We start from the raw sequence: 140,725 nt of genomic DNA on the forward strand, positions 1-140,725 counted from the left end.
GCCCTCATCATGCAGCACGCCCGTATTGGTAAACTGAATCGCCCTGGGATTTTGGAGATAATTACAAACTGGCCTGAAGGTGAAAATTTTGGTCTCACAGATGAAGAACAAGAAGAAGTGACAAGGGCTGAAGAAGCTCCACCATATAACCAACTGCCAGCAGAAGAAACACGCTATGCTCTGTTCACTGATGGTTCCTGTCGCGTCGTAGGGATGAACCGGAAGTAGAAAGCAGCCGTATGGAGCCCCACACGACAGGTCGCAGAGGCCACTGAAGGAGAAGGTAGATCAAGCCAACTTGCTGAACTCAAAGCTGTTCAGCTGGCCCTGGACATTGCTGAAAGAGAGAGGTGGCCAAAGCTCTACCTCTACACGGATTCATAGATAGTGGCCAATGCTCTGTGGGGATGGTTGGGAGGTGGAAAGAGGCTAATTGGCAGCGTAGAGGAAAACCAATTTAGGCTGCTAAAGAGTGGAAAGATATTGCTACCAGGGTAGGGAGACTACCAGTGAAAGTCTGCCACGTAAATGCCCATGTCCCCAAGAGTAGAGCTAATGAGGAACACCAAAATAATAAGCAGGTAGATCAAGCTGCAAAGATACAAGTGTCAAAAATAGATTTGGATTGGGAACATAAGGGAGAGTTGTTCCTAGCCCGATGGGCTCATGATGCCTCAAGTCATCTGGGTAGAGATGCCACCTATAAGTGAGCACGAGACCGAGGGGTGGATTTAACCATGGACAGCATTTCCCAGGTTATCCATGACTGTGAGACATGTGCTGTGATCAAACAGGCCAAGCGGTTGAAGCCCCTCTGGTACGGTGGGCGGTGGTCCAGATACAAGTATGGGGAAACCTGCCAGATTGACTACATCACACTGCCCCAAACCCGCCAAGGCAAGCGCTATGTGCTCACAATGGTAGAAGCCACCACTGGATGGTTGGAAACCTACCCTGTGCCTCATGCCACTGCCCGGAACACCATCCTGGGACTTGAAAAGCAGGTCCTTTGGAGGCATGGCACCCCTGAGAGGATTGAGTCAGACAATGGGACTCATTTCAAGAACAGTCTTATAAACGGCTGGGCTAGGGAACATGGCATTGAGTGGGTGTACCATATCCCCTACCATGCACCAGCAGCCGGGAAAGTGGAGAGGTACAATGGACTGTTAAAAACTACCTTAAAGGCACTGGGTGGAGGATCTTTTAAAAACTGGGAGCAACATCTAGCAAAGGCCACCTGGTTAGTCAACACCAGAGGTTCTACCAACCGAGCAGGTCCTGCCCAGTCTGAGTCTTTACATGTAGTAGATGGAGACAAAGTCCCAGTGGTACATGTCAGAGGTCTGCTAGGGAAGACAGTTTGGGTCAATTCTACCTCGAGCACAGACAAACCCATTCGTGGGGTTGTCTTTGCTCAAGGACCAGGTTGTACATGGTGGATAATGCAGAAAGATGGAACAACACAATGTGTACCTCAGGGAGACCTGATCATTGGGTAAAAGGTTACTGCCATTGTCTGTACATTAAACCACGCAGACATGAAATAAAAGGAAATGTGTAAGTGTTGAAGGTATGAGCAAGTGAAAGATGGTGTTTTGAGTGAGTAAAATGAGAGAGTGAGGAATCCTGCAGCTCTCCAGCGGGGGGGTCTGGATTCAGTAGCTTAGTGTGGGGCATGACAGGGGCATGATGAATATATTGCTTGTATTTTTTGGGTGGAACGGAGGGGAAGTTTCTATGTATGTAAATGTGTGCAGAGTTGGAATGTTAGTTTTGGCAGTAAGTCGACGATATGGGAATAAGGGGTGGAATGTCCTGGGTTGATTATGATGTTAAATTGTATCCCCATTTGTCCACCTAACACAGACACAAGTTTTGTATTCTTAAAATTCCATCTCAGAGTAAAAGTGAGTGGAAAAGAAGCACCGAGTCTGTTATCAGAGACTGTACTTGCTCCCCCCGCATCGGGAGTTTTGACTACAGCACAGACAGACAACAAGAGACAGATTGCCTTGGCTTTCCAACTAGCCGGAGCAGAGAGGTCTTCCTGGACTGTTTTCTTTCCCTTTTTTGAAACGAATCGAACCTACTCTGGTCTGGGGACTCGGGGGAGCACCGGGAGCTTGCACCTGTGGACTACCGGGAGCCCAGCCTGGGCAGCGGCATTTTCTAGCGCCAGAGGGACTGATAACAGAGCGAACACCCACAGGAAAGAGACCCTCTGAAGTTTGTAATCTCTTCTGAAGGGTGAGAGGTTTTGTAATGTGATATCATTCATTTTTGTGCTGGGTAGTGCTGTGCCTGTGAAATAAACAGGTTTTTTCCACTTCTCTCAGAGAAATCTCTTCCCGAACCGGTTGGGGGGTGAGAAAAAAAGGGCCACGTGGGTTTGCTTCCCGGGGGGAGCCCCACTGGAGGTTTTCTCCCAAATTTTGCCCTAAACCAGGACACCTGTCCCAAGTCCCAGCCCTCCTGCTCCCCTTGTTGGGGGGCCAAGACCTTAGCATCCTTTGGCACAGGTGCTGAAGTTTACTAGTGTGGTGATGCCAGTTCTGTACTGGTGTTGGTGCTGCTTCCTGAGCCAGCAGTGACTGCAGGATGTTGCTGGTGATAGAGGGACAAGGATGAGGAGAGGGCTTTCCTCCCTTATATCCCTTGCAGTACTGGGGAGATGGCTGTGCCTGGGTGGGAGCTGTGGGGCCATGCTGGAGTCAGCTGCTGCCCACCCACGAGCCCTCAGCTATGGCTCTCCCCAGCCACAGCTGAAGATGCTGGGCTGGGCCTCCACACCCCGGCTCTGCTCGAACAAAGGTCCCTTGTGCCCACGGGAATGACATTTGTGCAGGCGTGGGCCCCTGTGAAGCATAGCCAAGGGGGAGATGCCAGAGCCCAGCTGCTGGGGCAGCTGCTGGGGCCAGGTGGGGATGGGCTGCAGTCCTGCTCCCCTTCCTGTGCCTGGGGGATGGACATGAGCAGGTGGTGGGAGAGGGGGAACCCCCAGGAAGAGCAGGCAGCTCTGAGCTGCAGGAGGCAGGGCCATATGAGGTGCAGGAAATTCTGGGATGTTGTGGAGCAGGAGCAGTGGTGCTGTGCATCCATGGGCACTGCTGACTGACCCAACACAGACCTTTGGGATAGGTGTGGGAAGTGGGCTGGGCCGGATTTTGCTGGCTAGTGCCTGTCCCAAGACAAACCCAAAGCTAAGAGCAGCTTTGGTCACATCTGGCCCCCTTGCTACTCACCTCACCTCAGCATTTAAGGCTTCTGCTAGGCATCTTTCTTGTCCCCTTTGCAATGAAGGGGATAAGCCAGGCTACTTTTAGTGGCATTATCTGGCAGCTGGGGAAGCTGACCTGCTGACCCCCTGCTGCTACTGGCCTGCCAGCTGCCAGGGCTGGCAAGGGAAGGGATGTGCCAGCTGGCACCCGAAGGGAGGGAGGGGGCTTCTGGTAAGGCTATGGCAGGGCCACCTGTCATCCTAAAGCCAGGGTGTCACCATGGCCCATAATTGGGCCTCTGTGTGTGTGTGATGAGGCCCTGCAGCTGGGACAGCTCTGCCTGCCTGCACCCCTGTTCTGTCCCACCTGAGCCTTATTTTGTAGGGGATTTGGGATTGCATGCAGAAGCAATCCCAAGTACCCTAGGGCTGGTAAGCCGTAAGGTACTCCCACCCCACAGGCAGTCAAGAGACAAGCACAGGTAGTCCACCTCCATCCAGCCCTGGGGAGCCTCTGTAGGAGAGGGCAGCCTTGTGAGGCAGCTGGGGAGCTGCTTCCTCCTGGCAGCACACCTCATGTCCTGTCTGTGCTCTGAGCTGGGCTGGCTTGCCCCAGAACTGGGTGCTGACCCACTGTGGGGACGCTGGCCCCAGAGAGCTAGGCTGGTCCAAAGGGCACCCGTATAAGGGATATTGAGATTCTGGGATGCATAAAGTATGCAAGGTCACTCTTACAAATGCTGAGCGCCTCTGGGCCATCCAGACTGCAATGTCCTTCTGGAGTGTAAGCAGGGAGCAGGATGCAAGTCTCATAGCCATGCTATGAAAAGCCCCACCATCCAGCAGTCCACTGTAATTTTCGTGGAAGGATTCTGCTCTTAGCTGTAACTGGCATGACCTCAAAGGAAGCAGGGGAAAACATTCACTTTCCACAGGCTGTACCCAGGGAAGAAATAAACCTCTTTTAGTCCCCTTCCAGGGTCCAGAGTTCCAGGCTGCTTTCCACTTCCACCAGCTCTATAGTTAACTCCATCCTATCCTCTTTCCCCTCCCCAGCCTCCACAAGACACCTTTCTTTAAGAGCAGTGCTCCCTTCCCTCTCTTACATGGTGCCGCCCCATGTGTCAGCATTGAGACACCCATGCAAAGGAAGAGGCGTGTTTTTTCAAGTCTGAGGGAATGTGGGTATCTCCAGCCCCACAACAAGACCTGCCTTGATGGTGTTGCTCTGCCTGTGTCCCAGGCTGGGCAAGCAGCATAACCTGGGCTTGGCTCTGCACCAGACCATGGTGAGCAGAGGGAAGACACAGACCCCACAACACTTCCCAGACCACACATCTAACAGATCTGTTTATTCCTGGAGAGCACAGTGAGCAGGGTAAGGAAGCAGAGCTGTGGGGCAGGCAGCAGTGGTTATTGCTGCAGGTGCATCCTCCAGTGACAACAGGGGTCTGGGGGAAGCAAACTGCCTGCCTGCCTCTGCAGGGCAGGGGACGGGCCCTTGCCCACTTCCAGGCTGGAGCCACCCCGTTACCCCAGAAGAAGGTGAGGGGAATGGAGTAGCACAGAGAAGTGCAAATATATTGGCACTGGAGTCCATCTGCACTGGGCAAAGGAGCCCAAGATAAGAGGACAGTGTTACAGTATGGGACGATGAGGGACTGGTAGAAAAACCCCAACTTTGTGCCAAAGACCCCCCCTAAACCACCACCCCCTGCTCTCTGTAGGAAGGCACTGCCTCTTGGGTACTGTACCCCCTAGACCTGCTGTGGGTCATGGCCAAGGGCAGCAGATGTCACAGAAGCTCCCAGGGATGGGAGGCCAGGCTGCTGTGACAGTGATGGCATAGCTGTGCCTATGTGGACAAGAGGAGCATTAGCTGCTGCACTACAGGGTTGTATGCGTTCACATAATGGAGGAGCCCTGAAACATTCACTGCTTGAGTTGTAGGGCTTGACCCAGTGGTGGGCAAAGGCAGGGGCATGGAGGTGGAAGGGATGTGTTGAAGGCCACACAGAAAAGAGCCAGCAGGCTCCATGCTTTGGTTGCGCTTAGTGGTGGTAAGTACAGTGCAAGGGCTTCATGATATCGAGTATGACCATTCCTCCTCCCAGAAGGCCACTCTGGCTCCCTCAGGAACCTGTTGCCTGAGCAAGGCAATACATGCTGATGCTTCCAGGTGCAGAGATAGGCAATGTGTGCTGGAGAGGATAGGTCAGCACTAGAGCGAGTGATATGAATGTCCTCCCCTTCATGCCCCAGCAGCTGCCCCTCCCTGCTTTGCAGCTGTCCCCCAGCCTGCCACCATGCAGGGATTCAAATGTACCCCATGCTGCTTGCCCTCCTCTGGTTCTGGGGTGAAAGAGAGCAAGGGGGAGTGGAAAGAAGCCCAGCCCAGAAGAAGAGAATCCCCTGCCTGCCTTGACCCCTGGTCCACTGGAGAAGATGGTGTGAGGCTTGCTGGGAGGCAGGGCTGGTGGCTCAGCGTGATATGGAGCAAGGGGGGGAAGAGTATCCTGTATCCATGGATCCAAGGGGAGGCACTTGGAGTGGGCCTGGCCCATTGGGATGTCCCAGCTGCAGCAGATCTGGTGCAACTCCTAGCCACACATTGTCAGCAGCAGCCACTGGGAAGGAGAGGGAGAAGGGATGAGCAGGGTGCATTTCTGGCATGCCTTCCAAGAAACATAGAGCCTGCAGCAGTCCTGTTTACTCATCTTGATCTTTTATAGGTTCTTTTCGTACCCAGGGGGCTGGAGGGCTTTCTACCACCCACCCCAGGTGCCCCATTCACCCTAATGCTGTGTTCCCTTGTTTCCCACCCCAACTTTCACTGGGCTGAACTCTCACCTCAGAAAGGTTCATGACAGCAGTGCCAGTGCCTTCAGGGTCCATGCTACGGAAGAACCCTGCAGGGACACAAGCAAAGTGAGCAACATATCTCTCTGTTCCTGCCCTCCCTGCCCCAGGGCCATCACTCACTGAACATGGTCTCCAGCTTCAGAAGGCAACAGACAAAGTTGTCAAAGTCCACGCCCATGTCATTGTCTGCATAGCGGGCCACCACCACCTGATGCAGCTTGTTGTTCAGCTTGAAACCTGCAAGGCAGAAGTCAAGACAGTCAGCCCCCAAGGGAGGCAGGAGAGCAGGGTGTAGTTGTGAAAGTCCATGCACCCACACAAAAGGTCCACCAATCCACGCAAGGTTGGTGGCAGGAAGGGCACTGTGTCCAGCCTCAACAGGAAGAGGGGATGCTCTCCCTGCAGCCATATATGACTAGTTAGCTCACTGATCCAGCCCAGGCCTCTGCTTTGCCAGGATGGGATTCTGCAGGTCAGAGGAGGACAAGAGGCTGGGACCATCTTGCATTTCTAACTCTGAGGCTCCAACATTTGGCACAGCTGTGATGGAGAAAGCCTGGTGCATACATGGGCCACATCTCACTGCAACAGGTTGACTTCAAACATGCAATATAGGCCACTCTTCTGCTATTTGGGGCAGGACTCTGACAGCAGGAGCCCCCTCCCCAGCCTCCAGCCCAGTCCCATCCTTCTCCAGACCTACCGGCTGACTCTAAAGCCATGCGCATCTCATAGGAGCTCATGGTGCCTGACTTATCCAAGTCATACTGGCGAAAGATCGTCTGCAAAAACATCACAAAGGACATGAAGGGAAGGCTCCCCTGTGGCCTCCAGGCTGGCTGTTCCCCCTCCTTGCTGCCCCAGGAGGGGTGCTACCCTTGTGCAGTGCACCATGCCCCCTCTCCTCCTCACCAGCCAGCTCCGGATCTTGTTCCACAGGATCTGGAACTCCACCAGCCCAAGGCGGGCACTGCCATCTTTCTGAGGAGCAGAGAGTCAAGGAGGTCAAAGCAGCGAGGAAAGGGCAGTGGGGGTACAAAGGCAAAGCTACCAGATTCCAGCCACAGGAGGTGAAAAAAGCCTGGATACACTTGGCCTGCCCAATTTTTCCCCCAACCTTCCCCTCTATCCTGCAACATCAGCAAAGTAAGAGCCTGCAACCCAGCAAGGAAAGGATAACACCTGAACTAAGAGCCATGATGCTCCCTGGGAGCAGCTGTGCTGCTGCTGCAGGAAGCACATTGCTCTGCTGTCCTTGGACCAAAGCTGGGCTGGCCTGCAGCAAAAAAGAATGCTGTAGGGCCAGGCTGGAGAAGGGCTCAGAGGTGCTCCTTGCATGACCCCCCAGCTGTTTGTCATTGTACAAGCAGGACACTGGCCATGGCTCCTGTTACTTGACTCATCCACAACAGCTGGACAGGATCGTTTGGAAGAAAGAAGCCCAATAGTCCATGTTCCCTTTGAATAAACTCTCGAAGGCTGGGCGGCACAACAGCACATCAGGCTAGGGAGCCTGTGGGAAGTGAAACACAAGAACTTCCTCCTGGAGGTGCAAAGTAGAAGGCATGGGGTGGGACCATGCTGGGCTTTTGGTGGCAGAGCCAGGGCCCAAGCAAGCAGGGGAAGTGATGGCCCTTGCAAAAAAACTGCTGCTAAAGTCAAAGAGTGTAGGGCAGGTGGCCCTGAAGCCATAAGGACCCCTTCCTTTCTTCCCCCAGTTAAACAGCTTCAGCACCGCTGGAGAGTCAAGCCCCAGCTCCAAGAGACAAATCTTGTTTCTTGAAGGCTGAGCACTACGAAAACTGGCCCCAGCCCACTGCACCAAGAGGATACATCCATCAGGTTGACCATGTTGCGGCAGGAGTCCAGGCTGAAGCCATCTGTTTTCAGATCTTTGTCTGAGGAGAAAGAAGGAGGTTGAGCACATGCATCAAAACCCAACCTGCTGAGCAAGCCTGGGCTGCAGGGAGCAAGGGGTAGGAAGAGTAGGGCTTACGTCTAGAGATGACTCTGTTCAGAATAGTCCGAAGCTCAAAGACGCTGATTTCCATGTCCTGCAGCAGAAGCAGAGTTAGCATCACCCCTTGCCTCCTCTCCATCCCACTTGTGGCCATTGTCCCCCTCCTGTCTAAACATCTCTGCCTTAGTCACAAAACATGAGGATGCCATTACATTTCTTATACACCCAGAAGAGTTCTGGTCGCAGCTGGATGCTCTTCCCCAAATCTGCCCATGTCACACCATGCCCTGAGCTGAGCCACAGCAAAGATGGACTTGTCTGAAGGATGGAACTGAGCGAGCATGAGGCGGGATGGAACTCCCACAGCCAGGGATTCAGTCCTGTCCCCTCCCTGCCCCAGAGGGCCTTCCAGAGCTTGGCACAGCCGTACCCACCTCCCCTGCCAGCTGCTGGAACATGCTCTTGAAGCTGTCCTCTATGTCATCCTCGGTTATTTCTTCCTGGGGTGATGCAAACCAGAAAGAAGAGGTTAGGACAAAGCAAGGCTCTGTCCTTCCTTCCAGGCTCAGTAAACACCAACTGGAAAGGAAGCTCTTCTTTGTTCTTCTCATCTTTGTTAATGCCCACATCCCCATCACCTCAACCTTGCCAGCCCCTCTCCAGCCACAGCAACATCCTAGACTCAGAGAGCCACCCTCTGCCTGTAGCTCCCCCTCCCAGGTGTCAGAACCTCAGCCAATCCGAAGTGGCAGCTCCTACCTCATCTGCCAGATCTGCTGAGATCTCCTCATCCAGCTCCCTTTGGGCAGAAAGGGGAAAACAAAGTGATGAGCAGGGTCCCCAGCCAGCAGGCTGCCTGCAGTGGAGAACATTCCATTGCTCACAGACACGGGGTGTCCCTCCCAGGCCAGGACTCACTCTGTGTCTGACTGCTTCTCAGTGAAGACCCGCAGGACGAAGTCAGCCTCCTTGTGTGGTTCAAAGGTGGAGGGCACAATGATGTACTCGCCAGGGGGCAGCCGGATCTGGTTGCTCACCTCCCGCAGGTTGATGAAGGTCTCAGACCGTGCCCGGGACTGGTTTCGCAGGAAGAAGTCCTTCTTCAAGTGCACATTCTGCATGCCCTGGGCCTGGGGGAAGGAATGTGCATGTGGACCACAATGGGAAGCACCCACAAGGAGTGGCGGGACCAGCACCAGCCCCATCAGGTAGGACAGCCCTGCACTGCCCATCCAGTAGGAGCCATCCCTCCCTCCCACATGGAGATGCCCAGCACCCACTAGCACGCTAGCCATGGCCAGGGCTGTGGGAGCTCCCATGCCACTGGATGCATCAACCCATTTTTGCCCAGTCTTGTGCTTCCCTCCAAGGTAGGGTAGGCTCTGACAGCTCAGGACGTACCTCCTCAGGAACCTGCAGATAGGAGGGAAAAGGTGGAAAAAAATCAGAATCCCAGTACCTGCCCCATCCCTTACAGTTGCAGGGAGCACAGGATAGGGGACATTAGCCCACAGCTGGCCAAAGCTGGTGGAAAAGATTTTCCTGCGGACTGGGGTTGGAGTGGGACTGGTAGAGCTGAGCCTGTCCCAAGGATGAAGCTTTAGGGTGGGCAGGGGTTACCTCATAGACAGCAAAGCCGATGGTGTGCATGTCACCTCCCACCCGCCGCTCCCGCCGCCGGTGCTTCTGCATCAGAGCCACCAGGAAGCTGCAGGCCACCTCATCATCCCCAGGGTCATCATCTTCTTCCAGCAACTTGATCTTAAACTGGGGGTTGATCCAGAATGTGGCTGGGAAGAAGAGGATATGTGGATGAGACACCTGGTTTCATCAAGCTACCAAGAGCATAGATGTGGAGGCCAGAGGTACCTGGGTGATTCCTGCAGCCCCCAGCAGTGCTCCCCCGGCGCCACGTGCCCTCAAACACCTGTGTGTGCCATCTGCTGAGCTCATCCTTGGTGAGGGCATCAGGGGTCAGGTTGCAGATCTCGAGCCTGGAGAACTCTCTCATGAAGTCCCGGAAAGACATCCTGTGAGAGGCAAGTAGGGGCTGAAGCCAGGGCACTGGTTGTTGTGGAGAGGGAGGAGAGTGCAAGAAGCTCTGGACCCAGATAACATTTTAGGAGAATTAAGTGACAGTAAAATCTTTTATCCTAAAGAGTTATTGCTTATTTAAAGCCTTGTGCTGGGTTTGGGTAAGAAGGGATGTTTACTCTTCCTAGATGTTTATTTTGCATTTAGTTGGCCTGAATTTCCTTCAAGGGAGGAAAATTATTAACTAGATCAGATGAGAAAATGCTGGCAAGCTCTCCAGTTCTGGAAAGCCAGCTCATAAAGGTAGGTCATCTGCTTCAGGTGAACCATGACTGAAGGATCCCTCCCCAGCTCCTCTGCTCCTTCCTGGAATGGCTGCTGAAACAGAGCAGCACTTTGCTCCAGCACTCACCAGAACTCTCCATCCTCCATCTTCAGCTGCAGCTCTTCCCTCTCATCAGGGTCAACGTTGTTCCACTCAGAGGAACTGGAATAGCAGGAGCAAGACAATTAGATAGGGACTCTTGAGAGCAATTCAGAGCTGGCTCTCAACTCCTGTCTTTCTGATGCGAAGAGCTCTGCACACTGTGAGCTTCCCCTCAGCACTGCCCCATGCTTGACTGCTGTGTAGTGCAGCACTTGCTGGCCTGACAGAGCGAGACTGCTATCCCTTCTGTCCTGCTTACCCATCACTCCAGGCTCCAGTCCATTCCACCTGACCCCAGGGGTTCCTGATGCGAATGAGTTGTTCCTGCTGACCCCGGTAGTTCACCTACCAGAAACCAGACAGGAGATGGAGCCCATGCCACTGGCCAGGCTGCTATTGCTATTAAAGTGTAATCTAGGTGACTCACATCTCTGAAGGCTGTGACAGAATAGGCATGGCCCTTCACCAGCTTCTTGAAGGTCACTGCTTCCATATCAAAGGCGCTTGTGATCTGAGAACATGTAATGGTCAAGTCAATAGGACTGAATTCATGTAGTCTTATCCCTACCCTCTCCCTCTACTGTGTGGAAAATTCTCCTTGCTTTGCACTGCTCCAAGCCAAGAGAAATAGCAGGTGGCAGCTCCCTGTGCTCAAAGGCTGCTGGTTGTGCACAATTCAAAGACAGTTTCCTTAGCAGAAGACCTTGAAGATCCATCAAGGAACCACTCACACTTCAGAATTTAAAAACCCTGCTCCAGGTAATTTCCTGATGCAAAACATGGCCAGAGTTATAGGCAGTCCCTTGTCCTGCATTTGAGATGAACAATCCCACTCCATCCAAAGGAGCCCATTCACAGCAACTGGGCTGCAGCACCACATGTTGTGCCACAGGGCTGCCACACTGGCTCTGGAAAGGGTGCTGTGGTATGAGAGTGAAGAAGTAACCTCCCACCTGATGCCCCAGTGAGGGGACTGCTGATACAGCCTTGGTCTGTGAGGCCCCACTTTGGCCAGTGCTGTGGCAGAGCCCTGGCTCATCCCGGCACATCACTTACATCGATGGAGCAGCCCAGCAGGGACCCCCTCTCCAGCGCCTTGCGGATGATGTGGCCCATGTTACGTGGTGGCCGCTTCAGGTCGTACATCTCTGCCACGCCACCCGTGAAGTCCTCAAAGCCCTCGGTGGTGCTGCCCCCCGACAGCGACTCGTAGCAGCCATTCAGCCTGAGGGCCACGTGAGGAGACAAGGAGGTAACACGCTGCAACTGCCCAGCTGCCCAGCACAAGCAGGGCCAGCAACAGAAGATACTCCCTTCCCTCCAACCCGCACAGTGAGGTGCCCTACCCCATACATGCCCGCCCGCCTGCCCACATGCCCACCACAGGGATACCCACTTGGCATAGGCCTTCTCTAGCAGAGCACTCCAGAACTCTGTGCACTCTGCTGAGTGGACAAACAGAAGTTCCCCATCCTTGGTGGGCAGCTGGTCATCCACCACCACATCCACCCACTCACCGAACTGCCAGATCTGGGGGGTGAGGAGAGAGTGGAGTGAGCTCAGATCATCACATGGCTTGCTCATCCCTACCCTAGAAGGATGGCCTCAACCCACCACCCTCGCTTCCACCACAGCCCACCAGCTGTGGAGGGCCAAAAGCTCTCAGCCCACCTGGAAGTGAAAGATGCCAGCATAGTCCTCCTGGAAGCTCTGTCCATGGGGCACCACGCGGTGCAGGAGCTCCTCGTTGAGAGTAAGGGAGCCAATGGCAGCCAGCAGCCAGCAGTCGCCTGGGGAAGGAGAGGAAGCTGGTATGAGTACCCATAACCTCCCTAGCTGGGAGGGTACCTGATGAATGTTTAGAAGCCCATGGTGTGCTCTCCTTGCAGATGTTTGGGGCTACTCAGCTCAAAAAGTCCATGGGACAAACAGAGAAGGTCCAGCAAGCAGAACTCAGGGATTCAGGCCTGATCAGCCTGCCCACAGAGAGAAGTATTAGCTCAAGGTAACAGGGAATGTTGCTCCCTACCTGAAGCCTGTTTCCAGACCACCACACACAGCACCAAAAGCCCCCTCCTGCAGCTATTTATCTGGACCCTCCTGGAACTCATTCATATGACTGCTGTCCATATTTCAGACAGCAAGTTCTGCAGCAGAATTACACTTTGCATGTAAAAAGCCATTTTAGCAAGCAAGTGGTTTCATATTGTTGTCCCAGCTTCTCAAATTGCAAGCAATGCCACCACACTTTTCCTTCCAAGTGATCTTAACCACAAATGCTACCCTAGGCCAGAACTGTGCTTTAAATTCTTTGCCTTGATTGTCTTTTCTCTTTTGCCTTTTAAAGCCTTTCACACCTTAGTCTTGAGCCTGGATAACCTGTAACTGGGCTGTGGCTTGACAAAATGCCGTTTCTGAGTTTTTAATGACCAAGTGAACACTACCACAGTGCTTTGGGCTGTTATGCACTCCAGTTGCCATCTCAAGTTTGTCCTAATTACTGGACATATTAGCACTGAAAACAGCATGCTAAATGTGCTAAGGCATACAGTACTCCCAACCAAGTGCCCTATTTGCTCCCAATCAGGACAACACTGTCTGTGGTACCAAGATCTGCTTCTGATGACCACAAAATCCCAGTTGTGGTTCAACTCTGCTAGCCTACCCATTAACACTTCTCTCCTTGCCTCAGTGCCTTCACCTTGGGAGACACCCCTGGCAAAAAGATAAATCATCACTTGTACACCTCTCCATTCCCTTCTGCCTCACCACATTGCTTCACAAGCATTTTGTCACCACCACCACCTCAGTTTGTTACTGTCATGCAGCTGCCATCCCTCACCATTTACCAAAGCAGGGAGCTCTTTGGAGCAGCTCCTGGCATTGTTGTCAGCATGTGTCAGGCATGGATGCACCCAGAATCTCCACTGATCTCAGCATGGTCAAGCTGTGCATGCATCAACTTGTTTCTGTGGAGCTTTAACCTAGAGCTAGGATGCCCCCGACTTGCAGTTTCCACCTCACCAAATGGAAAGGAGCACCCAATCCACCTCAGTCACTACTGTCTGGACCAAGGTCCAGGGACAAAGCTTTAACACTCACCTAGAGCCCCCTGGCAGATGTCCGTCCGGGTTGCACCACCAATGATGAACTGAGGGTCATCCACTAATTCCTGCAGAAGGACAGAATCAGATGCTGGTGCTGGAACTTGTCAGGGCCTGGGCTTTAGCAGGGCTGGCACCCACTGCATCTCTGACTCGAGAGAAATGGTATATGGTCCCTGTGAGAGGTACCCCACCTGCCCTCTGCTAGGGAAGGCTGCTTGACTGCAACCCCAAGGCCATCATGGTAAGGCAAGGCAAGATTTGCTGTGTCCATAGGAGGACAAGGCTGGAGGACATTCCCCTTGCCCTCATGGCTCCAGGGGATATGCACTCTCAAAAGCCCCAGCTACTGAGGGTAACACATCCATGCCATAACACCTAGAGACAACAATACAACCCATCTGTTTTGGAGCCCACAGTCTGCTGCCCAGAGGAAGCAGTGCTTGCTAGACACAATGCTTTTCTGAGCAGACATTCATGAGGAAAGGCCCTGGGACCTTGGAAAAGTGGCTCTGCAGCACTCCAGGGACTTTGAACACTGCAAGGTGCCAGCAAGGGCCAGTCTGCAGCTCAGCACACCACATCAGTGCAGACGTGCAGGGTAAGGATGCCAGCCCAGCCTGAGAAAAAGCAAGCCCAGCACTTACCGACGGACGCTTCCACTCCACTCCCCGTGTCTTGCTGGAGTGTGGTCCCAGCTCCTTGAATCCAAGGGCAGATGGGCCAGCTGGGAATTGGGGATCCCTGAAGAGGGTGCCACTCTCAATGCACTGCTGCTTGAGGGTCTCATAATCCTGGTTGAGGTACTTGATGGCATTGTTGTGCTGGCCAAGCCCCTCGGCTCTCAGGCGGTCTCTCTGCACACGAGCAGCCATCCCGCCGAAGGGCATCATAGCTTGGCACCAGCACCGCTACCTTCCGCTCCACTGCCTGCAACAGAACGGGCAGGGCCACGCTCAGGCAGGGCCCACCGCACAGAGCCAGGCTTGGAGGCTGAATCCCCAACTCCCCACTACTCCCACAGCAGGGACCTTCTCCAGCAGCACTGGCCTGGTGCAGTGAGCCCAGTGACACGCAGAGCACCCCAGGATGGGCACACACACCAGGAGAACCTCCCAGACCCCATCCCCTGCAGCAGCCCCGTTCTGATCCCTGTCCTCCAACGTGGCCATTGCAGCCCTGCTGTCTTTAGGGGACACCAGGGGGGCAAAGCAGCATGGAGGACTGGCTGGGAGGAGGCAGCCCCCCAGCAGCTACGTCATGGGTCCAGTCCTGTCCCTTCTACACCAAAAGGCTGAATCCGGAGGAATTTCAAACGCTTTCCAACCTCGTCAGCCTCTCCTCCCGGCGCTCCGGGTTCTTCCTTCGTCCCGGCTCCTCCTCGGCCGGGAGGGCGTCAGCCGTCGCCCGCAGCTTCTCCCACCCCCAGGGGCCTCTCTCTCTCCTTTTCCCTCTTCTCCGAAAGCCGGCCCGGCTGCCTGAGCACTGAGTCAATAGGGCCGGGTAGGGAGGAGCCCAGCGAGGCGCAGATAGCTCTAGCTACGGGGCCAGAGAAGGACAGGGAAGGAAGAGGCGGGACGGCACACACACACAGGCACGCACACACACAGACGCACACACACAAACACACACACGGATACAGACACAGTAACACACAGATACACACACACACGGATACAGACACAGACACACAGAGATACAGACACACACAAACACACACACAGAGGGAGGATGACTCATGGCTCGTCGACCGCCAGTGGAACAGCCTGCTGGGAGATACCGGGAAGGGATTACGGAGTTCAGCGGGGCACTCCGGCTCCAGGAGAGCGGGTCAGGACAGACCGCAGAGCCCCCACCCCGTACCTATCCCTGCCTTGGACATCCTCCCGCGGCTTTGACCAGCTGTTCACGGCCAGGAGCTTCGAACCAGCTTGACACAGCTGCCAGGCATATCTGGCCCCGCAGCCCTGCTCCCCCGCGCCCGCTGCAGTGGGCAAGTCCCAGCTCCCCTCCCGGCGTCCAGCTGCCCTCAGCCCTCTCCAGGCACCATGGCAGCATGGTGCCGAATACTTCAGAGGTTTCTCCATGTGAGAAAGTGGCGTAGTCCTTCGGTAAATAAGCCAAGAACCAGCAACCCACTCAGAACACCAAACTCGAATGCCAGTGCTGGCCCGCTCCTTCCCCAGCACCCTATCCCAGGGGAGCAGGGTGCAGCCTGGCTCCAAAGAGGCAGCTTTCCTTGTCCTAAAGTGCTGTGATAGCTAAAGGGAAGGCAGGCAACAGCGAATAGGGTGCAAGCTCCTGGCACATGCATAGGGCATAAACTTGGCTGCTAACCCATGTGGCTGTCCAAGCCAGAAGCTCTTCAGAAGAAAAATTCTACTCTTCCCCATCACTCTGCCTGCTCTGGGATGCTCTAAACCCACTACCCTTCTCCAGGGCAGCCCACACCCTTCTCTCCTCTATGATGGTCCCAAATCTATGGAGCTCCTCCTATTACTCCTGCCTCGCACCCAGCACCCTGGCAGTCTCTCCCAGTGGCAAGGCATTTGGTGCCTGCAGAGCTGGCAGGATGGTTTCTCCAGTCCCAGACACTGCCCAGAACACAGGGAGCCTGAGGAAGGAGGGATCCCAAGTACAGCTGCCCACACTGTCTCCAGATCCCACCTCACTATCTCCCCAGCACTCACACCACAACCTGCCACTGGCCAGGAAACTCCCCCTACCCACAGCCCCTGACACAGGTTGCCTACACCCTTTCCCACCCTACCTACCAGCACAGGACATGGCTGCGGACATGGGGAGCTCTGTGCAGACACGGGCACTGTATGAGTTATTCTTAGCTCTGTGGCTCAAAATACTCAGGAAGGCTGTGCTCAGTGGCAGATGGAGGTCACGCAAGCGCAGAGCAAAGAAAAGGATTTCAGACCCCAGAATGGGAGAGGAACCACATGGGTCTTGAAAGCAATGGGGTCAGTTGCTGACAACTCTCTAGGCTTATGCTGACTGACACTGCAGGTCCTCTACGAGGAGGAAGGGGTGTGATGAGACAAGCCAAGCCCGCAGGGCAGTTTTCCACCACAGGTGACATCTAACTACAATATGATGCTTTCCAGAACTCAAGGCACCTCTGATCTGTCCCAGGTGGGAGCAAAAAGACACACCGGTTCCTGCAGGGTCCCTGACACCTTGTGCACTTTAGCGCATACTGCAAAACCCTTGGGCAGCATCATTGTTGAAGTCCAGCCAAAAATCTTCGCAGATCTCTGGTTTGCCAGCTGCTCTTGCAAATCAGCGGAAGTGGGGAGTTGCCTTCCTCAAAACCAGCCCTGAAACACGGTATCCTGCCGCATACTCAGCTCGGGGCAAGGCGCCCATGGCATCCTACAGTGCTCAAGCAGCTCTCAGGCCCTTTCCAGCCCTCCGGATGACAAAGATCCTCGTTTCCCATAGGCTCCGCTTTATGTTACCGCGTCGTTTTGACGGGATGCGGGCTTGGCTTCGGGGTCGGCAGCGCATCGTAGGAGGCTGCCGGTATTCAGTTTAGTCGCCGCCCCGACTGGGAAGCCTCTGGGTCTCTGCGGATGCGTTACCTAGTGCAAAAATCCCCGCAGACAGAAAGGGGATGGAAGGGGTAGGCATACCTAGATAAGCTTAGAAAACAGAGGAGGCAGCCGGGGAGGGGGAGACGGACGGCCCCGCAGCCTTGCTCGCCCGGCGGCGGGCTGCCCTCGGTGCTTAACCCCATTTTGGTGATCGGATAAGGGTGAGGATGGGGGAGATGGACTTACGGAAGCTGCTGCCGCCACCGCCCTGCCCGCTTCAGCTCGGCCCGGCTCGGCCAGCCCAGCCCGGCTCCGTACAGCCCCGCAGAAGGTGGAGTTTCGGCGGGCAGGATGTACGAGCAAAGCCGGGAGGGCAGTGGGAGGGGGAATTAAAGGAGCAGTGACAGTTTACAGACACTGGGAGGGGATTATGGATCGAGACTGATGGTTAGGTTCTGTCTGCTATCACCGTCTCCCAGCTCCCAGGGATGGAGGGGTACCAGCGAGATGGGCGTGCTCCTTCCACCATTGTTCTGAGGAAAGGGTTGGGTGCACACGGAAACCGGACCTGGAAGGAAAAGAGGAAGCAACTTTGCCCTAGGAATAAATTTGTGGGTTACTGCTCCACACTGTCGGCACCCCAGCATAGCTGGGTGAAACTCTGTACTGCACCTTGTCCCCAGGACTTATTGACCTTCTGGTGCCGCGGCTGAGTACGGTGGTTCCACTGGATATCGCAGACTGTTGTGTCCCTTCTTCCTTCCCTCATGTCTGCAGGGACTGTGCCCGCACCTTCTCAATCGCTAAGCCCAGGTGGTCACAGTCAACAACGCCAGCACCAGCTGCCACGGCCTCCCTAAGTGTCCCGGCTGGCAACACCACCCCTCCGCACCAGCTGCTCCTCGCTGCTGGGTGCCAGCAGGGCCCTCTCTGGGCAGGTCCCACTGCCCTGGGGTTTTCCGCAGACACATCGGGGCTGCCCCTGCGTGCCCTCCATGACTCACGGCATAGCTATGCTGGGTGGTGCTGTTACCAGCGGGCATGGCCACACAGGGCTTGGCACTGTACCGTGGAGCCCTGTGTGGCTCAACATGGCTTTGCCTGGCATAGCATGGATTGGCACAGCTTGGCCTGGTGTGGTTTAGCTCAGTATATCTCACATGGCCTGGCATGGGCAGCTCAGCCCAGCCCCACCCCAGGAAAGAAACCCTGTATTGCCATTCTTTTGGTGCCAGGGCCAAACAGGGTGATCCTAACGGGTGTCACCAACCCTGGAGCTACCTCTCCTTCTCTGGTGCCTGTTTGCAGCTGGGGAGGCTGTGCCCATACACTCACTGCAGCAGCTGGCATCGAGCCTGCAAGAGCCCAGGCCTCACAGGGCACCTGCTTTCTACCGCACCCCAACTTCCCCCAGGGGGTAAATCCTTCCTAAGCAGGGAGCAGGTTGCATATGGGGCCAGGAGCTATGTCCCTTACCTGAGGGAAGGGCAACCAAAATATTTTAAACCAGCTGTAGCGTGGTCCTGCTGCTGCACACACAAGGGAGCAGTCTGGTCCTGGCTGGAACCCACTAGAGCTGCCCTATCCCTACACAGGGGACTCCGTTACATTCAGCTTGTTCTGCCCATCCTGGTACAGAGGAGGCCTTGGGACCCTGCTCTGGGTTGTTGCAAGGGCTGCTCCATCTTTTTCCTAGCCAGGCTTGCCACAGGTTGGAAGCCTAAGGGGGTCCCAGCTGGAGATATTATTTAGCTCTGCATGGCGTTGCAGGCAGCACTGTCATTTCAAAGAGCAAGAGGCCTGTAGTATCAGGGCTTGTTCCTCTTTTGGGTTTGTGCCCATCCTTGCGACCCTGTTGTCCTGTTCTGCTCCTGCCTTATTACCCTTCAGTGGCCCCCAAAGCTGCTTTCACAGATCCCTCTCCTGGAGACAGCACCTCAAAAGTCCTGTCACAAAGGCACGTGACATGTCCTTCCTATGCTTGGAAATAAACTAAGAACTCTAAAACACCTGCAAAATCCCTGTGCAATTTCCTTGTTTCCTTCCCTCAAGCTTTCCTTCGCAGTGATGGCTGCTGGGACTTGACAGCAGGCATGGTTCCTTCTGTCTTCAGTTCTTTGTTCTCTGGCATTGTCTTTTCCCTTGTCCTTTGGGCTGTGGGCAGCAGGGTCTTTTGGCCCCTGCTGGTGCCACACTGCTGGCGTAGGAAGCCATGAGGCCTGATCACAATGAGGCAGGGATGGAGTTGGGATCACTTGTTCGTCTCTCAGCAACACAGACCAGGCCTTGCCTTTCCATTGCTCCCTCCTACAAGCAACGAGCAACAGTCACTGTGCACAATATAAGGAGCATAGCTCCTTACAGCCTCCATAGCAGCAGGCTCCTGGGAAGCATGCCAGATCCAGCCTGCACAGAGAGCAGCAGGGAGCATCCTGGGCCTGGCTGCTTGCTGTCTGCCCCAGCACTCAGGGGGATGGCTGACATACGTGCAGCATGTTTCAAGAAAGTGCTCCTCTGTGCTACAGGAGTTGAGCACCTCTCACACTTTCCCAAAGGCTTTAGCTATCCACCCAAACCAGGTGTCCAGAGTTTGAATGGATATGGCAGGAGTGGCTATGTAACTTGCTATTACAACAGCAGAGGTGTGCTGACGTGTAGCATGAGGCTACCACTGAAACTCCCCTACCACATCATTCTCAAACCTCAGTGCACACAGCAGCCTATCTACTTACTTTTAGCAGCAAAGTCTCTAATGCCTCTGTAAGTCAGAGGGAACATTCATACTGTGAGAGAGAGCCTGTGAGCCATGGCTGAGTTCCTGGCAGCAGGGCAGGGCTTGTGTTCACACTACTCCCCACTCCTCCTTTTGTACCATGGATGCTCCTGCAGCCCTGCAGCAGCTGGGGTACTCTCCTCCCAGGTCCCAGCCCCCAACCCACTCCACAAAAAAAAGACTGCACAAACAATAGCTCCTTTTTTCCTTTTTTCTTTTGTACACAAATATATACAGGGTATTATACACATCTCTACACAGACAGTGCCACTCAGAACACACAGCTCTCTGTGGGCAGGGCCCTGACAGCTGCAGCGGCAGCCCCAGAGCATGGCCATACCTACAGAGACCACAGCATCCCAGCCCACCTGCTGGACCAGAAGCAAGGGCAGTAGGTAGGTGCAAGAATAGGGAAACAGGATCACCATCGCTCCTGTCCCAGCCTGCAAGTGGACTGGGAACTCTCAGCCCACATGCTCATTTCATTCCTAGCCACTACCTGGAGGGGATGGGCGACTCTCCCCATGCCCCTTCAGACCCATTTCTCCAGCCCCAGCCAACCCCTAGAAGCTGGTGTGGCCTGCCCTCCCCATGCACTGAAGACCCACATCTCTTCTGTTCCATCCACCTTTTCTACAGGCCTGGGATTCCTACAGAGGTCTTGTACAGGAAAGGCAGCTATGTCCTCTCTGAAGCAGCCCCCCATCTGCTCTCTGTGGGTCTGACTCCGTTCCTCTAGTGGGAGGCACAGGGGAGAAAAGACATGTAACCACCATTCCTGGCAGCTGAGGTGGGCAGGGCTGACACTTCACTTCCGGTTGATTAAAGTGCTTGGAGCTCCAGGGCCAGCACGGGTGATTCCCCTTTCACCTGGCCTCTCAGGCCCTGGAGGGCACAGCCCCAGGGAGCTGGTGCAGTGCCCACAGATGACAGGCAAAGGGAGGGTGATCGTGCCCGCAATGAGCACCAAACAGGATGGTGGCAGGGTTTGAGGGAAATAAATATAGCTAAATAGCAGAGGGATTTATTATTTTCCTTTATATTTTACAAAAGGGGAGGGGGGAAGCAATTGAGGGCAACTGATACTGACCAGAAACCTCCTCAAAAAGTGTCTTTAAACAGGGTCAGTCCTTCTTCCATGTGCCAGGGGCTCCAGTCCACCTCTCCCACCCATCCTGTTCCCTGCCTGCCACTGGGACACAGCTATCAACAGGGAGGGGGGCAAGAGGTAGGGGAGGAACAACCCCCCTCTCAGGCTGGGTGGTGGCAGGGGAGCCTACATCAGTCAGGGCAGGTGAAGAAAAGCAGCATAGCCCCATGAGGTGTTTGTGCTCCTGAAGATGGTGGTCTTGGTTGGAGACAGCTCCTAGGGGCTGCTCTCCCAAGGGCTTCCTCTCTCTCTGACCACCTCAGCTGGGGAAGACCCTGCAACAGCTCGGGGAAGGAAGTCCATGGGGCCTCATTGCAACCAGGCAGTGCTGATCTTGCAGGGTGTTGAGGACCTGTAGCCTAAGACCCTTTCTTCCATCTCCCTGGCACCCAGGAGACCCCCATACAGCCCTCCCCCCCCCCCCCCCAAGCCTGACCCTGCTGTGAAGACACAGGGCAGCAGAAGGGGGCCTGCAGTACCACATGAGGGTCAGGTTGATTTGTTTGAAAGTGGAGTAAAATGTGCAAAGTAAAATGCCACTTTAAATGACCCCTGCCTGTGCCCCTGGCGGAGAGGCTGCCTGCGCCTCCTCCTGCTCATGAGAAATGCCCTCAGCACCCCTCACCCTGCGAGGGCCTGTCTAGCTCATGCCAACCCAGTGCCCCTTCCCCAGCATGATGCCACCCTTGATCGCGAAGCCAGGCTGTCACTGTCACTATCCCTGTGGTGAGGGGGAAGCCTATCACCACCCCTGCGCCTGGACTGGCTCCTGGGATGCCACACCAACTGGATGCTGGAAGCAGTTGAGAAAGGGCACACACAGGAACAGAAGGTGCAACAAAAGCCAACCCCTCCCTGGGTGGGGTTTCCAATGGACTGACTGAAGTTTTTAATTTATCACCTTCTTGTAAATCTAATAAATTATTAGTGTTTCCCACCAGCAAGACAGGGGATACAGTTGCCTGCTCAGAAGACCCCAAATGTTCCCCTTCTGCCCCTTCCCAAAAAGCACTCAGCTTTCCTCCTCCCTGCAGGTCCAGGGAAGCACCGCAGGGGCTTATGGTCCCCCTCCTCCCCAGCCTCTGGGAGTCTGGGGTCCAGGGATGTGTTGAAGAAGGTAGCTAGTAAAGAGCATGCCTGACGAGCAGCCAGGCTGGCGCAGGAATGGAGGGGCAGGGAGATGGAGAGCTTGCAGCAGGGCCCCTGCCCTCACTGAAGGCAGCGGCCCTGGGGGCGGGAGGGTGAGGGCAGTAGCCAGCACCCTCAGGTACCTCTTCCCAGGTCTCTGTGCACACAGCCTGCCCTGCTCCTGGGCCTCCTTCCCCTCCCACCCTTTGAGGTCCCTACTGGTGGATCTCATTCTCTATCAGGCTGTCCTCACACGACTGGAAATCTGTGTCATTCATGCCATCTGCATTGATGAGCTCCTCATCCTGTGATCCCTGCTCCTCTGACTCTGTTGCTTCGCCCTCTGGTGAGGAGTCCTGCAGCACTTGGGCGATGTACTTCTGTCAGGGCCAGGCATGGGAGAGAGTAGAAACACACGTGAGTCTAGGAAACTTCTCCAGGAAGCAGAGCACAACACACTAAGCACCATGCATGAGGCTGAGCGTGGGGATATGCTGGGAGGGAAAGGAAGCAACCAGACTCCATGGAATATACCAGGAAAGGTGTAAGAGTGGGGCTTGGCCCTGAAACACTAGATGTGTTTCAAACCCCAGCATTCTAGGACAGGGCACCTGGGGTGGGAAAGAATGTGGCTTCTCAGGCTCTCTGGAGCCCCTGTGAACTGGAAGACTGCATTCCCTTTTTTGCTAGTAGATGTGTCCTTGAAGCACTGCCTGCCTCTTATAGGGATTCTCCTTTTGGCAAAGTGTTGCTGCACTTAGGTGTCTGGAGACTACGAAGGAGCCTGGATTACATGTGCACACCCCAGCCCTGCTCTCTTGTGGAAACAGGAGGCTCTGCTTTACCCCATCCCTGCAGCCCTGCATAGATTCCCAATACAAAAACCTTGTGGAAGGAAGCAGTTGGAGTGAGCCAGTTGAGCCAAGGTAAAGTTCCGAGAACTGACTCTGGGGGTCTCAGAATGTTGGACAGGGGAGAGAAGAGTCCCCAAAGCACTTCCACGGCCTTCAAGGCAACGTCCACGGGGACACCTTTGTGTTGGCACTAGGACAAGCCTGGTGGGTGACAGCCTCTGCTGACGTGCAAGCGTGCAAAGATGTAGAATGAGAAGGGAGACTGACCCGGCTGGATTCACTGTCCCAGCCGAAAGAGAGATGGAAAGTAAATGCACAGCATCTGAGGAGCAGTGGGAAAGAGGTGTGTGTGTGGGGGTTACACTTCATCACCCAGAGCAGGTGAGGGACGCAGTGCCCAACATTTGCCTCCCACCCTCACTGGGAGGATCCATGTGCTGACTCAGAAAAATGAGAAGTGAGGAGTGAGGTACTCAGGGAGTTACCTCCCCCTTTCCAGACTCAGGTAAGGAGTGTGCCAGGGCACAGAGGTGGGGATAGTGACTCACAGCTGATTTGGGAGCAGGCAGATTGGTAGCAGGTCTCCCGTTCTGCCTGTTGTCCATGGCATCCACTTCTGTGTGGTCAATCTGGAGAGAAAAGGAGAAATTGAGAGTGCCAGGGCAATGTACTTGTTGTCCCACCTCAGAAGCAGTAGAGACAGCCTCAGGACTATCCCCTCCATGAAGTCAGGGCTGACAGGCTATGCTGAAGAGCAGGCTGGGACCCCCCCTAGAGCCCCTGCTGTTTTGTGGTTGAGCTGTGCTACCAAGGAGAAGGGTCCCGCACCCAACCCATTCTGCCTCACCTTGTAGTTGTGAGCACTGAGGTATTTGAAATGCCCAAAGCAGACGTGACACAGGCAGATCACAATGGTGATCACAAGGACCACAAAGGTGAACATGGAAGTGGGTGCCAGGAACCCTGGGGCGAAGGAAAACCAAAGTGGCAGTGTCAAAAGGACTGTGACTGTGCTCTGTGGCCAGAGGCTGCCAGGATCAGAGCCTGAGCAGGGAAGTGGCTCAGCAGGAGGTTAAGGGTCCGAGTGCAGTGCTCACCTGTGCGCACTGTGGAGAAGAAGAGAAGCCAGAAGAGGCAGAGGATGGGGGCTGCCACTACCTGATTCACAGCCCCTGAATGGATCTTCTTGTCCAGCTTGGCAGGCAAATAAGCATAATACAGGTTGTATCGGTCCACCAGGTGCTTAAGCAGCATGTACATGAGCCCTGGGAGAAGGGGAAGAAAGCCAGATGAGTGGGGCATCAGCCTCTTTGCTAGACTGATAGGGAGTACCTCCCCCACATCAGCCTTCTTGCCTCCCCTCCACCTCTGGCACAGGGAGGCAGAGGGGTATTGCTTACCAAAAGGGACAATGATGGGGCAGGTGATGCTGTATGTCATGACTACAGTGAAGACACACATCATCCAAGCGTAAGCAGCCCCAAACTGGAACTCATAGGCCTGGTGCTGCAGGAGGGAATGGAGACCCATCAGCAGAAAGACCCTGAGAGCTGAGTGGGTATGTGCAACATACCCAGCTCTATACACAGCACTGGGCAAGCCCCATCGGGGTCCCATCACACCACTCCCCTCCCTCAGCCCCGCTACATACTCGTTTGACGTTCCTCCGCTCGGCCGCTGAGCGGGCCAGGCAGAGGCGTATCATGTACATGAGCAAACCAGGGATGCGCAGCAGGTCCATGGCATTCCCGATGAAGGCAGAGGCGATAACATAGTTGACAAAGAAAGCCCCATTGTCTGGCAGGAACACACACCTGGGGAGATGCAGCAAGAGCAGGCTGCACAAGGTGCTCCCTCCTTGCAGGGCAGTAGCTGGGAGCCCCCACAACCTTTGGATGCTGACAAGAACCACCTCCCATCGTAAAACAATGCCTTTTTGCTCAACTCCACTTACTCAAATCGCACAGCAGCTTCAGCAAGGAACTTTTTGTCAAACAACCAGCGGAAAAATACATCCAAGCTGTGGGGGAAGAAGGCAAGAAGAAAAGATGAACCATCAGAAGCAGCAGCAGACAGAAATGCACATATGTTGTAGCTGCTCTAGAAGGATCCAAAGCTCTGACCATAGATCGTTTTGTTCCCTGCTGGAGTGTGTCACTAGCAAGTATGTAAACTGGATATAGGAAAAAAACAGAACAAAACAATGCAATACTCAAAAAGGGACGTAAAGCTTCCCTTTCATGTGTGTTCTTATCCCTTTACCCTGATCCTATCAATATTTTTCCTCTCTCCTCTGTTTGGACACAACATCCATGTAAGGAACAGATGACTGATTCTGCAGAAGAAACTGGTTAGGTACAAGGTACCGTCCAACAAGAGATATAAAAAATCCCTTAGAAGAAACAAATCCCATTTTCCTCAATTTTGATTTTTTTATATAAAACCATCCAATCCTCTGGCACTGGTGGAATACAGAGTTCAACAGGCAACAGCAGGGGGATCAGCTCCTCAGAAGGAAGTGCGGTCTGTTTTGTGGTCAAAACACAAATCTTCTGAGAACATTTACCTGCCCAAGATGAAATTTTACACACAACAAGGCTTTTTAAATCTGTGTTGCGAGCATGTAGTCACCCAGTGGGATGAAGGACTATTCTTCTGCCACTATCAGAGGGTTTATCTATTCTCAGGAGCTGCCTGACATCACCACTGAGGGGCTGGATTGTATCTCAAATACAGAATTTAGGTGGGGTGTAGACAATAATATCACAGAATGGTTTGGGTTGGAAGAGATCTTAAAGATCCCTGACCCCACAATGTGTAAAGAATGAACTAGCACAATTAGAGTTCCTTATCCCCCACCCACTCCTCAGTTTTTTCCTCATCACACTGTTCCCCTACTTGGCCCCTGTTCAGTGCTAGAGCCCACACCAATGGCTGGCAGGTGATGGATGCATCAATGTTTCCCACAGGGGAATTCTATAAACTCTGCAGGAAGATTTGAGGCATACACCCAAACAGATGAGCATTTCTGTACCCACACTATCCCACCCAGCCAAGCAGCGCAACCTATTCAAGTTCTGGCTTAAAGCAGGAATACACTGGTTTTGTGCAAAATTTGGACTGCACACTGAGCACAGAGCTGGAGAATGCCTCCTTCATATCAAGCAGACTTTTCACATATACTCATCTACCATCTAGCCAACCTTTGCTGCATTATTTCTAATACCATGGCACATGTCAATGTGTTTGCAGATTGAATCAATAAAGTCCTAGAGATCCAGTCATGTATGGTCTGGCCTGTTCCCCCTCAACTAAAATTAAACACCGGTCTCCCAGGGGGATGGTGGCCCGGGCAACAATGCAGTGAGGAAAGAATGCTGTAAAAAAAACAATAACGGGTGCAATTCAACCCTCCCTGTGCTCCACATCTCTATTTGCCTTTCCTTTCCACAACCCCTACCTGCTCAGGCCCAGTGATGGCAGCAGCAAGACCATGAAGATTAGGAAGGTGTAACACTTGTGCATGGTTGTCCTATTCTCTCCAGACCTGAGGACAGAGAGGCTGTTAACCTTTCACCCCACCAGCCATGCAAGCTGTGCTCCCAATGGCTTTCCATCACTACGAACTTCGCAATGTCTAATCTAAATCCCACCCTGTCTGTTCCTAGTACATGAATACATCCTCTTTCCCTCCAGCGTATTTGAAATCCATTATCGAGTCTCCGTTCTTTTCCTCTTGTCTCACAGGCTCTGCAATCATCTTCCCTGACCTGCAATCCTGAGAGCTGATGACACCCTCCCCCACCAGTCTCTGCAACACAGACCAGAAAACAAAGTTTACATTTTCTGTCCTGTGGGGAATGTGCCTCACAAGCAGCATGCTTCTAGTGCTCTGCACTTGAAGTGCTTTCCTTGTGGCCAGGAGCCAGAGCAGCTAAAACAATTTTCCCTTGGAACTGCTCTATCTTACATATGGTACAGGCACACCATACCCCTGCCTGCTCACCTGAGCCAAGACTTCCCTCACTACTAGCATTTCTCATGGTGACCAGTCCCAACTCCTCCCAGCTTTCTTCTTATTGTAGACCTGTCAAGTTCTACTCAGACAACCATGCTGCACAACAGCAGCTAAAGACTCGCAGAACAACTGTCCACAGCAGTCTTCAGGTGCCCAAGATGTGCAACATAACATAATGCTTGGAGCGGAAGACAGAAGTTCAAGATCCAGCCTGTAGCTTTATGTCAGTGAGAAGTGTCTGGTGGCCAATCAGCTCACTGAGAAGGTAAGAACAGGTGCTGGCTGTCCTTACCTGGTCCAGTGTGCTTCAAAAAAGGCAGAGTAGTATACAATGGTGGGCAGAAGAGCAGAGAAGCACCACAGCAGCAGGGTGGGGAAGAACTGAGTGATGATTGGGTTCTGAAACAAGGCAGAGAAGAAATCACATTACATGGTGCACCAGCTCTTGTGCCAGCCACAGGTACAGTTGCCTTTGCTGATGCCAAGGCCCCAGCACTGCGACTGCCACTGCATCCTGTCCAGGCTTAGCACCTCCCTCATGGTCAGGCCTCATGACAGGACCTGAAGAACAATCTCTCTCCCTATCCCTAGCCTTGCAGGGGATGTTGTGCCTTGGGGTGGTTCCTGTGTTACCCACCCTGCATCCATCTCCAAAATCCTTACATTGAGGTACTCCACAGGCTTGGTGACATTGAACTTGTCCATAGTGGTGATGATGATAGCAGGAGTGGTGAGAAAGAAGAGAAGGATGAAGAGGACCACATTAATCACAAAGCAGCGGATCCACCATACAAAGCCCCGGATGGAGAGGTGTTCCCTGGGAGGGAGAAAGAGGGCATCAGGATGGCTGCACAGGGTGGAATACCAGGTGTGGGCTTTGCATGCATACTACAGCCCAGCCTGGTGAGCAGCACTTGGGGTGTCAGCCCAAGGCTTTCCCCCTCCCAGTCAGATCAGACCTCTAGCTCAGCCAGGCTGGACTTCAGCAAGAACAACTCAGTTACTGGAGGAGCAGATGGAGACAGAGAAAGGGAGGGTGCACTCCCTTCCCACTGGCAGGGCCACTGAACCCTACAGAGCTGCTCACCAGTAGATGTTCTGTGGGTCAGGAGCATAACTGACAGTCCAGTTGGAGACATGGAGGGACTCACTGCAGGAGGACGCTCTGGGCTCCCCATGGCATGCACAGCCCTGGCACTTACAAGCGTTGAAATCTTTGAGAATTCTGGACAAGAGAAAGAGGGACATGCTGACACAAAAGGCTAGCAGGCACAAGCCAAGGGGATGCCTTAGTGCTGCTGTTCTTCTGATTTAAGGCAAAGGCTGGGACAAGTCATCTTTTTTGGGATGTCAGGACCATCTGCACTCACATGGCTGTGATGGTCTCATTGTGGAAGGTGACAAAGGCCATCCCCAGAGGCTTTTCATTAACCTTCTCCTTCTCCCGCTTGTAGTCATCTTTGAGCTTCTCCTCCAGCTTGGTATAATACTCAATAGCCTCCACCTGAGCAGAAGGACAGAAGTCAGAGGAGAGATGATCTGGGGACCCAAGCCATGAGACACCCAACTGCTGCCCAACACCTCCAGCTCTCCCTTACCTCCTCACAGCCCCTGATGACACAGCAGCACAGGTGGCCACAGGGCTTGGGGTTGATCATGGATGGGGTGTTGTCCTTGCTCTGCAGGTTGGTAAAGTAGATTCGCCCACGCTCAGCTTTCTTCCTGAAACATGAGAGTGGAAAAGAAGGAAGAAAGGAAAGAAAGAGGGTGACTCATAAAAGCTCTTTGGCACCAGACTTGAGGGGGTATCAGCAACATCAGCCCACTCTGTCTTTTCTCCCAAAATAGAGGTTACCTCTCTGCATCGAGGAACATCAGTCGGGCAACATCATAGCAGGGACGGGCCTCCAGAACAGTGCAATTGGCATAGGCCTCCCTGTGGATGAGAAGCATCAGTTCACCACAACTGGCACCAAAGGTACCCCTCAAGCAAACTACAAGTGTTCAGGACTTCTCCCTGGCCCTGAGAAGAGTCTCCTGGGCTGAGTACAGTGATGCATACCAAGAATTTGCAGGGGAACCTACAGGCTCTGTCCCTTGCAGCAGACACAAAATACAGGGAAAATGCTACATCCTTTAGGTGTTGGCACAAGAACTTTTGCCCTATAGCAGCCAGGAGCCTCTCTAACCCCACACTCCCCTCTCTGCCTTCACAGACTTGTGGTCAGAAAGAGGCACAAAGGGTACCTCTTTGTACCAAAGGGTACAAAACCATTTCTTTTCACCCATGGTGCTTCTAGACATGGTTCTCCTGACAGTGAGGTTCTGAGAGAAGAGGAATTTCATTTTCTCGTTAAAGAGATATACTTTCTACAAGAACTGTGATCAGGGCAGCAGCACAACATCCCACAGTCACTGCTTGATCACCTCCTGCCTGTATCTCATCTGTGATCTTAACTACAGTTCAAGACATGCCTTGTCCATGGGCACATAAGCAGGGGCACTGCTTACCACACTGACCTCCTATGGCTCTGCAAGAGATAGCTGGGCATATCCAAAGGCACAAAACAAAGGATACTTCAAATTTAGATAAAAAGCAGAAAAATAAGAGTGAGAGGCACAAAATAAAAGTATTCACCAATTTTGCCTAGCTCTCTGTTCTCAATGTATTATTGCCATTCCAGGTAACACTAGTACTACCCTAATAAAAACGCCCCTGTTACAGGGAAGTCTTCAGGGACACAGTGAGACTTACTCAAAATGCTTCTTGATCTTCTCTGGCTCGGCATATTTCGAGATCCCATTGATGAATAGAGTTCGCTTAACCTGGGAAGAAGAGAGAAAGGAGAGGACAGGTAGGTGTGGATGGTGTAAAAGACCAGATTGCAGCAAGCCCCCTACCAAGACCTGTGCCAGTGATGAAAAAAGGTGACCCCATCAATTCTAGCTACCAGGGCTCCCCCTCTCCTGTGCTTCTGCTAATTGTTGTCATCCTGCACTGGGGTGCGCTGCAGATTGACAGGCTAGGGACTTACACTGCAGGTGCCTGAACAGAAACAGGGCTACCCTTCAGAAATGAAGAAGGCAAAGGTAGCTGGAACAACCCCTAAGGAAGAATGGGGTCCTTCCATGTGTTTATCCAGTGCAGGCCTCTCCTGCTTCCCCATGGGCAGTCACAGCTGCTGCTCTGGAGATGATCTGCCTTTGGCCAGGCTGAATAAAAACAGCCAAGACATGGCAGCTCTAAACTGCTGTGGAAACTGAGGGGCTCAGCATTGTCTCCAATGCTACCTGACTTGACCACAGGGCATAGGAAAATGTGCCTGGGACAGTGGCCAGACCCTGCTCACCAAGTCATCCTCTTTGTAGCGCATCTTTGAAGTATGCCGGCGCATGCTGTACACTGTCAGCAGCAGGTACAGGAAAGCAAACGTGGTGTGCAGCCACAGCAGGTTATTCCTGTCACAAGGGAGACCACAAAGGTCAATGCAAAGGTCACTACAAGTCTGTGTAAGGCTGGTCAGGTCCTGAAGGCACTGGGGCCATGAGTGCATTCAGCATAGCACACAGATGCCCTACAACCAAATTCCAGGAGCTCAGCCTGGAAATTAGATCAGGGACAGCAGCCTCAAAGAAAGGGCAGATATACAGCCTTCAAGAAGATGAGGCTCTGCATCAAGTGAACATTTACAAAATACGCCTTGGGGGCTTCAATTATCCATCCCACCCCTCCCCACACATACCCAGACTTCAGGTTAGCGATAGTTGTCCTCCCAAAGCTGTAGGCATTGTTTTCTAGGGAGAAAGAGGCAGACAAAAGCATGTTCAGTCATACTGAATGGGACAGAGCACCACTAGAGTGAGCTGCAGCAAGAATTATCACCCGCAAAACACCTAAAACCCCAAGTTACACAGGATGACCCTGTGAATGCACTACACTCAAAGTGAGACAAGAGTTAGGGTTTGTCTGTGTTAGTCCTGTTCTGCCCTCTACTGCTAACCAGTGGTCTGGAACATGGTGTTGAAATGCAGATGCCCCAGCCCAGCCAAAGGCTCCTTGTTCTCACCTAGCAGGTCCCCTGAGAAGTTGACAGGTAACACGATGCCCACAGACAGCACACCCACGACCACGAGCAGCCCAATGATATGCCTCTGGAAGGACAGGTAGTGCACTGCATCAACCCCGCATTTATCCCGGATCTCATCATCCCTGCCAGGAAGAAAAAGGCTGTCAGGCAATTTTCTACATTTCCTGAAGTGTTGGGGAAAAGTGCAGGGTTGCAGCTGCCCTCCTGATCTGAGAAGACACAGCACCCCTTGTTCTGCCCTACAGAGCTGTAGCCAGACTCTGGGCTTGGGAGCCCAGCACTCAGCCTTGAAGTAGCCTGGGCAAAAACCTGCCTGTGCAATGATTACCCAGACCTGCTTCCCATGGCCCTGCTCTCTGTCCCCCAGAGAAGGCAACTGGACACACCTTATACCCTTCAGGTGGGCCTTGCCTTCCCTGCTAAGATACAGATGCTGGTATTATCCCCTGCAGCACTCTGAGTAGAAGTGCTTGGGAGACTACTCCTGTGGATCATCAGGCTGAGGGTGTCTCCCTGCATCCTTCTCATAGCCATTCCTGAGGCAGCAGTGCCCCTAGCAAGAGTGCCAGGGAGGTACCTTTGCAGAGCAATGGACAGTGTTTCTGAGATGGGAATGATGGAGGGGCAGCCATGGGCCTGGGTTCTCTCCTCTGTCACAGACTCACTGTGTGACGTTATTTTGTCTTTAGGGCTCCTCATGTAGTACTGTCTTTTCTTGTCCTCTCTAGAGGACAAACTTATGCTTTTCAGAGAGGGGGTTGCAGCAAGGACAGTGACTTCATGAAGCTGTACTGCAGTGGGTGTCCCAACAACCCTGTACTGCCCCTCCTTCCCCATGTGGGTCCCCCATACAGGTTCTGTAGCACTCACTTTATCCTGAAGATGGCTGTCAGCCAGGAGCAGAAACCCTGTGCAAAAAGAAAACAGGACAGTTTCACAACACTCTGTGTTCCTTTATCCCAGCTCCCTCCTTCAAAGGTTCCAGGGACCAGGCTGGTGTCCTTGCACATACTTGGCTTGGGCGGGCGGAAAGACAACAAGCACCCAGATGTGCAGAGCCACAGATGGGCCAAGGTGAAGGAGGTGACAGTGGAGCACAACACAGGTTGGACTTTGCTGTGGGCTGTCCCCTATCAACTGGCAGCTCAACCTTCCAGGCAACCCAGGCTCCTGGCTAATATGGAAGCTCTCCAAAGCCTAGGCAGACCCAGAAAATACAGCATACAGGTACTTTAGCCATCATGATGGACAAGAGAAGCTCTGCAGGGACTGAGAAGGTAGGCTGGGCCAAGGCAGCGCTCCTCAAAGGACACCTGGGGGAGCTTCACCCCCCCATCCATCACACCCATTATCCTCCCCTTCACCAAGGGGAAAAAACAGTAGAGGTAGACCACTGTGTGAGGAAGAGCTGGCAAGTAAGTATTGTTTGTAGTGCTGAGATTATAGGCTGGACAGGCATCTGTTAAGCCATAGTGAAGCCTATTTATTTAAGCACATGTTTGAGAGCTGCAGTTCCTTAAGCTCTACACAGCACTCACACACTGCAAGATGTGGGACTTAAAGCCCAGGAACGGGCAAAAGTGTTTCTTCTGAAGAGCCCTTGGTTCAGCCAAGCTGTGGGTTCCTGGCCCCTCAAAGGCAAAGCATTTGACTCTTGTGGCTACTCACGTTGTCCCTCTGGTCGAAGTCCACAGAGCTGGATACAGAGGTGAGGCGCTCATAGCGGTCATGGTTGTCAGAATGCAGGGCGGAGGCTATGCTAAAATGACAAGTGGAATGTGAGGGAGAAAGTTAGAAGATGTGAAGAGGCAGCCTGGCCAGGAGCCAAGTGCACCCAGGAGACTAGAGGTTAATTCAGGTCAGTTTGCACCCGGTGAGATGGAGAAAGGTAAGATCAGAGGTAGCAGTAAAGAGAGAACCCTCCTCAGATGGCATGCTGAGCCTGGCAAAGCCCATGAGCTTAGCCCATGGATGCTACTTATTAGGCACCTTCTGGAAGGCACCCATACTATGTGGCAGTCACTGCAAGGAGAGGTTGGCAGAAGCTGCCACAGAGGAGAGGTGAGGTCTGTTTAGCACAGGGTTTAGACAGCAGAAAGGAAGAGAGAACTGGAGGCTTCCACAGCTGCTCTGGAATAGCTGGAGAGGCACTGGCAACAGCTTCCTGTCCTGCAGGACTTTGCTCATCTCCAGGAAGAGGAAGGAAGGAGTCTGGTGGGCTGCATCCTGTACACCAGTCCTTCCCACCCTTAGTTCTTCAGTGCTGGAGGAAGAATGCAGCTGACTGGAGCCAGGGTCAGTGTAACCTGCATCTCAGACTCAGCTGAGCCTCCACCCTGGAAATCCCTTGAGCAGGAACAGGGCAGAGAGCTGGAAGTAAATGTCTCCATGGTAAAGGACAGGAAAGCAAATGGGGTGAATATCATGAAACCACTTTACTCCAGCCAGAGGCAGGGACCTAGATGAAGAACCTACAGCAGAAGCATCCAAGGCTGACAATAGCCCCCACTACAAACAGAGGCAGAGGGCAGCTGGAAAAGGAGGTAAGAAAATGGTCCAGAGACCTAAATTAAATAGCACTTGCAAGATGACAACAGCAGGCTGGGATTTCAGAGGTGAAAGAAGAGATATGACTGATATGAAGGCTAGAAACAAAGGAAAAGAAGAAATGGAAATATGGTCTCCCTGTAGTCAGTACAGGCTCAAGGAGGGTAAGATGGGAAAGAACACAGAAACAGCTGCTGAGAGACAAGTGCTAAAGAGGAGGTGGATGACATTATGGGAAGGAAGATAAGCAGAGATCCTCATGGACATTCTGAAGTAAAGTGGATGAGACACATGGCCTCTCTCAGAGCAGAGTAGCACTTGCTGAATCCCCAGTTCCTAGCTGGAAGTAACAGACAGGGGAAAGGAGATTAGCTGAAGGTCAGGGGACTACGGCAGTGCAGATTAGACAGTGGCATGCAGCCTTGCCACTGGGCAGCCCAACACTCTGCTCTGCTGAAGGGACAGAGACAACTTCGACCCAACTCTCAGATCTTCAGCTCTTAATAATTACAGAGACCTTGCAGCTGGGCACAGGGAGTGAGGGTGAATTTCTGCTGAAGAGAAATTTCTGCCCTGAGGAAAGCCCAGCAAAGTGACACCATGAGCTTTTGGATAACCAAGAAAACTCATGTTTCTGTGGGGGGATGCAGTGACAATAATCAGGATGACCTTAAGTGTTTAGAAGACAGAGGGTGCAAAACCTTGCCAAAGATGGACAGCTGATTAGGGAGCTCCAACAGCACCTGCACCTGGATGGAGATTTTTTAAAGCAAAGCACTGACAAGTTCAAGTGGGTGAAAGCAAGGTTGCCCTAAATCACAAGATTAAGGTGGGACCCTGCAGGATGCAGGTCTGGTGCAGGCCCTGCCAGGGAAGGAGAAGGACAGGGTCAGAGGCACAGCTAGCCTTAGGCCAAAGGAATCACAGGCAAGACGGCAGGCCAGACATGCTGCGGCAAGGGCTTGCTGTAGTGTGAAGCTGTAGGTGGTTGCATAGGTGGCAAGCCCCACAGGACTTTGTGATCACTTCCCTCACATGCAGAAGTGCAAGTGGGCTGCTATGACCTCCCAGTGCAGACTGAGTTGCCAGTTGCAACTGTTGATGGCTACTGCAAGCTCTGACAAGTCACAGGACAAGGGCCTTTGCTTCTCAGGGAAAGGGAACACATCAGAGGAGAATGCCCTAACCGGCAAAGAACAATGTTGATACATTCAGAGGCTGGGAGCACCAGGTGACATACATGTTCCTAACCCACCACCTGTCACTGCACTCCCCAGCAAAGAACAGCTGGGATGTGAATGTACCATTAGCCTTGAAGGAGCAGAGACAGAATAAGACTCCCTCACTGAGTTCTGCGGGTTATGGAGGCTTCTGGCTGCTAACACTGTTCCAGCTCATGCAGTAGGTTTAGGGGTGGTATGTGTGGTGTGTATGGAGCAGATGGCTCCAACAAACTCAAAAACAGGAGCAGGAAGAAGATGGAGCAGATGGCTCCAACAAACTCAAAAACAGGAGCAGGAAGAAGTGGCCCCATGGAGAGAGACAAGCACTTGTGAAGATAAATGATGTGGCCCCCTAAAAAACCCACAGAGCATGATGGCTCTACTACCTCTGCCTTACTCCTCCCACAAGATGTTAGCGGTGAAAAGTTGCCAGACACACCTGAAGCAGGGCCAACCACTAGTGAAGCAGTCAAGCATGAGTGAGAGGTCCCCTCTGTGCCATGTACCACAGCAACCACCAGTTCTGTTTTAACAACTTCAACTGCTCTGCTCCTGAGGGCAAGGATCAGCTGCAAAAACAGGCACATTCTTGTACCCCCTTTAAGGCAATATCAGGCCCCTGCTTTGCAAGTGGGAAAAGGAGGCTGCAGTTTGCTGCCCCGGCCTCAGACACAAATCAGTGTAGCTGGAGTGACCACGGCAGGCTGTGCACTGCCAGCTGATTATCCCCTCTGCAGCACATACCACCCAACCAGTCAGCAAGGCACAGGTGATGGTCTTTCCTCAGGCATAAAAGCAGCAAGAAAGAGGTAAAAACAGGGAGGACAGTCCATAGCAGGACTTGATGGGCATCACCAGGCCAAGGTGACAAAGGATGCTTTCAGCCGCACTGAGGCAAAAGGCTTCTTCCACAGGGGAATAGAGAAAATCAAGGGCGCTGCCTTTCTGGGTGTGGGTTTAGGTGGTAAGGGACAAGGACCAAAGGTTACCCTGGTCCCAGCAGCCTCATGGGGTAAAAAGGAAAGACAGTACTCTTGTCAGATCCTCTTTGTCCATCTGCCTACCCTTGCAGATGGTGAGGGAACAGCTCTTGTGGCAACCTGGCACAAGAAGGACCAGGCAAAGTCACCTCCCCTGCACCTGGGTGACCTGAGTGTACTGTGGGCTCAGGCAAGCAGGTTTGTTTACTTCCATCCTAAGACAGGATAGCTGGACACAAGCAGATAGAGCGGGGCATGTGATACAGCACCCTCTGCTTTGGTCAGGACTGAGAGCTCCCTGGCACTGCTGATCTCAAGGAGCATTTAAGGGCTACTGGGGAAAACCAGGGTGCATTCAGCTGTGGTAGTGGATGACACAAAGGGGAGGGAAAGAAGAGCACAAATCCACGGAGAGGCACAAATTCATGCCCAAGCTCCCATTTAGATTAGTTCAGAAGCAAGACAGCTGCAAGAAAAAAGTAGAGAGAGGTTGTGAGCAAGAAAGAGAGAAGACATGACACCCTGAAAAAACAACATACTATTCCCGCTCCTCTCTTTCCGTCTCCCAGCGTCGGCGCCTGGGGGCACAGAAACAGAAAGGGAAAGGTTACAACCACGGGAGTAGGTGCTGAATTCTCTTTTGCAGGGAACTATGCATACAACATGGCTCCCCATCATCCTGAAGAAGAGAAACCTGCCAATGGTCAGGCTGGAGAAGACCTTCCTTCCAGAGCTCAGCAATGCCTCAATTCACAGCAATCTGGAATACCCACTGGTCCAGGAGCAGAATGCTTTGCTGCCAGCTGAAGGGAAGCTGGCTTCACTGGGAAGGTGACTTGGCTTCATACCATGGACATTGCAGGGAGCTCCTGAGTGACGGGGTCAAGTAGGAGAGACTGTAGGAACTGCCTGGCTGCCATCTGAGCTCCCCTCCCATACATCTCTTCCCCACCCAGGCAACAAACACACATGCACCTCCCTCCTGAAAATCTCATCCTACCCCATGGATAAGCCAAGCAGCATGGACTCCTCCCTGTGTCCTCAGTCCTGTTGATCCACAGCTTGATCCACAGTTACCATGTCCCTCTCCCTATGTTTACCAGCTCTCCCTCTCCAAACAGCTGGTACCCCTCTGCCTTTCTGCCTACAGCCACTGCTTGCACTCCCTCGCACCCAAGGTGCTCAAGCATTGCCTCAGAGAAAATCCAGCCCTCTCTCCCCACTGGAGGCCAGAGCTGTGCAGCCCCAGTGGCTTCCTGCAAGCACCTGAACCCTGACTGCTTAACTCTGCTGCCTTCTCCCCATTGGCATCTCCTGTGATTATCCCTTTCTCCTTGTTTCCCTTCCACTACCTCTGTACAGCTGATTTCCCCAGCCACACCAGGGAAGGATGGGCAGAGGAGCCACAGTGACTGCTTATCTAACCTTATCCAGGACCATTTATTTAAACCAGGAGAATTCCTGGTTTGATGCTGGATAAAACCAACTATTCCCACTGTTGTGCAGGGAATGCTCCCTCTGCTGTGGAGCTGCCATCCCCAATGGGCCTTGGCTTTTGCTGACAGACACTGCATTGGGCAGGAAGGATCTACACCCAGACCAATTTATCAGCACTTGAGATGTGAACTAAGCAGTACCACACCTGCAAAAGCAGCATACTACTGCCAAGTGCTCTTAACAAGAACTGCATCCAGCAGTCACAAAGACACCTTCAGATGCTTAACAAAGCCTTTACTGTGGCAGCTCTCACCCTTCCTGTGACCTCTTAGTCCTCTCCTCCCTCCATCTGCTGGTCCTCTGTAAGGGCCCCTGCAATCTCTGTCACTGAAGGGACCATAAGCGATATGGAGCCTGTGGGGACCACTCAGTGTGTTGAGAAAGGATGCTGTAACAAAAAAGCCAGTAAGCAGGGATTTCTTCCTATTCCTGGAGCTCAGGGGATGCAACCAGCACATCTGCCTCTCCTCTCCAGCTGCTCAGGCACACAAAATGGGATTTATCCCTTCTGCCTCACAGTAAAAAAAGGCACTAATCATATCTTATTCCCTTGCCACTCTCCCGTGCTTACCTGTCAGCATCAGTCACCAGGGCCAGGCGTCCATAGTCCCAAGCAACTTTACGTAAAATTGAAAAGACAAACAACAGTGCCTGAAAGAGACCAAAAGAGATGCTGTGAGAAAGGGCATTGTCCAACTTCGTCCTTGTCCACTACTGTCACTAGAGGACACGAAATGATTCACACGAACACCTCTCAGTGTCAGAACAGAAAAAACAGTGCCTTTTTTCTCTGACTCCAGTATTTACAGATTGTTGACAATGACCAGGGACTGGAAAATTAAGTTACCATCTTCCCAAGCACACTGGTCATGAGAAACATCCATCAGAAGATGTTTCTTAGAAGGAATGTGATAAACAACTTATGTTTGTAGAACTTTCATGGGAAAGTAACTAGAACTACAAAAACATTATCAGAAGGCTTCAGTTTCCAGGGTGACACTCTACATGCAGGGCCACAGGAACAAGGAGGGTAGGAGGGGTCAGAGTCCTCAATTAAGAGCACACTGAGACCACAGGAGAGCACAAGTTCCCCAGGACTGTTAAATCAGACTATCTGGATAGCTGTGGGAGGCAGAGGTCCAGGATGCAACACACAAAGCTAAGGTAGCCCCACAGGATCAAAAGGCCTTGAGGTTCCTAGAAGTCAGAATTATGGCTGTATCATTTGTGGTCCCACAGCTTCTAAAGAGGTAGACAAAGCTGCAGGGACCTGGCAATATAAAGTGGAGTTTTGGGATGCAGGACTGACCCAACATCACCTCCATCCTTATGGCTGCAACACCCTTCCACGGGGCTCATTGTGGTGGTATTGGAGCTAAGTCAGTAGTGGCTAAGATCACAGTGTCTAGGAGACATGATCAGGGCCAGAATGCCAGCCAGCAGCAAAGTCAGGGATGGCATTTGAGGCCCTCAACCCTAATCATCTGATCACTGTCCTTGTTTCATGGTTAATTACAGGAGAAGGTGTCAAAGCAACAGTAGGTAGACTTACGAGAAAGCACATAAAGTCAAGGGCTAGGACAGTGGGCACCCCACCAAAGGGCAGCCCCTGCAGCACAGTGCTGCGGATGCGTGCACTGTAGCAGTAGTCCTTGGTAGTGCTGTTGTTGTTGTTGCATGTGGGAGTTTTGCAAGGGGCCCCTACTGAGCCCAGGGTGGCAATGACGTAAGGCAGCATCTCTACAGCTTCATCGTCTTCCCTGGATAAAGGAGAGAAAGAGCTGGTTAGACACATGCCAGTTTGATGACAATGTAGCCCTGTTGGAGTTGGGGGCCAACCTTGCCTGCCAGATCAAGCTTTTCTGTGCTACAGTATTTTCCTGGGACTAGTGTCCAGGGTCAAGTTCATCTGAGAAGCCTGCTGAGTTTGGTAGTGCCAGAAGAACCCACATGCTTCAGTAGCTATAGTCCCACCATGGAGTCCCAGAACTCCTTTCCTTGTTTTTGTCTACTCTCACACCATTTAGGTGCAGCTGTCTCACAGACGACTTTTCCTGAGAACACTCAAGTGGCCCTGCTCCCCCTCCTCAGCAGGGACAGCATTTAGGTACAGGAAAAAGTGAAAGGGTGGGGTAGATGGGGCATGAAGTCACTTCTGGATGATAGAAACAAACTGCTATAGGACAGCTGCTGCATCATGATCCCACAATTTCCTTTGCCTGGTTGCATAAAGCCATTAGCTTTATTAGGCTGAATCATCACCCTCTCTTGACTGCAGGCCTCAGCCTCCACCTCCCAGGGCACCCGCAAGGGGCTGGTCATACCTCCTGCTTGTTTTCTCTCCTTCCTCTGACTTGGAGGCCATTTAAATGCAAGCACACAGGGTAGAAAGGAGGCTTTGGCTCTACTATTTAGCTGGTCAAATATTTCTTTTTTTTATTTCAGTGCCTTCCCCAAACTGTTACAAGACCCACAGGGGCATGCAGCTCAGCATCACTGCTTGGCCATGGGGAGGTCCTCCTCCTGTGCAGAGCAGATCCATAAGAAACACAGAGCTGATTATAGTAGCAATGGATAAATGCGAACTTAGTAACTCAGATTAAGACATGCTGACACCAGAAACACAACCACTTTTCAGAACAGGGCTGAGAAAATCCCATCAGTTGCAGAAGGAAAGTGAAAATCTATACAGGCTTTTGATCCCTAAACCATTCCTCTTACTACTACCATGAACCACACAGAACAGCTGGATAGCACAGTATCACTTCTGGGCAATACCTGGCTTTTTTTTTTTCCCCAGAAATGCCATCCCTACGGGCTGGGCAAAAGAGCCATTGCTTGCCCAAAGAATGAGTAAACTGCCACCACCACTGCCCTTCAAGCTCTGAATTATTTGGTGACATTAGCAGAGGGAATGCAGGGCTCATACCTCCAGCTCACGGGTATAATATTGGCCATCTCCTCCCTGGCTGCAGAGATTTATCAGCATCACAGCACAACACTAGCTGGATAATGACCATAAAACAATTCGCTGCGGTGACCTAGAGAGCTCCACATCAAAGTGATCCCTCCCAGCTCAGCTTGTATGGGTGCACAGCTACAAACCAGCTGAAGCACTGATGACAAAGGGCAGCCCAAGAAGCAAAAGCCCATCTAGGTACAGGCATTTAGAGGGGGTCAGCCGAATTGGAAAGGCCACAAAGCAGCATGTTAAGACATAATTCACAGGTACAGAAGTGGAGCAGGGCTGCCTACAGCAGAAAAAAGGAGCAGAAAAGCAGCAGAAAAACAAGACAAGACATGAGATCACAGTTGGGAATAAATCGGGAAGACAGGATAACTCACTCTGGCTGAATTAACTAGAGACTCAGAAGCTCTAGGGAAGTGATGGGAAAAAATGATGGGATGAGACTCAAAGGAGTACCACATACTTTGGAGTATGAATGGTTACACCCCTCTGTAAATGCAATCTAGATGAACTGAATGAAAAAAGAAATACCTCTCAATCCCCTTTTTGGGAACCTTGTAAACTTTTAGCAATGAGTTCCAGATTTTGAGTAAAGACTACAATCCTACTGTAACACCACAGCCTTAAGTTCTCCTTGAAAAAAGGAGAAAAAAGGATGAAAAAAAAGCAAATAAGAAAAGCATTTGCTTTTTCTAGACCTACTAAGTTCATGACTAAGTGCTCTCTCCTTCCCAGGACACAAGATGTCTTCTAGCGCTAACCACTCACCCACACATCCCTAACACATTCTCCCTTCTGACCCTATGGAAAAGTAACCAGAACCACATACAACATCCTGGGTAGGGAAATGACCTTGACTGCCAGAACAGCACCCTGATATTCTCAGCATCTCTCCTCACACTACTTCTCACGTGGCTAAGCATTATTTACTTCTCTGACGGCATCTTTGCACATTGAGGAAAAGCATCTCTGTCATCAGCCTGCAATTCCACTGTCCTGAGTAGCCATGGTAGATTAGAAGCCAGCCATGTCCCAGAGCAAATCACTCCTTCCAATACACCTGGCTGCATGCTTCTCATCTTCCCCCACCACCTCACTACAAATGGTGTCACTTTGGAGCCACTTCCTCTTGACAAAGCCGAATGACTCCAGGGTATTGGCAGATTTTAGGTACCTTTTCTGGGCCATTAATAGCAAAGGACCTCATCCTTCTACTCTTGTCACATTAAAATTGCTAGTTCACTCCTTGACTTTGTTTGTGGAACCTCAGCCAACTTTTGAGCCAGAACTCTACATCTCCTCCAGCACACACAGTTTTCTTAACAGCTTTCTGTGAGAAATTCCAGACATTTTCTGAACATCCAAGCAAGTTACACAAGTTGGCCAGATGCTGTTATTTTACAATAGTATTGAAAGACTTGCAACAGATCAGGGAACTGTGATTTTCCTCTGCAGACACCAAACTGTTTACCTCATTGTTGCATGTTTTATAGCCCCATTTTCCAACATGTCTTTCTCAAAAGAAATGAGGCTCATATGCTCACATTGCCCACAAGCCTATCTAAACATTATTTAAACAAACTATTACATGCTGAAGACAAATTCTGCAAGTCTACAGGTAATTTAAGACACATTTCAGAGAGACAGGTCCCAGAGATATTCCCCCTGAAGCCTAAAGGATGGACTGGATATAAACCTTCCTAGCCTCTTCAGTAACCCAGCCATAACACTCAGAAATGGAGAAGATGAGGCATATGTCTAAGGCTTACACCGCCTTTTCACAAGCTGAATCAGGAGGCACAGAAGCAGTCCACACCATCCTTAGTTATGCAACCTCCCAACCAGCTGGTAAGCACAAGGGGCTCCCTCATGGACGGAGAGGTGCTTCAGGTGTGTGGGAAGCTGGGAAAACCTCACAGGATGTTCAGAGCACTTCTGCCCCTCTAGCTCTCCCAGCTGCAAGAACAACTGGCAGCAGGCTTGAGGAGATCTGCCATTGTATCACTTTAGGTCAGACCTACCAGGGTTCTTCTAGGGTTACAACACCAATTTAGGCAATTAAAAATGCTTTGACAACCAACTCCACAGTCTTCATTAACAGTGCGTACTTAGTATCCTTCACCAAAGGCCTTTCCCAGGAGTCTTTCAGCTGAGCAGGAGACTGGCTGGTCTTCCCCGGCAGTCAGTTTTCCCAGGCACAGTGCAACCCACGGGCCTCACAATACCTCTTTCCTTTGTAATTGGTTTGCATCTTGGTCTCAGATGCTCACTCGAGAGGACTCTCTGCCCCCACCCTCAGCCAGGCAGGGAATGCTCCAATGTGTCTTGTGCTGCAAGGTGCAGGGCTGGCACCTGTACCTGATGTTAGGTAGAGTGTTTCAGTCAAAGCATGGGCAGGGAGGAAAGGTGGTGCTTGCAGCATGCAGTCTTATAGCACAGAAGCAAAGATCCCAATTATGAAAGGAAATCCTTTCCAGCAGTGTGGGAGGGATAAGGGGATTTTTCTAGCAACAGCTGCTCTCCCCAGCTCAAATACACACTAAAGGCAGAGATCATTTTCCAAAGCTTTCTGTTTTGATCCCAGTGTCTCCCTCTAGGGAAGGACCCTGCATGTTTCCTTATGCTGCCACCACAGGTGAAGGAGCATCTCTGACCACACAAACTGTGCTGCACTGGAACATGGTTAAAGGTGTCTTTCCTGATCCCTCCTTCTGCTTAAAGACTGTAGGTCAGGGCAAGCTTGGCTCAGCCTGGGCTGAGATGCTAACATCAGCATGAGCTCCTGAGCATCAAGAGACAAGGTGCAGGGAGTTGGTGGGAAGCTGCTGTGAGTCTGGACTGGTGGGAACCAGCTCAAGGTATCCAAGCCCTTTCCCATCCAAGCATGGCTTGTGACCACAGAATATAGTGGGGCCAAAGACACAGTAAGAGCAGGACATCAAACTAGGTTCCATGCAAGCCCCAGAGGCTTCCCCTCCTGAACTCTGCATAATTAATGCTGATGTCCTCAAAACAGCAAAGACAGACTTGCCAAAAGGCATTTTCCACTCTTATTCAGCAATATTGGACTCTATCTCCTTCTCTATTAACAACAGGAAGGAGGAAGAGAGGAAGTTTGTCCCAGCAAGAGAGAAGCCTGTTCCTGCCCTGTAGCATAGCCCCTACATCCGCAGCAGGACCAGCATGTCCATAGTGTCCCATGTTTTCACCAACATGTGTCAGGAGCAGAGGCATACAGCTTTCAACCTGAAGTCCCTAAAGTACATCTCACCTGGTGCTGCAGCCCCAGCTTCTGCCTGTTAAGCCCTGTGCAAACACAGCCCTGAGAACTGCTGTCCTTGAGAGCTTGGTGGCCTCAGCAGGGCAGGGCAGGACTTCTCTTCCTCCTTGTCTTCGTTGGCACCCAAATGAGGACCCAAACAGTAGCTAAGCAAGCCTCCACGCTCCCAACCATCCATTGCAAAGAGAAAGAAGGCAGAATGAGGCTGGGAAGGCCAAGATTTCATGCCTTGGTCCTTCACTGCTGTGACTCTGGCTGCAAAACGTAAGCATCAGGATGCTTACGGAGTCATGCACAGTCTGGCAGGGGGTGACATGCAGCAGAGGTCTGAGGGACTCTTACAGGCAGGGGAGATGCCTGCTGAGGAGGCTGCCTGTCCCGCACTGAATTCTGCTGCAGCACTGTAGCCCAGGGCAGACAACAGAAACAGCACTGCAGGTCTTCCCAAACAGAGCATTTTCCATTCTCACAGCTCACCCTTAAGTCTCTGCCCCTTATATTCAGCACTCACATCCTCTGCCAAACCCCTGGCACCAGGGGGAAAGAAGAAAGAGGAAGCACTGTACTGGGACTCAGGCAGGAGTGACTCAGGAGTTGGACAGCCAGCTAACTGGCAAACAGATGCATTGACACAGGCAAGTGTCTGTGTTCTTCCAGCCACACCACTGATGCCAGCCAGACACAAGGACGTGACCCAAGAAAAGCCCGCAGAAAAATATAAATCAAAAAAGTGGATGCTTGAACTCACGGACGGAATGATGTAAGCACACAAGCTACGTTCATTTGCTTTCTCACCAGTAAATGTTAACTCCACCGGTAATTAGAACAGCAAGATTGTGCTCTAGTAGAAATACATTTATTTATGGAAATGCGACAGTCTCACAGCAGGCTGGAGGTGGAAAGACAGGCAACTGGAAACCAGCAAGTCTGGGGCTAGAATACCAAATTTCCAGACTAAAAATAAAGCAATCTAAACCTTGTTAAATCTCTGGGGAATGGCATTCAGGGGAGGTGAGGTGTGCTTTGGTTCTCAGACACGGAGGGTGCTGTGGACATGGCCTATACCTTTCAGACCCGCTCCTCTGGGGTTTCCTTGGTTCCCAGTACCACAGGTAACCCACACTGTGACCCCAGGGACCTGAGGCCAGATGATGTGCCACCCTGAGCCTCTGCCTGCCAGGGCAGTACAGACCTGCCTGCACTGGGCACTTGGCAACCCTCACACAGCCACTGGAACCCAAGGTTGATGAAGCCTTCTCACCCGCTCAAACAGCCACCTAGGTGACCTGCACCTAAGTGGCAAAGTCCAGCAGTGCTCTGAGAAAACTGCTTGCGGCCACAAGCAGACCACAGGAAGAACAGTCTGACTCCGGTAAGCAAGTAGGGAATAGCCTCAGGACAGAGGGGAGAAAGGGGCTTAGAAGTTAGCTCAAAACCTTTCCCAGAGTACAACAGTTAAACAGGGAAAATACCACTCTTGATGCAGACACAGCAGTGGGAAAGCAGTGCTGCACCATGCCTCAGGCCTGGCACAGAGTATTTAGGCAGCTAAGGGCACTGGAGAAGGGCGGACGTGCTCGGTGCAGTGAGGAGGAACATGATCTGCAGGCCAAGGGAAAAAGCATCAAGAAGCAAATGTGCTACCGGTCCATTTCCAACAATCCTGGGCAAAGCACTGACCTGGATCAGCAGAAAGGAGGAGGGGGCTGCCAAAGCCCTGTATCTCTTTGTCTCCTTTCCATCTCCTCCAGTCAATACAAAGCAGACTTCACCTCTATGAACTAGCCAACTAGACACCAGGTCTACGAAGCTTTGGTCTGGCAGGCTTGGCTTCTTCAAAGCAAAAACTAAGTACACCTTTGCCCTGGGTCCGAAGTCCTCCCAGCTGACTTTGCACCAGGCCTCAAATAGCTACCACTAAAGGGAATCACACCTTTCTTTAGCACGCATCAGCTCCCAGTCCTGGTGTTGGCAGGTACTGTCAGTGTCACAGCCAGCCCCAACCCCACACTGCTTGGAGCACCATTTTGTGGTGGCTTGCACACTGCTGACTGTGTACATCCCAATGCTCAACAACTCCTGGTCTTGCTCCCAGCACAACTGTAAACAAACACTGCAAACCACACAAGTAACCCTGAGCTGGGACAGCACCTGGCATAGATGGTAGTAGACTGTAACAGTGGGGACCATTTGGATCCATGTAAAACCTAGGTTTGAGTTTCATGAAGATCAGGAACCTGTCCACTTCAACTCAGTCCCTTTCAAAATCAACCAGGATAATCACAAAAGCCTTGCATTTGAACATCAGCAAAACATGCTGCCTTCACCCACTGGAAACTCTCTACCTTGCCAAGTGATATGGATTTGGCTCCAAACATCTAGGTCATTCTTATGCCTTTTTTTTTACAGGAACTCCCTCCAATCTGGTAGTGCTTTTGAGTCATATGGTACCCTGAACATAACATACCATGCCAAGAAGGGCTGTACCACAGCTTGAAACCCAGTATGCTGTGGTTCATGCTCTTCAAATCAGGGCTGGCTAATCTGTCCTCAGCCTAAGGGCAGTTTAGTCTCTCTGGCTCCTCATTTTGCTCCCATGATGCACGTCCCACAATGCTGTCTTCCTGCCTCAGTTTTCACACCCCTTTGGACTGGGTGCTCCTAGACAAGGGGCGTCTGTTCTTGCCTGGCCATCAGGGAAGGGCTGATGATGGCCCCTTCCCCTCCAAAGAGGTTTGGTGGAACAGTGACACCCACACAACACCATGATGCAGTCCTGCTGACAAGGCAGCTCGACTGCCTCCACCTGGAAACAAGGAACAACACAGCTGTGGTACCTGGCTTTTCTACACTATGAAGGAGAGGTCCCCAGTCCCATCTTGTTTGTTTACAGACAAACACTATGGAGTCTCAATGCCACACATACACCCGCAGTGATGTCTTACAGGGTCCTATCCATGTGTCCCACTCCATAGCAAGGGACTCCTCCTCTGCCATCAAGAGAAAGCCCAATCTATCAAATAGTTCTCCTCATCAAGCATATCTCTATTTTCATGGCAGAATCACAGTCACCCTGATTTACAGTAAATTTTGACTGTTTCATTAATTCCTAAACCAAACACTTAAGTTACAAATATATCTACCTGTCACTTTCCTTTCAAGTTCCTGGGCTATAAATCTCAGAAAGATATCAAGTTTGTTCTGCCAGCTTGTACTTTATAAAGGAATACCGCTTACTGTTTGGCTTCCCTTGTTTCCTGTAGGCATACACTGATAGTGATCCAGTAAACAAAATAAACCATTAGAGTGGCAAGACTGACGAGGTGCTGGACCTCCTGCAGTATATTCTGCAGAGCAGTGGCAGTATGGCAACCAAGTTATATGGCTGGGAGTAAGTCCCAGATAACAGGGCTTCCTCACCTATCACTCAATACATGAGCAGTAGCAACTTCACCAACTCCCAGTAGACTTTTAGCAAACAAGGATGGAGACTTCATGACATCACAATACCAGTAGTTTTCAGTTTCTAGTTTATAGATTCCAGTGGCACAATGGCTGTTCTTCATGGGTTGCCTTCTTGATTATCCCCTGCATGTCTATTATCATTTATACTACCTGAATAAGACCTGCACTTTCCTAACAACCTATCTGTGGGCCTGCCCCAGGCTAGCTCTCCCACACCTCATTTTTTAAGTGAGAGTGACTATTCATACAGGATCTTTACTGCACAAATATCACTTTGATTTTCAAGCACTGTTAAGGAGAGCTGTTCAGGAGCATGAGATCTGGCTTGGCATAAACACAAACCAGTGTCTCTGGTGATTTCATATTTACTCTGAATTTTTCCACACCTTCCCCATTTCTCAAGTGACTGAATGCCATCTTGTCCCTTTTGCACAGGGACATATTTCAGCAGGAGCTCTGTAGCTCCTGCAGCTCTCATTCCTTTTTCCTTTGTTTATCCTATTATGTATATTCCTTTTGTTTTGAGGTTTGTAACCTCACCTCATGCTAAAGCTTCTGATCTTAATCCCCTTGTATATAGTGGAGTTGCACATATTTATCTCTCCTCAGACCTCCTATCTGTTTCCTGCCAGTCGCAGACTAGTATTCTCATCTACACCCAACTTTTCCTCTTGAGCGCAACATGTGTCTGTCTCTCATAAAGTCAGGTTTTTATCTAGTCTCTCAAGGTCACATTGACTATTTCCTCCTCCTCATTTCTGCATGACAGAAGTCTTTACCTCCTTGCAGCAAAGTATTCAAAGACAGAAGAATTTTGTTCACTGGGTACAATTACAATCACTTGCCTATGAAGTATGATCAGCACTTCCCACCAAGAAAAATCCTTGGTGATGCAAGTCACCAAGTAGTGGCAAGGAGCATCTCTCTCAGGAGTCCAAGCCACCTCCCAGGGCTTCACAGCTGGTTCCTCGCCATAGGCTGGCAAAACATCCTATTGCATAAGCCCTGATAGAATCCCTGTACCTTACTCTGCAGCATGACAGCTGCTTGAGCAGCCAGTGGTTACTGGGGGATAAGCTTCTCTCTTGCCTGGTTCTTTTGCCCTAAGCACTGACACCAGCAAACTTGGCATGCACAGGATTGAGGCATTACCTCTCCTGGAAGGTACTTCAGGAAAGCTTCATGGCTGGGCTTGCATGGCTAAGCTTTGGTAGGAAGGGGGGTGGAGGGGCAGGGAGAGGCTGCTACAGGAGTGGCTTCTATAAGAAGCTGCCAGAAGCTTCCACCATGTCCGGCAGAGCAAAGCTCTGGCAACTTCAAAGCTAGTCAAGGCTGGGCCAATTAGAAATGGTGGTAACTCCTCTGAGATAAGGTATGTAAGAAGAAAGAAAGAAAAAAAAAAAGTTACTGTGCAGTTGTAATTGCAGCCAAAGAAGAATGGGGTAAGAAAACATGAGAGGAACAAGTATGCAGACACCAAAGCCAGTGGAGAAGGAGGGAGAGGAGATGCTCCAGGCACCAGGGCTAGGATTCCTCTGTAGCCCATGGTGAAGACTATGGTGAAGCATGTATCCCTGCAGTCTGTGGAGGACAATGGGGATGTAGAGATCCCCTTCCAGTCCATGGAGGTCACCCACACTGGAGCAGGTGAATGCCTGAGAGGAGGCTGTGAACCTGCAGGAAGTCCATGGAGAGAGGAACCATGATGGAGCAGCCTGTCGTTGAAGGACTGCACAGCTGTGGACCTGTGCTGCAGAAGCTTGAGGAGTGCTGCTGTCCATAGGATGGACTCACACTGCAGCAGTTTGCAAAGAGCTGCTGCTCATGAGATGGACTCACATTGGAGAAGTTCACAGAGAACTGTCTCCTGGGAGAGGGACCCCCACAGTGGAGCAGGGGAATGACTCCTCTCCCTAAGCAGCAGGAGAAACAACCCCCATTCCCAGTCTCCCCACATAACAGATAGGAAGTAATGCTGGGGGAATGGTGTTTTTAAGGTTTTATTTTATTTCTCATTATCCCACTCCAATTCTGTTAGCAAGAAAATCAAGTAATATCTCTAATTTGAGCCTATTTTGCCTGTGATGGTATTTGATGAGTGCTCTCTTCCAGTCCTCAACTCAGGAACCCTTTGTTATATTCTCTCTCCCACGTCAAGCTGCGGAAGGGAGTCCGAGTGGCTTTGGTGGGTGCCTGGCATTCAGCCAGCATTAACCCACTATACCCTTCTTAAGCAATTGCTCCACAGGGACATGTGAAAACTGAAACCATGCATGAATTCAGGAACAGTGGCAAAATGGGTCTATGCTTAGAAAGCAGCATCCCTGGAGACTGTGCTTAGTGGCACATAGAAAAAACCCTCCTTCGCATACTGGTAAAGAAGCTTGGCACTAGCAGGGAAGGGCCCACCAGCCTGGCTCTCTCATCCAGCAGCAAACACCCAGAATGCAAACTGGAAAGCTTAGAGGGAACTTCCTTCCCTTGTGGGCACTGAGGGACAAGCTGCCAAGGTACCGCATGAGCTTCCACAGGAGCAGCCTCAATGTTGCTCCTGAAACAGGAACATCTACTTCAAATCCTGGCACTAGCACCTTTCCTGTAACAGATAAAGGCTGATTCTTTTCCAAGGTGTACTTAAGCAGACTGTGGCTTCAAGTGTTTACAATTTGCAGGCTGGGGATGTTCTCCCCTCTTTCCACCTTCCTTGAAGCATTCCTAAGCTAGTGCCTGCCTTGCAGAGTTGGTCTACAAAGGACCCACAGAACAGCTGAACACCAAAGGTCAAGGTAATCACAGCCCTGCGGCAAGCAAAACTGAGCTCCCTTTACGACTTCACGCTGAGTTGTATAGAGAATTAGCAGCAACAGCAGAAGGAGGAAAGTCTTCAATTGCTCCTCAACAACAGCAGGTATCAGCACAAGGATCTCACAGCAAGAAGTCTGGATGTGGCCAGCAAGCCAGGACAGTTATAGGAGACCATCTAGAAATTTGCTTTCTGCGTCTGCTGGGGAAATCTCAGTAGGGTCAGAGCTCCAGCAACAGCAGCACAGCCCAACCCACAGTACCAGGGCTACACAAAGGTGTGGCAGGGCACCCAGTAAAACCAAGTGAAGCAGAGCAACCTTGGACACAAACATGTGCAAATTAGGACAACTGTGCCACTGGAAAAACCTTGACACCTTACAGCATAAGGTTCCCCTTGTGCACTTGTGCAATCTGTCCCAGCAGCTACTGAACTCCAGTAAGAGAGACAGATGTTATGAGAGACCAGTTTTTAGCTTCTGCTGGGCCCTGAATAAATAAAGGTCACAGTAGAGGTAGATGGACATTAAACAGAGCATTGAGACTGTCCTTGCTCCAAAGCCCAAGAGATCTGTTGCACCCTGCATAGCACATCAGGACCCAGAGATGTCCCAATTCCTCCTCTACATGACATTTGCTCTGATGCTGCCAGAGAGATCTAACCTGGAGACAGGTGCTCAATTTTGCTGGGAAAAATGAGGGTTGAAGACCTACCTCTTCTTGAGTTTTCAGGGCAGCTCTACTTGCTTTTGACTGCTGGGGCTGGGGGTCTGCAGGCAGGAGTCACTGGCATGCACCAGGCTGGGCTCTCAGCCAGCCACTAGTACTTGAGAGATGCTGATTGGGCTCTTCTTTTCAATGGTTTGGGCTTGGCCAGAGGAGCTGGGCCTGGCTTGGGAACACAGTGAACAAAGTATCAGTTGTGTGCTGTGCACCGAGATCCAGCAGAGATCAAGGAACATTGAAGTGGCACTTCAAGGTAAGCAGCCCGGCTCCCAGACCCACTGATAAAGGTGTGCGAGATAAAGTGGCTGTTTGGGCTTGGAGGAGGGCACTGAATTCCTGGGTAAGACGTGGCAGTGTGAGCCTCATGTCATCCAGGCTCTATCTCAATGCTAGGGCAAACACAGAAATAGCACTTTAACTGGATGAAGTTGCCCCGAGTCACTGTTTATCCATGGAGCACAGCTCCACACAAGCAAATATCAAAGCTTATGAGAGTCCAGTAAAGACTGCAGTCTAGTACCTGGGCTCCTCTTGCCCACAGCCCCAGCTCAAGCCAGGATGCTTGCATTTATTAAGACCACCAAAATCCTAACTTGATATGAAGGAAATGGCTTGGAGGTCACCTCAAAAAACAATGTGGAGCACATCAAACACTGAAAAAGGCATTCCTGCCTTCACCTCTCTGCTGGAGGTGAAAGCAGGAAGGGTGCTCCAGCCCAGGCAGACCAGTATTACAAAGAAGGACTAAGACCAGAGACCTCTCAGCCCCCTCAGGCATGCCAGCCTGAGGCACAGACGTTACTGGGCTCTGCTGCTCCAGTCTGTTGCACTGAAAGGAAAACAGACATGGGTGCATTCCATGGGCTTGAGTTTGGAGAACATCCAGGAGCAGCTAAGCATCACAGCCTGGAGCTGCTGTAAGGCAGCTTGCACACCTGGAGGCTGCTTTCCATGGAAAGCACTGCCTTAAAAAGAGTGCAAATCCGTGGTGAACAGCCTGATGGGATCTGCAGCAGTTAGCTCTGAAAGAGACATGCTCAGAAGAGTTGTGCTATTCCCATGCCATCACATCTGCTGCCCTGCTAAGCCCTTCTACCTCAATCCTTTTCTTGCCATATTTCCTGAGACCATTTTTTCCTCTTAAAGCCTTTCAATCTCTGTGCTTCCACAGATGACTTCTAATGTCAAAAGAAAACAGTGTGGTGGGTCTAGACCCCAAACCAGAGGTGACACTTATCTCTGACCTCATGTCTCCATCCTTGTGTGAAGTCTTGAAGTTTGATGGTCATCCTGTACAACCCTAACCCTCGGCTGGACACAGCTACCAGCATGCAGCACAACACTGCCAGGATGCACTAAAACATGCCACAGGCTTCTACCAAGAAATCACATTCCTGACTGTTCACCTTCTATCAAAGGGGAATCTGGCTAGCTGGACTGATGTGAAGTACAGCATCACAGAGGGGGGTAGGAGGAGCCATCAAATAAAAAGGAGCCAGTGGACTCCAAAAGAATCAGGGTACCTAAAGAAAAAAAACCCTGTTCTTTGCTGGTTCACAGGGGTGAACATGCTGCTCCATATATCATTTCTGAATGGGGACAACACACCACATGTATTGCATGAAAAGAAACCATCCAAAGCAGTGTCTAAAGCATTTTCTTTATAGACAAAGTTTGCTTGGCCTTCCCAAACACATCACAGGAACAGGAGAAAACAAAAATAAACTAGTAGACTGGGGCATTCTGAAATAAATTACTAAGTTAATAACTCAGATGAGATTACCCCTTAGTATTTCTCCTAATGCAAATCTTTGGTAACTGTACAGGATAATGCTCTTAATGCTCTTTAAGATATTTCTTCAAGAATCTTCACACAAAAGAAATTACCCCTGTTCAGGAAAGCTCCCAAGTACATACTTACCTTGAAACACTTTTACTGAAGTCATCATAAGTACATGGCTAAATTAAAGTGTTTACCCAAAAATGGACAGACTTGAGTACTGTGCTCTGCTTCAAGCACTAGATGTTTTCCAAGACCATTCTCTGGACTCTGGCTATGTGCAGCAGTTACCAATCTAACGCCAGTTGGGTGCCTCAGGGTAGGGGCAGCAAAGACCAAGAAGCTTAAGTAGAATTTTTCTTTAATGATGACAAATAGATTCCTGCAGTACACTTCATAGCAACTGGTTAAATAAATGATCCTAGACCAGAATGCTTTCTTCTCTTCCACAGGAAATGGTTTTGGCAGGCTTGAGAAAGGCATGCCATTTCTCCCAATTCTGCTTCCAAATTTAATTACTTCTGCTTCTCACTGCTTCTTCAAAAATACTGCTCTCCCTTCTCTGCAAGGGGATTGAAGATCCCTTGCTGACAGAAGACATTGCTTACCTGCCTCCACTTTCCTCAAGTTAAAGTCTGTACACCTGTCATTTTTGCAAGCACACCTTTCCAGTGTGACTGTTTCCACAGCTGATGTCTCTCTGTGTGGTCTCCTAATGTATTGTGCCCAAACACCCCAAGCATAGACAGAGGGAGAGTGGTACTGCAGCCTCCTTGCTCTGCAGCACAACTCCTTTGCGTTCTTAGCCTGAGAGGCCAAAGGGTTCTATTTCAGTCACACTGTGGTCAAATATACATACATCCCAATACTCTGTTATCCTACCTTGTTCTCTCACTTCCCGTTTCCTTCTGGCACAACTGCCTCCCACAGTGCCCAAACTGTCCGCAGAGGGAAAGGAAAGTAAGGTTTGTTTTGTTTGTTGTTATATTTTATTTCTTAAAAAAAATTAAATAAACACAGTATTTTGATCATTGTCAACTGTTACAAGGAGAACTTCAGTTTTCCCATTTATATCAACAAACATTAAAACATCCTAGCTGTGCCATTTTTACACAGTACGAAACACCCGAACCTTGTTACCAGACTTGCTGTGGATCATCAGCATCAGAGCTCGCCAATCAGCTCTTGGCAAACACAAAGACACAACCTTTGTTACTTCCACTGATGTTACAGGGTATTTTGAAAAGGTCTCCTGCATTGAAGCACTCAAACTCCCTCAAGAGTAATCCCAAGCAGCTGTATGATCTAGAATTTCCTGCACTCTTACTGGGGCAGGCAACCTATAGATACAAAGGGCAGAGACAAACTATGTTAATGCATAATGGGGCAGAGACTTCCCAACATTCGTTTTTTAGATTACGGCATGGAGAGACATGTGCTACACACTACAGATGAGGCAGAAGCCTCTTACGGTAAGTTTTGTTTTATATCAATGGATAAAGTGTAGCCACACTGCTGCATTTCCCATGCCATTCAGGCTGTTCCGGAATGCCTCTTCCAACACACCCCAATCAGCTCTGAGGAGCAAGCCCAGGAAAGCCCTAAGCAGCATTGGGTTTACATGGCTTAAAACACAACCTGGACAATGCAGAGTAAGGCCAGACAACACTGCTTATTGAGCAGCAGACTTCTCCCCAAACTAGAGAGCTTTCAGATTCAGTTTGCACTTTGCAATTCACCACCACCACCCTCCCTAGAGCTCACAGGGAAGTCTGCTGCTCCTTTCCCCAGTCACCCTCACATTTAGTATGTGGGAAGGCTGCAAAGTCAGCTGTCCCCTGCCTAAGACCATCCAGGCATACCAACTTACAGCTCCTCCTTGAATCACAGCCTCCTGAGGAGGGTACATCACAACTCCTCCCTACACTGCTGGTGCTGGGAACATACATCCCAGGCCAGCCTCAAGAGGGGACAGTGCCCACCTGCCCCCAGAGCAAATCTGACAGCTGCACTTAGTCCTCCAGGGCCTGAAACAGGAAAGCACATGAGTGCAGGAGAGCAGCAACTCCTCCAGCCTCCTGTCCTGGGTGTCCCTGCTATTTCTGCCCTGCCCACTTACTTGTTTATGCCCAAGACCTGCCACAGTAATCCTGCCACAGCTCTGTGAGTGAGGAGGCTGGAATTTCACAACTGGCACTCTGCCCTCTGCTTTTACCATGTGACAGGTATCCCAGTTAAAGTCTTCAAGAATCCCCACATACAGAAATCAGGTCTCTACTGAGGCTGTGGTGCCAGCCATGGCTGCTGGGGACTGACTGCCAAGTCTGGGTGGCAGGGACATGTCCTGTCAGAGTCAATGCTGGGAGCTCTGGGATCAACTCTGCCACATGTATCTCTGCTGGACTCCGCTTCATGCATTCACACACTGGGCATGGGCGTGTGACTCATTTACTGCTGCTCATCAGAAATCCACAGCCCCAGCGATGTTTTAGGGTCAACGCTTGCTCTCCAAGTGGCACAGGCACAAGGATGTGTATGTGTGACCCCTCAGCAACCAAAGAGAGATACCTTGCTTGGTGTCTTCCACCCAGTAACCCAGTGCACACTGCAAAGCATCCCAGGGCAGTTACCTGCTCATCTTAGAGAATCACACAGATACTGGCTATACACCTTCTCCTGAGTCAGGGACCATCTCAAATGGAAGCTGACAGCTACCAAGCTCCAAGTTTTACTGCACTGCTGCCAACCAGCAATACTTTAGTCCCTACATGAAACACCTGCAGACCCTCAGGGCTAAGTGTAGCCCAACACAGCCACTTGCATCTCACTCCTTCCTCCTGAATCCTACAGGCTCTCAAGTCTCCTATCTAATACCAATCTACACATCACAGATTCACAGAATCGTTAATGTTAGGAAAGACCTCCAAGATCATCAAGTCCAACTGTTAACCCAGCACTGCTGTGTCCACCACTAAGCCATACACCCAGGTGGCACATCCACATGGTTTTTGAATGCTTCCAAGGATGGGGATTCCACTGTATCTCTGGACATCTTGTTCCAATGCCTGGCCACTCTTTCAGTGAAGAAATTCTTTCTAATATTTAACTTAAACTTCCTCAGATGCAACTTAAAGACATGTCCCTAAGTCCTATCACTTGTTAGGTGAGAGAAGCCAGATGCTCCTCATCTGGCAACAACCTCCTTTCAGGTGGGTACATATGTCCCCCCCTTAGCCTCCTTTTCTCCAGGTTAAACATCTCCAGCTCCCTCAGCCACTCTTCATTAGATTTGTGCTCTGGATCCCTCACCAGTTCCACTGCCCTTCTCTGGACATGCTCCAGCAGCTCAACATCCTTGTAGTGAGAAGCCCAGCAGGGCTGGTAGGGGTGGGAAGCTCTGGATAGCTTCTCAGGGCCAGATAAACAATGCTGGAACTCCGGATGCATCTCCTCAGCCACACCCACAGCTGTCCTCTGATGAGGAGTCACCAATGCCCCTGCATGCCTGAGCTGCACTCACAGCTTCCAGGCCCAGGTCTCACTAAGCCTGCGCTCACCATAGAAAACTCTTCCCAATATAGCATCAGTTGCCTATTTATAACATGATGTTTACTAACACCAAACACACCCCTGTTGGAAGTGGAGGACAAGATGAGTCAAGGGAGCATGAGCAAGGGAACTTTCTCCTGTTGTGCGAAGATGAAGGGATCGTGGGAGGGCTACTTAGGGATGGGTGCTGCAGCATCAGGTGATCACCTGCAGTTCCCTCACCAATGCAAGGAGACTCAAGGGCACACTTATTTTTCACACCAGACACTTAAGCTCTGGGAACATTTTCCTGTGAAAGTATGTGATTAGATCCAGCACAAAGGAGTGTGCCAGCATCCCCTTGCAGCCTGCTCCAGGCTTGAGAAGCATCAGGTGCCAGCAGGTGTTGAAGAACCAATTTAAAATGAAGGCTCTGCAAACCTCCTGACAGCTCCTGCGACACTCTTGCAGCAGCTCAATGAAGCACTGCTGGTTGCTACTGTGCTTTGACAGGGCCTCTTAAGGCAGTGCCCATCTCCAGGGGAACCACAACCCCTCTAGCCAGTGGGTAGGGAAGCAGCCCCCACAGCTCACCCTTGCCCAATCTGCTCTGGGGTGACTCTGACTTTGAGTCACTCTGTTACTCCATTTGCTCAGTGACCCTGGGAAGATTTGCGAGGACATCTCACTGCTGAGGCACTAGTGACACCAACCTTCAGCTGTGGGTAGAGATGAGCATGACAAGGTTTGCTATGGGTCTCAAAGTGGGGGAGGGGAAGGAAAGGGATGACAACCCCAACCCCCCAAGGGACCATCTCACACCTGGAATACTGTCCAAGAATATGCTCCTGAGCAAGAGAAGGCAAGAAATGAGTGCCTTCTAAGGCTCCTTGAATTTTTCAGACTTTCTCCAGTGCCAAACTACATCCCATCCTGGGTGGCTGGAAACAGACCCCATGTGATGTTATTGAACTGCACACCCACATGGTGGCAGGTCAGATTCTTGAAGCCTCTCCAGGCAAAACAATTGGTGCCACTCCATGACTCTTTCTAGAGCCACCACCGCATTTTCCATTTGTCCCTCCCAGCTGTATCCAGCCATCTCCTGATGTCAGGCTAATTTTCAGAGCCTCACATTTTCCTCTCCATCTCTGAGGAAGTTATTGCTTTCCTGCCCTCAAATAGCCAACACCTCTTCCACCCTACCAAACTCATAATGGACCTCCTGGCTCCTTTCCCCAGATTTGTCTTCTATGCCACTGCACTTACAGGCCCCAAATGGGTTGACTAGAATGCATATTTACATTAAGGGACTGGATTGATTTCTGAGTTTTTAACTCTTCCGAACAGTCAAGGGAGGGTTGGTGTCTGGGCCTTTACCAGAAAGCCTCAGCTGACTTCTGGTGCATGCTCAGCCAAGGCTTAGAGTCCAGAGGCACGACTGGAACATGGGACATTGTCACATATAAGATCCAGGAACTGCTGGACACTGAGTAAGTTTTGGCTATAAGCCATCCACTCAGCTTACCCTTGTACATAATCCCTTCAGCATGGCTCAACAGGGGTGCAGATTTCTGCACTCCATGCACTGCCAGAGGTGAAGGCACCAGCAACTCTGCCCATCCCTAGGATGATCCTTTGCCCCCTTCATCCTGTGTCACCCCTGTACCCACTGTTGGGTCCCCATTTTATGGTCATGCACATCTTCCTACATGTCCATGTAGCAGCTCCTGGCCATCCTCACCCCTGCCCACGCACTCCTCCCAGCACAGATTCACCCACCCCCAGCGCTGACTCACTCCCTGCTGCTCCCAACCATGTATCCAGCCTGCCTCTGGCATCCCCACTACACCGAGACACAGGCTGAGGTGCCAATGTTTTGCTTTAGAGAGCAGCAGTGAAGCAGCATGGACCCACAGCACAGGAGAACCTGGCTGTGCTCTGCATCCCACCTGAACAGCTGCATGACTGTAGGCATTCTGCTGCTATATCCCATGCCTCTGTTCATCAGAATCACATACAACTCCTCCCAGGGAGATAACACAGCTGATTTCCAGCCACTGGAAAGACAACTCACTTTCCAGATGATACATACTAGCAGCACACAAGTACTTGTTGCTGCCTGCACTCTAACCTACAGTCAGCTGAAATCCCTGTTGAGTTAGTAGGAGTGAAGGGTATGTCTTGCAGTGATGGACCTCTTTCCTGGACCTTAACCATTGTTAAGGTCCAGGAAAGCACCAGGGAGTTGTCACTGCCCTGCTGTTCCCTATTCTGCCGTGGCTTGTAAATTTACCCCCCTCCTGGATGCACAACACCTGTCTTGGAACTAGCCACAGGATTAAAACCAAAGATGTTTTTGGATGGTTTTCTAGCTGCTTGACAGAGTAACTACAAGAGCAAAAGCTTCACACTGCCCCTGTCAGCTTGGTCAGCTCCAAGCAGACAGAGATGCCCAGGTGGGCAGCAGCGCACCTGATGAAGTTTTGCCACTGCTAGTTTAATTTTCCAACCAAGGTCAGTGCTCAGGCTCTCCAGGACCAGGTATGCCCCCTACCCTCCAGGGAGAATGCAGTGGCACCAAGCTGCAAGTTTAACACAAAAAATGAGAAAGGGAGTAAAACATTCCCCATCCATCTCTCATATGAGTCATGGGACCCCATGCCAGCCTCTGCACAACCTCTCCTGCCTGCAGGCAGCATCCACCTTTCAGTGGAGCAAGGCTGCTCTGCTCAGTGCCCTCAGCTGCTGCCCCCCACCCACGGGCTCTTCATTACACACCTCAAGCAGCTATTAAGTGTCTCCTCCTGCTATCTGCCACCTGTCTCCACTGCCACATTTTCTCCTTTACTTCTCCCCTACCTGGAGAGGCAGGGTGCAAGCTCATGTTAGGGCAAGGCCAGTCCCTGGCCCTGTGGGGGATGTCAACAGAGACGCCTGACCATTTTTCTTTTCCCCTGTCATTTACAGTCACCAGATTAGGAGAGTGGAAACCACATCTTGACTATTCCGTCTGGTATTTGCTTTGGTACTACAGTATGTGAAGGAACGGAAGGTTCCTCCCCTGCACTGCAGGCAGCAACATGTATCAGCAGGTCTTCGTCCTGGACTCTTTGCCTACTCACTTACCGAGTGATGCGACAGCTGTTCAGGCCCCACCATCTCCAACACACATACTTTAGGAAGTACAGGCAGATAAAAAAACCCAACAAAACAACCCAAGAAACAAAATTTCCAACACCAAATCACTGCTCTCCAACTACATTTGAGTCTCAAACCCTCCTTGATCCTGAAATCCCCTTGCCACAAGACCCCTGCAGGCAAAAAGGGTATGAAAATATTCACCTATCTATGTGGGAAGGCAGGAAAAACAAGGCAGCCAAGCTCTGGTGCTGGGATAGGAGGAGAGGGTGTTGGCCCAGAGCTCTTGGAGACTCCAGAGCAAGCTCAGAAAGGAGGAGTTATGCAATGGGCAGGTTTCACAATCAGAAATGTTCGTTGCAAGTCAAAGGATGCTCTGAAATGCTGGAATGGGCTTGGAGGCAATTAGAGGATTACCAGGATGACTGATAGGATGGAAACAACCAGGAAGAAAAGAGGGCAACAGAGGGAAGAGCAGGTGGGCATCTTCGCCCCAGGCCAGATAGGCTCACCACCTTGCAGTAGTTTTTCAGGACCAGGCTGGGAGTTTCCAGCCTACACACCTATTCAGCCAGAACATGCAGCTTGGAAGAATTAGAATCTACTTTCACTGAATGGATTTAAAAATTCCTTTTCTTCTTTCAAGAAACGCAGTGCAAACAAAACAAAACAGAATGTATGTGCTGCCGTTCAAATAGCAAAGCCACCTATGCCTACACTGTCCAAAATCTGCTTTGTTCTCTATTTACCAGACACTTCCACTCACCCCCATGTATTCTGAAAAGAGGCTCAACAAAACTGCCCACTTCCCCTACTTATATTGCCCCATCTCTTCTCTTCCCAGATTTGCATGCTGCATCTAAAGATTCTATTTGATCTTTCACATCCTGCCACCCTCAGAGACATCTGCAAGCACAGCTGTGTCAGACCCAGAGGCAAAGACCCAAGCAATCAACATGTCTCCACAGGCATAAGTCTGCTGATGGAGGTGCAGTTATACTGGCAAAACTGCTTCTCAGTGTTTTAAGGTGGTGGAATAAAAACAGACTTTAGAAGCAGGAGCATTTTTTGCTAAAATAATGTACTGGCAGAGCAATCAAAACAGGCAATCCTACACATCAAGTGTGCCAGAAGCTGCAGGTGTTTTGGAGGAGACACCTACCACACCCCAGAGACATGGCCCAGACCATGCTCATATACTGCCACCATACCATGGTCTTAAACCTTTGATTTGTAAAGGTGTGTCCCTCACTCCATATCCACCAGAGGAAAGCTGAGCTTTGGCTCCTCCTCCACAAGACTCTACTGGAACAATTTCGGTTGTTCCATCCTGTAGCACTCAATTCCCCAGATGAAAACACAAAAGTTTACTGGCATTACTCCCTACAAAGCAGAGCTCTGCTCTCGTCAAATAGAACAAAGCTTTAAAGAAAACAAAATAAAGAAGTGAAATGCTGGGGGTTTTCTCCCCTTTTTGCTTAAAGCACATCAAAGCATTTGCCTTCCCTGACTTAAAACCATAGTCAGGAGCTATCTACTAGCTTTGAAATTCCCCTCCTACCACAGGCCATAATAAAACATGAAGACCGAGAGCATGAGATTCCAGGAGCACTATGCAGCAGGGATTTACAAGGGCTACATCCTGTCAGGCACACTGGATCATTTTTATTTTTAACAGCATTACAGCGTTAGTGGGTGAAAGGGAAATTGTGGATGTAGCAAGATTTTAGTGAGCCATCTGCTGCGGTATCTCAGTCTCCCTTTCAAGGTTTGTTCACTGGACTAAGGAAGAAACATCATCTCACAGACTGAAAACAGGCATAATGACCCTAAATAAACCAGTAGCTCAAAGTGACAAAGCACTGCATTATTTCATGAATCATTTTCACCAGCTAGAGTGCTGAGCTTGGAGAGGTGTTAGGTGCTCCCAAGTACCTGTTCGGCAAAGTAGGTGGGCACCATAGGGGAATGTATGCTATAAATCAGTCAGACCCAGATGACAGGATGGGACAACGAGGCAGGGAACAATTCCAGAGGCACATGCACAGATGATGGGAGTAGATTTGTCAGGGCATCACCCTATGTAAGCTGGAGCCAGGTGAATGCTTTGATTTACTGGAGCTGTCTCCTCATAAGGCAGAGGAGTCTCAACAAAAGGAGCAACAGGCAAAGGGAATAAGAAATTCAGAGAACAGAGGTGCACTGAAAAAGTAACAGGCACAGACCTCCGTGCATGTACAAGAGGAGAAGACAGAGCTGGCTGCACAGCTCTGAAGGTGACTGCAGTCCCAGCATCTCACCACAGTTTTTTTGCCACTCTTCATAGCTTGACATTTCTGCTCTACCAAGCTAATGATGCACAAGTCATATGTTATGCTTATGCAGGATAACCAAGCCTCACCTTATATTTTCCTTCATTCGATAAGCAGATTTATCTCCTTATGTTTCTCACCAGAAATCTATCTCTTCAGTCCTCAGACCAACACTTTAACTTTTCTACATTATCTTCAATTTTTCAGCAGCCTTTTCTGAGCAGCAACACTGGATTTAGACAGCATATTTTAGTACTAATCTCCCCAGCATCATCTACTGCAGTAGAATCTCAGTGCTGCCTCCATTGCTGCCTTTCCAAGTCTAAAGGTTTCATACAACTGCCAGGCTTGAAGGGGTCTTAATCATCTGTCAAGACTCTTTACTTGAGGCACAGCCAGTTGCAAGTCATCCAGATCTACAGACTTTTAGGTAATTTCTTCCAAAACTAACATATGCACCACAACTCTCCAAAAAGCCCTTCAAGACAGCCTTCATTTCTGCTTCGCTATTCCAACTGATATTACAGGAAACCATAAAGTCTGAACTCTCTAATTACAGTGACTTCCTACCCTGTCTTCATCACAACTACAGTCTTCTAAAAACGTACATTGCTGTACATTCTTAACGACCATGAAGTTCCCTCCTCCACCTTTTCTTACTCAGGCTACACAGCCCTTCTCACAGTTCTTCTCATCCTTCCTCCCACACCATATTTCTAAAGACCTTAATTTCTATTGCTTTGCTGGATAGTCTCTTGTTTGCGCACATCCTTCTCTGAGAGTTGCATCTATATCTGAGCCTGGCCCTTCAACAACACCTCATCTCTGCTCAGGAGAGCACTAATTGTTTCCTGCACCTTAGAGGTGTCATTCTGTACACAACCTGGCTGTACACAAGGCTCCCTAGAAGAACACCAATCCTTAATCCCCAAATTCTGGCAATACCAGTATCTTCCCCTGCCTGCCTACCTAGTGTCTCTTTATCAGATAGAAACTCTTTTGAATACAGCTTTCCCATTAGCTGAGGGTCCACATGGGGCATATTTCCTACCCCTCCCTCATTTGTTTACAAGGCTTACACTTGGGTCATTGACACAGGCTGACTTAAGTCAAGATCTATTACATACATTACCCCTGCTCAGCTAAGAGGCAGGTCATCCTCTAAGGCAGAGGTGTTGACCAACTTTGATGCACTACGTTCCAGACAAATGTATGCTGGTGATTTTTAACTGGCATATTCTCCCACTTCCCTAACAATAAACACTAACTGTTTATTCTAGCTTATTAAGACAGGCTGGATGTAGTCCCATTCTTTTCCCCTGTATTTCAAGGGATCAAACCTTGACTGTCCCTTCACCAGATGTTTTCTCTGGTGGCTGCTCACCATGCAAAAGTTGCCTTAGTCTGGAAGTACTTTCAGGAAAATTTCATAAGGCTTTGCCCGTATGACCACATCTAATTTACCTAAATAACCTGTTCTGATTTGTGCTTGGTTTTGCTTTTTAAAATTAACTCATCACCCCGATCTTCTTCACAATGTGAAGACAGAGCTCTTACTGTCTCATTTTATTTGTTCCTCTTTTCCATGCCTGCAGGAGCTAAGTCCTTCTATCCAAGAGCTGCATCAGCTCCTTCTGCCCTAGCTGGGAGTTCACACCAAGTTTCGCATCCACTGCAAACCCAGTTCCTTCCTCCCAGATTTAAAACTTTATGACTAATGCCAACTCAAGCTGCCTTTTCTGTGTTGTGAGTAATAGTGAGTCCTTGGGCAGCAACTGCAGCTCAGTGGACACACAACAATAATTAACTTCCAGGTCTATGCCTCAAGCATGGAGTTAGAATCCAGGAAAACCAAGTTACCCACTTGTGTATGCAGACATCCTCAAGATGTCAGCTTTACCAGCATCACCTGAGAGCCTCCAAAACTCAATGGCTTCACATAAAGGGAGTGTAGGCCATAAGCACAGGGAGATGAAGGACAAATCCCTTTTAAGATCTTCCCTGGGACCCAAAGGCACTAAATTTTTGTCTCAAGAGCACAAGTATCCTGAGGCCATCTTCAGAGACCCTTCCAGTCTGTACCATTGCCAGGTGCTCTCTGCCCTCCAGCAGAAAACATCAGATGTGATAATTACTTCAAGCAGAAGACAAGGCCTGCTGCCATCTGAGTTTCCTCTAAGTAAAAGATCATGCCAAGATTCTCTCTGACTTTGAAGGTACATGAAACAAAGTCTACTAAAGGGCACCGATTATCTGGCTAAAGCAGGGCCAGGCCAGCACACAACTCTCCCACCAAATGTACACTTGTGCAAAATTGCACTTGTAAGAATGGCACTCTCCTCTGACCCATGTCAGCAACACATCAGGAGACAGGTGGATGATTTAAGGGAGCCCATCAGAACAGTTCTTCCATGCAGGTCAACAGAAGAAAGCACAACACCTCCCCAGAGGCAACACCACGCAGCGACAGAGCCAGAGGTCACATCACTGGTGGCAGCTAGCTGTCTGCAGAGTGATGCTCTGCACTAAGCTGGGAACAGAGACCTGCACAGAAACCTGAGAGAGCATTGCTTGGGAACGGGATGTCAAAGCAAACACCTTCTCTGCACAAAATATTACAGGGGTGCAGAGGCAATGAGCACACCCAGGGAAGGGATATGGGTAGCTCTGGGGGCATACAGTCCTTCCAGGGAGTGAGGGAACAGACACACACAGGAAAGGTCTGCAGCAGTCACTGTTCTAGACAGAGAAAGGAAGGGAGGTTTCTTTCAGCTTGCTGCTCAGAGGTAGAATGGCTGTGATGGTTCAGAAAAGCAATAGCAGACCACACTGAAAACAGGCAGCATGAATCCTGCCTGTGACTGCTTTCTCCTGTGCTGATGCAATGTGCTGCTTTTCTAATACACAGTTCTTTAAGAGATCCAGCCCTCTCTTTAATGCAACAGCATAAACAGCCAACAGAAACGGGAATATTCAAAACCTTGTTTTAAGCCAGACCTGTACTACCAACAGCCAATTTCTCTGGGGAAAAACAGCATGCATAAAAGAAGAGCTCTCTCTCATCCCAGCACAATAACCATGTGGGCAGAGGCTGTTGGCATGAACAGTTAGACCAAAGCACATAAAGAACTGGAGACTTTGCTCAGATTTAGTGGGCTATGCCATCAGGAAGCCTATCTTGCCCATATAAACTGTGTAGCCAATCCAAGAGTTTGGCCTGACAAAAGGGCTGGGATACTGGGAAACTGTTTCCATTCCCCAATCTGGCTTTAAGAAGGAGTAAAGGAAGAGAGGTGAAAACACAAGGGAGAGAATGACAGGCAGGCAATTTCAACGTGCAAGAGCCATTGGGAGAACAGAAGCCTTTCCAGGACTGCTTAGCAATCATGTGCAAGGAATAGGTAGCATGCAAACATAACCCTGTAAAAATGGCAGTGAGCACTGTGCAGAGAAACACTGTGGAAAGGGTTCTGCATCTCCCATAGCAAGCCAGCCTCAGGCTTCCTGCAGCTAATCTGTATTTGAAGCAGAGGGCAGACACTCAGCTCCATGCTGGAAGGACATGAAGTGAGAAGGCAGTGCCAACCACAGGCCTGCAGGCTCAGAGAAAAGCCATTTTATACTGCAAGCCTTTGCTCCACAAGCTTGGCAGCGACTTCACAAATCTCACCCTCTCTCTGTATGCAGAATGTGTACATACGTATGTATGTCTTTCTCATTCCTTGATCTTTATTTTTCATCTTTTAATCAACTTTCTAGGAAATGCATCAGGCCTGTCCCCCAACTCACTACCCTAGACAAGCCAGAATGCTTCTGACAGATGAAGGCTGCAGGCAGACAGGTGCCTCCCTGGAAAGGCCGTGCTCAAGGCAGGTCCTGCACACATCAACTTGTCCTATGGATAGGAAAGCGTGGAGTCCTTCCCAGCAAGCATCTGAGCTGTACATGGCACAGGAGAGAGGTTGAGGACTGCAGTTCCAGGCAGCAGGCACTCCCACAACAAACACAGAGCTACCTTCAGACAGGCCACCAGCCCCATGGTGCAGCCCATTGAAGCTAGAGCATCAAGCCCAGCAACACAGTTGCTAAGATCAAAGTGGCAGAGGGACGCAGGGACCCCCACCTCTTTCCCTTTCTGGAAACCTGCATTTCAGCTTCCAGCTCCACATGCAAGCAAGCTTGAAACTCCCCAGGTTCATTTCCAGAGCCAGGAGGAAGAACAGACAGCTGTACTGAGATCAGACATAGCAAAACCTTCCTCTGACTCATTCAGTATCCCAGAGGCCACAGCCCATTCAAGGCTCTGCCATTCCCTGTCTCCGTTCCCCAGCACCTCCTGAGCCATCAAGAAACACCTGAGACCCTGCAGAGCCAGTTCAGGCAGTAGGAAATCTGCCCCTTTGCTTTGAGGCTCCAAGCAGGGCCTCTACCTCCTTGTGATGAGAGCCAGTGTGGAGAACAGGCAGCAGGCTGGCACACTGGCCATTTGCTGCAGGAGCTGCTGGATGACTTGGGGGGGCGGGGCTTGTGCATCTTCAGGACTTGATACTGTTGGCTACCCAGCAAGCTCTCAGTGGCAGGAGGAGGCAGGGAAGGAGCAGCCTAGGGGACTGTCACTAAGAATTGCTTGGTTCCCACCCTATGGAATGCAGCTGCTAGACTGAAAAAGCCTTTACGGCCCTGTCATTCAAGGCCACGAAGACAAACTCCATTTTCCAAACATTCCCATCATCTTGTCTCATCTGTATATCTCAAAAAGCCCCGGGGAAGATCCAGTCCCAGCCTCCAGGAAGCCTTATCAAATCTGCCCATCCCTACCCACGGCAGAACTCTCAGATGCTTTGATATGCAAATCAGCCACAGGATCCATAACCAGCGCTGTCTGCAATTAACGGCGCACACGGAGTATCCTACACCCAGAGCCTCCTCCCTCCCCAAGAACCACACAGCTGCGCAGGCTTCATATCAGATGATACAGGTCCCAACTGTCTTCGGTGGGAGCAGGAAGTGTTGCCTGCAGTCCTTGGACTTTCAGCACACGGCCTCACCCTGGCCACCAGGATGGAGATGGGGCACTTTCAGAAAGGATGCAGGCTGAGGTAGCACCTCGGTGTGGATGGGCAGATGACAGAGGAGTTGCCGGCAGGATGCTGTGGGGCTCCCAGTGACAGGAGGCTCACACAAAGTGTAATTAGCAACAGAGAAAAAACAGGACCTGGGCACTGCCAGCTCTCAGTACATTTACGGCAAACCTCAGGCTACCTGGGATTTTCTAGAAGTTGTAGTTCCCAGAATGAAGAGATGTTGTGAAGATTTTTTTTCCACGTAAACAATATAAAAACCCCTCCAAACAAGTTCCTAGCCCACTTTATTACTACGGAAAGCTGAAAAATATAACCAAGGATATTTTAAGCCCAGAAAGAAAAAAAAATATTAAACCCCTACGCAAACTAAAAGCAAATCACATTCAGGATTTTTCTTTTCTTGGCTCAACTCGTGGCTTCAGAACAGTTCAGGACAGTTGCACTGCACTCCGATCAAAGGGCAAGAAAACTGAGCATTGCAAAGCCTCGTGGCAATGTCTTCTTGACATGAAAACTGACTCCCTCAGAAAATACAGTAGCTTCAGTTCCTTCCAAGGTTACCAAAGACAGGAACAGACAAAAATAGGGCAAACTTAGTGCAACAAAACATACTTATGAGTCAAACCAGAGCCTCTTCCCAACCCCCTCAAAGGCATCTTCTTTCATGTTTATTTTGCTGTTATGGTATCCAGGTGAAGACTGCAGAATGGACGTCTCTCCCCATAAAGATAGCGTATTCCTACTACTAAAAGGCTCAAGATGAAAAAGGCCTTCCTCGTAGATACCAGCTAATTGCAGTCATTAGAAGTAATGCTTTGCTATTTCTGGTTGAATGGAGTCCTCCTGGAGTCAGTTACAAGCTGAGTGGTCAGCTTTGCGCTCTCTCAGAAGCATTAAGAGTAATAAAAGCTATTAGGGACTGTACAGTGAGATTGGAGGGGAGGGGTAATGGTCCCTGCCAAGGACTTGCAAACGTTCTGTCCCACACTCAGATGGGGCATCGGCAGCACCACCCACAAGGCACCTGAGCTTTACAACCCTTCAGTAAGTAGCTTTGTGACCGCTGCTAATCGGATGTTCCTGCCCCACAGCTCCATGGCCTTCCGTGTGTGATTGCCCCAGAGAAGGACACCACGGAGCAGGACATTTTCACAGTAACAGACAAACCCAGGAGAGAGGGGACTCCTTTCGGATTATGCACAACTAAATTAGCCACTCTAAGTACACACTGATAGGCTTTTTGTTTCTAACTTCTGCTATCGAGAGGAGAAAGAGAGGGAGGTGCCCAGAACCTCAAATTGCCAAAACTGCTCTCCATCCAGCTGAGAGCTACCAAACCTGCTGAGAACCCCAGGCTGACTGCAGCCACATTGCAGATTTTTGGCGTGATGCCCCTCTCCAGCAGGTAGCTACTTAAAAGGTGCACTCTACGGCAGGAGGAAAAAACATGGTTTGCTGATGTGGTGGAGCTGGCGAAGAGCAAAAAGGGATTGCTTGGCTATCTGGCCACGGACAGGAGCGATATCCAATAGCCCTCTCTCAAGTACTACAGGGGAGGAGAAGCAGGGAAATATCAGAAACCTGCTCGCTACTCCCACCACCCTTAGAACATCCCTCCTGCCTCCCTGCTGCTCTCCTTCGCAGCGGTGCCTGCAGGAGCGGCGGGGGGCGGGCAGACGCCTCTCCGAGCCCTAACACGCACAAAAGCACCGACCGCAGAAGAGACGGGCGCCCCGCGGGCAGGGGTCCAGCGACCCCCGAGGTGCACAAACGCAACAACAGCCGAGTCGAGGGACGGCAAAGGACAGGCGCTCGGAGGACAGAAGGAAACCCTGCGCGGCCTTGGGGCGGCGGGCGGCCCTCCGCGCTCCACGGGCGCCGCGCCGGGCGCGACCCCCGCCCCGCTCCGCCCCAAGATGGCAGCGGCGCCCCCGGCCCCGGCCGCCCCCACCGCGGGCTCGGCGCAACGACCGCGCGCCCGGCCCGGCCCGCCCTCAGCACGGCCTGAAGCGCCACCGCAGACCCCTCCCCATCCCCGCCGGCAAAATCCCCCCGGGCCTAGAGGAGCCGCGGCCGCCGCGCCCCCGCCGCCGCCCGCTCACGGGCGGCTCCTTACCCCGTGTCAAGCGCGGACGGGCTCCCCCCGGATCGGGCCGGGCCAGGCGCTGTAGTAGCGCGCTGCTCTCCGCCGCCCTCGGCAGCGAACGGCGACCGCTGGGCTCGGCTGAGTTCGGCTCGGTTCGGCTGCGCTCGCCAGGGGCGGGGCCCCGGCGGTGGGCGGGGCGCGCAGCCGCCGGCTCCGCACAGAGGCGGGGGGCGGGGCCTCGGCGCTGTGTGTGCGCACGGGGGCTGCGCTGGGCAGTAGGGCGCGTGCGCTCGGAAGCTGCCCGCGGAGGTGCTTGGCGGGGTCTGGGGACGGGACGGGACGGGACGGGACGGGACAGGTGGGATGCGGTGCCGTGCCGTGCCGCGCAGTGTAGCGTAGCTCAGTACCGTAGCGCCCAGCAGGACCGGTATTCGGTCTTGCCCCGCCGCTGAGCCAGCCTCCTCTCGGCGTGCTTTTTCCCGGGGCCGGCGCCGGGCCCTCACACGGCCCCGTGGCTGAGCGGCTCGGGGCGCGCACGGCCCCTCATCCACCGGGCGCTGGGGCTGTGCCGCTGCCGTGCTCGCCTGTGGGCCCCAGGGCGCCGGGGCTGGCCGGGCCCTCCCTGCACCCGGATCCCGGCCCTGCTGCCCGTGCCTTGGAGGGAGCCGCTTGCTGGTGCCCCTGGGACTCTGTGCACTGGGCTTGGAACGTGTTAACCCTGAGCATGAGCTGCTGCTCTAGAGGGACGGAGAAACGCCGTCCCCGAAGATGCGCGGCGCGAGCTTAAGCGGTGCTCGAGTGGCATGCAGCGCGGCGGTGGGTGGTGACATTGCACGAAAGGAGCTGAGAGCTGGAGTCTGTGTCGCTTGCACACTGTCCTCCCACTGGCCTGCAGTCCGTGCCTCCGCAGTGTGGCCTGGGAGAGAGGGAAAACACTCTTCTGAAGTTCCTGCATGTTCAGAGCGTTTCTTTGCTCAGAATTCGTGTGGGACTGCGATAATGGAGTTAGGCCTTTGTGGGTATTGAGTAGTCACACAGCAAAGTTAGACCAAAATTCCTGTGTCCTGACAAGTGTGGCATTTGCTCGCGTGTGTCATGGGGACTCAGGAAGTGTGGGCACTAGTCTGTGCTTTCCTGGTTATTCTCCAGAAAGCTCTTTTGGAGGTCCAGTGAATAAGGGAAGGCAACTGGGGGAAAAGACAGTATAACGTATTTCTTAAAAGCATCAATTACTTAATCTTTGTAGTAAAAACAGGTGGACAAGCTAGCCTTTTTAGCAGCAGATGCTCATTTGTTGGCTTCTCTGGTTCCAGAGCTGTCCAGGCTTGCCTGAGAGGGTCTTGTTTGGAAGAAGAGAGACTGAGTTAAGGGAAGTTTCTGAGTGAGAAATGAGGCTTATGCCACAAAAGCTGCAGGTAGTTCTGTACTGCCTTGCAATGTGAGCATGCCTTTGTCTCCAGGTCATGTTTCTCTTAAGCCTGAATTCTGACATTAGGCATCCTTTTCTGGTATAGCTTTATCAGGAAGACCTAGAGCCACTATTGTTTTCTGTTCTGTGAAAAACTAGCCTAGGTCATTGTCATTTGTTGTCAAATCAGTTGTTCCTGTCTTTTTTTCATGGTCGAGACACAGCTATATGATTTCTCTTCCTTCTTGTTTATGTTGTTCTCCTTGTCACAGCTCCTCCCAGCGTGGTTACTGCTGTTTGGGTTGTGATTGCACTTTATTGGTTGTGGCCTGGCCACTCAGGTTGGGGCTGGAAACTAAATCTGGTCTTGTCGCTTTCCACCATTGTCCTGCTCTTGAGACCTCAGTATTTCTAAAACCAGTAAAGCGACATTTAAGAGGTGATAGCAGTGTAAAATTATGATAATGTGGGCAATTCTCTGAATTCTCATGTAATTCCCAAAGGCAGAGATGGGGAGGGACCTTTCTTGGCTTCACCTCAAACCCCACAGGCCCACCAGAGAGAGCTTCTGGATCTGATCCAGTACCTGCTCTATTGCTCATTTCCTTTTACTTCACACAGATAATGGTCCTCTCTGTAGCTTAATTTTCTGCTGGTGCACTGAGAATAACCCCTCATTATTTTAGTACATTGCTGTGAATATCAACATATAGGATGATTTTAGGTGTTTGGATATTAGAACAATAAGTACCGTAAGTACTTAAGAGTTGTGACTTCTGGATACTTAAAAAGTCAAAAGTAAGTTTTATTTTAAAGGTATGCAGCTTTTGTTATCTGCCATTCCAGATCGTGGTCTGGAAAATGAGGTTAATGTGTTTTGCTTCGAAGTTGTTAACAGATGTACCTGTAGTTAGTTTCTGTTGATAACTTGGATCAATAAATGTCCTGTTTAGTAGATAATCCTATTCATAAATAGATTTTAAAAATACTTAATTCCTCTTTGTGGATCCTGGCCTTTTTGTCTGTCATTAATGTAAAACCAGTTATGTCTTGGTAATGAATATCTTGTGTATTTTTAACACACACATCCCTTAATCACGTTGCTTCCTTTATGAGGAGAGCTGTGAATGGATTGAGTCCCTTAGTTCACAGTTGGCTCCTGCAGCTCACTGTGGCAGACAGTCTATAAATAGACCTGCAGTGGCAGAGTAGGGGTTTAGGCGTCTGCGTTGCATGTACTGTCTTGGGTTTATATCTTATGTTTAAATGGTGGATGACAGATGCAGTTCAAATCTTTATGGTGCCTGGAGCATGTCTGTTTTGATCTTTTAAAAGAATAGAGGTGATGTTGGTTCCCGCTGTTTGACTCTGCAGATTAGGTCACTGCTATAAAAGTGAAAAATATTTTTACCTGGTTTCTTTGGCTTTGACAACAGGCTTTGGGTAATTTGCCTCAGCATGTGCTTTGCAACATCCATTGGTTTTCCATGAGGCCTGTCTGTGTGGATGATTTGCCAACAGAAATAGGGAAAAGGAATAACTGAATGATTCTGGAATTGCAAATCTTGGGAATATAGGGAGGAGGGGTTAGTTCCAAAACTTGTGATTAAAAAGGAAAGTAGTACTGGATTTGCAGGTAACAGCATTCTTCAAAGTTACAATTGCTCTAGGATAAAGGCAAGGTAAGACTGGTGCCTTGACTGTTTTTTAGTGTATACACCACTGATAAGAACTTGGTCAGAGCTGTTGCACTGGCTTCTGGAGTGTTCAGATGCAGACCTTTTCAGTTCTCCCATGGCTGTATTAGTAGAGCAGATTCATGCAGACCATTCTTGTGAAACACACTGGTGTTTTTGCTGAAATGACAAGAGGTCCTTTTCTTGTCCAAATCTGGTGTTTCTTTGGAGATACTGTCACCACATAAGTCTGGGTTGGCAGTGGAAGAAGTCCCAGTCTTGTCTTGTGCCACATTCCATTGCAGCAGTGTTCATGTGCCTTCAGGTTGAGCTGGATCAAGAAACAGAGCTAGCTGAAAACTGTGACTGATTTACATAAGTGCTGAAGCCAGCCTAAGGGAGTTGATGGAAGTGTGTGATGGGGGGACATAGGGCTTCCTTTCTTGGTGATGTGTGCCCTGATGTTCATTCAAACTGAGTATGTAATCCTGTCTTCCTTGTCTGGCACATGTCCTTGCTCTGCATCAGTTCCCTGATAGTCTACTCATGCATTTGATGAAAATGCTGTACGAGTATTTTTTGTATTTTCTAATTTTATTAGGGGGAAACTTACCAGAATTTCTTCATTCAAGAGCCACTCAAGATTGCAGTAAATATAAGCTGGTTCTTTAATATCAAGTAAAAACCACTGAAGGTGATAGCTAGTGCACTTGAAAACGGTGCAGTGGGTAAGTAACTTCTAGATGTTTATAACTGGTGAAGAGTTTCTTTGTTGAGCAGTGTTGGAATTTTGTGTCAGTCTTTTGCATTGAATAGGGTAAGGCAGAAGAGCTCTTGAGAAGAGTATTTGCAGTAGCAGGTTACTGCATGCTCAAAAGTAATTCAGTGAAGTAGAAATAGGTAGTTTTAATGAATATTTGATTAACAAATTCCTCACCCTTTTATGAATGTTACTTCGAGCTCTTTTCTGAGGTCTGTGATAACTTTTAATGGATATGTGGAGAGGGGCAAAGTATCTCTGTGACTATGATTTTCATGAGATAGAGCCACTACTAGAAATTAGTGGCAGCAGGGTAGAAACAGCAAGAGATTCCTCTGCATGGTTCTTTATTGCTGCTTTGGTGCAGTTATGAGTGGTCAATGTTATATCAATAGTTGCTGTTGTGTTAGGCCACTCACTTTAGGACAGTGTCTGTTGAAATACTGTTCTTGCCTGGCATGAAAAACTTGGAAATTAATCCTGCATGAGCAGGAGATTGGACTAAATGACCTCCAAAAGTCCCTTCAAAAATAAATCCTTAGTCAGGGTGTATCAGTGACTAAGTACTAAGCAAGTGGTGGTGTTTTGCCTGTCCAGGGTATTTTGGAGTGTGCTCCTGCCTGTATCAGTTGGGCAGTACCGATGGCATACTTCTGGAAATTCCTACAAATTTTCCAGTGCTTGAAGGTTATGGGGTTACTCTTCCCATACACCTATGAGCACTGAAACCTGGTGACCTGGGGAGAGCCAACTTCAAAAGCAAACTTGGATCATATGCATTCCCTGTGCCTTAATGCAGCTTCCTCTGAGCCTTTTTAAGGCCCACTGGTGTGAGGCAACATGTGCTGGGAAGGAGAAAAGTGCTGGGAGCAGTGGGACTGATGGCTGTCATCGATTTATAGCAGCTCTTCAATTTTGGCACCACCTCTGAGTGTTCATGTGCCAGCACCAAGTGTGGCAGAGTGAATGGCTTCTGTGCCCTTCAAATTTGTTTAGTAAATAGCAACTCCACAGGGGCAAACTGAGGGCAGGAGAGATGAAGTTCACAGCCACAGAGGGATTAAATAGGGACTGGATCTACTTGAGAAGCACCTGGAGACAGACCCAGACTATTGGCTGTTCCTTTCTAGAAAGGAAACTGGCATGTTACAATAGTTGAAGTTGTGATTCACTCTTTGTGAGCACTCTTGCACCCTTGAATGCTCTTCATGCCATAGATGCATTCTTCTTTTCCCTCCACCCTGAACCCTCCTGTTAATTGGAAGCATTCCCCCTGTTTACTCAGTTGCTAACAGGATGCTTCATACCAAAGAATCAATCACGCAAAATTTCTTAGCTTGTGACACCTCTTAATGTGCTGAGGAATAATTCTTAGCTAAGAAGAGGGTACTGAGTCATCGGAAAAATAAACAGACCTTGGACACTTAATGCTATTGATGCTTCCACTAGTAGTTTTGTAACTTCAAACCTTCACTGATGTTGCAGGGTAGAAACAAACAGCGACTTTTGCCAGGAGCAATGAGTGAATTTAGATTTGAGCACATTTTAGATGCGCTTTAAGCACATCTGGCTTTTCTGGTCCTGACACTGCTGTCTCTTTGACAGCAGGCAGAGCCTGCACCTTTGCCTGCCTTGTCATGAGCCCGCAGACCTCTCCTATTGATCTTATGTAATGTTGAGAATGAGATGCACCTTCTCCAACCACCAAAGCTACCATACCTGCTAGGAAATAGAGATGGGGGTGACAGTGGTATCTGAACTCCCCAAGAAGTGTTCATGAAAGACAACAGTGAGGCCAAATTACTGCTGCTTGTTTGGGTTTTGTAGAGGGATCCAAAGGCTCTTTGTGATTCTGGAGAAAGTAGGAGCATTATTACCCACTGAGTTTGAATTTCATGTGGGGAGACAGCACACCCATGTGCAGAACAGGACACAGGCAGATGGTGGGCTTAAAGCAAGTCAGCGTAGTTGAACTTGCTTAGAAACCTGGGCAGCAGCAAAGCCAGTTATTGGATCTTGATTGCCAGTAGCACTGTAAATGCAACAGGACCTTGCTGTCATTAGGATCACACAGTTAGGTAAGGACATGTGGCATAAACACAGCCTTTTTGGAGTCTCATTTCAGAGAGGAGACAGTGCAGGAACTCATTTGATGATCATCTACCCCAGAGATAAGTTTTGTTTTTTTAGTAAATCAATACAGGCTTTGGCTCTTGCTGTTCTCTTCCAAATCTGCCCGTGTGACAGAATTGGTTTGCCACCTGTGCTTTGCTCAGGTGTAGCGCTGCTCAAAACTGCTGTGGTGCACATGTCCTGTGCTTCTCATTGTGCACTCAGGTAATACTTGCTCTGTAGAGCAACTGCAAACCCTAAAATTTACATGCATCCCCAAGTAAGCAAACACACTGGAGAAAAAAACAAAAGTAGTGAAGATTTAGGCTGGACTTTACTTGGTTGTAGTAAGAGCTGTGGCATTGTCTGTCAGAAGGCTCTGTGGGTATTTTTTTCTCCCTAGAGAAGTAAACTCAGCTTTGTTTTTAAAAGAAAAGTTTAAAAAAATGTCTTTACAATGTATTGCTCTAGTTTGGCCCAAAACTCATCAGAGCTGTCAGAGAGACAGATGAGGTCAATGGATTTTTAGCGTTTGCTTTAGAAAGGAGAGAAAGAGAGCACATGTTGGTTACACTACCAAAGTCACAGCAAGCAGTGTCACATGGTAGTAGTTGCAGTCAAGTGGAAAGTTAGCTGTACCTGAGCTGGCCTGTAAGAGGACTGGCTTTAGGTCTGTGTTGTTTCCTCCCTTCACTTGGACCTGCCGGCATAACCACCTGGGTCATCGCTCCCTAATGATGTTTGGGAAAGTGATCTGGGTTCAGATAAGCCTTTGTGACTGCACACGCAAGTTGGTCTCTGTCAGTCTGACAGAATGAGGTTGGAGAACTGCCATAGATGTAGGCAGGGGAAGAGGGTGTGGTTCTCAGTCAGAGGTTACCCTTGTAACCCAGCTCTGCTGCAGTCAGGGTGGTGTACAGTGTACAGCAGCATTGAACAAGCACTGTAAAGGTACAGGGAACTCTTTTCTCTGTGCAGCCTGAACAGGGCAAGACTGGCAGCAGTGTTACTGTGGTCTCTAAACAGGCTGCTTAATACCTTTGTGTGCTAAGAGAGAGCATTCCTTCACCAATGGAGCTTTGACTTGTTTCTTGTCTGGAAAATTGTTTCCTGAAGCTGTGATGTCAGTCTGTAGGTTATGTTGCCTTTTGCTTTTGTAGGTAACCTTGGTAGCTTTTACTGGGCCCTGCAGCCTCCAAACCAGTTCACGTGTGAAATTCTCAAACCTGCTTCTTGTTACGTGATTCACAGTGCACATGGAAGGGCCCTTACCTCTCTGTGGAGGAAACTGCAATGCAGTGATACTGAATCCTGCTTTGTAGTATATGTGTCTGAATTACACTGCCTCCTGAATTCAGACAGGGGTTGTAGATCTGCTTGTAGTGTGCTGCAGATGCTGCTACCACTTTGTGTCCTGTGGATTGCAGCATCTAAATAGTTGTTGAGGCCCTAGTGTGTGATTGATGTAAAGGAAAGAAAGCAAACCAAATTCTGTCCATTTTCCAGAGTTAATAATTCTTTCGTTTCTTATGCAGGGTTGGTTACCAAATGGCTTTCTTGAATGGACGATTTGTTTTATCTTTAACCCATCTAAGCAGTGCTGTGATCCAACGACAGTTCAGGTAACTTTCAAATTTTGCTTTTGTCTTCTTCAGAATGTTTCATGATTGAAACAGAAGCTGTTAAGTAGAACAAGAATAAGATACAGCATTTGTAATTCAAAAGGGTAATATAATTTAAAAAATAACCTCACAGTTTTCCTTTCACAGGTAGAAAAGTGAGCCCAGACACTCCATTTGCAGGTTCCTGGCAGTCTGAACTCTGCTTTTTCATATGTGTGTGAGGAGGCTTTCAGGCCTTTGACAGCGTTACATGGGCCTGCAAGTAGAAGTTGAAAGTGTCTGTGTTTCTCATGCAAGTGCAAAAAAAACAACAGCAGGCCCCTGATGATCCAGAGCCAATTACAGTGCTTAAAGTTATTAAAGAGTTTATAATTTAAGTTATTGGAATAAAAATAATCTGAAAAATTACTTTCTCTTACTTTACAGTGCCTATTTAGTTATTTTTCTTTTGTTTCTTATTCCAGGCTTTAGGCATTTAAAGTTTTAAATTTATGGACTTCAAATTTTGCAATGCCTTTCACAAAGTTTAGAGCTTGATCCCACGGTATACTCTGCCAATATGGGGACTCTCTAGAACTCTTTTGAAGGGTCAGGGCTTCAGTTTAAAGGATGAGAATAGTCATTCCTAGGACTGTGGCCTAGAGAGGGGATTAAGACAATGCTCAGGGATAGGTTTTGTGATAGTCTTGGGAGCTATCCAGAGTAGGTATCCAGGTCTTTGTGGCTTTCTCTGTAAGTGGGCTGCATGAGAACTTTGGCCAATATACATTTAAAGCATATATAATTGACAGTGAGAGGGAGGTGAAGTCTAGTTCATAAAGGTGGGAAGGACTTCAAAAATCTTAATGGGGAGACCTTTTCTTTGTGGGGTATTACTCAAAGACTGTGGCAGAAATGAAGAAAAAAGGGAAAGAAAAAGTTCTCCCAGTGCAGTTATTCTTGTCTAGTGGTTTCCTGGACAGTCACATTTATATCTGTTTGCTACTGCTGTGTTGTAACACTTGGTCCCATCGAGGTTGTCCCTGCTCCTTCCTATGACAACACTTTTTTTTTTCAGCCTCCTCCCTTCTGTCTTCCCTGTTGTATGGCCACAGATGGCAGGCAGAGAAGAGACAGTGGTGTGCTGCAGTCCCTGCCAGAGGATGGGATGGGAGAGGGTGGCTGCTTGCAGAGATCAGTGACTTCTGAGAGAGAGAGAGGAAAGCTAAAGTAGGCCTCTTTGGGAAACAGATCTTGAAAGGCAGTGCTTGACCTCTGGAGCAGTTGGACTAATGCAGGCTGACTCCACTGGCCTTCCTTCACCATGTGTAAAAATACCTGCTTCAGCTGATGTCCATCCACACCACATTTGGTGTGCATGCTCGTCTTTTAGGTAGCTTTGCAAATACAGGCCCTTCCTCTTCAAGGAGGGATGATGGTCCCTATTTACTTTACAGGCTTCTGAAAAATGAGATGAATGGTTAGGTTGCTTCTATATGCTGTCACTAAGTAGTTCAGCTGGCAGCAGGTTGGCATTCCTGCAGCTCTGGCCAGAGCTCAGTACCTCACTGCAAAGCAGTTGTTTAGCAGCAGAAAGAATCTTCCTGCTTTTCCAGTGATCTGTGTCTGGGTGTCTTTTGAAGACAAGCAACAAATCACTTGAGTTTGAGCTCACTGAGTAAAAGAATAATGGTTTCTGTAAGGGAGCATGTTCCTGCTGTTCCCAAGTTTATTCAAAATCAGACTTACTATTGTGCAGTTTATTTACGTTGCTTCTTACTCCCGCAAAGCAAACATACTGAAGATACTGCGTCTCTCTGGATTCCTTCCACCTGGGGAAAGTGGTGATCTCTTAGATTTTAGTTGGGAACAGCTTAGCACAGGCCCAGTAGGACCTCAGGGATCTTACTGAGAGCAAAAATGAGACTCACAGACTTCACTGAAGGGAAGGTTGGTCACAAAAGTCATTAGTGCTAGGGACTGTGTGCAAGATTGGAAGAGCCTGACTTGAGTCTTAGCTTCCTGCAGGCTGTTGAAATGGAAGTGGCGCTTTTTTTTTTTTTTGCTTGTAAATTGACGCTAGATCATCTGCAGTTGCTAAAAAGCCTGTGATATGCAAACCACTCTTCACTCCATCTTTTAGTTGTGTTTTAGAGTAGAAAGGTTGTTTTATGTTTGACATTTAGTAGAGTCTGCAAAGTCCAAAGCAGCATCTGGCTTTCAAAGAGCGCATTGAATGGAGTCAGTGTGTCACCCATATGGTATATATTTGTTGCTGATGCCTTCCAAGTGGCGTATGTAATGATAAGATTCTGTGCTGGGTTTGCTTTTGCTCCCCAAGGATTATTGAGATCTGTCTCTCATTCTCTCTTGTTTTTTGGTAGCACCACTGGAGCATGCCGAGCAATACAGAAACTAACCCGTGTGCGAGTGGTGGACAACAGTGCGTTGGGGAACACGCCATACCACCGGGCACCAAAATGTATCCATGTGTATAACAAGACAGGGGTTGGAAAAGTCGGAGATAAGATCCTTCTGGCTATCAAAGGAGAAAAGAAGAAGGCTTTAATTGTAGGGCACAAGATGCCTGGCCCCACCATGACGCCTAGATTTGATTCCAACAATGTGGTACTCATAGAAGATAATGGAAATCCAATAGGGACTAGAATAAAAACACCAATACCCTATACACTGCGAAGAAGAGAAGGCGAGTTCTCCAAAGTATTGGCCATCGCCCGCAACTTCATATGAAAGCTAAGAGAGGTCTTCAGCAATCCTTTTATATTCTTTCATACAGTAGCTGTTCCTTGGTCCTTTTCCAGAAACTGGTGAAACATGAAAAAGCTGATGTTCATCAAGAATCTCTCCTCCCTTTTAAGAATTTCAAGCAACTAATTTAAATATTAAAAAAGTTTATTTTTCTCCAAAAGAAGGCTGATTTTTTTCACAGAACACCTGCAAAATGTTTGGGAAATGGTCCTTCACCCTTACTCCTCCTGTGGTGTTAATCTGGTCTGTCATCATTAAAATGAGAACATGAAAATCCTTGTCCTGTATTGCTTATGTTCTCTTTTCCCTATTTCTGCCTTTCCCAGTTTCCCAGGAGCAAGACTCAATCCCTGGCCCAGTGATACTTGGGGTCTACAAAATGTTCTGGGCTCTTCAGGAACCATGTTGAGACACTTGAGCGTGTCCAGAGGAGGGCAACGAGGCTGGTGAGGAGCTTGGAACACAAGTCCTATGAAGAACAACTGAGGGAGCTGGGGTTGTTTAGCCTGGAGAAAAGGAAACTCAGAGGTGACCTTATCACTCTCTACAACTTCCTGAAAGGTGGTTGTGGTCAGGTGGGGGTTGTTCTCTTTCACCAGACAGCAACTGACAGAACAAGAGGTCACAGTCTCAAGCTGCACCAAGGGAAATACAGGTTGGATATTAGGAAAAAGTTATCACAGAAAGAGTGATAAAGTACTGGAATGGTCTGCCCGGGGAGCTGGTAGAGTCACCATCCCTGGATGTGTTTAAAAAAAGACTGGATGTGGCACTTGTTGCCATGGTTTAGTTGAGGTATTAGGGCATGGGTTGGACTTGATGATCTTGAAGGTCTCTTCCAACCTAGTCATTCTGTGAAATTCCATGAATTCTGTGAAAATGGTTGACAAGTAATAGAGTAGGAGAGATACCTCATGAACTATGAGTGCTTTGGGCACATTCAATAAAAACACTACTTTCTGTCTTTGCCTAAGAGAAGTATTTAGGAACAATTAGAATCAGGAGGGCATGGTGGTTTGCAGTGTTAGTGGTGTGCGCTTGAACAGGGCATACCAGGGATTGGGAAGCAGAAGTACAAAGGGGAGCTGAAGGGGGAGCAGAGGGTAAGGTGAGATGCAGCCTGAGCTCTCCACCTAACCAGCCCCTGAAAATTGTGTTCTCAGATTAATGCAAGGGCTGGATTCAGATTAAAAGGTCTACATAAAGAAGGTTCCTTTTGGACTGCTTCTTGGGACCATTGTTGGACATCGTCTTTGGTTGGCTGTTGGTGGGGCTGGCTGTTGTCCAGTTTCATAAGCTTAGGCACAGCAATGGGCAGATGCTACTTTTGCTTTCAGGACTGGTTGGGATCCAGGAGCCAAAGAGCTGCTTTTCTATGGAGCTGAGCAGAAAAACTTGGTGCTCATGGATGTTGAAGGGACATCAGTGCACGGCACTCCTAGACATAGCAATGCTGGGGAAGAGGGTGCAGGGAGTGCAGTCAGCAGGTGTTAGGCCAGTTCCTCAGAGGTCAGGTGGCAGTGGTGGCTGGCTTCTCCTTGCCCTTCTGCCTCCTCTTCCTGTTATGCTGGGAAAGCTCCTTACTTTGGCTTTTCATTGCCTTATATGCAATTCCTTCACAATCTGCATTTGCATAGTGTGAAGGTCTAAAGAATGCAGTGCTGAGCTATCACACACTCCAGTTACTCCTTGCAGATGCATCTGCCCCATGGTCCCCACTGTGAAATCCACATTGTCCCTGGAAAAAGTGAGCCCTGGATCCCTTCAAAATCCATTACTCCAGGTAACACACAAAAAATTGTACTATAGGTTTAATTTCAACATGATCCTTCAATGGCACTGTCCCACTAAGTAAAACTTCCCTGTGAACTCAGTTCTGTGGGAAAGCAGAATCATGTGCTGCTGGCAGCATTTTCCTTGTCTGCTGTTGTCCAGGTGCTAGGGAATGTTGGGTCTGCTGCTCCAAGTCCTTTGTGCCCCTTGGCCATTGCCTTTAAGCCCTGGGCTTGCCTCCTCCATAGGTGTCTGCCCAACAGCACAGCAGCAGAGCAGAAGCTTGCTTGGTTGAAGTCAGTGTTCCCAGTAAACCTGAGTGTAGTCAGCTTCCAGGAGGAGCTCTGTGTGCTTGAAGATGTTCATGCTGTTTTTCTAAGTGGGACAGTGAGCAAACTGTGTGGCAGTCGCAGTGATAAGTGTGATTGGCCTCCCTCCCTTGGGTGGGGTTTGCTTCAGTGCCACAAGGGCATGGCACAGCCTGTCATCTCAGGCATTGTCCATTGCCATTTTTTTCCATGTTTAGATTTGTTTCTGGATCATATATGGAGTAGAAAAAGGGTTATATGCTTTTATGCACTTTAGGGAAAGTGTTTATTTCCAGAGCCACTGAATTGCTCTGTGATCCTGCTTTAGAAAACCTGCAACTTTTGAAATTCCTCCAACCCTGATAAACACGTAAACAAATACTTTTATAATTTTTTAATAAATCATAAGCCAGTTGACAGGTCTGTCCCTGCCTTCCTGCAGACAGGAGCTCAGCCTTCCTTAATGTAAATGTGTTTGAGAACAGAAGAGGAAGATGCCTTCCACTAACACAGTGCTGGAGAAGAAAATTTGAAATAGCACTTGTGTCGGGTATTTTGTTTCTATGCACAGTCTGTGGGTAGAGCCGAAACAGGGTTACCCCCAGCTGAATACCTCATTCCTGCCTAGCCTGGTTTATAACTTGTCTGAAGGGACGCTTTACTGTGAGATATTTGCTTGACAACAACTCCAGCTTCAAAGCATCAACCAGCAAGACCTGGGCGCCTGCAAAAAATCCTTGTTTTTCTTGTCCTGACCATAGGGGCTATGAAGCTCTCACAGGATGCCAGACCCTGCTGTTTGGATATTAAACATTTCACATAATATTTGCTAATAACTTTCCAGCATTTTGCTGAGGAAGAGGTCATGGGGAGAGGGCACGAGAGGAAGTGGGCAAGACAATGCAGCATACTTGAGATTAAAATGTGAAGTGATGCTTTAGTTCTAAGTAAACTGATACATGTGGAACTAAATCCTTAATCTCAGGGCTTAATAAACAGACATGCAGACAGCTAAGCTAAGCATATCCCATAGTGTGTCTCCTGCAGTTTTTACCTTTCTTCCCAGATAAGGAATATAGTCTCAGCAGAGGCTTATGTTGACAGCTTTGTGCTTGGCAAATTCCAGGTGCTGCCTGTAGCAGTATCTCTCTGAGGGAAAAGGGTCAGGCTTGTGGATGAGCCCATAGCCTGCTGCCACCCATCCCACTGATGTGGGCCCTGCCATAGCTGCAGGATGGTTAGCCCATGCTGTTCTGGCTGCAGAGCTTTTGTAGACGGACAGATGGATGGCACCTTGCCCAGGCTGATGTGGGTTCCCCAGGCTCTCTTTTACTTTGAGCAGACCCTGCTCAAGGATCCTCATTTCCAGGTCCCCTCTTTTGTTTCTTGCACAGGGGATAGTACCTGCTTGCTCTCAACTTGCAGGCTGCACTCTGCTCTATTCCAGAGCCTTCTGAGCAGTAAGCCAGTGCTGTCTTGGGAGCAGCTAGTGGGTTTCCTGGGCTCTGTCTTGAGGCATCCTTCTTTGTGATCCACTGAGGCTTAATTCTCTCCAAATAGGAGACTTTTCCTTTTGCATCCATCCTACTAGGAAAGCAGATGTGATTTCCTCTTCGTGTAGCAGTTCTTCCTGCAGGTCCTTTTCTTTAAGGATGGCTACAGGCAGGTGGAATGATTTCCTCAGAGGTGAAGTAAACCCAAAATGCTTCCTATCTCACTGTTGCCAGAAAGTCATTCTCTCTCCTGGTGCCTTTTTATTATTCTGCCATTAACATGACTCTATATCATAAATGAAAAAAGAATTCCAACGTGATACATGCTTAGGAAGACTTCTCTCATCTCCTGTGCAGCTTCTGGGAGACCTGCCACCTGCTGCAAAGGGAAGGGGAAGCCAAAGGCAGAGTCCTGCGGTCTTCTTGCCTCATTACAAATGTGTTCCCCGCTTCAGTTCCAGCTGAGTCTTTGGGTTAGTGTACATTCCTGTGTGTTTGGATATAGGATTTGCATCAGCTGAAACTTCCAAGAGGGTGCCTATTTGCTGGTTATGGTGGGGACTTTGTGCCCAGACATTCTCCCAGACATGGGAGTTGGGGTAGAGGTGTCTTTTTTTAGGGCATCCTGCATGGGTAGGGAGAGATGGCCTTTGGGAAGATGCTTGCCCATGAAAGACGTGATGACACTGGGGTCTGGAAAAAGACAGGCAAGCACTGGGGATATACTGGCTGTGAGAAAAGGTGTCCCTGAAAGGAAGTGGGCGAGACAGATTATCGTGGAAGGATGCAGCAGGGAGCTGATGTCTTCCATCTGCTTGGGGACTGAGGCTGGGAGGCAGGCGGTCCTGTCTCGTGGCCCTGTGCCAGCAGGGTGGATGGACCCCAGAGCTCGGGAAGGCAGCTGGTGACTTTGGGGGCTGAGAAGAGGGAGAGAGAGCTGAAACCTCAGCTGAACTGGGAGTGATGCAGCCGGAGACGCCTCGCTGGCTGGCAGGGCTGCGGGCGGTGAGCTGCACATCCCCGAGAGGGAGGCTAGATGGCAATGTGGGCGTGATGGTGTGCCCGGCAGCCTGCCCCGTGCTCCGCGCTCGGCGGGCTCCTAAGCCTGAATGACGGCACAAAATCGGCGCACACAAAATCTCCCTTGGTCAGAACGTTCTCCAGCCGCCAGCCCGCAGCAGGGCAGCGCAGCTCCGGCGGCCGCGGGAAGGTTCTGGGGGGACCGAGCCTGACCTGCTCCCTCGGGAAAAGCCCCGGGGAGAACCAGGGATAGTACCTGACTGCGTTGGAGTCCTGTCTCCACGGAAGGTTGCTGAGTAACCAGGGGCGTCAGGGTCTAGGAAGATCGCTGGGAAGATCGGTCTGCAAAGCAGCATTCTGACTCCCGTGGGGCGACCAGCAGCAGGATGCTACTCATGGATTGCAGGGGGTTGCAAAACAGGAGTCAGAGGTCGGCAGCAAGGCGGCACAGCCTGGCTCTCTTGTGAAGCCCTGAGCTGGGCCATTCTCCCTATGCAAAAGAACCCCTCAGAATGCAGTCACTACTTGCTAGGGTCTTTCATCTGGAGGCAGATGCTAGATCTCCTTCCCTGAGGGAAAGGCATGCTGAGCCTCAGGTTTGCAGGCTGAGCAGCATTTTCCACCCAGCCACATACAGAAGCAGTGTCATGACCCTGCTGAGCCCTTCTGATGAGACAAGTGAGGGCTGTCATTTTTTTTTTTTTCGTTTCTGCATCTCATCTGAATGTGGCTGTGCTGTTTAGGATTGACATGACCCAGGAGAGCAAGGAGGACAGGGAAACAAGCTGGATGCTTGTTTATATCCTGCAGCTACTGTTCAAGATAGACAAGGGCAGGGGAAGAGTGTCCATCAGGGAAAATCAATGGGCTGGACACTGGGAAATGCAGAGGGACTAAAGGGGACAAAGAGTTGGGAGTGAGGGAAGGGGGATGGGGTTGGCACCACTGCCAGGGCAGAGCCCCAGGGTTAAAGCTTGTGTGGTCCTTACCCAAAGGACTCTCCTCTGAGTGCATTAGCACCAACTACAACTACAACTCATTTTCTGAGTAGTTTCTCCTGTTGTATAGCATAAGAAAAGGGGTGGGGAATGACACTGAATCTAGTCTGAATGCTGTTGCAGTGGTGTAGCCTCAAGTAAGCATAACAGGCTGGGCAGTTTATTTCAGAACCTGTCAGGGATAGAGGATGGAAATTTTCCTAGGCCTGTTGCAGATGGACCCGCTAACAAGAAAATAGAATTGGAAAGCTCAGGAGTGTCTAGCCTGGAAAGAAGAAAGATTAATGAGGGCTCCTGACAGAAGGATAAAAAGAAGGATGTGTAAAAAACACATCAGGCACATCCATTCACCCTCTCTGAGAGTGCAGTAGAGGCAGTGTTCAATCAAACATTTCAGAGGAAATAAAATTACCTTTTTTCATTTTTCCTTTCATCCAGAACACAAGATGCCTCATGAAATTCATTGCTCCAGGGCTTCACTGCTTAACAGAGATCAAAATGTGCCTGGATGCTCAGCTCCATGCTGGCTACAGTGAGTGTGCTCAGCATGAATAGTACACACACCCTCCCCAGAAGACTGGGAAGTGATGTGCCCATTTGTTGTGGCATAGACACCAAAGACAGGGTGTCCCTTGGGCCTTGGAAATATGAGCTTGCTTTGCAAGTGTCTGAAGGCTGTGAACTACATGAACCAAATTCAGTTTCTTAAAAATAAACAGACAAGCCCCAAGATACAACATGGCCTAAGGCAGAGCCTGTGAAAGACATCTAAGGTCTTTTGATACAAAGCTGTACCCCATATCCTGCTTGCTCTCTAGCTCAAATGAGCCGCTCTTCATAGCTATGGCTATTGGTGTGGAGTGTGAGGGGCGCTGGTGAGTATTCCCTGGGGTCAAGGCCAGGACATGGACAAAAATGTCTTCCTTTGATGGCTGTCAGTTGTGACTATGGCACCCCAACGTGGTTTACCATATTAGATACATCTCTTGGGATTAAGGGATTTGTTGCTTTAGCTTGTAAGACTGGATGCTGACCCTGGATGAAGTGAATCTTCCTCACATTTCTGGGGCAATATGGTGCAGTGATTGGAAGTCATGGTGGTTGCTTCTTGGCTCCAAAATGAGTAATGTTTTGTGGACTGGGAGAACAGCAGTCAAGCGTTAGGGGTGGCCTGTACTGCTGGAGGGTATGTTTCATCCACTGCGTTCAGGGAACGCAGGTGTTCCCTGATGTCCTGGTGCTGCCAAGCCTGGTCCTGCTCACTCAAGCAGGCGCCACATGTTGGGATGGGGCAGAGAGAGGTCCAGTGGGTGAGTGATGCCCACTCTGATGGCCCAATAGCAGTTCCTTGGAGGCACTGACAGCAGCAGACCACTCTAGGTTCACCAGGGGTGGCAAAAGCTGAACAGACCAGAATGTGTTTTTTACTCTTGTGCTTCAGGCCATCCCTAAGGGAGCCTTGCTGAGGGCTCTCAGGTGTTGTTTTTTCCTGACTTTTCACACTTCGCCCTGACCATCTACCTGGCATGCGTGGGAGACTTGGAAAGCTGGTACCCATCTCCAGTGCAGGAGGGCCTATTACTTCTGCAGGACAAACTTTTGGGGTTTTGTATTTGTGCTTAACTGGAGCAAAGACAATGGTTGTGTGCTGCCCAGCCACCTGAGCTTTACTCCTTATTTTCACTTTCCTTTTCAGAGCAAGGCTCAAGATTCCCTGTGAGTGTCTGGAGAAGGGTAGGAAAGGCTCCAGTTTACTGGCAGCAGAAAATTCTTTGCTTGGAGAAGTAGAAAGTAAGGACAGGAGATGATAGGATGGTAGATGTTATCATTGCCCTTGTTTCCTGAGACTGATGCTTGGCTCTCAGACATTCTTCCAGAGGCTCTAGACAGCTCCAGGAAGCCTACAATCCATGTTTCATAATGCTAACATCTGTAAATAGCTGGTTTAACTGTGTCCTGGGGTGTCTTTATGATGCTTGTATCCCAAATTTTCTGTTCTGTTTATGCTGGATGTTAAGTTCTGCACTGTTTCCAAGAGTGAAGCGGGGGAAGAAGAACTGTGCAGTTTGTTTTGAGAAACTGTTCTCACTCCTCTGCATGCTGCTCTGGACTGTGTTGTCTGCAGCATGGACAGACAGCGGGACAGAGCTCTCCTTCGCTTTTAGTTAGTTTTTAGCTAGCTGAGGCAGAGAACATCCCTGGACTGTGTTTCTTTTCCTTTTTCCTTGTATCTGTTCAAACCTGCTCTGGACTGAAAACCCAGGAAAACCCCAGGAGCTCACAGCTGTGGTCCACCGGGGCCAGGGCCTTGGCACTTTCCAGCACCAGAGGGACTGATAAGAGACTGAGCAAGCTGAGCTACACCACATGAAAAGAACTTTTCTGGATTTGCCATGTCTTCGAACAGTGAGAGGTTTTATTGTTTAATATTATTCTTTTTTATGCTTGTAGATACTTTGCTTATTAAATAAACAGTCCAGGTGTTTATAAGGCTGTTCTTGAAATGGGTTCTGTTGTCTGACTTGATTCTCTTAGGGGTGCCATGTTCTTCACAAGACTTGCTTTTCTAGGCCAAAGATGGTGTTCCAAGAAGTAGCATGAGGCACAGAGTAGGTCTCCAACCATCCAGTGGTAGCTTTCACCATGGTCAGAACATAGCGCTTGCCTTGGCAGGTTTGAGGCAGTGTGATGCAGTCAGTCTGCCAGGCTTCCTTATATTTGGACTGTTGCCCAACATACCATAGGGGCTTCAACCTCTTGGCCTGCTTGATCTCAGCACATGTCTCACAGTCATGAATAACCTGAGAAATGCTCTCCATGTTTAAACCCACCCCTCAGCCATGTGCCCACTTATAGGTGGCATCTCTACCCTGATGGCCTGAGGCATCATGGGCCCATCAAGCTAGGAACAACTCTCCCTTGTGTTGCTAATCTAAGTCTATTTGTGACACCTCTATTTTTGCAGCCTCATCTGCTTGCTCATTGTTTCGGTGCTCTTCATTAGCCTGACTCTTGGGAACATGGGCATCTACATGATGGACTTTCACAGGTAGCTTCTCTACCTGAGTGGTAATGTCTTTCCACTCATTAGCAGTCTAAATTGGTTTTCACCTACACTGCCAATTGGCCTTTTTCCATCTTTTCAGCCAACCCCACAGATCATTGGCTACTATTCATGAATTAGTGTTGAGGCAGAGCTTTGGCCACGTCTCTTTTTCTGTAATGGCTATGGCCAGCTGAACGACCTTGAGTTCAGCAAGTTGACTTGATCCACCTTCTCCTTCCGTGGCCTCTGCGACCTGTCGTGTGGGGCTCCATACGGCTGCTTTCCACTTCCGGTTCATCCCTATGATGCGACAGGAACCATCAGTGAACAGAGCATAGCGTGTTTCTTCTGCTGGCAGTTGGTTGTACGGTGGAGCTTCTTCAGCCCGTGTCACTTGTTCCTGCTCCTCTTCATCAGTGAGACCAAAGTTTTCACCTTCTGGCCAGTTTGTAATTATCTCCAAAATTCCAGGGCGATTTGGGTTTCCAATATGGGCGCGCTGCGTGATGAGGGCGATCCACTTGCTCCATGTAGCGTCGGTGGCGTGGTGGGTAGCAGGAACCTTCCCTTTAAACATCCACCCCAGCACTGGCAGTTGGGGTGCCAGGAGGAATTGTGCTTCTGTGCCAATCACTTCTGAGGCGGCTTGAACTCCTTCATAGGCAGCTAAGATTTCCTTCTCTGTGGGAGTGTAGTTGGCTTCGGACCCTCTGTAGCTTCGGCTCCAGAATCCCAGTGGTCGGCCTCGAGTCTCCCCAGGCACTTTCTGCCAAAGGCTCCAGGACAAGCCATTGTTCCCAGCTGCAGAGTAGAGCACGTTCTTCACATCTGGTCCTGTTCTGACTGGGCCAAGGGCTACTGCATGGGCGATCTCCTGTTTGATCTGGGCAAAGGCTTGTTGCTGTTTAGGGTCTCAACAGAAATTGTTCTTTTTGCAGGTGACCAGGTAGAGACGGCTCACGATTTGGCTGTATTCAGGAATGTGCATCCTCCAAAAACTTACAGCACCTAGGAAAGTTTGTGTTTTCTTTTTACTGGTCAGTGGAGACATCGTAGTGATCTTATTGATGACGTCAGTGGGAATCTGACGCTGTCTGTCTTGCCACTTTACCTCCAGGAACTGGATCTTTCAGGCTGGTCCCTTGACTTTGCACTTTTTGATGGCTAAGCCAGCTTCTAGGAGAATCTGGATAATCTTTTTTCTTTTCTCAAATACTTCCATTGCTGTGTTCTCCCACACAATGATGTCACTGATGTATTGCCGATGTTCTGGAGTTTCACCCTTTTCCAGTGCAGCTTGGATTAGTCTGTGGCAGATGGTGGGGCTGTGACCCTGGGGCAGTCAGTTCCAGGTGTACAGCATGCTCTTTCAGGTGAAAGCAAACTGAGGCCTGCATTCTGCTGCCAGAGAAATGGAGAAAAACGTGTTAGCAATGTCAATAATGGCGTACCACTTCGCTGCCTTGGACTCCAGCTCGTACTGGAGCTCCAGCATGTCCGGCACGGCAGCGCTCAGAGGTGGAGTCACTTCATTCAATGCACGATAGTCCACAGTCAATCTCCATTCTCTGTCAGACTTGCGCACAGGCCAGATGGGGCTGTTGAAGGGTGAGTGGGTTTTGCTGACCACCCCTTGGCTCTCCAGCTCTCTGATCATCTTGTGGATGGGGATCACAGCATCTCGATTTGTCCTATACTGCTGGCGGTGCACTGTCGAGGTGGCAATTGGTACTCGCTGTTCTTCCACCTTCAGGAGTCCTACTGCAGATGGGTTCTCTGATAGTCCAGGCAAGGTGTTCAATTGCTTAATGTCCTCTGCCTCCACAGCAGCTATTCCAAAAGCCCACCTGAGTCCCTTTGGGTCTTTGTAATAGCCATTTCGAAGGAAGTCCATGCCCAGAATACACGGGGCCTCTAGGCCAGTCACAATGGGATGTTTCTGCCACTCTTTCCCAGTCAGGCTCACCTCGGCTTCTAACAGAGTCAACTGCTGCGATCCCCCTGTCACCCCAGCAATGGAAACAGGTTCTGCCCCCACATGTCCTGATGGCATTAGGGTACACTGTGCACCAGTATCAACTAAAGCTTCGTATTTTTGTGGCTCTGATGTGCCAGGCCATCGGATCCACACTGTCCAAAAGACCCAGTTTTCCCGTGCCTCTTCCTGGCTAGAGGCAGGGCCCCTCTAGCACTGGTCATCCTCTCCTCCCTGGGCATACATGCTAGAGGTTCCTTCAAGGGGATCATCCTCTTTTCTGTAATATCTGGCAGTTTGGTCATGGGAGGTTGAGGCCACCTTTACTTTAGTGGAGCTTTTCTGGTTACTGGTTCCCTGCCTGAGTTGACGCACTCGTGCTGCCAGGGCAGAAGTGGGTTTCCCATCCCACTTTCCCATGTCTTCCCCATGGTCATGTAGAAAGAACCACAGCTCAGCTTGTGGGGTGTACCCTCTCTCTCTAGCTGGGGGACACTGGGCTTGGAGTTTTGGGCTTGTGACCCGCACTGGTGCCATATGGGAACTGCTCTTCCTCATCTCTTCCCTCATTTCCCTCATCTCCTCTTTGAGTTCCTTAATCACAGCAGAAATCTTAGCCTGCTGTGGGCCATGGACCATACTGTCAAAATGTCTAAGCCTGGTGGTGACAGAACCCACCGTCTCTCGGCTGTTATCAGCGTTAATCAGTGCAATATAGGTGGTGTAGTCACGTGGCCCTAGATTTGCCAGACTCCACAACATCTGCCCAGTGCACCTGACTTTGTCGGGGTCATTATCATGCTGTCCACCCCTCCCAAAAAGGACCTCTAATATCGCCACTTCTCTCAGCTGTTGGATCTCTTCCTCAATGGTTTTCTATTCCCTTCTATGATAGTGCTCTTCCATTCTTTCTCTGTGGACAAACCTCTCTCTTACACTCATCAAAAGCCGCTCCCAGAGGGAAAGGGGCCCTTGCTCCCTGACGAATATCTGATTCACACCTGAGTCCTGGGTCAAGGGTCCCACATTCCTTGCCTCACCACCATCCAGTTGCACGCCTGTACCCATAAGGTCCCAGACCCGAAGTAACCAGGTTGTATAAGGCTCATGCCCCCGCCTCGCAATGTCTTTTTGCAGATTATGGAGACTCTCATACGTTAGGGACTCAGTGATGATCTCAACTTCTGGCTCCCCTGCAGGTTGTGAGGGCCCTCCTTTCTTATCTTTTGATTTCATCTTAGACTTCCTCGTTTCCACAGGGGCAACAGCTGCTGGCTGTGACTGCCCTTGTGGTTCAGCTGGAACCTGGACGGTTGTAAAGTCTGTGGGTTCCACTGCTGCACCATTAAACTCTTCTTCTTTGACGCAGGGGGAAGGTTTCCCAACAGCTGAGGAAATGCACTCCTTTAGCATCTGGCTCATCTTGTGTATTTCTTTTACCAGAACCCCCACCCACTTTGGGTGGTTCATTTCTGAGGTGGGCTGTGGGGCTGTGTCAGGTTCTGGGGCAGCATGCCTAGTCTCTGGGGTAGGTATCAGGGTGGTTATACAAGTCAATCTCTCCTTATCTCTGAATGCTGAATAGAACAGGCATATCAGCAACACCAGCCACTGTATGATCCCATTAGCTGTGGACATGATTTCTGAACCTGAGAGAATTTCAAGCTTTCAGGGACTGACTGTTCCCAAGGGAAAGTCTTGGGAATCTTTTCTTGTTCAAGGATTATTTGTATAAATAAGGAATTACTCTCCCAAAACAAGACACAGATGTTCTGAGAGTGTTTTCTCTCTTGTCCCACCAATGGGATGAAGGAAGTGTTGTTCCTTCTACCAGTCAGGGTGACCTGTTCATAACTGCTTATATAAGGGTTCTAAAACCCCACAATAAAGGCTTTTCTTCGCCTCACAAAAAGCGGCTGTGTGTGATTATCTCAGAACCCTCGCAATACTTCGTGTCCTCTAGCGACAATTAGCATTTAGAGAAGATTTCAACCCCTTGAATATTGGTGGGGTAGACCTAAAGAGCTGGGTGAAGGGTTGCGGAAAATTTACCCAGCTGTCATTTCCTCACAGTAGGTACCATTATAAAAGTAGCACCAAAAACATGCAGTTAGTGTGTGATAGCTCTGAATCCATGAGCCCGCCTTCCAGAGAAAGTTAAACATCCATGAATTCCTCACCTTATTAACCCATAAAGCAAACTGGATAACAGCCGCAGTAGCCTTAGTTATAGGACCCATGTTTAGATAAGGGCCTGCAGATGGGAGAAATACAGCAATGAACATGTGCTACCCAAACCAGGGTAAGTTAGACCATATGATGCCACATAACGAGGTTCCTATACAAACAATTAAATTACTCAAGAACGTTATTCCTTTTTTCATCCTTTTTCTCTTGATGCCCCCGTGCCCCACACTGGCTGCCAAAATTTGTTTTGGTTTGAAAAGACGGGTGTCTGCTAAGGAAGGCAGAAACCTCCCCTGAAATGAAAAAATGTAAACCACCACCCCCAAAATATTATAATTTTGAAATTAGAGGGCTTTCAGGCAAAGATATGGGAATAGGGATAACAGTTCTTTACTAGGAAAATTAAAATAAAAATGCAGTAGTACATAAAAAGAAAGCAAACAAAAAAACCCACAAACCCACTGTCAGAGTGAGAATACAACCTGACACCCTGTTGGTCCAGGTGTTGGTAGCAGTCCAATTAAATGGTGGCTGCAGTCCTGAAGTGACAGATGTGGTTCTGTTGAAGTAATGATCCCATAGAAGGGTGTAGCTCTCCTCTGAAGGTCTGGTGGTGTAGATGGGTCCAGTCTCTCTCTTTTGGGAATTCAGCAGAGAAAGGCTGCTGTGGTGTTCCCAGTCTCCAAAGATACACGGGTTTAGATGCTTGGCTCCTCCCCCTGGATGGAGCATCTCCCAATGGGATGATGTAATTTTATCAGTCATGCAGTGAGACTCAATGGCCTGTTAACAGAAGATATCACCCTGATTATGAGGGATGGGTAATGAAAGAGATAAAGAACCTGTTTTTAACAAATGGTAATAGAACACATGCTTTTGTTTATGTCTTGTCTTGCATTGCAACCCAAGACACAGTGGAACCTGGGGGAGTAGGAAGCCATGCTGTCCTCCTGCCTTCAGGGGAGGATCTCCAAACACCCATCGGGCTCTGTGGGGTGGAATCCATCTTTTCCCTACTCCCTGTGCTCCCTTCACTGCTGGTGTCTCCACTTTGCCAGCCTGCCTTGCTTGCAGGAAAACTCAAGGGCAAATACTGCCAGTGCAGAGTGACTTGTGTGTCTGTGGGAAGTTGAACAAATCATAAGACTTTTAAGAATGGGGAAATGCAGTATTACTGGGCTGTCCTGTGTAAGTTTTGGCCCACCTGAGGCTGAGCTAAACTACTTTCTACAACCTCCAGCTACTCCTTTGCGGGTGGTTGAAGGATGGGGAAAAGCAGCAGATGGCATCACAAGGCAGGGAGAGGAACTGTAGGGAGAGGGGTTCAAGTTCAGAGCAAAGAGGCTGCATAACCTAGAAGGCATATGCTGAGTTTTTATGGCAGGCATTCTGTGCTGCCCTGGTGCTGTGGAAAGGCTGAGTGCTGCTGAGATATAAAGGCAGTTCCACCCCAAGGGACTCCAGAATTGGTGCACAAGCTCTGTGTTTCCTGCACTTCAGCAGCCAAGCTTTTGCTGACTATGGGGACAAAAGATCCCACATGAATTCTGCTTTTTCCTACATGGACTGGGGATGGGGGGGGTGGATAGGGGCTGTTTATCATGTCTAGTTTATGGTAGGGATGCTATTGTAACCCTTTAAACAATGCTAGGCAGAGCTAGACCAACAATTTGTGTGGTCCTTGGGGAATGTCTGAAGTACAGGCATGCTAGTAGAGGTACAGACCAAACTCAGGCTGCATTCATGGCTCTAAAATCTGCCACTTTGTTATGGGTGGTCAGTGGATTTTAACATACAAGTGAGGCTGGCGTTTGTCTTTCTTTCTCCATCTGTCAGCCCACCCCTTACCCTAGTTGTTGTCTTGTGCCCATCCTATTCAGCAATGAATACACTCAAACCAGGCCCATGCAGCAGTGGGACAAGCCCACTTGAATACCCAGTCCTTCCTGTACATTCCTCTCACCTCTGATTTCGCCAGGCTGTGCCTCAAGCCCACCCTATTCTTTTCCCCTCCAAATCACCTGTATTTAATAGGCCATTCAGGCAATGAGCCAAGTCTGATGATTCCTATGCCTTCCTCTTGAGATGCACCAGATTTCAGGACAATCTGAAGAAGGGGTTGCATTGCAGAGCATATACTAGTGCATATACTTTAGCCATGGGCCCTCTGGTCCCAGGGAAGGCAACAGGAGTGCTGTGCTGCAGTTGTGTACCCACTGGTGTTGCAGACCCGCAGCAAGGTTCCCAGGTCTTAGCTGACCCAGTTTCACACACTTGGCACTGAATGTGAGGTGTAATGCAGCAGCACCTCACTGGCAACACAGCCCCCCCAGCTCTGCCCAAGTTCTGCTTCCAAGGACTATTCACTGGCCTGCCTTTTTAATTAAGAGGATCCAGGAGTTTGAATGGGCTTTTGGTTGACTTTCTACCAAGTCTCAGCCTGGCTTGGATGCTGTCCTCATAAGTGCTGAGATCTGTTTGGGCTGTGGCAGCCTGTGGCTCAACTGCATTGATACATCAAACCTGAGCCGAAAGCCCCTGGTGCCATGCAGAAGGGTTAACAGTCTGCTTGCTCTCACTGTGCTTCAGAGAGCTTTGTTCATTGGAGTATTAAATTCCACAGCTGTAAATAATCTGCAGCAAGAGAGATTATCAAGGCCCTGGGAAGAAGCAGCTTTTATTAATAAGATCAGTCTCCCTGTGAAGCATCACGTAGTCACTCTCCACCCTTTCCTCGCTGTCTCACCAGGAATTGCCAAGGTCCAGTGGCAAAACTTCCCCACCTCCATCCTATGCCACCCATCTTCCTGCCATGCTCCCTCTGTCTTGCTATTGCTGATCAGTAAATATGGCTCTTCACAGCAACCAGCAGTGCAGTTACCTGAGATGTAATTGTGGTTTGACATGGCCAGGCTGCTGTTAGCCAAGGTGGGAAGGTAGTGGGATACATTCTTGCTGAGACAGGAGTGTGGTGCTTCTCGCCATCATGGCACCTGCCTCTATGCCAGGCTGGAGGCTGCTCCACCTCTGACTCCTCCAGGGATATGGCTGTGGGGACTTTTCTCAGAGCATCTTTTGTGAAGGCAGGAAGATGCTCAGGGTGGACTAGGTTCTAGCTAGGAAAACCAGCCTAAGAGAGGCTTTTAGGATGGACACCAGGGCCTGGCCCTCTTTCAAGCCTCCCAGTTCCAGGGGATTCCTCACTTCTGTGTGAGGAAGAATCCCTTTGCCTAATTCCTCCTGAAACCCTACTCTGCTCACAAGAAATTTCTGGTCTTAACATTCCCAGCAGTGATGGATTCCCCTCTGCCACTAGAGCTGAGAACACAGCAGCTGAGTTTGCAGTGGGACATCAGGCCTTGTGGTGTTTCCCACCTACAGGAGATGGCTGTAGCTGCGGTGGCTCACCACTATGCTGCACTAATCCACTTGGTGTAGGGCTCTGCTGAGCTTTTAGATTTCTTTTCTGGCAGAGCTAGAGAGTTAACATGAGGTCCCTATAACCCCTAAACATCTGTAAGCAGAGTACACAGCCTCCTTCTCTCCTGGGAAAGGGATTGGTATTTGGGGAGCAGCAAATACTTTGAGTTTGGGGGAGGGCACACCCCAGTTTGCACCAGGCTTTCAGGACACTGTTAAACACTGTTAAGCCATGGTATGAGCTCTGAGAATTCAGAGGTGAGCTCAGCCTGCCACATCCCACTTTCCTAGTTTTCCTGGAAGCTGCTGAATTCAGCGCTAACCCTGACAAGGCACATCTTCCCCCCACCACCATCATTCACACAGCTCACTTCTCCTCCTTATATTCCCAAAGAAGTTTGTACCCTGCTGACCAAAGCGTCACTTTAAATTAAAATGGTTCCCCTGCAATGCATCATCTGAATGTCTCTAGTTATTCCTGCTGGGCTCCAGCCATAGGGATGTGCAGGGGTACAGTATCAGGTCAAAATCTCTCCAAAAAGCAGCCAGAGAAAGTCAGAACAGAGAAAGCAGATGATTGCTTCACTGCCCCAAGAAAAGGCCAGGGAATGAGACACTGCCTTTCTCCCTGCAGAGGCGTGTGGAACAATGGATGCCCAGGGGAGGCTGGGAATGAATACTATGAGCAGGGATCATCAGTTCCCTGGGCATGGCTGAAGTTCCTGCAGGAGAATCAAGCCAGCAGCCATGAACCATGCTTGGTGGGGTTTGGAGGACTCTCTCCAAAGCCCTGAGAGGAGTATGGGTGGTATCTCTACTGGGGTTTGGTAAGTTGAGAAGGGAGGTAGGTCAATATAGAGAGTATTCCCTCCTAAATGGAGACAAGCTTTTCTATCACAGTTGCAGGGCTTCATTTGGGTTACCTAGGAGATCATCTGGAGCAAGGGCTTCCTGCTCCAAGGTGGCTTAGCTCTCAAGAAAAACACCTTCACCTCCCCCTGCCCCCAGTGTACTGGCAGCTTTTCCAGGGATGAGAAAAGAGGAGACTGCTAAGAATCAGTAACTCCCCTAGAGCACCACATGGATCCATTCTTCCCACTTTCCCTAAGAAGGCTGAGTGCTAGCTCCACCCACAGCTGCTGCAGGAGTTTCGCTGGGCTGAGGTCCTGCAGTGCCATAGCTGCTGCTGGTACCTCAGACATGCTGCAGGCTTAGCGCTGAGCAAAGGGAATTGCCAGGGTGTGGCACCCTTGCACAAGTGCGTCCCCTATCCCAGCCTGGGTGGGACACATGCCACACATGGTCACTGTGACCCTCACACCTCACATGTAGATGCAACAAGTGGACACCCTGTGGGGTTGGTGGTGTGCAAAGAAAGATGTTTTACCCCAGCCCCTGCAGAGACCCTAATGCTTGCTCCTTGGAAAGCAGAAATTCATCCTTCTGGCAGGAGGTGAGCAAAGCCAGGGAGAAGCAGGTAAAAGGCCTTGCTGTGCAGTAGGGAGGACTCTCTGAAGGGCTTGAAACCCATATGGATGTTCTTAGGAGCCTCCCATCTGTTGGGGCATTATTATAGCAGCCCCCATGTCATGTGCGGCCATAGAGCAAGAGGTATTGTGCACTCATATGAGCCTGTGGCATCAGCTAGCAGTAAACTGAAATTCTTTTCCTCTTGGACATGCTGGGCTGAATCCATGGGCACTTATGGAAACTGCTGGGACGCGTGTGTGCTGCTTTATTGAAGTATGTAGCATTTCATCCCTGCATGGTGGGTAGCAGGAATCAGGCATGTGCCCGGTGTGTGGCTTTTCCTTGCTCCTGTCAGCTTTGCTCTCCTAAGAGACATTGTGTGCCCCCTCCCACGCAGCATCTCGATCCCCATCCCCGCTCCCCGTCCCTGCAAGGCGGGAGGCTGCCACAGGGTGTCAGGCAGGTGCCGGGCTGCCTTCCCACGGAACCGGGCTGCGGGACCGCCGGCTGACGCCCGTGGGACCGGGGATCCCGGCGGGCCTGGGGAGCACGCCTCCGAGAACTGCAAATGAGGGGCAGGGCTTGCTGTCACCGACACCCCTGAGCGCGCCTCTCTCCAGGGGGAGGATGGCTTCTCTTCCTTTTCCCACGTAGGGAGAGAGATACGTTTTCCAGGTGCTGTGCGAGTTTTGCCTGGTCTTACAGAAGAGGGAGGGGAAAGCTGGTGGTCTCTAGTCTGGAGCACCCCAGGTGAGATGAGTTATGTTGGGCCTCAGCGCCTGGCTGTGGAATGCAAAGGAAGGCTGCCTGACGAGGGGAACAAAGGGTCTTGGATAGCAGCACTAGCGAGCAGGAAGTGTTGGCAAATACGGCTGCCATTGCTCAGGGAAGAAAGCAGCTGAGCAGGGGCGTGGGGAGACACTGAGCTCAAGGGACTGTGGGTTCCTATCAGGAAAAGGGGATCGGGAGGTTCGTGGTGCTGAATCTCCCTTGGCAGGCACCTGCTGGACCTTGAATCAAGTTCAGTTGTGCTTCTCCCAGCTTTGCTTTGTGGCTGCACTGAGCATGGGGGGGAACCCATTTTTCCCACTGCATTTTCTTGGTGGAGGCGGGGGAGCTGGTGCAGAGAGAGAGCAGGCTGGGGAGGATGCATCAGTGAGTGACGTGTGATGGTGGAGCGAGCAGTGGCCCAGCCTCACTCAGGTGCAGTTCTCCGTGCTGCGCCTCACGTACAGAGACGCTGTCTATCCTCCAGCTATTTATCACCAGCTCATTTTGCAAACTGCACTCAAAAGATTTTTTTTTTCCCTCTCTCCCTCCCTACTTCCCTCCCTCCCTCTCTCTGTTCCCTGTAGAGATGCTCAGTGTTCCCCATTCAGCTTCAAGCACAAGGTCTTCCATCTGCACAGGCATTGTACACGCTGACCTGCAAGCAGGTTCTTTTTGGCTTGTCCAAATTCACTCCCTTTCCCTTCTCCCACTCCATCGTGGCTTTAGTCCTGGTGGGTGGAACTGTGGTGAACAAAGAGGGAGGCTGGTGTGAGCTGAAATCCTGCCAGGGGACACCTGGCCAGAGAGCCTGCTGCTCCTGCTCACACACCCGTGAGCCTGGAGGTCTGGCCCCTGCTGCCCTGCAGGGCTGCTCACTTCCCACTGGGTTGTGGGGTTGCCATCTTTACTGACTAGGGATAACTATCCTTTGTTACGGGAGAGGAAAGAAGGAAAGGGAGGGAGGGAGGAAAGGAGGAAAAGGAAGTCATGCGGGACTGGGGAGAGTCCCCTGAGGTGGGAAGGCACAGGAGTTTATTCCTGTGGGGGGCTGGTAAGGGATGTGGAGTAAGACCCAGCCAGGGATTGCCCCATTGTGTGTTGAGGAGGGAGAGTAGAATACTACAAGGAGAAGGCAGTGGGAGTCTCGGCCCTCCCCAGTGGGGAATTGGAAAGGGATTGATGAGGAAAAGGGGCTGCCCTCAGTGTCTCTTCCTGGAGGGGGTTGCTTGGCCCTGGGGGGGGTTTCTTCCTGAGCAGGGACTATGGCTGACTGCTTCACTCACCGTTCTCCTGGTGGGTATGTGCTGCTTTAATCTCTTTTTTTTTTGAAACCTAAGGCCCATGACTTGTCTCAGGCTTTTACATCCTGTCTCCCCCGTGCCGAGAGAGGGCTTTGTGGTTTTAAGGAGGTGCTTGAAAACACGAGCTGGGGGTTTCCCTAAGGGTGGGAAACCAGACACCATAGGTAGGAAACTGCTGTCTCTGTCTTCTGATTTCTGGCAGGTTGGGCGGTGGTGGGGCTGACCGCTCAGCTCTTGGCCATGCTCACCCCGAGGGTGGCGACGAAACCACCCCAAATACAGCTGGGGCACACCTGAGGCTGGGGTAAGGGGCTGGACGGAGAGATCCCAACTTGGCTTTAAGGGCAAGGACAGGACTGCCGTTCTGGACGCTGCTGGGACGGAGGCTGGCGGTGGGGCCGGGACCCGCGAGCAGAGGTCGGGGGTGCGGCTGGGTGCAGGGGGGCTGGGCTGGGGGCTGCCCGCGGGCCGAGTGGAGAGGAGGGCCGGCCGTCGCACGCTACGGTAGGTGGCAGTGCCGCCCGGATTTTATGAATGGAAGAGGAGGAGGGGAGGCAGATGGATGCGGGGAGGTGGTGATGGAGAAGCGGGGGGCGGAGGGGAGGGGAATTTTCTGGCTGTGCTCCGGCCTCCACCTCCGTCCCCCTCACCCCTGCGCCAGGCACCCTCCCCCCGCCTCTGCCCGGTTTACATGTCGGGCTGCACGTTGCCGCGGCCGGATCCAGCAGCCAGCAGCGCTGGCAGCCGCCCCGAGTCAGCTGCTTCCCCGCGAGGAGCGGCGGGAGCCGAGCGGGGCGGGCGGCGGGAGGCGCCTGCGGGTACCGCCATTAAGGTGTCCTTAGGGAGATGGGTCCGGCACCGCCGGCTCCCCGCGCCCCCGAGCTGGACTGCCGAGCTGGACTTCGGGCCCCAGCGTGGCCCAGCACTACTCTCCACGAGCCCCTCGGTGCCCTGTTGGCAGTCTCAGGGTCGAGGTGCTGGGAGCAGGCTGGGCTTTGTGGGGCACAGCCTCCTCGTGCGTTCAACAAACTCCCTGCTCCCTGCTGCCCCTTTCCATGCCCGGCCTCACAGGGCAGTGCCGGGGCATCTTCTTCTGCAGCTTCTTTGTTCCCTGGGGCATGTAAACAGTCCCGCATCCTGCTCTCCAATGACCCATCACTTGCATCAGAATACCCTTTGGCGGGGAAAGCCAGGAGAAGAAGCTGAGTAACTCCCTATTCGCTATTTGCTGGCAGAGGCAGGAAGTGAGGTCTGTTTGATGCTTTGATATAAGGAGAGAAAAAGCTCCTTTTTATTGTTTGTTTGTTTCTGGGGCCTCGGAGGCTCACCTGGGACTATGTGTGTTGGTCATTTCCAGCTGGATCTGGGATTTCCCACTGTAGGGACCAGAACAATAGCTTCGCTGGCACAGATGTGGGACGGGTGACTGAGCGGAAGAAATGACTGCACACAGCCCCACAGCTTCCGTCTCCCCCGGGGTGGGTGTGGATCATGCCTGCCGTGCACCACGAAACAGCCCTCGCTGTTCCCAGGAGATAATGAGCTGGGGCAATCGCTGCTTTCCTATCCACCCTGCCCATTCTGTTACATGGGAAATAAAATTTCCTTCAGAGGCAGATTTGTCTGCCTGTATTGGTGAGGTTTCTTTCTGGGGAGCGTTGGAGGTGCAGAACTACTCGGTCAGCTCTGGCTGAGGCTGAGAGAGGTGCTTCACCAGGAGAGAAGGTATAACATGGCTCTTCCAAATAGCACACTGACCCAGTTCCTGCTAGGGGTACCTAGCTATGTGCCACCCCCATGCCACTGTGCCAGAGCAGAGCTGTCCTGTGGTCAAGGCCAGGGACCCTGCAGAAAGTGCCAGCACAGTGCTTGCAGTTGCTGGGCTCCATTTTTCAGCAGTACCCACTTAGGGGATGGCCAAGGATGGTGCTGCAGCACTTACCCCTTCAGCAAGGCCAGCTCTGCCCCAGGAATGGTGTCATGCAGATCTGGTGGTGCTTTTGAAACTGTTTGGGCACCAGTTCAGGCACATTGGTCCTGCTCTAGCCTGGATGATTTGTCTGACCTAAATCCCACAGTGGTTTCAGCAGGACACAGGGTTTTTCATCAGTCCTTGCCTGAACCAGTTAGGTAGGATTGCTGTGTGCTGGGAGGTAGTTACTTTAAAAGGGTTTATGCTTCAGCGGCATCCTGGATCCTGCACAATCTTTCATCCAGAGGGCATGCAAGAGGAGAACTCTCTGTCCGGTGGAGTGAAGTGCCCCTGGGGCTGTGAGGGGATGTGGGAGGAGGACAGGAGAGCCTGTAGTGACATAGGTGCTTCCACATTGTGGTGGCCAGGAGGTCCCTGCCTAGTTTTGCGCTTTGCAGCACCTCCAAGCCACTGGTATCCCAGGCTTTGATGGGGCTCAAGGCCAGGGAGGACAAGGCAGCACCTTGCCACCCTATTTTAGCCTGGGTCAAGGAAAGAAGAGCATCTAAACTCCAGACAAAGCATGGAGCAGAGCCCAGCTGCTCAGCTGGGCCTGCAGTTTCACCTCCACCCTGTGACCAGCATTAGTTCTCACTGCTTGGCAGCCAGGAGCTCAAACGGTGCCTTGCTTGGACAAGCTGTCAATCCAAGGATTTTTGTTTTTATATTAAACCAGCTAAGTATTCAGAATCAATTCCAGCTACCACCATGGGGAAAGCTACTCCAAGATACATAAATCCCTGCCAAACCTGCCTGTGCTACCTCTGAGGCAGCAGTGCCACTGCTCTGTGGTGCTGCTGGGAATGGGTGTGTGGCAGGGCTCTGACCCACTGTCCAGCACTCACACAGTGTGTGAGTGTGTCTCAAGGGGAGAGGATCTCTCTACAAACCTGCCAGCCAGCATGCAGGGAGCTTGCCCTGATATCACTTTCCTGGGGGGCATCCAAATGCATGCCCAGATCTCTTTCCTCAGGAAGTGGTTGGAAAGAAGGGGATAATGCCTGTCTGGAGCCTCAGGTGGAGGAAAGCAGGATGGGGGAGCTGGTGTGCAACCCCCCCATCCTGTGCTCAGGTCCCCATGGCTGTGGGACCTCCACATCCATGCATGGGGCAGGATGAGACCTTACTGTGTAGGACAGCCACACATTCAGGCCATTTGCTGCGTGCCTGGCACTTTGTCTTGCTGGGTTTTCCCCATGTGGTTTGCGGGACCTGGAGCTTGTTGGCCTGCTGGGCACACCACACAGCATGTCCCTTTTCCAGGGTGAGCTTGTCTGGCTCTCCCAGTCCTGTTTTGGGAAGCAGGCATTAGGGTAGTACGCTGTGCTGGGCACGTAGGCCATCCTTGGGTAGTGACTCTGAGTGTTTGGCCGTCTGATGTAATGAACTAATTAGGAATTTGCTGTCACCACAGCTGGACTCACCTGGCTTGCACGCTACAGCCGGGTGATTCTCACTCCGTGTGACAGTCCTCCAGCCTCACGGGGCACCAGGAATAGCAGCGAGGGGATCACATGGCCACTCTGGCTGTCCTCCCCTGCACTGTGATAGCCTTCTGGCAGCTATGCGTGCAAGTGTTATGAGGTGAATTCAGTGGCTGTGGCGAAACGTGCTCCTCCTTACCAGCCCCTGTGGGACAGGCAGGTGATGTATCTCCTGATTTGCCAGCAGCACACGTGGCTGGGACATGGCCCTGGCAGCAGGCAGCAGTGGTCATGGCACTCCTCCTCTTGGGGATTCAACAAAGATAGCCCATGGCAGTAACGTGACCAAATGCCTTTGGAGATTTCTCCCTGGTGCTTTGAAAGGATCCTTGTGCCAGGCAAAGAGCTGAGCAGGGCAGACCTGTGCTCCTTGCAGCAGGGAAGCGTCCTGCTGCCTGTAGAAGCATGGCTCTCTGCTTATACTGCCTCTGTGGTGCCAACAGCTGTGAGGTGGAGTAGGCACAACATACAAGGACTCCACTTCCCAAGTAACACAATACAGAGAATCCTTCAATGCTGATGAATGATTTTCGTACCTGTCCAGATACACAGGTTGCATAATGGGCCTTGAGTGCTGATGCTAGCTCAGGGCATGCCAGCATCACTGGGTTTTCCCCCAGGGAACCCCTGGAAAGAGCCCACTCCCAACATGTGCCAGGGGCCAGTGTATGTGAGTGGACATACTGAGAACCACCGTGGTGACCATGAAGGTGGGGGGTCCTGGGGAAGGCATGCTGGGCATAAGCAGAAATCAGCCACAGCTGCTGGAAGAGCCTCAGAGAGGAAAAGTATTCAGCCCACGGAAAATGAATTAGCGTTGACGTTCACTGAACATTTGTTTTGATTAAGCAATGTGGCTCCAAGTTTCTCAGCTGTGGGGAGTCGGTCACCACAGCACTCACTGGATGTTTTTTGGTGTTGCTGTTCATGGCACTGGCCAAGGGACTGAGTGGTGGTGGGGAGAGCTGGCCCCACCTTCAGAAGCCTCCTCCTTTGCACCACACCTTCTCTCCTTGGTTTCTCCTCAGCCAGAGAGCTGAGGCAATGGTGGTTTTTCCTTTCCAGAAGTGGATGCTCTGAGTGATGCCCTGTCCCAAAAGGCATATACAGCATTTGCAAGGAGGCCATGGTGGGGCATCTGGTGCAAGGACCTCCTGAAATTTCCTGTGGGTGCTGGAGATATGGAGGTGACAGGCAGCCTTGTCCCAGCTTGGTTCCAGCCCTGCTGGGATGGTGACACTGGTAGTCATCAGGGCATTGACTGTTCCACCAGCTTCCAAATGCAGAGTTTAGGAAAGGCTGTGACTGGGGACTGTGAGCTGCTCTCCACTGCCACAAACACCTTGTAGCAGTTGTATGTGTGGGTCTGCCAGCTGGGCACGCAAAAATACCTTACAGGCATGGAATAAAACATATTTATTTCTTAGAAATCTGTATAAATTGGAACCATCTCCCAACAAGAAGTGCCGAGTTTGGTTTCCCAATGTAAAGTGGCAGCTACAATGAAGAAAAAGACAAAAAAAAAGCTGGACCACCCACTGTCAGAGGAGAGAGTGCCCTGGGCCCTCGGGGTGTTTGGAAGGGGAACCATCTGGGCCTTAGGGTCTCTGCAGGTGGGACACTTGCTGCCTGCAAATGTAGGGAAGGCTTCCTGCAATCCTCCACAAACCCAAGAGAGCCACCTTAAGAGCTCTCCCTCCATAGGACCAAAAGGGATCCGCCAGGCGTTTCATATACCATATTCTATAGCCAAGGAAGCCTTAACAAAGAGCCGTATGCTCTCACGTTTCGCTTCAGGCTTCTCCCTGCTGCAGCTGGAGCTGAGTTTTTAAAAATCTTTGTGTCATTATTTCGTTCCTCTTTTGATTCAGCCATCGAGGGACAAGGAGATGCCAAACGAAAAGAATGGCCATTTAAACAGAACTAGATTGAAGAGGCAGTGTGTGCACTGAACAACAAGTCTTTTTACATTTCATATGATCTTATACATGGGCTCCATTCAGTATATTTCCCCTCTGTTTCATTTGAATGTACAGAATTAGCCATTCACATCCTCTGGAATTACGGCTCTTTAACACTTCCATTCTGAGCTGCCTCCATATTTTGGGGGTTGGGAGTGTTATTAGCTCAGCTGGGGAAGCACAAGCTGAGGTCAGAGTTGGTCTTGCAGGCTGAAAACAAGCTTTTTCTTTTTTTGGAAAGTGCAAGATTTGGTGCATGATGACTCCGGTCAGAAAAATATACAATGATACACAATAGTGTGTATATGCTGCTAGAACATGCATGGATCTAGTTTCAGTGGAGGGGGTCTTTTTCACATTAATCCCAGTGAAATTATTTAGACAGAAAAGCGAGCTTTGGTTTTGGATTAGCTCCGCAATTGCCTGAGGTCGCACGCGTGGCTGTGTCCTTGTGCATGGCTGCTGCCTCATTGTCTTTTTGAAAGACAAATATCAAAACCAAATATTTACTGTGCTATTTACTAAAGCTCCCTGGATACTGATACAAATTTAGAAGAGTTGGCCCAGAAAACTCATTCAAACTGAGTTAGAGTCACAAGAGGAAAACCATGAGGGATGTGTACGTGCTGCTAATTCTGCTGAAAAGCTCTGGACCTGGCACTGCTGCCCCAAGTAGGGATGGGACTGTGCAGTGGTATTGGTGCATCCTGCAGCCTACGCTGCCTTCCCTGAGAGTCCTGCAGCATTCCTGTGGTGTCACTTACACACATCATCAGAAGGAAGAAGGCTGGCTTGGGAACATTTCTCTTGTGAATCTGCCTTTTTTCTAGATTTACTTGTCTGTTGGCACACCTCAGCCAGTGTTGTCTTTGGGGGGGTGTTCCCCCTTTCCCCAGCATTTACTGGGGAGTAAAGGAGGGTTCATTACCAGACAGATGGGATGCCAAAGTGGAAACGATTCTGCAGACAGGAGAGAGCAGAACCCACCATGTCTCTGCTGGCCACTTTGCAATGCCTATGTGCTGCAGAGAGGTGCTTCCCTTGAGGGACCTGCAGCTGTGGACCGACTGGTCTGCAAGAACCAACATCCCAGAAGAAAGTCTCTGCCTCCTCTGCCATTCTTTCTTTGCTATATATTTAACTTTTTCTATCCATGGCTCCTGCATCATCATTTCCTCAGGCCACTTCATCTGGTTGTTGTGGAAATGAGGACAAGACGGCAAACAATAAACATAGGCCCCCAACAGGGCAAATAAACCCAGCAAGGTCGAGTATGACTCTGAAGGCAGCAAGGCTCCCATTTTTACCTGGCTTTCTGTAAGAAAAAGATTAGCTGCTCCTCAAGGGCAGGAGCACAGGCCTGGGGGCTGGAACATCATGCTCTGCAGGGGGTTGTGCCAGCTGACTTCACTTTAATACACAGCATCTGCTTGACAGGGTTCACCTGAGCCAGGCACAAATCCCTAGTCCCCAGTCGACCCCCCCTGAACCAGTCAGACACAACCAGGTTGCAGGCCTTCCTGGAGATCCCTTCAATCACAGCCCCCTGCCTTAATTTAACCTGGTTATTTATACCTTTTCCTGTGTGTGTTTAACTATAGCAAAACCTGGCAATATCGCTGCGCTTAATGGTCTGTTGGCATTTCCATTATGAGCCCAGACTGGAAGGGATTACATAGCCTGAGTGTTTGAACTGAGCCTCAGACAGAGACTTGGCATAGACTTGCAACCCAAATACAGAGATTTTCAATTGGCTAATGGCAGTTTTGAAAAGGGAACATTTTTCACATGCTTAGGCTCTTCCATTTGCTTAAGCTGCCTTCCTCTGTTTTAAACTCAGCAAGCAAAGAGTCGTAATTCAGCCTGTTACAGCAGTGACTCATGTTCATTGCACAGTGATGCCATAACCAGCTAAGGCAAGGCCTTCTGCCTTAAGAGGAATTACACACAGAGAAATGACTTGGGAAATTCAGCTCTTTCACTCACTGGGGTGACACCATCTGTGCATCCTAACTGCAGCTGCCATGGCCAGCATGAGTTGTCTGACTGCATCTCAGGCTGTACAGTGGAGACACAGAATGTCACCAAGATGTCCTGGACTTTGTGAGCAGCCAGTAGCACTTATAGGCCATCAGTTGTTTCATCCTCAAGTAGATGAATCAAACAGGATAGCCTGATCAAGTCCTAAAAATGCTTTTTCTTCCCATCAGCTCTATGGGGAGTCAGGGGTAATAGGCTCAGGCAGCAGTGTCCACAGTGGACATAGTCTGATGGGACCAGACACACTTGCTGGGAATCTAGAGGAGCTCCCATGGTGGGATGTGGTCCATCCATCTATCTCCACAAGAATTTTCTCTAACAGCATGGAAGGCAGAGCAAGAGCAGGCAAAAAGCTATGTCTTCTTTTAATGCACAGGAGTCTTTGACACAGAAGAACCAAATGACATGACCTCCTAGTAGGTCAAAGAGAGCCTTTTCTGGGAGAAAACCTAGATCTGCACTGCATACTGATGCCACTGCAGGGCCTCTTGTCCTTCTGAATGCATTAAGTAAGCAAGTTGATATAACAAGCAAGAGAATATCATGTTTTGGGAAGAGTTATAAGTCAAGTTGGCCAGACATCAACAAAGAAAACTGGCTAGTGAATGAAGAGAGGCTTATAGCAAAGACCATGTGTTGCAAACAGCCTTTCTCTCCAGAAAGCTTGCTTTTGACCTTGGTGGAAGGTGTTCCAGTGGAGAGATGGTCCATCCACTGCTGTCTCCAATCTCTTGCCTGTTGGAGACTGAGTGGAAGGAGGTGAATACCAAACCCTGTACTCAGCTGGAGAAGAAGCATCAAGGCCCAAAGCTGCTGCATTTGCAGGTCATTCCTAGAGGGATGCTATGCAAGGTGCCCTGGCTGCTGCTCCCCTGGAGCTGGGGTTGCACTTCATTCCTGATCTCAGGGGTACCAGAGCTGGGTGAGCTCACCCAGGCTGTGCTAGACGGCTGCACCCCCTGACCTGAGAAGGGCTGGTGGGGACTGGACAGAGGAGACAGCTCTGTTCCCAGCAGGGCTGTCACCATGGGAACTTTAGGGACCGAGGCCATTTACGGTTGGTTGTAAACCCTGACTCTGACAGCAAAGCCTTTCTTTGCCTTTTCCTCTGGACTTGGCCCTGACTGTCTCAGAGAAAGCAGGCTCAAATTCTACCTCCGGCTGGCTCTGCACACACATCCCCTGGCACTGAGTGCTGGCCCACTGCGTGGGAGCTGCTCGAGCTCAGCAAAGTGTCCTGGCTGTCTCTCCTGGAGAAAGTGGAGCAGGCGCCTGAGGTGATGCTGAGCATCACAGGTTGACAGCTCTGCAGACACCTGCAGATATGCAGGGAGGGAGAAATGGTGGGTTAGCAGTGTCATTGCCCCTTGGAGGAGCTCTCAGATCAACTTGTCAGGCAAAAGATCTCTGTTAAAATCTAGCTCCCCTCGACAGATTCCCAGCTTTGATGCTGGAAAGGCTCATCTTTCAGCTTGGCCAAAACTGAAAGTGCTGTGGTGGAAAGATAGAGAAACAGCTGGCAGGAGCCAGCAGACCACAGACCGTGGAAGAACTGGCCTGGAGGAGAAGTTGAGGGCAGAAGGATTTCAGCAGCCAAATCTAATCTTCTGATGGCAAATGCTCCTGTGAAAGCCACTTAGGTTGTGCAGCTCCTGAGGACTACTCCTGTTGGGATGCCTCCCCAGCCTTCCGCTAGAGAGAGAGACGTTAAAACACAGACCTGGTATCGATGCTGCTCTGTCTCCTGGGAGCTACAGTCCAGGTAGCTCATGACCATCTTGTCCTTTTGCAGGCTCAGCACCCCAGCTGGACCACTGATCCCACTGTGTGCCACAGTGCCCTGCTAACAAAATATGGTGGCATGACCATGGTGCTGAATGGGAGTCTCCATGGTAGGGGAGTGTCTGGCAGGGCAGGATTGGGGACCAGGAGGCAGCCCTTGTTCTTCATGGAGAAGGCCTGGATGAGGGAGGGCATTTTGCTAGACTGCCAGGCTTTCAGGATTTCAGGTTTGTGTTAAAAAGTAAAAGCTCCCTGCAGAATACAGAACCTGCTGTAACAGCAGAATAAAAAATTCAGTAGTTAGTTATAATTTAGACTCAATGATCCTTGTGGGTCCCTTCTGACTCAGGATATTCTAACACAAAGAGAAAGCTCCAAGAGATACTCTCTAGCCACTCCATACAGAAAGCCTTTCAGGGTAGAGCTGCCCACAGATGCTCCCTTTCCCAATGGCCCTCACATGCACAAATACTCTCCACCTCAGTTTTCCCCACAGCTTGAGGTCCAGCTCTGCCTATTGGGCTTGCCAGGACCTGTGACCCCATCTACATAGGTAGACATCTCCTGGCAAAGTGATGCGCTTGAAATAACATGGACCACTGCTTTCTCCATTCTTTTGCTTCATGTGCACGTGGATGAGTCACTGGCTGGCACCTTGGCTGGAAGATGGATAACCCACCCCCATGCTGCTGACACAGCCTGAATACAGACTTTCTGCTCTTGCCTAGGTATGAGACCAGGAAGAGAAGATGTGCTTCCTAAGAAAAAGTGACTGGATTTGTTCTGGGATTCTGGGGGAAAATGAAAAGGCTTTGCTGCTTTATGAGGGTAAGCACTGCCCTTTTTTATTTTTTTTTTTAAAGGTGTGCTGCTTTTGCATTTTTTTTTTTTTTTATTTTTAAGAAAGTGGTAGGAAAATTTTCCTCCTTAAGGGAAAAACAAAGCAAAATCAGAGACTGGCAGTGTTGACTGCTCATCCATGGAGAACAGTGGATCCATGAAAGGCTAAAGTCTGTTTGCACTGGTTCCTAGAGCTAATGAAGTATGACTGTGAAGGGGGCTCCTAATGCTAGTGCAAAGCAAGGCTCAGAAGCTTCAAATGTTTCTTGGATGGTCTCCAAACCTTCTGCCCTCCTTTGGGCTACAGCTGAGGCTGGAGACCTCAGAGCTGCGAAGACTTCAGTGCAGCTGCTTCCAAGCAAAACCAGAGCCATCACAATGAAAATAAATAAACAAATAGTGCTATTCTGAGCCTCAGACACATTGCACCACAGCATGCAGGATGTGTCCCTCCCTGTTTGGGAGCAGTGTCCTGATTTACAGTCTATTACTTTCTGTTGAATTATCTCTTCTGTCTTCTGAGAGGGGAGCGTGCACACCTCTAGCAGACTCTCAGCTCACCGTTAAAGGGCTCTGTTGATTTCCACTATCAGGGCATCATGGTGTGGGACTGATTCATCCCCAACCAGCATGAGCACTCACAGTGTATTTCCATCACATGCAGCTACCCCTCCATACCTCGTGTTAAAGAAACCTTTTTGCAGATGCAGTCTTGTCCTGACACCCCCATCAGCTCTTATGCTCCCTGCACACCCTTTGGCTGTCACCTCTGCCTGCAATGCCGTCCAAGACCTCTTGGTTTAACTGAGTGTTTGCCTCATTTATTGCTGGTAATACTCAGCAGCTGGCTGTCCCCTCCTCCTGCCCCTCTCCTTGTTTCTTGTGGTTCTTGGGATACTCCAGCTCAATACAGGGCTTCAGCCTTGCAGGATCCTCTGCATCATTGTACTGCACTCTCAGTTGGTTTCATTTCTTCATGCTGTGTCCTCATTAAGGTTCACCATCATTTTCCCTCCTAGACTCAGTCCAGTTTCCCTTCAGTCAAATTTCCATCCCAAATCCTCCCTCCTCCCAGCAGTTCCTGTGTTTTTCTCTTGGTTCAGTCAGCCCTTTTCCCCACCTGCTTGTGCATGCATTGCTCTTTCTGCCTGAGCCAGGATGGGGCGTGTGAGGTGGCAGGAGCTGCTGCCTAGTCTCAAGGATGGACTGGACTTGTGATTTGGATTGCAGTGATCCACAGCTTTGCTTATCTGGACATCCTGCTCAGCCCCTGGCTGGAGTGCATCCTGAAAGGGAAAGAGTTTCAGGGAATTCTGCTGGTAAGCTCTATAAGACTGCCTTAAGGGAGCACATGTGAAACAGAATATTTCAAAGACTTGGCTAAGTTTGGTGGCAGCAAAGGGTGCATCTGGACTAAACCAAAGGCCTTCCCTGCTTCTCCTTTTGCCAAACTTCAAGTCTGCATGCCAAAAACATGCAGCTTGAAGAGCTCTTCAAAGGAAAGGTCATCAGATTTCTCTATAACAAAAGAAAAAGAAACCAAAGCATTTCCCCTTACAATGTTCTTGGAAGTAGATTAATCATTTTGGCTGAAATTATATATTTTATAACTATATTTGCTTAGATAGTTCAGCATTAGGCAGCTAACCAGCAAGATGAAGTTCAACCCAAACATTTTAGCATGGCCTACTTAAAACCAGCTGAATAACAGCACTTGGCATGGGAAGAGTGACTGCAGGTCCACAGCTCTGGGAAGGAGCAGGCTTACTGGCAATGCCTGTCCCTAGTGTCATTGCTTTCACAGATCTGCTGGAATGGTGATAGTATTTGTTCGGAGTGAAGGAAACCAAAACTTTCATCCTTTTGTGCGTTCACTTTCCTTCTCCTCCAAGCCAGAATGACAGTGCCCCATCTTTAACCTGTGAGTGGTATGCTCTCGTTTGGAGCTGGCACTTGGAGATAGTATGATTTCTTAGGCACAGTAGAGTTGGTCAGCTTATACCAGTGCTTTCCAGCTACCTCAAACTTACACCTCATGGCAGCTCTGAATGGTGGTGTATCCTGCAACACATCCTGCATTGGCAGGAGGCTGTGTGATCCTTACCCCAGAACGAGGAGGGGGGGGGGAAGAGCAGAACCAGGCATCATAGACCAACATGTGCTGGGAAGTGCAGATGTGCAAGAGGAAATGGCTGAAGATGGGGGCTCCAGGGGCAGGCAGAGCTCGACAAGGCTGTATGACCACTCAGGGCTGTACAGTATCCTCTCCCATTTTTCTGCATCATGATGAAATGGTGCTCTGTGGTGTGTCTGTGTTCTGTCAAGCTGGGGAGTCAGCGTCCCAAACAGAAGCAATGCTGCCAAGGACTGCAAGGAGACCAGCACCAGGATGTACAGCTGGGCCATAGCAAATGGCAGAGGGCTGCACTGCAGTGGAGGTGTTGCAGAGGATGGTAGAAGCTTTAAGTCCTTGTTTAGCTGCTGTGCACTGAGAGGTGGGTGGAGGTGCTGCCTCAGCTCAGGGCCCTTTTCCCTCCTCTTTCTCCTGCACCACTGCTGTTCCCTGGCACAGGCCACTGATGTCACAGAATACAAGGAAGGAAAGAAGCTGACCCTGCTGTGGTGCTGCTGCAGTGGGTGTAGGCAGGACTGGAAAGCCCTTTGCAAAGGTGCTGTGTGTCCTCAGAGGTGCTGGTTTTGCTCTGCGGACAGTTTCCCATGAGCATTCTTTTTCCTCTCTGGGAGACTAAATAGCCTCTGAGAAGGAGAATCTGGCAGTCATCCCAGGCCCTGCTGTGTCATTGGGGTGTTTGGGGAGGGGAGAGAATAACCCAAGAGATGGAGAGCAGGAACTCATGGTGCAGCTGCAATTTTCTCAACAACCTTCTTACTCTCCACCTCTGCCATGGGAAGGGCTCTCCATGTCTTCTGGGTGCTCAACAAGGTGCAAACCTCACTTTTGTTTCTGCCCATCTGCTGAGTCTGTGATACGTTTAAGTATTTCTTACCACTGGTGATATGGACACTTTTGACAAATGAAGAAGAAAGGAGGGACGTGTCAGGGTCTGGACAAGGAAATAAATATTTAGACTTGGATCCACAGAAGATAATGTGGTGCTTGGCATCTGGCTGCCACCAAGATGTGATGAGCAGCCTCCAAGGACAGGAGAGCTTGCCCATCCTTTGCTTGGGTGGCTTGTGGGTGCTCAGCATGGGTCCAGCATTGGAGCATCTCCTGCCAGCCTTGGTCATCTACTGGTGTTGCTGGGTTTGAAGCTGATGGAGGCCAGGGATGTGAGTCACTCTGTTGGCCTTCTTCCACGCACTCCATTTGGTGCTGCTTTGTGTGTGTGAGAGCGTGCTCCCCTCTCCCAGCTGTGTGTGCCTGCCTGCCAGCACGCCACTGATCCAATCTGCAGCTGTGCTGCTTTTCTCCTCTCTTCTAGCTCTGAGAGTCTTGTTCATGGATTAGGGCGAAAGAAGGAGGAGGAAGAAGGGGAGGGAGAGAAAATGAAAAATAAATTAATAAACCAACACAAGGAGAGCTGCCTAGTAGAAGTGGGTGTTCTCCCCATGGCAGCATGATGTGGCATCATCCCCACTGCACCTTCTCCACCAGCAAGCAGAAGATGTCACTTCCCTACACCTTCCGGGAACATGAACTGGGGTCCCTGTTGGAAGTCACTGTGCTTTGCTGGGGGACTGCTAACTCCTATGGGCACCAAGTTGATTTCCAAGAAAAAAATCAAGCCATTGTCTCATGGCTTTGCACCCAGTTACACTGGGGCTGCTTTCAAGCTCTGCATGTGGTGAGGGGTCACCCATCCTGCAGGCAGATGGACTGGACCTTTCTCAATCAAAAGAGCACCATCAGCCCTTGACCACAGTATACATTTGATAAAGCAGTGTGGTGAATACAGAGCTGGACAGCCCCTCCAGCAGGAGCTGGCTGGCAGCTGCAGAGCTAGGACACATTGCCTCACAATCTGACAGCCTTCCTCATTGGAGAAGGAGCTCAGGAAGTCTCCAGCTGTGACAGTTTGCAGGGGAACCATGAGACATCCCAATGGGGGGAGTTCCACATGTCAGGAGGTGTTTGGAGGTAAGTTCTGCTCTTTGCAAAAGGTTGGGGAGGGCCTCGGGGTGGACTGCCCAGGATCCTGATTCCTGTGGTATCCTACAGACACCATAATTGCCAGAAGGTTTTGTGGATCAGGAGGTGAACTGAGTTACATTTTTGAGAACTCCAGTGGCATCGTCTTCTCTCCAGTGGTGTGCTGGAAATTCATGTGTGTCAGTCTGAAGCTTTCCTCTGCAAATCACAGAAGGCTTGAAGGTTTTGCCAAATGATCTGAACCCCAGTGTGCTTCACAAAAATCTATAATGGGTCTTGGCACTGATCACATGGGGTCTTCTGAGGATGAGCAGTGGGAAAAGTGATGGACCAGCCAAAATGGTATGGGTTGTGCTACACACTGTCTTGCTTCCCTGTATTTTATGGTTGATGAATTTGAAAGACTCCACAGCCATCAAAATATTGTCTTCCCCTCCATAACCTTTTTCATAGCAGTTTCTAGAATGGGCCATTTGGATTTCCTGTTACTTGGCCCTGTTAATCCTGTCTTTTACCAGGAAACACCAATGACCTAAAGGCTGATTGTGCTTTGCCTGGCATGGATGCAGATCTGTGGATTTTAAGGGTTCCCCACCTGTGCAAATGAGATTAGGCAAGGCCCCAGTGACATGGGTCAAACTGGGACAGAGTAGTGGTTTCCCAGAGAGGGGATGGGAGGGAAATTTAACTTTCTTAGCAGCTGTGATCCTGCAGATATGATGGGGAAGGCACTCAGGGGGTCTGGGCTGGTGTTTAGGCAGCTTGGAGCGGAACCAGGCTGACTTTACAGTTCACAGCTGAGGTGTTTGCTGCAGGCAGCAGAAGGTATTTCCCCAGCCTTTCTGGCAGTCCCTTTTCACAGCTGGAGAAACGCTTTGGATGTGAGTCTCCTGATGTCAAGCCCATGTGCTCTGTGGGCTGTGGTGGACAGCGGCTTGGACGTGAGAGCAGTGAGGCCACAGCAAACACCTGTTTGCCCACTGAGATGCCCAGGGCAGAGGGGGAAGGGCTTCTTGTGCCTGGTCCCCAGGCTGAGCCCCTGCCCTCAACATACCCTTGCTCATCTTGCACACCTTGGACTTTCTCTGGCTTGCAAAGCATAGGTGTGATTGTGGCAGATCTCATCAGGGACTTTGCCTCCAGATCCAAGTGCATGAGGTAATGGGGTGCCACCTGTGGTGCTCTCCCTGCCCCGAGTGAGGCTGGCACAAAGAGTGTGCCCCACTCTGGTGCTGGGGTGAGCAAGGAGGGGTGGCTTTTGCAGCATGTCTAGCTGTGCTGTGGGACAGGGTGAGGAGCATGGACCTTGGGGCACCAGTCCAGAAACAAGTTTGTGGATGGAGAAGGGGGAGCTGCTGTGTTGGTGGGTGATGGTGGAAGTGAGGAAGGAGTGGCTGGGGAGAAGGAGCCTCCCATCCTCTGAGGTGCTCAGCACCTCACAGAATAAGCCCTCAAAATTCCAGGGGGACTTCAGTTGCCCTCAGGTGCAGCATCCTCTGCCATCATCACGCAAGAAGCAATCTGGGTGTGCCTCAGATAGGGACCTTGGGCAGGAGCATCCTTCTCGCTCTCCTGCCCCAGCAGAAATGGCTGCCTGGTGGAATGAAGGATGGGGACAGCAGCTTCCAGAGACGGCTTGGCTGGGCAGGAGGCCCAGGGAGGGGACGGGCACAGCAACAGGCGGTTGCTGTGGCAGGCTGGCAGCACCCTGGTGGGTGCAGAGGCCAGAGGGCCAGTCACGAGAAGGGAGCGGGGAGTGGGGGGGGGGATATTGTAGCCTTCGTCCCACCCACCACACTGTTCAGAGGGACGCAGCGGGGTTGGGAAATGCGTCCTCACCTCCCCTGGCCCCTGTTTTGAGCGTTGGGAAACGCGCACGGTACCACACGGGGAGGGAGGTCAGAGAAGGAGCTCAAGCAGCAAGCCTGGATGCTGCATAAGGCGCCGGTGTTCCGCAGGCCTTGTCACTGGGAGTGTGAGCGGGCGCGGGAACCCCGGGCGGCCTTCCCGAGCGGAACAGCGCTGCAGCGGGGCGGCCGCACCCCGCCTTGGGCAGTGGGGGCCCCCAGGAGCCCCAGCCCGGCGTCCCTAGGAAGGTGCCCCTGCAGCACAGCCCCGTCCCGCATGGGTGTGGGAAGCACCTTCCTCCCGGCCGCAGCTCCTCCGGCAGCCCCTCCTCCCCACCTGGGAAACAGGCTCCCTTCTCTTCCCGGCCGCCGTGCAGACACCCGGCTCTGCACGTAGCAAATGGAGGCGATTTCCTCCTTAACGGCACCACATGGAAAGTATTGAGCCATCTGTGGTTTATGGTGTTTTTTTTTCTTTTTTCTTTTTTCTCTCTTCTCTTCTCTTCTCTTCTCTTCTCTTCTCTTCTCTTCTCTTCTCTTCTCTTCTCTTCTCTTCTCTTCTCTTCTCTTCTCTTCTCTTCTCTTCTCTTCTCTTCTCTTCTCTTCTCTTCTCTTCTCTTCTCTTCTCTTCTCTTCTCTTCTCTTCTCTTCTCTTCTCTTCTCTTCTCTTCTCTTCTCTTCTCTTCTCTTCTCTTCTCTTCTCTTCTCTTCTCTTCTCTTCTCTTCTCTTCTCTTCTCTTCTCTTCTCTTCTCTTCTCTTCTCTTCTCTTCTCTTCCCTTCCCTTCCCTTCCCTTCCCTTCCCTTCCCTTCCCTTCCCTTCCCTTCCCTTCCCTTCTCTTCCCGCACCTTCCCGCACCTTCCCTTCCCTGTGTGCTGTTGGTTGTGGTATTAGATTTCCCACTCTCCTATGATTGCTCATATACATGTCCTCCTGGTCACCCTGCACAGTGCTGAATGCCAGGAAATTACTGAATCCCACAGTGGGCACAGCTGTGAGCTGACCTGGCAGAGGCAGTGAGTAAGGGAGCTGGGAGAAAGGGAGCTGCAGAAGTGGTAGAAGTATTGAGAAGCAGGCAGGGAAGAAGAAGGTTTCTGGGAGCCAGGGCATGGCTCAGATCTCTTGTGCTGCTTCTCTCCCAGCAGGTAGACCTGTGAGGGTCCCCCTGGTGTTCTGCACTCTAGTCTGGCTGGGATCTTTGGGATTGGTTTGTTCACAGAGGGCACACAGGGGTACTTATTCTTTTGCTTTTCCAATGGATTATTATTTCCCAGCAACCAAGGAGAGTGCAACCACCAGAGAGCATGGAGAACAGCTCTTTGCTCATCCTGCTCTGGACTTGGGGCTGGCCACAAATACACTGTATTTTGATTGTGTGAAATGCCCATCAGCACGTTCAACTGGGATCGCCAAGGAAACCTTGTACTGACTGGGAATGAGTTTCTTTAAATAACGAAAACTTGTCGTAGTCTGTCCTGGCAGTGAAAACAAAATTCTGGGAACAAGAAAGGAGAGGTGTTGTAGGCCTGGAACTGAGGGTAACAACCAGCATCAGTGCTTGTACATGCTGCATTATGAGGATTTCTGCCATCATCAATGTTTCGACAGACTATGATCCCCTGATTCTATGACTAGCTGCAGCAGCACAGAGGGGAGAACTGAGGCACCCACAGCACCAGCCATGCTGCCTGCCAGTCAAGGCAGGGGGAGGCAGCACAGGGCAGGAACTGTCTGAGCAATGCAGGGCAGCATTGGTGGAAGAGCCCAAGTACTGTTTGTGTGAGAGATGACTTTAGGAAAGGACAGCAGCTGGGCAGGTATAGAACATATATAGACACCTCTGAGCTAGCGATGCCAATAGTAAGTCACCACAAGGACATCGTCCAGGCTCCATGCTGGGAGTAAATGACTCATATTGAAGTCCATGAGACCAGAGCTTTGCTGCTCTTGGCAATCAAGCCAACTGGATTTAATGCTAGATTGGGTTCATCCTTCAGGAATGATAGAGAGTCCTTTGCAGCATGCTATGCCATTTGCAAGGACAGCATATATGCTTTCTGGGACAAACATCTTATGAGCCCTAGAGTCATCCTCCCCATCAGTACCCTGCTTTGTGTTTGGGGGAGATGCCGAAGGAGTCAAGAGTTTTGCAGTAAATTCTTACACGGATTTTTTGCACTGGGCAGCTCACCAGCTTGCTGCAGTCCCTGTGCTTGTCTCTGTGCCTTGTACTGCAAACCATCAGGGCTGCCTGCAGTGGCTGTGCTGTGTACAGCACAATGTACAGATGTCAATGGAGGGCAAGGGACACGTGGTGGGCAGGGTGTTTTAGAACATGTTCTCAAGTTGAGTACCTGGGCTGCTGTTATATTTTATCAGCCAGTGTGTCAAAGAGCTCCCCCATTTCTGTTCATCTGAGCTGAGCTGGGCTTCTCCTAGGAGATGCTGCTGGTTCCTCTTGCAGAAGCCTTTGGTACATGAGGGCCACCTGACTCGTGTTTGAATCTCTTTCCTGCTGCTGCTCTCCAAGAGGTCACTGGATACAGGAATTGCTGTGTCTGCGCACACCTTGCACCATGACATCCCTTGGAGCACACTCCCTGTTCTCCCACAACTTTCCTTCTCTGAGCTGGTTGCAAATTTTCTCTCTTCCTCTCTTCTCTCTTCCTTTCTCTCTTCCTTGGATTATTTTACATCCAAGCCTAGTCTTTTGTCTCCCAGATTTTGACACTGTCCAAGTTCTCCTTAAGATCTGAGACCTCTTCTGCAAGCTGCAGTCCCAGGGTGGCTTGTGCTTGCAGAAGTTTGTAGGGCATGCAGAGAAGGAGGGCTTTCAGAAAGCTGTGGGGCTCTTTAGACACTGGGGACATACTACATTCTCCTTGTTTTAGTAGTGACCTTGCCTCTTGGTGGGGTGCCAGGAGGGTGAACACAGGGTGCTGTCTGCTGAACAAGCTTACAAGCATGTCTGCATCTTCCTTACAAGCCTAAGGGATTTTGCTCTTGAAGCATATGGGGACTCTTTGGGAAGTGGTACAGAGTTTTCTTTGTTGCCAGCTCCTCAGTAACATCCCTGGCCGGATCAGCCTTAGACTGGCTGATGCAAACAACACCAATAGACACAGCTCTTGGTGGCCAATGGTGGAGGAGGAGACTGTGGGGTGATAGGAGATGCAGCCCATCAGGAGCCAAGGGAGGGTCCAGGAGATGGGGCTGCCTGGGGGAGGAACCCTGCAGTGCAGTAGGTCTGGTTTCTCTCACCCCTCACCACCTCCATTTTTGGAGGAGCATAGTCCTGTTAGTTTGGGCAGCCAGTTCTGCTGTGAGCTCAGGGATGTACTGAAATGGGACTAAAGACTCTGGAAGGAGAAACCTTCCCTCAGTGTGACCCTGGCAGTCAGAGCAGAGCAAACATGTCCCTGTTACCATGCATCCCGGTGCTTCAGGATGCAACTGCAGGCCTTTCCCAATGCCTGACATGTAATGCCACACCTTGGTCTTTGGGGTCTCTCCTTGCTTTTCTCTTTATCTGAGAAGGGCTGATCTGGGTCCTCTCCCCCACATCAGCTGCCAAGACCACACTATCACCCAGGCCCTGCACAAATACCATCCCTCTTCTGGAAGCTATGCAGCGCTGCCCCAGCACTGCAGCATCCCCCAGTTCTGCTTGGCCTGCTTAGCAAATGAATTGCATCCCAGATGGTCACCTGCAAGGAGCTGGCACCAGTTAGGAGCAAGGCCCAAGGTGAAAGGCAAAAGTGGGCTGCTGCCACCTTCCTGCCTGCCTTGCCCCACAGCTCTGCCCTGCCTGCCAGGCTCAGGAGGCAGCAGTAGGGTGTGGAGATGGGAGCACGGTGCCTGGGATTCCTAGGCCAGCCTTAGCCAGAGCCCTGCTCCTGTATGTGCAGCCTGGCACTGAGACAGGAAGTGAGCCTCCCTGAGAGGCAGGGATAAATGAGAGATGGTGATAAATGAGCCTGGGTAATTAATTCACACTCCTAATACATGCTTGCTCTCCCAAATGTGTGTGTTGGCATGATCCTGGGCAGGGCTTGGCCTGGCATCAGCAGACATCCCCCTTTATCTTGGTTACTACATGAAACCTGTTTACTGTATCTGTCTCAAGCCCTGATCTCAGGATGGAGAGTTCACAACAAACACAGCAGCACTTAGAAAGTGGAGCTGAGCAGGGCACTGAGCTTGACTCTGAGGCGGCAAGGAGGAATAGGAGATCTCCCAGACTGTGATTTCATCCCAGGCACTTTACAAGCATCCTCCTTGCATAGTTGTGGCAGGCAGGGTCTGCAGAAGATTGCTAAACTCAGTGTTTAGCAGGCTGTGCAGGGAAGGTTTTCTGCTCTGATGATCTCTGCTAAAGGATGTCCCAGCCCTACCTGCAGCAGCTAGGAAAAAGTGGCCACCTGAAGTTTGGAAACATGTTACATCTGCAGTGGTTTCAAATTTGGAACAAGTAATCTCTGTAAAATCTTTATCTGGAAATCAGGCAGCGAGGCTCATCCCAAAATACATACGCTGCCAAAGTTCTGTGTGTAGCAAGGACACGAGGGTATTACATAGGATGTTGTTCTTGCAGGAGCTGGCCGCCCTGCTCCAAGAGTGTCCCAAGGCTTCCTGCCTGTCCTGAATATGCACTGCAGACAGATCATTAATTTCCATTCCACAGCCCAATCTCTTCTTTCTCTGAAACAATTACTTAAAAGTTTCTTTGCAGCCCTCCAGGCGTCCCACCCTCTTGCTGGCTTCCATTTCCATAGCTCTCTCCAGTTTGTCTCTACAGGACTTTGCCACTAGCCTCCCTTCAGAGCAGCTTCATAGCAGGGGCCCAGAGTGGGGATGTATGGAAAGATCAGGGCTTTTTTTCTTACCTTATAGACCAGACCTATACCTTCAGACAAAAATGAGAGAAGCCTCTAAAAGGAACATGGGAGAAAATTTGGGCAGTGCGTTGCTCCCAGGGGAAAACAGATCTGTTCTTAGCAAGGGCAACATCCTATAGACCCTCTTGGGGCTGCTTTTGGTTGAGGGGCTTCAAAGCAACAAGCCAGGTCAGCAAACACATCCTTGCTTCTCTTCTGGAGTGATCATCTCTTGGTGACATAGGTAATAATAAAAGTGTTTTTTTTGCCTTTTATTATCCTGGGGCCATACCTTGTGTACCAGTGGAGCCATACCTTGTGTCTGGAGTGCAGCAGCTGATTTTTGACCAAATACTCCTTGTGCAAGCAGAGCCCCTGGGGTGCTGCTGGGTCCTGCTGAGACACAAATTTATAAAAGATGGCTCCTTCCAAGGACGTACTTCTCCCAGAACAGGCAGCCAAGCAACAATCCTGGCACCAGCCACCAGGGATATGGGGAAGACCAGGAAATTCAGTGAGGCAGGTTCACATCTGGGATAAAGCAAGTGGCTGATCTCTGTCTACGCTCCCCAGCACCACAGTGGAAAAAGAGATCTGGAGAAGATGTATGGGAAGCGTCTTCGGGACACAAGCAGGTGAGAAGAGAAGGAGCATGCAGGTGCCTGTTGGGAAAGAAGACCAGCAGGCAGAATTGATTGCTTGGTAGAGCTGTCAGAGTGGAGGCAGGACCTACTCCCTCCCGAGAATTTGAGAAAGCAGGGAGGGACCATGCAGCTGTTGGAAGTCGAGGTGCTATGTGTGATGGGTGGGGACTCATGTCCAGCAAAGCTATAACCACTCACTATCGTGAGATATCCCACAGGACATCTATCTTTGTCCTATAGACTCATAAATCACCTCTCAGCTTGAATCACTGCAGCAGCACAGCAATGTTCTGCACAGCTTTGTCTCTTCCCTGCCTAAACGTGGGCTGCTGCCCTTCTCACACTCACCGAAGGCAAACGCAGCCCTTTAAGCCCAATCACAAATTCTGGAAATAATTAGTGGGCTGTCATCACTCAGCCCCACCGGATATTGATCACAGGGCATTTCCGTCCCCTGTAATTGATCGTGTGCAGGGCTGCCTAGCTCTGCAGCGGGCAGGGGAGAAGTGAGTGAGAGCTGGGTGTAGTGTTTCCCTCCGCCTACCTCGCTCACAGCTCAGCTGGGAAAACTGCTGGACCAAGAACAGGGAAAAGAATAAATTCATTCATGGCTAAAGGTAAGGGGAAAGGCAGAAAGGTTCCCCAAAGACTTGGGCCTATCCTGTCTAGGAAAAGAAATGAAAAGCAGTGTGGCTGGGACAGGGGGGCAACGCTCGGGCAGCCCCTTCACTGATGCGCAGAACTGCGCTTTGTGAAACTGCTGTTGAATCCCTCAAGGGGCCTGGGAACTCAGTGGCCCACTCATCCAGGGTGCCCAGAGGCAGCTGCCAGCTCCAGCCTGATGGAGAGGATGCTGATCAGCATCACCCCCGCAGCCACTCGGCAGCCTTTGTTCCCTGCTCTGCCTGCCCCTTTCCCAGGGTGCTCTCTGGCTCCTGGGAGCTGCCCGTTTGCCAGCTGCCTAGCGAGAGCTGCTATCTGCCCCGTGTGAATCTCTTGCGTCCATCCAGCAGACTCCCAGCCTTCCGCTGAAATGTCTCATTGTGCAGCTGGCTGGACTACGTGAGCCTGGCTACGTGGAACTTTGAAGTTAACTCTTCCTTTTGAGTCAACAGAGCTGTGTGGTGTAATTGTAAAATTTCCCTTCACTGGCTAACCTCCTGATGTTAACAAAAGCTCTCTGCTATGTAAACAGGCCAGATGCTGGAGGATGCTGTCTGCAGGCTCACGTACACTCCTTGTGCCACAGGAGGTGGTGGACTTGCACCTGCAGGCTCCCTTAACCAGGCAGAGAGGTTGGAGGCACGTGCCCCACAGATGGGGCAGAGTCACTGGTTCCCTCATCCTCTTGTCACTGACCTCAGATGTATCTCCCTTCCTTTCAGACTACTTAGCCTTGCAGAAATCCTGGCTGAAGTGGTTTTAAATGTGGTAGTAATTATCTTAAGAAGAAGGGGTAAGGTTCCAGATGATTTGGGAATAAAGGCAGAAGGATAGTACCTGTTTTTAAAGGAATAAAGGAAATGGAGTCACAGGACTTCAGAACTTTCAGGCTGCCTTCAGCAACAGCAAGAGCCCTGGAACAGATACACTACTTGTAAGACTGACCAAGAGAGCAAGGTGAGAAGTAAGAGTCAACGTAGGTTTGGCAATAGCCTAACATCCTTTACAACAGGGTGGGAGGAGATGAGCAAGGTGTGTCCTGGCTCTAATGCTGAGAGCTACTTGCATGATCAGCCTGGTTGTTGGTTTCAAAGATGAGTATTGCATTCCACAGAATCATAGAATGTTAAGGGGTTGAAATGGCATAAAGATCATCTACTCCCCACACCCCCTGCCATGGGCAGGGCCACCTCCCACTAGACCACCTTGCTCAAGGACTAACCCAACCTGGATTTGAACACTGCCAGGGTTGGGGTATTGACAGCTTCCCAGGGCTGTATTTCACTGTCTCACCACCCTCACAGTAAATATTTTCTTCCTAATACTTAACCTAAATTTCCTCTCTTTCAGTGTGTAGCCATTTACTTATTGTCCTATCACTATAGTTCCTGATGAAGAGTCCCTGCTCAGCTTTCCTGTAGGCCCCCTTCAGATACTGGAATTCTCCTATAAGGTCTCCATGCAGACTTCTCTTCACCAAGCTGAACAACCCCAAGTTCCTCTGCCTGTCTTTGTTGGGAAGTGCTCTGGTCCTCTTACCAACTTTATGGCTCACATCTGGACTTGCTCCAATGGGTCCATGTCCTTCCTTGTGCTGGGGACCCCAGGGATGCAGCACTGCAGGTGGGGTCTCACAGTGCAGAGCAGCGGGGCAGAATCCCTGCCCTTGCCCTACTGGCCACTCTGCTTTTGATGCAGCCCAGGATTCCATTGGCCTTCTGGGCTGTGAGCACACAGCGCTGGCTCATGTTGAGTTTTTTGCTGACATTGATTTGCTGTGTGGTGGTTGCAGGCACTTTGGAGCTCAGGATGGGAGTTCAGGCAGGGTGTGACACTGGTGAAATGGATATAAACAGGATGCAATTCATAAGGGCAAATGCAAGCCACACACAGTAGGATAGTTTGCTGTGAGCATATACAAGGGGGCAACAAAGCCTTTAGAAAAGGACATGGATATCATTGAGGTGATGGGTGTCATTACTTCAGTAATTACATCAGTGACTTGATGACACACAGGTGTGAAGAGAAAAGGTTGCTGCTAAGCTATATAAACAAAAGTGCCACAAGCATCAGACATGCTGCAATCATTCCATTTTTTGAAGTACTAGGAAAACCTCATACTTTCTGGATATTTTCAGTTTAGGCGATATAGTTCAAAAAAAGCTTACACGTGTCAGAGTCCATGAAAGATGATCAGCAGCCGAGTAACCATGATCTATGAATGAAGTTTCAAAGAACTTAATTTGTTTAGTCTGCTTATGAGAGGAGGGAAGGGAAAACGTGACAACCTTCAGGTTTGTAAAAAATGTCTAAAAAAGAAACCAGATAAAAGTTGTTCTCCATCTTCAGGAGGTTAGACATCCAGAAAAACTTTTCAGCTCCTTAAGGGCTCCTGCTCTCTTAAGACAGAGTGCTTTCCAGAGACTGCAAAGTCACAGAATCGCAGAATGGGTCAGGTTTAAAGGGACCACAGTGGGTCACCTGGCCCAACACCTCTGCTTCTGCAGGGTCATCCTAGAGCACATGGCACAGGACTGTGTCCAGACAGTTCTTCAATATGTCTCGTGAGGGAGACTCCACAACCTCTCTGTTGTGGTAATCTGTTTCAGTGCTGGGTCATCCACACAATAAAGAAGCTCTCCCTCATATTCAGGTGGAACTTCTTGTGCATCAATTTCTGCCTGTTGCATCTTGTCCTATTGCTTAACACCACTGAGTAGAGCCTGGAAATATCCTCTTGGCACCCTCCCTTCAGATACTTACAGGCATTGAAGAGGTCCCCTCTCAGTTGTCTTTTCTTGAGACAGAGCAGGCCCAGCTCCTCCAACCTTTCCTTGTAAGAAAAATGCTCTAATCCTTTAATCATCTTTTTTACCCTCCACTGAATCTAGGGGCACCTCCTCTTGTCCTTAGGAGCCCAGAACAGGACAAGTGCACCTCACCAGGGCTGAGTAGAGGGACAGGATCACCTCCCCTGACCTGCTGGCAATGCCCTTCCTAATGCACCCCAGGATTCCATTGTCCTTCTTGGCCACAAGGACACGCTGCTGGCTCATGGACAGTTTGTTGTCCACCAGGACCGCCAGCTCCTTCTCTGAAGAGCTGCTCCTCAGCCTGGACTGGTGCCTGGGGTTATTCTTCCCCAGGTGCAGGACCCTGCATTTGCCCTTGCTGAGTTTCAGACAGTTCCCCTCTGCCCATCTCTCCAAGCTGTTGAGGTCCTTCCAAAGGGCTGCACAGCCCTCTGGGGTATCGGCCGCTCCTCCCAGCTTTGTGTTGTCAGTGAACTTGCTGAGGAGGCATCTGCTTCTTCCTGCAAGGATAAGTTAAACAATACTGAGCCCAGTATTGAACCTTGGGGGATACCACTAGTGACAGGCCTCCAACCAGATGCTCCAACTCAAACCACACAATCTCCTTCTTGAGAAATTTCCAAAACCAGGATGCTACAAATACTCACCAGACCTGCTTGGATAGTGATATCTGTCCTTGGCAGAGAGAGAGCTAGATGATGTCTCAGGTGCCCTGTTTTAGATCATGCACCTTACATGGTAAGGCACACATAGTCTTTGCAAGGTGACAAGAGCATAACAGTGATTCTCCCCACATTGCCATGTTTTCTAGGCACCACACTATATTCCCTGTTTCAAAAAGTGGATAGCCTTGATACATGGCACAGCACCAGGAAGCCTAAATGAAGCTTAACCTGTTCAGACAGAGCTGCCCTTGAGCTGACAGAGGACAGCAGGCTGCTATCTCTTCTTCATGGGAAATGCATTGGTTTAGTTGCACTGTGGAGGCTCCTAAATTTGCAATCAACCAGAAAGGCTTATTACATCATTTCTGTGTACAAGAATCAAATGCGAAGACTTCTTGAATAGGTCTCTCATTTGATGCTCGGTAGAGAACAAGTGAAGATCTAGAGAGGAGGTGAAGAAGGCCTACCCTTTCTGGTGACTGAAGTTAAACCACTAATGGAAAGTAAGCTGCAAATGTGGAGTAAACAACAGTCTGTGAATGAAGTTTCATGACAGCAGGAGAAGGGGGGCTCAGTCTCCACTAGACCTCACAGCAGCCCTTCGGGAGGAGAGCACAGTGAAGCTGCAGAATCCTCCAGGGATTCAGTGTGAAGGTGAACCCACATGAGTCCTTCAGAGCCATGCCAGACTTCTGCAAAAGGCTGTCCAGAGCAGACCTGAGCTACCTTCTTTTCCACAAAGACTTGTTGTCATTGTCTGCATGGGAAATCCTCTTCTGTCTGAAATCCCCTCTGTGCTGGTTCAGCCTGGTGCTGAAGAGTGCAAACCACTTCTTCAAACTCAAATGCTCTGTAAAAGCTGACTCAAGCAGTGGGTGCCTCTGCTAGAGGGTGAGCATATCCACAGAGGCTGATGGAGTCTTCATGGAAAAACTAGACCCTAAAACTCACTGACACAGAAAAGCCAACCCACCACACATTAGTGTAATGGAGGCACATTTGCAGTGATCGAGCTGTCTGTTGTCTGGATTACAGCTCTGAGATGAGAGAGGCCACTGTGTTACAAACATCTGTTAAGAGCAGTGAGGTCTGCAGCAGACATTCCCCACAGGTTTATATGATTTTCAAGGATCTGAGGCCAATGATCTGTTTTCTGCTTCTCAGTGATTTCACAGAAGATTGACATCAGTGATCTCATGACCTATTAATAAATAAATAAATCCTCCAAACTCCTTAGCTGAATCACCCTTGTGTAATGTGCAGAATGAAATCAAGGGGTATAACTTCCTCCAAGATGTTATATTGCAGCTCAAGAGTATTTGATAAGGCCATCCTGCAGAGATTACAAAATCCCCTGTGCTTGGAAGGGAGGAGAAGAGGATCATAGTGGATAGTACAAATTAGATCTTGGAAAGTACTGTGGATGTCCTGCTTAGCCAAGATGAAAATTCCCCAGCAGTTGGTTCAGCTCTGCTGGATGAAGAGATACACATCCATTCAACCTTCAGAAGTTATGACTGGCCCTCCAGACAATCCTGGCTTTCATTGGAAACCAAGTAGATTGTGTCTACACTGTTAATTTCTACCTGCCAGCACAGCTTTGCTGCTTGAGGGCATGAAGCAGGGAAACAGTCACACAAGCCAAACAACATCTCATTTTTGTATCTGGCAAATTTCTTCCAGGGGCTAAGCTTGGAGGAGTACCACAGCTTCCTCCCCTCCCTGTCTGACTGTGGTGCTCAGGAGACTGAGTCATCCATTTTTCATGTGAAGCTCCCCATCGTTCCAAGGAAAAGACCGTGCTTCCGGCATCCCTTGGCGTGTGGGTTTCCATTCATCTGTGAATGTCCAGGCAACTTGCCATCCCCACGACAAAATGGCTGCTGCTTAGTTCCTCTACTATTATTCATCCCTTCTCTATTATTAGTTCATCCCTTAGGATTTTGCTTAATTTTTTCAAGTCTGAATAGAGAGCACTCAGCATCTGGAGGTTTTGTGCTGTGTTCAAGTCAGAAAGGCCGCCTGTCCATTTCCCTTGATTCCTGCAAGTCCTGCACAGGGCAGGACTGAATCAGATGTTTTGCTGCTCCATATTTTCAGGCAGCAGAGGTGTATCTGTTCCCATGACCTGTCAATGGGCTCTGTTAGCAGGAGTAAAAGGTTAGGGATCAAAATAGCCCCTCTTGCCTCCTGGTCAGGAGAATATTAGATATATGAATAACCCAAGGCAGGCCAGCCAAATCAGGGCATTCTGATTTGGAGAAGTCAACCAAAGCAGACTGGGTGGTCATGAAGTGGTCCCCCTGCTCTGGGAAAGCACATAACACATCACTTCATGGTGGGATCTGCTGATGTTCTCCTTGGTGTGGACAAAGCTCCCCTGTTTCGCAGAAGGTGGTAAACAAGCCCTGGACCTCATCCCTTGGCTCCGGGGCGTACAGTTGCAAAGCTCCTCTGATCAGTGTGGGAGGAAGGTCTCCACCCTCCTTATGGCTGCCCAGTAATGATCCCCAGCTGTAAGCCTCTCCCTTCCATGCCTGGAAACCTAGGCTGGCCTCAGGGGTGGGGCACAGGCTGTTTAACCCATTCCATGGATGGATGGACGGACGGATGGACGGACGGACGGACAGACAGACAGACAGACAGATAGATAGATAGATAGATAGATAGATAGATAGATAGATAGATACTCGCTCCCCAGCTGCTGCTGATGCACTGGGAACCTCTCTCTGCTGGACTGGCTGGCTGGGTTGCCAGAAAGGTGCTGAAACGCTGGGGGTGCAGAGGTGTATGGGTTCGTGTGCCAGGGCAAATAACAATGATTTTGCTTGCTCTCTGCTCGAATATGCCCCAGGGAGAAACATCTTCTTTAGACTGATAGCTCTTCAGGCACAGGAGTGTGACTGGGACATGTGCTGCTTGGCAGGAGAATGGGTTCTCCCCAACACCTTCCTCACAGGGCTGTTCCCAGTGGCTCTGCCAGCGCCATGGCCCTGGGGGTGTCCATCCAGTAGACGTGCAGGTCTGTGGGTTACTGCAGGATCCTCTCTTCTTCCACAGGCTGGCATCCTGGCAGTACCTGGGACTTTGGCTTCATTTCTTAAGCAGACCCTTGGTTCCTTGGAGAAGGTCAGCAGCAAGGAGCCGTCTCTGGCTGGCTCTTCTGTGCAGACACAGGCGAGTGGCCAGCTGCTGGTGTGATGCCTACGTAGCACCAGACCATGGAGATGTGGCACAGGATTCCTGAGGTGATGGGCTGAATCGCGAGAGTGGAGTGGCGCTGGATGGTGAGAGGCTTTCTCTGCTCATACAGTTAATAGACTAATGAGCAAGGAGCTCGAAACTTGGCTGTGTTTGTTGTCAAATGCAGGCCCCTTTCCAAGTGGTGTTAACAGCCTTCCCTTTTCACTCTGCGCACATTGTACAGCCAGGGCTTTTCTGCTGCTTCACAGAGGATTCTTCTTTTAGTAATGGATATAGGCTGAATAGCTGTTGCAGCTATAGGTGACACCAGGGTCAGGAGTGAAGGGTGGCAGGGAGGGGGCAGGGTCCTGGGGCTGGGAGAGCAGTGGGAGGATGGGAGAAGCACTGACCTAGCCATGCATATTGTAACATGCATCTGAGCTGGGGGCAATGTGGAGCTGTGGGGACACTACAGGCTGCCAGGGTGGATTGAGGTACTTAGCCAGCTGAGCTTCCCAGGGACCTGTGACGGAAGGGAGGGATGTCTGTAGGTGAGAGAGGAGTGCATGGGCAAAGGTATGCTTCCAAGCTAAAGGTGTTGCTCCGTGTATGGTTCCTTGTGACATTTGCCCACTTCCAATTAAGATGCATTTAAGTGGTTTAAACGATTCATTTCATAAACACTCCCCTTTCACACAAGAGACAAAAAGTTCACAGAGGCGAAAGGCTGGCGGGGCGCTGGCAGCATACGGGCAAGGGGCGGGCGAGCTTCCCTGCCACCCTGCTGCCAATGCAAATCCCCCAGCGCAGCTGAGCCGAGACCAGGGGAAACCGGGAGTTTTTCCGCCAGGTTCCCACAAGCACGGGAGCCGAGGCTGTGCCTGCAATCACGTCTGCCCGCAGGCAGCAGCCTTTGTAGGCGCCTCAGCTAATGGTTATTCACTGCCGGCCGGAGCAGGGACACTCGCCACCCTTCCATCCGGACACCTGGCATTTCAGTTTAGTCCAGTGTCCCAGATGATGTGCATCTGACTCTCCAAATTCAGCTGCTCCATAGGAGTGTTGTCCCTTGGTTCTCCCTGGTGTGCCTGAGACTGGAGTGGCTGGGGGCTCCTGGGGCTGCCCTGTCCCCCCAGGCCAGTGCTTTTTGCAGGGAGGGCAAGGGAGGGTGATGAGGGCTTTGCAGGAGTTTGCCTGCAACCCCAGCTGGAGGCAGGGTAGAAGCCTGCACCTCTGGCTATCCCGCAATGCTCCGCAGTGCCTGAAATGGTGTAACTCACATCTTCACCACACACTCAAATACTGCCCCAGCCAAAGCAAGGTGAGTGCCTGCCAGCTGCATACAAATATTATCTGGGTGTCACAGCAAATATTAGGCACAGGGCCTGGAGCATGCCCAGCCTCCCCCTGAGCTCCATGAAGACTGCTTGCCTGCGACAGGCCTGGCTTTCCCACAGACATTTATACTGACATGGCACCACTGCTGCTGTTTTCTTTGGATTGAGGCCAACTGCTTATGGAAAAGCAGCTGAAGCAACATGGACAGCAGGTAGCACAGAGCTGGGCGGGGGGGAGTGCCCTGCCAATACAATGGCTCACTTCCCTAGCATGGTACGGTGTAAGTTGCCCAAAACCTCAGATGTAGGATGGTGGTTTGGCAGTCATGACTTTGTGACAAAAGCCATGAGTGAAAGAGTTCGACATACCCACTCTCATTCATGTGATGCTTGGAGCCAGAAAAGGCTTCTAAAAACATGTCTCCTCCTGCTGCCAGAGATCCAGGAGAAATTAACTCCTTTTAATAGCAGCTAGGGGACCTAATATCAAACCAGGTATTTGAGCCCTCTTACACCCTTGCCACTTACTGCCAGGCTTTTGCCTCTGTAAAATCTCTTTGAAGATCATGCAATGGGTACTCCATGCCAACCCAAATTTAGCCAGCACATAGCTAGGAGCTGGTGACAATGTGTGGAGTGTGACTTGCCACATCATGCTGGCTGTGCTCATATTCCCCAACTGAGCCACTCACCCAGCTGCATCGTGGCCAGAGACACTTCTGAGATGGCTGTGCAGACTGCTGGGGTGCTGAGCACCGGCACCGACAAGCTCAGGATCTCTATTTGGACCTCAGGGCCAAAGTTTTCCATGAACATTCTAGCCTGGAAAATGTTTGGCAACAGGGTCAGGTTTCCAGCTGAGAAGAATGAATGATCTCACTACCAACTAGACTATTTCCAGAGTGACATTTCCCTAATGGAGTGCTCCAGTGCTAAGCTCCTCTGAAGCAGCACTGGTGGCACATGGTGGGGCCAGGCTGTTTCCCCATGTGCCAGCTCAGCTTCATCATTTCCTTTGCTTATCCCCCATGTGTTAGGGATTTCAGTGCAGACACCTGGATGTATTTGCATTTCCTGCTTCTTTCTATATTTGCCTCTCTGGGTCTGGATGTTTCCACCAGTTCTCTGAATGCTGGTAATTCCCACCCTCTCATCTTCTTTCTAAGATCTATTTTAAATTCACACATCTCTTTATTTGTTGCTCATTTGGGATTCAGGCCTAGAGGTTGGGCAACTGTGGAGGTAGTCTCTGTTCCAGGTAGTTCTCAGTTTAAACAACCCCTGTAGTTCCCTTTGAACAACCTCTTCCCTTCTGTCCTTTTACTTTATCCCTTAAGTTTTCTTTCTGCTCCTTCCCTTATGTGACCACACCAGTTCCTACACTTTTCATATTTGCTTTCTACTCATCCCAGCTTCCCACCTGCTATTTCTTGTCCCCTCTTCTTCCTCTTCCCCAGTGATCTGCTTGCTTCTCTGGTGACAGAGACGTTGCCACATCACCCCAGCAGTGTGCCCAGTGGTCTGAAATGAAGTCCAACACACTTATGGTGGACCTTGCCATGCCTTGGCCAGCAGGCCAAGATACCTTTTCACTAGAAGAACAGAAATGAGCAGCCCACATATTTGGAGAGCTCTCCAGAGCTGGTTTGGACCCGGGAGCTTGGACTTCTTTGCACATCTATCCATCTTAACTGCTCTGCTTGGGCTACCTGGATCAAAGGCTCACTCTTCCTCACTGAGCACTGCAAAGGCAGTTTGCAGGATGCAGTGAATGAAGGATGTGGTTAGATCTGCCTCATTGGCTCCATTTAAGGGAATGTGGTGACAGCCCATCGCCAATCTAGCTTTTTCCAGCTATTATTTATATATTTATATATATTTATAGACACATAATTACCTGCTTCAAGAAACCTGGGTTATTATTTGGCACCCCCTACTTTGCCGTGACTAGAAGTATAAATTATAAATCTGCTGTGTATATGACGTTAGGTGGCAGTCAGGCATTCTTCATGGCAGGGGTGAGAGGCAGGGGCAGAGCCAAAGCCTTGGGGCTGGGCTAGAAGGCCACAGTGAGGACACAAAGTTGAAAAGTTCTGCCTTCTCACAGCAATTGTTATGTGTTAGGCCTGCTTATACACTTAATGGTCTTAAATGCTTTTGCTCTCTGATAGCCAGTGGCTGGATAGTAGCCTTCTACAGTAACTGAGAAATAAGTAAAATATTCACAAGCATGATTGATGTGAGCTCAGAAGCTGGTGTTCCTGCCTACCCATGACATTTGCCTCTCCCTGCCCACAGTCTTTTTGTGTGTCCCCTACAAAGAGCCAGGGCTTTGTGACAGTGCCCACTGGGCTGCTCTGCAAGTGACACCCAACAAGGTGGATAACTTGCTGCCCAGGAGCATCTCAGTACCCTGAAAAGGCACAAGCCCATATGCCACCGCTTCCCCTTGGGTTTGTCTGCTGCAGGATGAATATCTTTCTCAGAGGATCTCAACTGCTGAAACACATCCCCTCTGAGGAGCAGTTGTTTGGGTTGGATATCCCAAAAGCGTGCAGATGCAGATGAGAGTGGCAGAGGAACACAGCTGACAGGCGCTGTCAGCAGAGTTGTGACCCACAGGAGCTGCTGCAGGCTCTATCCCTACATAACTACATTGTTGCCACCTCCATGGAGAGCAGAAGTGCTACGTGCTTTCCAGGAGGTAGGGACACCATGGTTGTGGTGTTGGTATATTCTTAGTCGTGCAAAGGGTGGTTGTGAGTAATGAAGTCACTACACGCCTATTGTCCAGTGTATGATGTTCCAGGGACTTTCCTATCCCAGTGGAAATCCCAGTCACCCATGTGTGTGGAACTATTACTGACAGTTGCTGACTCATGGGTGCAGCACACCAATTGTCTCCAAAATATCTGGAAACCTCATTCATTTTCAGGAGATGAGGAAAAGAAGGAGACTAAGACTTAACTCCCAGATGGCCTGTGACATACTGCACAGAGGTGCACACGAAGAAACCATGTCTTCTGAAATGCTTCACTGTGTCAGTCCCCTTCCCTTCCCTTCCCTTCCCTTCCCTTCCCTTCCCTTCCCTTCCCTTCCCTTCCCTTCCCTTCCCTTCCCTTCCCTTCCCTTCCCTTCCCTTCCCTTCCCTTCCCTTCCCTTCCCTTCCCTTCCCTTCCCTTTCCCTTCCTTCCCTTCCCTTTCTCTCCCTTCCCCTCCCTTCCCCCTCCTTTCCCCTCCCTTCCCTCCCCTTCCCTTCCCTTCCCTTCCCTCCTTCCCTTCCTTCCCTTCCCTTCCCTTCCCCTCCCTTCCCGCCCCTTCCCGTCCCTTCCCTTCCCTTCCTTCCCTTCCCTTCCCTTCCCTTCCCTTCCCTTCCCTTCCCTTCCCTTCCTTCCTTCCCTTCCCTTCCCTTCCCTTCCCTTCCCTTCCCTTCCCTTCCCTTCCCTTCCCTTCCCTTCCCTTCCCTTCCCTTCCCTTCCCTTCCCTTCCCTTCCCTTCCCTTCCCTTCCCTTCCCTTCCCTTCCCTTTATAGGGAAAATTGTGTGTGAGTGTGGAATATGAATGTTGGGTGATTTGGGGAGGTATTTTTGGGTAGGGGGATAAAAGTGAGACTTCCCTTTGCTCCTGAATTGGTGGGTGAGAAGTGGGAGCAGGGCAGGATGCTCCCAAAGACGGGTGCAGGAGGTTGCCAGGATGCAGGGGCTGAGGGGAAGGAGGAAACTTTGGTGCTCTGTGAGAGCCGTGCCAGGCTGGGAACCGCTCTGAAACTGCTGACACAGGCAGAAGGGAGAAGCAGCAGCAGCGTGATCCCCGGCACGGCATCGCACACGGGCCAGCGGGAGGAGGCATGTAGCCTTGGGACAGCGGAGGTCACAGTTTCTCCCTCCTAGGTCAAAACTGGCAAGCCGGCTGGTGAGATTGATCCACACACCTGCCCGCTTGGAAACTTGTGAGCACCTGGGTGGCAGCGGCTGGGGATGTGGCCGGTGGCACGCGCTGTCCTTGGGGCTGGCCGGGGACAAGCAGCCCGTCACCCACCAGGCGCTCTGCTGCCCGCCTGTGCCGGGGCTGTGCCGGGAGGCTGAGGGCAGGGCGGCTGCCAGCGCAGGCTGGCCCGGGCACAGCCGCAGGTGTGCCGGCCCCGCTGGCAGCAGCGCGCACGTTGCTGACCGCACGTACATGCCCGCAGCCCAGAAGGCCCTGGCAGGGGCCGCGTGTCCCGGGCTCCCGGCCGCCCCTGCCGCGCTCCTTGTTTGCCTGCCAGCCAGTGCCCCATCGGCTTCCTCCCTCCAGCTTTCTTTTTTACTTCTTTTTTTCCCACTCGCCCTGTTGCATAAGGAGAGGCGGAGGGCACAGAGAGAGGCGATGCCAGCAGTAAATGGGAGGCAATAGGTGACGGGAGAAGGGCCGGGGCATCACTGCTTGGTCTGTTTGGAAGGAGATGGGTGCTCATCCCACCACCACAATCGCTTCCAGAGAAGTCACTTCCTTCCCTCCTTCTGCTCTTTGTTTCACGCCACAAAGGAGGAGCGGACGGTCTCTGTGCCAGGCAGGGAGCATGTCACCCGTGGGGGGGCAGCGTGCTCCAGGCAGCTGCTGTGCCTACGATTGTGTCTTTGTGCCGGCTCCCTGCTGCCCAAAGCAGAAGAGTTCTGCTGCCAGGTGGGGCTGGGACCCCTGGGCCTCTGCCAACATGGACCAAGTCATTCCTTCCCCTCCTTCCCTGTGCCACATCAGGGTCTTGCTGTGACACATAGGGCTGGATGGCCTGGCCCAGATTTTGGGATAGGTGGCTGACCCATCAGGACATTGTACAAAACACAGTGGTGGCTCGTGGTGAGGAGCTCTGTGACGGAAATAACGTCAGATGAAGGGGCCTATATGCTGGGCCTATTTGTTGTCAACTCAAATGATGGATGGAGGATTAAAATGGACACAACCAGGACCCTTCTGGACATTAGTAATGTGCAGGGGTTGTTTGCATTTGCGTTTGTTAGTGTTCCCTGTGATGTCCCGGAGGATGTCTCTCTCCCCATTGTTCCTTCAAATCCCTGTCTCTTTTCCACCTTGCACCAAGTTCTTTTCCCCCAGCTTTTCCAGCTTGAGTTCTTTGCACTGATATCAGGGAAATCTACCCCTGTATTGTCATGACCCCAGGAAGGCAAAGGTACTATGGCAGTCTCTTGGCCATAGTACTGTGCAAAGCCCTCTGATGCATTTTTCTCTGTTTCTCTTTTGCAGGTGACCCAGGGCTGAAGGCAACCAAGTGGACTGTGACTCAAGATTTGAGGGGGATCTGTGAGTTTTGCTTTCATTAACCTGTGAATCCCGCTTATAGTAACAGCACCTTGATACTCTTACTTTTGTTCTTTAATTTTTGCCTTCCATTTGTTTCCTTTCCAGAAACTCTGTCCTCTTGAGTTCTCTGTCTGGGAACAGTGAACTCATCCCTCACGCAGCCAGGCTCAGGTTCTCATGGTCCCTGCCCTAGACTTTCCAATCACCCTACCGTTCATAGTGTCTCCCCCTGTTACTAAGAGAAAAGGTCAAGGGTATGATTTTTTCTTTGCACCCTCTTATGGTTAATGTGTCTTTCTGACTGTACCCCCATGGCATCACCCTCACTCACCACCAGAATGTCTGCTCACATCCAACATGCCCACAGATGTCAGGGGGCAACTTGATTCAGTGAGACCTCATGCCAGCAATACATGTTGTGCCAGCAGCCTCAGTGCACCAGTGGGACTCACTCCATGTGCTCCCTGTGAAGCTTGCCCTGGCCACGCTTACAGTGCTGGCCCTCACAGCCAGCCACATGCTGCTGTCACCTCCCCTGGTGCATGTCTGAAGGAGCTGCTTAGTGACCTTGCCCATTTTGTTCCTGACGTGCTTAGAAACCAGAATGCCTGTTTTCCCAGACACATTGCCTTGTGCTGGCATGGTAGTCACACACACTCCAGCACTTGTGGGTGCTGCTGGATATCGTTCTGTGTCCTCAACATGGAGGTGTGTCTCCCTTCCCTCACCCAGGTTTCTCCCTAGGCATTTGTCCCTCGATTCTTTACTCCTGAGCCATTTGCTGTTGATCTGGCAGCAATTCCAGTCTCCTCTGACTATCTTGCCCATGGAGATGGTGACCAGTGAGGCCCCAGGGCTGACTGGGTGGTGGATGTCACAGATCACAGTGGGCTCCACCTCATTTTCTCCTAAGTCTGAGCCAGTCTCTCATCTTAGAGAAGTCTGTCCATTGACTCTCAGGGCTGGAGAGTACAATTATGTGTGCTTGTATAGCTTGAAGCTTTCTAACCAGCCCAAGTAAGTGGTTTTCACCTTTTCAGCCAGTCACTTCCTGTAAGAAAAGACACATCCATTCTCTTTGAGTACAGATCTCGCAAATGAGTACAAACCTTGCACATGCCAGCACTGGCTTTCTTCTCTGGAGGAGAATCTCCTGGCCTTGGCTCTCCAAAATCATATTTGAATGAAGAATGTCTTCCTTCAGCAGAAGGTTTGTGCTTTGCCAACAAAAAGAAATCCCTGAATTTGTTGATGTTCTTGGGAAACTTCTCCAAATGCTTTTCTCTGGTACTGCAGGGGCAGTGTGGACAGTGCTGATTTCTTTATGTGAGCCCAGCGTGTCTCAAGCCATGCTTTAAGCTGCAGGTCGGTAATGAGGCCAGTCATTTGTTTGGGCTCCTGTGGATAATTCTGTCAGGGCCAAGCACTCTGCCAGTGAGTTTCTTTTAAGGACTGATTTTCTTTTACACAGTCAAGACTCAGACAGCCTATTATTAACCTCAGAGCCTGATGGCTTGCTTTGCATTCCCATCCCTGTCTGTGCTTTCAGTGATTCCAACACCCAGCTACTGCACTTCCATGCACCCCTGTTGCCTTCCTGCCCTAGCTTAGAGCCCTGCCTCACCAGACTGCTTTTGCAAATGTTGCACCTCAGTGAAACTTGTCATGTCCTTCACCCATCCATAGAGAAGAGGCTCTGTGAGGAAAGCTTTGAGTTTTCAGTCATCCTATCCCAATTACTTGTCCCAGCAATCCCATGGAGTAGGGAAATGTGGCCATCTTCTAGGTGGGTGAAGAGATGTGGCAGCAGCAAGTGGAAAGCCAATAGAAGAGAAAAGAACTTGAATGCAAAGCTTCAGGGTGCCAGGCTTAGGACAAATTCCACCAGTTCTGAAGGAGAACAGTAGGTGCAAGTGTATCTTGCCCATACTCAAGCAATGGTGTCACCACTGACAGCAGGAAAGGATGAGGGGCTTTTGGAACAAGGACTCATAATGAGTCTGTTCCTGAGCTCAGACCTCCTGCTTAAAAAGTCCCTTGACATGTGAGGAAGCAAACAGCAGTGCGCATAGCGGGGAAAACCTCAGAGACCACAGGAGGTCCGAGGGTGCCAGGCAAAAGAAGGGCAAGCCTCTGCCAGCATATCTCTGTGGAGAGGTGAAGCAGGCATCCAAAAATAGCTCACCCTGCTGCCAAGAGCAGTGAGCCTTTGATAAACAGTTTAAGAATAACCTCAGTGGGAAAGACACTGCAGCTCCCTCCATCAGAACTGAATTTGTGTCTTGTTTGCATTTCCATGCCCTGCCAGCTTGCCATGGAGCATGTTGCTCATGTGATGCTTGCTGCCTGCAGATACTGGCCCTGGCTGCAATGTGGGCAACCGTGAGGGACTGGGAAGATGCTTGGCTATATTTTGCTTCTGCAGCAAGGACTTGTCCTGGTTGGAAGCAGGAGCAGGGAGGCAGTCTGATGGGGATATGCCTGGTCAGAGCTACAAGGTGCTTTTTGTGTTGCAGCTTTCCATCCCCCTGTTGACACGAGGGGATGGCTTGTGTGGTTGTCAGGTGGAGAGGTGAAAGTGCAGGGTGTTCTGCCACAGGAAACTGGAGCCAGATGAGCTAAGGGCCAGCATGTCCTGGAGAACCCTTCCTAGGGAGGCTGGGTTTTGGGGACACTGCTTTGTGCGCCCTCAGCCAGCACTGGGATGTGGAGTAGTGACAGAGAAGTTCCTACCACCTTTCCACATCTCTAAGATAACAGTGCAGGCCATAGCCAGGAGATCACATTGGGATGCAGCACCATTCCCACCTGGCTGCCCTGGGATAGCAGCACCTCTCTCTAGGGAAATTGGGATTTTGTGGGCTGAATCCCCTGGTGTGCTGGTTCTGCAGTGGGGGACCTCAAAGTTCTGGTTACCTGCACAGGAAGCCCTGGCACACAGCAGAGCAGCAGGGCTCATTGCACTGATACGTGCCCTTGGACACTGTGGCTGAAGTGCTGTATGAAGGGACAATGCTTATATCCCCCTTAGCCCAAGGCCACCACACAGCCCCTCCTCTGGGTTCTGGACACAGACCCTGCCCTGCCCCCCTGCCCCAGCTCCCTGGCAAGGCCGCCTCCAGAGCAGGGCCTGGAAGGAAATAGATATGTACCGACAGAAAAATCTTATACTTGGAAAGGTTATTGTATTGCTCTGGTGGTTGGGGGAGAGTGTGATGGAGGTGGGGCAAGGCAGGGGCTGACAATCCTTCTCCAAATGCTGTCACTCTAGCGCAGTGATCCTTGGAGAGCCCTTGCCATTCTGCTGCCAGCAGGCAGGAGCCAATTAAGGGCAATTAGGGTGGAAGAGCAGAAGGTGCCCCTTTAGCTGCCTCCAGAGCGGCCACTGGGAGTGCTGGCGCTGCTCCACACTGTAAGGTTATTAGAGTTCTCCATATTGTCCTTGGAAGAGATGCTTTGGACCCATCTGCTTGGAGCAGTGAGATGAAAGGGAGACACCCTTTGATGTGTTTGCCTGTTCACACAGTGCCTCTGTGGGGAATCAACCTGAGCACCTTCTGCAGAACCTTCCACCACTGTTAATCATCCAGGCGGGTTACCCTGGTGTCTGAGGTCTCCCAGGCAGAGCATGATCCCCCAGGGCACACATGTGGCTTCTTCCCCACATAGTGAATCCTTTTCCACAAAACAAAATGCAGCAGGCAAGAGCAGAGAGCAGCAATGAGGACAGAGTTTCTGGGGCAGAGGGCTAGCCCATCTCCATGAGGAGAAGGAAGAGAGGCACAGCTGACAATAAGTGGCCTGACTGCTGCCATACTGGCCATGGCTTGGTCCCAGGACTCTTCCTGGGTGACTGATGCTCCACAGCTGGATACTGGTAATCTCAAAGCCTCCCTCTTATCTGCATGTACTGCCAGAGCACATCAAACCATACGGAATGACAGTGGCTGAGCTTCTAACAGCCTTGTTGCCTATTTTGTTCCAACATTTACAAAATCCCCTTCCTTGGCCATCACTTCCTCCCCTACAGCTCAGGCAGCTGAGTGTTGCACTATATTTGGAATGGCAAGGCAGTATGACATGGACTCTCCTGTGAGTTGAACAGGAGAGCTTAAGGTTTATTACCTCAGATCTTCTTTTATAGACTGATACACAAAAGTCCAGAAAGGTAAAACTCTTATTGGTCAGTAAACCAACACATCACCATCATTGGTCAGTGGCGTACACCACCTCTCGACCTTTCTTTGCAAGAAAACAAGAAACTGACAAACAACACCTGCAAGGCTGTCTTCTATCTCTGAGGATTGTTTCAATTTCCTCATTATGATTTCCCAGCCCACTTTCTCAGGCAAGTCTGAGAAAGTTATGTGGCCTGCTATTCCACAGGCACTGTGCTCCCTGCTTGCAGCTTGCATTTAGCCTCCACAGCTGAGGAACAGCAGAGGCAGAAGATGGGGCAGCTCTGTGATATGTCATGAAGACATCTACTAGGCTTGCAGAAGAGATAGTCCTTCCTGGTCCCTGCTCTGCAGGCCTGAGTACTCAGTGCCTCTGGGCACCAGTGTCCTGCCAACACAGAGATCCCACCGCAGCACAGAGTTTCCTAATATGTTGCCCACAGCACCCTTATTCCTTTCCCCCTCTCCATTCTGCTTCTTGAACAGTCCCTCTTCTTCCCTAGGGGCCACACCTCCCCATCCTTATTTTCTCACACTTTACTGCCCCCAGTGTCACTGTGCCCATCCTGTTTTGCTCCCTGCATTATTTTTGCTGCCAGGGGACTGCAGCGGGGGTGAAGCTGGAAGAGGAAACAGGTGCAGCTTTTACCACTGGGCATGGGCTGTGGTGGAATGGGAGGAAGGTCCATGGCAACTCACCATTTTCACAGAATCTATATTTTTCCTGCATCCAGGAGCTGCTGCTGGATGGACTTCAACTTTTTCTTGATGTGGAGGAGAGCAAGAATGCTGTCAAGGCCAGGCATCAGTCTTTCTATTGCAGACTCCAGGCATGATTGGTTTGGGTCCAATTCTCCAAAGTTCTTTGCAAACTAAGTGGCTCTACTGAGGTGACTCTTTGGTCAGGTGCCTTGCTCTGCCACCTCCCTCATAGGCTGGATGGCTCCTTGCATCTCCCAGCCAGCTGAGCATGCTGTGCAAAACTGCCATCTCCAGCACTGTGCACAGAGCACCGTGTAAACAAAAGGCTCTAAGCATGCTGCCTCACAGCCTCCAGAGCAAAGGTGGCCCCAGGGCACTTGCCATGGATTTTCCACCCACAGGTGCCACCACCCTTCCGGAAGGAAGCAGTCAGCCTTGTTTTGAGCAGCTGCCTTGCAAATGCATCCTCTCTAGCATGCAGCTGCCTGACCCAGGACAAAGCAACCTGTGGCCTCGAGGAGTGAAACACAGCATTGAAAACTGAAAGTGCTGCACACAGACAGAGCAAGGGATGCTCTCCACCAGCTCCTGTAACAAGCACCTTTCTGCTTTTCAGTCTTTGTCAGGAACAGGAATGATCTCTGTAGTTTCTTATCCTGCCTGGTGCTGCCTTTGCATCTGCTGCAGAGCAGAAATTCAAGGAGATGGATGCAGACCTTTATCTGCTTTGTGGAAATACGTCTACTGTTTTCAGCTTAGGTAAAGGTGTTTAGTTAACAGATCCTAGCTGCTGACACTAAAGAACATGAGATTCTCTCAGATTTTTTGCCAGCATTCCTCATACTTTTGTGTTGCTTCAAACAGGAAACAATGCTCATGGAAAAACTTCTAGCAGCTCCAGAATGGGTCCCTGGAAACTTGGTGAGCTAGTTGCAATGCAGACTTCAGAAATGCTCTTACCACATGTGCTACCTCTTAGAAGCCAAGGAGGGATTCCTAGGGCCAGGAAGAGAGAGTGTATGCCACCATGTGGCAGTAGATTCCCAAGTGTGGAGCTCAGGAAAGCTTCAGGCAGGACCAGCTCATTGCTCAGGCTGGAGGATGGCCTGGCCATCACAGGCAGAACTTCAGTGAGGAGCTATGACCTTCTGTGCATGGACAGGGAAGTGCTGTACAGGCACCCTGTCCCATCTCCAAGGGCACCAGCCATCCCCTCCATGAAGGGAAGATTTATTCTGCAATTGAGTAGCCCTGAAATTTACCATGGAAGACAATCTGAGATTTGTGTTCCAGCACCAAAGACCCATTATTCACAGTGACAGCCTGCAGAGCTGAAAATAAACAAAGAACAAAGTAAAATCAAGTAGCTTTGGACAGAAACCACCTTGCCTCAAGGCAGAAAACAACTTATAAGCAAGAGAGACAGCTTCTGAGGAAGAAACTCTTTTGGAAGCACATTATCCTACTGATGCAAAGCTTCTTGCCTTTCTCTCAAAAGCAGCTAAAAACTGGCCTACTAGAAAACTTCGGTCAAGATGGAGGCTTATCTTCTTATCTTCTACATTTTCACTGTAAAAAAATAAAAATAATAAAAAAAATTTAAAAAAATCATCTTTCTGGCAATGAAGAGAGCCCTAAAAATCTGAAATCACTGTA

The 140,725-nt window shown here is 50.4% G+C and overlaps 3 protein-coding genes and 1 long non-coding RNA gene across 11 annotated transcripts in view; 2 read left to right on the forward strand and 2 right to left on the reverse strand.

Moving 5' to 3' along the window:
• Positions 1 to 4,557: 4,557 nt before the first annotated feature.
• CAPN11 (calpain 11) lies at positions 4,558 to 17,541 on the reverse strand. 4 transcript variants are annotated; one of them, XM_088052508.1, is made up of 22 exons: positions 17,399 to 17,541; positions 14,255 to 14,537; positions 13,606 to 13,675; positions 12,175 to 12,293; positions 11,900 to 12,033; positions 11,560 to 11,728; positions 10,931 to 11,014; positions 10,763 to 10,848; positions 10,489 to 10,563; positions 9,912 to 10,072; positions 9,663 to 9,832; positions 9,444 to 9,455; positions 8,961 to 9,172; positions 8,802 to 8,841; positions 8,477 to 8,542; positions 8,079 to 8,136; positions 7,916 to 7,980; positions 6,995 to 7,063; positions 6,786 to 6,864; positions 6,203 to 6,319; positions 6,071 to 6,129; positions 4,558 to 5,847 (listed from the first exon to the last, which is right to left on the reverse strand). In XM_088052508.1, exons 2-22 carry the CDS (start codon positions 14,498 to 14,500, stop codon positions 5,821 to 5,823), a joined length of 2,118 nt encoding a protein of 705 aa, XP_087908634.1. In that variant the 5' UTR covers positions 14,501 to 14,537; positions 17,399 to 17,541; the 3' UTR covers positions 4,558 to 5,820. The 4 variants fall into 4 exon arrangements, with proteins under 4 accessions (XP_087908634.1, XP_005530661.1, XP_087908635.1 ...); XM_005530604.3 differs by lacking the exon at positions 17,399 to 17,541 and adding an exon at positions 16,382 to 16,470; XM_088052509.1 differs by lacking the exon at positions 17,399 to 17,541 and adding an exon at positions 16,378 to 16,458 and having other exon boundaries at positions 14,255 to 14,533.
• A 2,581-nt stretch (positions 17,542 to 20,122) lies between these two features.
• On the reverse strand, positions 20,123 to 68,753 carry TMEM63B (transmembrane protein 63B). 5 transcript variants are annotated; one of them, XM_005530603.3, is made up of 25 exons: positions 68,613 to 68,746; positions 50,640 to 50,817; positions 38,963 to 39,170; positions 37,982 to 38,061; positions 36,453 to 36,491; positions 32,832 to 32,922; positions 32,034 to 32,071; positions 31,143 to 31,285; positions 30,819 to 30,870; positions 30,426 to 30,534; positions 29,831 to 29,901; positions 28,931 to 29,011; positions 28,674 to 28,797; positions 28,446 to 28,579; positions 28,163 to 28,300; positions 27,739 to 27,892; positions 27,368 to 27,474; positions 26,518 to 26,604; positions 25,012 to 25,077; positions 24,709 to 24,871; positions 24,458 to 24,563; positions 24,155 to 24,322; positions 23,905 to 24,020; positions 23,606 to 23,686; positions 20,123 to 22,583 (listed from the first exon to the last, which is right to left on the reverse strand). In XM_005530603.3, the coding sequence occupies exons 3-25, from the start codon at positions 39,146 to 39,148 to the stop codon at positions 22,419 to 22,421; spliced, it is 2,499 nt and encodes an 832-aa protein (XP_005530660.1). In that variant the 5' UTR covers positions 39,149 to 39,170; positions 50,640 to 50,817; positions 68,613 to 68,746; the 3' UTR covers positions 20,123 to 22,418. The 5 variants fall into 5 exon arrangements, with proteins under 5 accessions (XP_005530660.1, XP_087908862.1, XP_087908865.1 ...); XM_088052736.1 differs by having other exon boundaries at positions 50,640 to 50,813; positions 68,613 to 68,721; XM_088052739.1 differs by lacking the exon at positions 50,640 to 50,817 and having other exon boundaries at positions 68,613 to 68,753.
• A 64-nt stretch (positions 68,754 to 68,817) lies between these two features.
• On the forward strand, positions 68,818 to 79,184 carry MRPL14 (mitochondrial ribosomal protein L14). Its single transcript, XM_005530602.3, has 3 exons — positions 68,818 to 68,891; positions 76,074 to 76,160; positions 78,524 to 79,184. Exons 2-3 carry the CDS (start codon positions 76,087 to 76,089, stop codon positions 78,888 to 78,890), a joined length of 441 nt encoding a protein of 146 aa, XP_005530659.1. The 5' UTR covers positions 68,818 to 68,891; positions 76,074 to 76,086; the 3' UTR covers positions 78,891 to 79,184.
• Positions 79,185 to 98,839: 19,655 nt separating this feature from the next.
• The window catches only part of LOC148184624 (uncharacterized), a 56,680-nt gene continuing 14,794 nt past the window's right edge, over positions 98,840 to 140,725 (forward strand). The window contains exons 1-3 of the long non-coding RNA XR_015772312.1: positions 98,840 to 98,974; positions 108,638 to 108,737; positions 134,133 to 134,189. This is a non-coding gene — a long non-coding RNA (uncharacterized LOC148184624). The remainder of the gene's footprint in view (positions 98,975 to 108,637; positions 108,738 to 134,132; positions 134,190 to 140,725) is intronic.

Source organism: Pseudopodoces humilis, chromosome 3, assembly GCF_049639895.1.
Source record: "Pseudopodoces humilis isolate 2021_Gansu_Grassland_sample_001 chromosome 3, ASM4963989v1, whole genome shotgun sequence".
In the NCBI taxonomy this organism is placed as follows: domain Eukaryota; kingdom Metazoa; phylum Chordata; class Aves; order Passeriformes; family Paridae; genus Pseudopodoces; species Pseudopodoces humilis.

Coding starts and splice junctions, on each gene's coding strand:
- TMEM63B (XM_088052739.1), bottom strand. CDS start 39,148: ATGCTGCCTTACGTCATTGCCACCCTGGGCTCAGTAGGGGCCCCTTGC. Junction 38,062..38,962: donor TTGACTTTATGTGCTTTCTC/GTAAGTCTACCT, acceptor GGTCTCTTTCAG/GCACTGTTGTTTGTCTTTTC. Junction 25,078..26,517: donor CCATCACTGGGCCTGAGCAG/GTAGGGGTTGTG, acceptor CTTCCCCCACAG/CTTGGATGTATTTTTCCGCT.
- CAPN11 (XM_088052508.1), bottom strand. CDS start 14,500: ATGATGCCCTTCGGCGGGATGGCTGCTCGTGTGCAGAGAGACCGCCTG. Junction 10,073..10,488: donor ATGGAGGATGGAGAGTTCTG/GTGAGTGCTGGA, acceptor TGCCTCTCACAG/GATGTCTTTCCGGGACTTCA. Junction 8,842..8,960: donor GAGAAGCAGTCAGACACAGA/GTGAGTCCTGGC, acceptor TTCTGCCCAAAG/GGAGCTGGATGAGGAGATCT.
- MRPL14 (XM_005530602.3), top strand. CDS start 76,087: ATGGCTTTCTTGAATGGACGATTTGTTTTATCTTTAACCCATCTAAGC. Junction 76,161..78,523: donor GTGATCCAACGACAGTTCAG/GTAACTTTCAAA, acceptor GTTTTTTGGTAG/CACCACTGGAGCATGCCGAG.